The 111,543-nt window shown below is 52.5% G+C and overlaps 1 protein-coding gene across 4 annotated transcripts; it reads right to left on the bottom strand.

Moving 5' to 3' along the window:
- Positions 1–8,500: 8,500 nt before the first annotated feature.
- Positions 8,501–101,103, bottom strand: LOC125622825 (uncharacterized). 4 transcript variants are annotated; one of them, XM_048821287.2, is made up of 8 exons: positions 100,887–101,103; positions 53,772–53,970; positions 39,763–39,953; positions 38,881–39,078; positions 30,614–30,778; positions 14,588–14,722; positions 11,775–11,867; positions 8,501–9,199 (listed from the first exon to the last, which is right to left on the bottom strand). In XM_048821287.2, the coding sequence occupies exons 1-8, from the start codon at positions 100,899–100,901 to the stop codon at positions 8,663–8,665; spliced, it is 1,533 nt and encodes a 510-aa protein (XP_048677244.2). In that variant the 5' UTR covers positions 100,902–101,103; the 3' UTR covers positions 8,501–8,662. The 4 variants fall into 4 exon arrangements, with proteins under 4 accessions (XP_048677244.2, XP_048677242.2, XP_048677243.2 ...); XM_048821285.2 differs by lacking the exon at positions 100,887–101,103 and adding an exon at positions 99,095–99,150; XM_048821286.2 differs by lacking the exon at positions 100,887–101,103 and adding an exon at positions 74,742–75,023.
- Positions 101,104–111,543: the final 10,440 nt, after the last annotated feature.

The raw sequence follows: 111,543 nt of genomic DNA, 5'->3' as shown, positions 1-111,543 counted from the left end.
GATACTCGGTGGCGACCCGACCTCCACTGCGAAGGCCCCTATGGATACTTTGTTGGCTAACGTGCCAGTTGAGAGTGGACCGAGCCAAGAGGAGGAAATCTTGGACAAGGATGTGGAGGGGGACCCAGAGGCAGAGGATGACTCGGAAGCCAGAGATGCATGCAGCCAGGAGCTCTTCTCTACCCCGGAGGAAGCTAGCCAGTCACAGCAGTTGGATCTTGGCAAAGCACAAACAGGAGAGGAGCCCCCTAGTAAGTGGATTTGATTTTGGGAATCGCTGAAGTGAGTTGTTGGGGGTAGGAGGGCAGAAGGGTTGCAGAAAGCAGGTTTGTCTCCCACCACATGCCTAGTCTGAGAGGTAGAATAGGCTGTTGATTGACTCCCTCACTTCACGGGAATCTCCCTCAGAGATCTCCAGGAAACTCTCGTGCAGATACTGGGCAATCCAGGTTCTTCGGCGGAGCTGCTTTGTTTCTTTCCCCATTAATGGTAACTTTCCCACGCCACTGTGCCGTCATAGGGTGGGACCATTGCTGCACACAGGCAAGCCGCATAGGGGTCAGGGTGGAAGCCGCAGGCTTGGAGAAGACCTTCCCTTGATTCCCTGCTCACCCTCAGCAGCGAAATATCTTCCATAATGATCACCTCCTGTGGAAAGTGTGGGGACAAGAATGATTTTCAGGCCCCCCTACTGTGCCGGCTCTCCCCAAGAGCCACGTGCCCAGTGTACAGCAGGGTCCAGGAAGAGTGATTTACCCTGCCCTGTGGCTACTCACCATTTTGGGGGTCTTGTGGCTCATGTGTGCTTGCCTGGGGTCAGCCAGTTAGTGTCAGGTTTGTGAGTACTGGCTGTATTTTCATAGAATCACAGAATAGCAGGGTTGGAAGGGACCTCAGGAGGTCATCTAGTCCAACCCCTGCTCAAAGCAGGACCAATCCCCAATTTTTGCCCCAGATCCCTAAATGGCCCCCTCAAGGATTCTTGAACTCACAACCCTGGATTTAGCAGGCCAATGCTCAAACCACTGAGCTATCCCACCCTGCAAAGCACTGAATCAGTGTTTTCTGTATTGCAAACAATGCTGCTTCTGTAAAATGTTGCATTTAAACTTCACAGATTATGACCTTGGGAGCCCAGCCTCCCTCTTTGTTATTGGCGGCTGAACGCCTGCGCAGACTTAGAAAGTGACCAAGAAGACCTAAGGAGGACTTTCTGCATAATGTCATGATGCACTTTGCCACCGAGAAACAGGAATTGAAGGAGTGGTGGGACAGCGAGAAGAGGGACCGAAAGGAGAATGTGGCACACCAGAACGAAGCCACGGAGTGTCTCTTAAAGGTTATGGAGCGCCAAGCAGACATGCTCCAGGTGATATTAGCTCTTCAAACCGAGCAGCTCTGCACCCACCCTCCCCTGCAGCCGCTGCCACAAAACTCTTTCCCATATGCCCCCCAGATACCACCAACACACTCTTATCAACCTCCTGGCTCCAGTCTGTACCTGCAGCATTCCACTCCTGCCCCGTCACAGTCCAGCTCTGCGGACTCCCACTACCCACTGCACTCAACACCCATCCCTCTACAGTTTAGCCCTGCTGAAGTACAGTATCCGCTGCACTGTACTCTAAAGGAGAAGGCTGGATATGATCCCTGGATATACACAAATCTGTAGCCATCCTGGGACTCCTCCTCCCCCTGGGACCTTCCCTTTCCATCCCCCTCCCTCCTGATGTTTTTTTTTTTTTGTTTGACTCTCTCCTCTGGTTGTTGTCTTTTAATAAAATAATGATGTTGCTTTGAAAGCAATCTTTATTCCATTAATTGAAGCAAAAAGAGCACTGCAAGGCAACACCCAATTATATTAAACCCCCCTTATTGCAACATGTGCACCAATCACCTCCTAGCATTATAAATACTGCAATCCTGAGCATAGCAACAAATATTAGTGGCTTTCAGCTTCAAATTACTGCCTCAAGGCATCCCTGATCCTTATGGCCCTGCGCTAATAGCCCTGGTCTCTGGTTGTTCAAACTTATCCTCCAGGTGCTGAGTGGTCCAGCCCTGAGGGAAGTGTACAGCATGCAGCTATAACCATAAGAATATTGTCATTGGCCAGGTCCAGCTTCCCATATAGGCATCGCCAGCGGGCCTTTAAATGGCCAAAAGCACACTCAATAGTCATTCTGCACTTGCTCAGCCTGTTGTTGAATTACTCCTTGCAGCTGTCAAGTTGCCCCATCTATGGCTTCATAAGCCATGGCATTAAGGGGTAGGTGGGGTCTCCAATGGGCATTTCGACTTCCCCTACGGTGATCTTCTGGTCTGGGAAGAAAGTCCTGGCTTGCAGCTTCCTGAACACCGGTTTTGTTCAATATCTTCATAAATGATCTGGAGGATGGTGTGGATTGCACTCTCAGCAAATTTGCGGATGATACTAAACTGGGAGGAGTGGTAGATATGCTGGAGGGGAGGGATAGGATACAGAAGGACCTAGACAAATTGGAGGATTGGGCCAAAAGAAATCTGATGAGGTTCAATAAGGATAAGTGCAGGGTCCTGCACTTAGGACGGAAGAACCCAATGCACAGCTACAGACTAGGGACCGAATGGCTAGGCAGCAGTTCTGCGGAAAAGGACCTAGGGGTGACAGTGGACGAGAAGCTGGATATGAGTCAGCAGTGTGCCCTTGTTGCCAAGAAGGCCAATGGCATTTTGGGATGTATAAGTAGGGGCATAGCGAGCAGATCGAGGGACGTGATCGTTCCCCTCTATTCAACATTGGTGAGGCCTCATCTGGAGTACTGTGTCCAGTTTTGGGCCCCACACTTCAAGAAGGATGTGGATAAATTGGAGAGAGTCCAGCGAAGGGCAACAAAAATGATTAGGGGTCTGGAACACATGAGTTATGAGGAGAGGCTGAGGGAGCTGGGATTGTTTAGCCTGCAGAAGAGAAGAATGAGGGGGGATTTGATAGCTGTTTTCAACTACCTGAAAGGGGGTTCCAAAGAGGATGGCTCTAGACTGTTCTCAATGGTATCAGATGACAGAACGAGGAGTAATGGTCTCAAGCTGCAGTGGGGGAGGTTTAGATTGGATATTAGGAAAAACTTTTTCACTATGAGGGTGGTGAAACACTGGAATGCGTTACCTAGGGAGGTGGTAGAGTCTCCTTCCTTAGAGGTTTTTAAGGTCAGGCTTGACAAAGCCCTGGCTGGGATGATTTAACTGGGAATTGGTCCTGCTTTGAGCAGGGGGTTGGACTAGATGACCTTCTGGGGTCCCTTCCAACCCTTATATTCTATGATTCTATGATTCTATGAACAGGCTAGTGTTCTGAAAGATGCGTACATCATGCACCTTTCCGGGCCAGCCTGCGTTAATGTCAGTGAAACGCCCACAGTGATCCACAAGCGCCTGGAGAACCATTGAGAAATACGCCTTGTGATTAATGTACTTGGTGGCTAGGTGGTCTGGTGCCAGAATTGGAATATGCATCCCATCTATCGCCCCTCTGCAGTTAGGGAAGCCCATTTGTGCCTAGCCATCCATAATGTCATGCATGTTGCCAAGAGTCATGGTTTTTCGGAACAGGATGCGATTAATGGCCCAGAACACTTCCATCAACATGAGTCCAATGGTCGACTTTCCCACTTCGAACTGGTTAGTGACAGATTGGTAGCAGTCTGGAGTAGCCTGCTTGCACAATGCAATCGCCACGCGCTTCTCCAGTGACAGGGCAGCTCTCATTCTCATGTTCTTGCACTGCAGAGATGGGGCAAGCACATCACACAGTCCCATGAATGTGGCTTTCCTCATGCGAAAGTTCTGCAGCCACTGCTCATCATCTCAGACGTGCATCATGATGTGATCCCACCACTCCGTGCTTGTTTCCCAAGCCCAAAAGCAGCGTTCCACTGTGGTCAGCACCTCCATGAGTGCCACAAGCAATCTCCTGTTGTAGCTACTACGTGTGGCGAGATCAATGTCACACTCCTCTTGCCTTTGTAGTTTCAGGAGTAACTCCACTGCCACTTGTGACGTGTTAGTCAGAGCGAGTAGGATATTGGTCAACAGTTCGGTGTCCATTCCTGCAGACTGCAGAGGCAGACTGTGCAGTACACAAACCATTGAAAGATGGCACCGAATGCAGATGGAAGCACAGGGATTGCTGGATGCATTGGGACAGGACCCAGGATGTCCCACGACCCCTTCTGTCTTCCCATAGCAGTCTGCCCTGGGGCTGGTTCTCACACTCTGGGGTAACTGCAGGATAACTTGATACTGATATTTTACAGTCCCATATGGCACCAGGGTTGTGGCTATTACAGCAGAACACTAACATTTCTTTAAGGGAGGCAAAAGGAGGCCTTTCATTTGGGTGACTGGACCCTTTATTAACTAATCCACTGCTAGGTAACGATCCCCACCTCTTTCAGCTGTGATCATAGGGGGGGCGGCACAGTCCTCTTGGGAGAGGATGGGGATTGCAATGGGCAGGGCAGCACCAGAATAGCCAGCTTGTGTATCCATTTCCAGCTGGGCCTGAAGCTCTTGCTGCTCCTACAGTTGCTGGAGAATAAGACTGGGAGATTTGATATAGTGTGATGGAAGGAAGCGTTGCTGATGCAGCTTCAAGTGTAATTTTGTTAGTGTGTCTCCCCCCCTTTAAATGTTTTGCTGACCTTGTTGCCCTCTGATAAGGCTGTCAAGGGCCTCAGAAAGACAGTTGTGACTGTCAGAAGGTCTTTCAGAGCCTGTTGTTTTCCTCCATTTTTACAGTGCTAGCCAGAGAGCCAGGACTCTTAAAACAACACACTGACAAATACGAGGGAGGCTTGGGAGCAGGCATTAGGGGATTGCAGATCTTGAGGATACATAGGAAAAGTCAGCCTAGATACGCAACAGTAGGTTGTCTCCTTATTATCCTTATCATCCTGACTGTTTTATGATTGATAATAGTTACAACAGCAATGGGTCCATGCTGCAAAATTCACATCCAGGGGCAGATTTCAACCATCTCAAAATTGAGAGATGTTCAGAGCTAGCCAGTTAGAGAAGAGCTGTTGTTGGATTCCAGTGCCAACACCTTCCTGCTCCCTTAAAACTCAGGAGCGTTTTGATCCAGGCTTTAGGTTTGGGTTTCCCTCTAAATAGATTATGCTTCTTCCCTAAAGGAGCCCCAGGCACTTTGTTATAGACTGAGCTGGTACCACTACCGACAGGTAAGGGTTCCCAATGCTTTCCATGATAAGATCCTCTTTTCAGTCGTTTTCAACTTGACCAAACTTCAACCATTCAGGCTGAAGTTTCCATGCTGGGTGTCTACCTGGAGCTAATTTTTTTCCTCGTTTTTATTTAACGTTTCAGCTAAAACAGTTCTCCCATTTCTGAGAAGAAGGCTAAGCCCATGTTAAAAAAAAATTCTTACATATGTGTTGTTGAGAGGCTGACACGCCTCCAAGCTGCTTCCCTTGGAATTCCAGTTGTCATCTGGTGTGGAGCATGCATCTCTAACTCGAGTGGTGCTCAAGGATATAGCAGAGACTAAAATCATGTTGCAATGTAAGTGAGAAACTAAAGCATTATCGTCATTAGAATAACATGACTGAGGCCAGGTCTGCACTACAGCCCTACATTGGTTCAACTACATCGCTCAAGGGTGTAAAAAACACCCCTGAGTGACATAGTTACATTGACCTAATCACCCCCGCCCCGTCGTGTAGACAGTGCTATGTCAATGGGAGAACTTCTCCATCCACAGCTCCCGCCTCTCAGGGAGGTGGATTAACTATGCTGCCAGGAAAAGCTCTCCCACCGGCATAGTAGTGTCTTCACCTGAGTGCTACTGGGGTGCGGTACGTGAAGACAAGCCCTTGTGGGCAGTCCCAGCAGAGAGCTCAAGGCCAGTGTGGCCTTTCGCTGCTAAAGGTTGATCTCTCAAGCTCAGGGCTGAGACCCATTGGCAGGGCAGTGTCTGGGAAGTTTCCCTCCTGCTGACAGTGAAGTATCCGACCTATGGATAAACAGGAGAACTTAAATTTCCAGAATTGTCTCTCCAGCCCTTCACCAGCAGGAAGTGCACAGGAAATCAGAAGAATATTTGACAGCACTTGCCATCCAGAATCACACCTCAACTTGGCCTAACCACACAGCTCTTTCTAGGACCAAGTGTATGCCTGGTGTAAATCTATTAACTCCAATGAATTTTACCCCAGGGAGGAATCAGTCCCATGTGCATCATTCCTACTGCATCCCCAGGTAGCCTGTGCACTTCCTGAAATATATCGCAAAACAGCAAACCTGGGGGGTAGAATTGACAGAGGCAACTGCCATGTATTCAGATGTACCCTGATTGCCACCTTCATCCCTGCAGGGATCAGTTATGGAGATATGGGCCCTTGCTCAGGGAATCAAGACCCATCAAATGCTGTAGCACTTTGTGACTCCAGACCTCAGTGTTGAGCTATCATAGATACTCGTGCCCTTCTGACTGGGCAGATCAGCAAAGCAGGCACCTCCAGTGATGCTGTATCTCAAGGATCTGTGCTGGCTCCTCTGCTAGTTAACATCTACATTAGCAATTTACGTGACACAATTTTGTAGAAATTCATTTATGTTGACAACATCAATCTTGCAGTACAGGGCAAAGATCTTACCACAAGTGATGACACCCTGGCCATCGACCTCAACATAATACTTTTAATACTGGACGCTCCACCTCAACACTTCCAAAATCTCGGTACTAGCCTTTCAAGTAAACAACAAAACCACAAAGGAACCACTCACTGTCATGTTTTGAGGTCAATGGGTCAGAAATGAGCCCTGTCCAAAGTACTTGGGTGTCACCTTGACCAGAAGCTTGGCTCCTAAAGCTTGTTTGGAAACAATATGTGAAAAGGTAAACAGCAAGGACTAGCCTCATCCGAAAACTTGCAGGCACAACATGCAGTGTTGGTGCACACACGCTTCGAATAGCGCCTCTGGCACTGGGTATCCTCAACCGCAGAATATTGTGCATGGGCAACTCACATACCAAGTCTTTGGACGTGCAGCTTAATGCTGCAATAAAAATTATAACTGGAACATTAAAATCAATGGTTGCCCACTCTAACACAGACACCCACACCCAAAATCCAGAGTACAATTGTGAATACAATCAAACCATGGCCAACTTGAACTTACCAATACATGAGGAGCTCCTGAACCTTCCGATGATACACCTGAACTTTTGCAAGCCTTTTGGCAATCAGGGTAAACTCTTTCGGCATCCCCATTCAATCCTAGGGCCACTGGAAAGTGTTTTCAGAGAATGCTGATGCCCCAAACACACACCTGCTGGCCGATCCCACAAAAAAACTTTCAGGCTTCAACCTACCCCAGAAACAATGGTCCACATTGAATTATTTCAGAAAATTGCATGGCAGATGCTGTCATCTCTTACACCTCTAGAAGATGAGAGATGATGCACAATGTGACTGTGGATGCCAGTCACAAACTATGAACCATATTGTAAATCAGTGCCCATTTCAATCATTTGCTGGCCAATCTCAGACTTACACCAAGCCACTTCTGAAGCTGTTTACTAATCTGGATTTGGTTCTGTGAACACTACTAATTACCTCCTTTACCATACGAAAGAAGAAGGGCTCAGTTCCAATCCTACGGTTGCTGGAAGCTCAGAGATAAATGGAGATGCTCAGAAAGATTCATCAGTCCGCTCTTCTCCCCACCAAGGCACCTCTGTGCTGAACTGTCTTTCACATACCTCCTCTACCAGCAGATATTGAGATGTCAGTTGCTCTGCTGGGCTGTTCAGGGTGCAGTGGTGGGAAGAGCCAGGTCCTAGGTGCAACTGCTCTGAGATATTTCTACCTGTCTAAGCAACCACCACCACGGCTCCCCTGGGCAGGGAGTGGATGGCAGGTTCACGGATCCTCAGCACTATTTCTTGTAACTCCTCAGGTCTAGCTTAGCATTTGAAACAAGCACATGGGGACACTCGGGTAGGGACTCCCATGACAGAGTCTTGCTCCTCAGATTGCTGGAGCAGTGAGAAGGCAGGGGACTGGCAGCATGTGTGTTAACAGTGTTGCTATAAACATGTGACACTGAGGGGACACATTTCTGTACTGCCTCTGAACACACCTGCCATTTTCTGGCCCAAATATGGGAATGGTGCAGAACATTTGGAACATAAGAACGGCCATACTGAGTCAGACCAAAGGTTCATATAGCCCAGTCTCCTGTATGTCACAGTGGCCAGTGCCCAGTGCTTCAGAGGGAATGAAGAGAACACGGAATCATCAAGTGATCCATCCCCTGTCGCCCATTCCATGGAATGACATGATCAATTTATTTTGTGTAATTAACAGGCAATTCAGGGGTTAAATCTATTCTGTTGGAGAAAAGTCAACTGGGCCCAGTAGTGTGTGTAACTCTTTTCTGCCCAGTACGCACCAGACATACACCAAGGAAAGAATTTCATACTTAAATATATGGATAAATGTATAACTTAAGGGCAGTTTAATAACTGACAGCACCATATATATCTATCAATTTAAAGCACTGGGTACAAAACAGGGAACTGGCAAGTTTGTTTGGCTACTGGCTTAGGAAGAGAGAGGTTTGTCAGGGCTTGTGTGTGTAAGTTCCCCACGTGGGATCAGACTGTCCGCTGCTGTTTGGCTTTGGTTTCTCTTGCCAGTGCATGCTGTGCCAGCCGCTTCTCTCCACCCAGTGAAGGCAGCAGTCCCATGGCTCCCTGGACGTGAGCTGGGGGGGAGCCAGCTTCCTGGTTCGCTATGGTCGGTTTCGTGTCCAGGTGCAACTCCACGATCTCCAGCTTTTCCAGGCTGTTGCTCCCAGTTCCAGGTAAGCTTTCTGGCGGGTCAATGAAGGAGATGACATCCCCAATGCTAATGTCTAACGGCCTGGGCGTCGCAGTGCTCTGGGGGCCCACCAGACTGTGGGGCAGGGTGAACCGGTCACTGCCGGTGCTGTTTGTGGAGGCCAGGGCAGCGTTGGCCAGAAGAGTGTGCATGGAGGAGGTCACAGCTGGCTCCCTGGTTTCCAGGGCAGCGTCTGCTGGAGGTGTGGATTTGCCGTTTGTCACCTGACTCTCTTTCTGGGCAAACTCCTTCCGCAGGGCCGCCACCTGCATCTGCAGCAGTTCTCGGTGCTGCCACTCCATCTGCTCAACCTGAGTGCAAAGCAAACACTTTCAAATTAGGAGGCAAAGCCCACCACCCCCATAGGATACTGCAGTCCCTGCTGGAGTTGGCAGGAGCCATCACTGGCAGATTACATCATGATAAGGATCTTTTAGCAATATAATCCCTTTCATCCTGATAGAGGCCAAAGAGCTTTACAAACTATTTATAGGAGTGGTCCCCAAATTGTGGGGGGTGCCCCTTTAGGGGGTGTAGAGGAACAACCGGGGGGCACGGCAGGGCCAAAGCCAGCCCCTATGGGGGGATGGGGAAGGAACCATCCAGCCCCGCTCTGTCCCCAGCTCTGCTCCAGCCCTGGCCACAGCCGCAGCCCCAGTTCCACTCCCTGGCCACCGGCTCCTGGCCACGGCTCAGCCACCAGCCTCTGCTCCCAGCCACGGCTCAGCCGCTGGCCCAGCCACAACTCCACTCCCAGCCCAGGTGTGTGTGTGGGGCCGAGGCGTGGTCCCATTCCATTACTCGCAAGAGGGGGCGCAAGAGGAAAAGTTTGGGCGCCACTGGTTTATAAGAATCAATTCATCCATCACAGATATGCAGCCCCCTCTGGTATGGAACAGGACAGCTGTTTAACAGCCATAGCAATGCTGCACAAAAGCAGAACTGAAAGCCTCATCCAATTGAAACAGAAAGGGGAACATAGGGAGGTACTTTAGATTGTAATCACCCGAGTTGGAATTTGAGCAAGATTCTGCTTTAGGCATCTAACTCCTGCTGAAATCACCAAAATATCTTTTAGGATCTGGACCTGGGTTAACATTTCTACTATATGAAAAATGTCATGGGGCCTTCGGCAGCACACCGCTGGGCCCCAGGTTTAGTAGTGACTCAAAGAGAAGAGCATCATCTGCTGAGTCACTGCCATCTCTTCCTATAGCATCTACGTTTTCCTTAAACGCCTTCCAAGTACTGACCCCTCCAGCCTTAGCTTGGCATGTGACATCTCAGCCCTGGCCTCAGGTGTCAGGACTGGGGCATAGGCAGTCTGACCTAGTGGTTAGAGCGGGAGTAGGGGCCAGGCCAGGTCAGATAGGAGGAGGTCAGCATCTGAGGCAAGCCAGAGGGTAAAACCAGCAGTCACATGTCAGGAAGCAGGCTGGGTCAGGTGAGCAGGTATCTCAGAGGAAGCAGTCCTCAGCAGGGAGAACCCAGTTGTGTGGACAACTTCTGGTTCCTGTGCTTGGGTTGAAATAGAAGCTGGGGACCAATCAGGACCACCAGTGTTCCACCAATCAGATTCCAGGACGGGGGTTCTCTCTCAGAGTTCAGCTGCTATTCCCGCAGCTGTTAGCAGGTTACTGGGTGGCAGGTCAGGACTGCCTAGCCCCTAAGGGCATGTCTCCATGGCAATTAGACTGGCCCAGGGCTGACCCAGGTAAGCTGACTCAGGCTCATGGGGCTCCGGCTAGAGCCTGGGCTCTGGGATCCTCCCCACTCGCAGGGTCAGAGCCCAAACGTCTACACCACAGTTAAACAGCCCCTTAGCGCGAGCTGGAGTCATGTGACCAGGGCCAGCCACAGGTGTCTAACTGCAGTGTAGACACATCATAAGAGCCCTGTGGATTCAAGTCCCTGACTTCAGGTGCTGCAAAGCAAAGATGCAGCAGGCACCTTTCCCAGAAAGTTTGGCTTTGCCAAGCAGACATAGACCCTGAGACCTTTTAAAGGTCTAATACGTTAGGAACAAATGGCAGAAAGCGAATTTTCAAGCTGTGAGTATAGGGAGGAAGAGGAGAATCCCAACCAACCCCTTGAAAAATATATATTGTGGCAACACAGTTGACCTGGAAAGAGTCACACGCTGGCACAGCAGGGTGGTCACATGGTCATGGCTCCTTCTCTCCAGCCAATTCTAATGCATGTCCAGGCTCTTCACTGCATGGCAGAACCTGGAGGGCCCTAAAAGCAGCTGCAAATGAGAAAGGGGAGCTAGCCCTGCTGCTTGTGGTCACGGTTGGTGCTACATATGGGTGGAAAAGGAAAATCTTCAGAGCCTGGAGCTGCAAAAGAGAGGACGGTCCAAAAGTACAGGGGAAGAGGAGGATGAGGTGGACTGGCAGCAGATGCTGGGGAAGAGGAGGAGGATGTGCTCATGGGGTTCAGTGGGAGTTAAGTACGCTCCAGGAGGTGCTCAGTACCTAAATTACTAACATGAGTGCTCTGGGTTTTACACTAAATAGCTTTTAATCACTAATGCTGCTTGTTTCCTTAGTGGGACAGCAAAACCAGGCTGGGCAGTTTCACTTCCTGATTCAGATGCCCTGGCCCCATGACGCTGAGTTCTCTGACTACAATGGTGCTGCGCTGGTTTTAAATCTGGCACAGTGTTTATATTGTTTAACAGACAAACAATGCATGAAATTCTGTCTGTTCATGTTGTTTTGTGAAAGCATTTACACCCTACAACTGGCATGTTGGGCTCAAAACTACTTGGCACTGCCCCTTTATCAGCATGCCCCAGAGTTTACCCATGAAGCCAGAGTCAAATGGTAACAGCATAAGGTGATCATTCAAGCAGCGAAGGAGAAGGAGGAGAAGGAGACCTACCATCTTGCTGACTTTCTTCTCCAGGTCATCTGAGGTTTGGTACCGTTTCAGCTCCTCTGCCATGCGGACATTAGCTTGGACAATGCTGGCAATCTGAAAGAAAGAAAGAAAGAAAGAAAGAAAGAAAGAAAGAAAGAAAGAAAGAACCCGCATGGAGGCAGCATGAAAGAGGCACCCTTGAAAGTAAATAGGAGCTAGGGTCATATCTGGCCATGGCCAGTTCCTTCATGACAAAACACAAGCAAAGCAGGTCAAACCCAATGCAGCAGGCAGCTTGCTGGATACAGAAACTCTTTGTTCCCAACAGCACAAGGCACAAAAGCAACCGCTACTCTCCCCCACGTTCCCATTGCAGCACCCTCCTGCCCTGGACTGCGCGCTAAGCACAAGCTCCTGTTTTTCATGGAGCCCTAGGGGTCACCTAGACATCAGCGGCGCATACATCAGGTGGCTACAGTTACCCTCACTGTTCATGTCTGGGGACCTGGGTGCAGTCTTGACTCTGGTAAATGGATCTGAAGACCATCGCTTTGTCCCCACATCCCAAAACGCCACATCGTTTGATGGTGTTTGCTAGTCCATGTTCAGGAGAAACCCAGAACTGCAACAGCAGGGAGGGCTGCTGGTCAGGCCTGAGAGACAGTGGCAGAGTGACTGGAAAGGAAAAAAGCCTGAATAAAGTCTACCCTCTCTCTGCCTGGGCTGTAGCCACTGCTAACACCCCATCATCTCCATAAGGGTTATATATGCACCCAGCAAAAACAGTGGGTGAAATCCCAGCGGGACACAACTCCCGCTGATGTCAGCAGGGTCAGGAGTTCACTCAGTACGTTTCCAAAGCCTCTAAGCCAGACGCAAATCAGCACTGAGGCTAAAAGAACAGGAGGAGGTGTGGCACCTTAGAGACTAACAGATGTATTAGGGCATAAGCTGTCATGGGCTTCAGCTCACTTCATCGGCTGCCTAGAATGGAACACACAGTAAGAAGATATAGATATACATACAGAGAAGGTGGAAGCTGCCATACAAACTGTGAGAGGCTAATTAGTTAAGATGAGCTATTATCAGCAGGAGAAAAAAACTTTTGTAGTGATAATCACGATGGCCCATTTCGACAGTTGACAGGAAGGTGTGAGGATACCTAACATGGGGAAATAGATTCGATATGTGTGACGACATATTGAATGTGAGGCTAAGTCGGTCTCTCTTCATGTCGATAGCAGCAGACTGGGATGGATTACCCCAAGGGCTCTGAGTGCTTTAGCCAGGTGGGAGCTGACTCTGACTCCCAATGCCATTGGATTCTGATAGTGTCTGGAACTCCCATGTGTCTGCCCCCAAAGTTTCACTGCTGTGGGGACACTAGTTTGTGGGTGACCTGATATTGGGGGAGAAACAGGACACATCTGTGATCCTGCATGCTAGGTCTGATGCAGTCTCCTCTCTCCCTGCAAGCTCAGGAAGGAGCAAGCTGCCTCTGCTTCACATCCCACCTACCATGGGCTAAGCAGGGAGGCTTTTGGGGAGATAGAGGGAGGTAGAAAGTGACCCGGAGGACGATACAAGAGGAAAGGGGATGTACACAAGTAACTCCTTTAAATCTTCCATCTTCTTTCACATTCAGATGAGATCCTTTCACATTTGGGTCTGAAATGTTACTGGGCAAGAATGAAAGCATGCATTGAAATCAGTGGCATGGACAGGGCTTCTGTTCATCAGGGGTTATTAATTTCAGTTTTCGATTTTTGAGTTCTATGAAGATCTCTAAAAATCAGGAGGGTTCAGACTTTCTCTTTGCCTACACTGTCATGAGTAATGTATACACTGCAATGAGTAATCGCTTTGTAACGTTCCCTAGTACACTTTACAGTAGTAATGTTTCAACAGCATACCTTAAAGCACACTCAGGAACCTTCAGTGCACACAAGCAGGGTCTATGTGGACTAATTAATGCATAACACATTAATGCCCTTCAGAAATCACAACCTCAGAGAGCACGTTATTACTCCATGTAGACAAGTCCTTAGATACAAGTAACCATTTCCAGTGTTTTTCTGGTGGTTTATTGGATAAATGCCAATTTCAGTTTGCTGGTATTGGGGGTATTTTGTTGGTCTTTAGCAGTTAAAACCAAAAGTCAGAAGCCTGAGATATGGAAGAGGGTGAAGGACGAGCCACATTGCTTCCAGGTGCCCTTTTCTAGAGTAGTCTGGAGAACTCATGCACTGTGACTGCAGGACTCAGCAAGGCAGACTGGATGCTAAATTAACTGGATGTATTCTCCAGCAGCCTTGCTTTCTGCCCCCTTCCTCTACAAGGTTTCCAAAGCTGAGTTCCCCTCTCCTCTCCCCACCCCATGGCAGGAAATCAAAACCATTTGGGCTGAAGGACAAGCAGTCCCCAGTTACTGTTCTCTCAGCCTTGCTGGGCTGCAGATTTCCAAACCTGACGGGATGTCAGAGGCAGCCTCGCACGTCCAGAGTGGTGCGGTGGGAGCATATAGATTGCCATTCCATAGACCAGCCTGCATGGACCACCCAGAATGTTGCCCCCAGCTCACCCAAGCAGAAAGACCTGAAAAGATTGTCCTGGAGTCAGGTCTCCTCCATGAAAGCTCTGCCGAGCTGCTTCTCTCCCAAGAGCAGTTGTTGCTTCCCCAGAGAGATTTCACACCTGAAGAACTGCTGCCACAGCCCTTCAGGGTGCCTGTCATGGAGACCCTTCGCCCTGTATAAACTCTCAGGAGGCCCATCCAGCTGTGCTGCAGACCCTGGTGCATGCTCCGTGAGGCCACACTCCCACTCTGTACCTACCTGTTCCTTTAGCTGCAGGATCTCTGCCCGAAGCTTCTGTTCCATCTCCTTCTTCTCCTCCAGCAGCTGCTGGTTCTGCTGGTGTAGCTCAATCAGCTGTTTCTCCAGCAAGTTCTGATCCAGCCCCTCACAGGGCTGTGGGGAGAAGGAGAGGGAGAAAGAGGTCCCTTAAGTGTAGCAGTGAAAGGAGAGGGCAGGGGAACATGCAGTGGAGAATCCTGCTCTAGCACCAGATCCTCAAGTCTGACTTCCTGCTCCTGAAGTGGCATTCAGGGCCCATACTGATTGCTTTGGGTCCTGTCTATGGCAGGTGCCAAGTAAGCAGGCAGCTTGACTGGGTCTGGGAGAAAACAGAAAGGTGGGACTGGGCTAGTGTGGCCAAGCTAAGTTTTAGCAGAAATGTGAATTGGTCATTAACCCCAAGTGCTGCTACTGTGAAGGGATGAGAAAGGAGAAAATCAGAGGGCAACAAAGGGTCATGAAGGGGAGGCAAAACTCTGCTGTTGTGTCGTCTCAAAACCACTGTTGCACCACCAGACTAACGTGCAGTGGTCCCAAGCCAGGTCTAAGGCTTGCAAGCATCATGTGTAATACATTTAGACAATTGTATAAGGCACCTTCTCCCCACCTGGCCTTCAGCAGCAGACATAGGGGTGCTGCAGGGAAACAGAGCGCCCTCTAGTCAAGTCAAAGCCCTTTAATCTCAACATTTTGTCCTCCTTTTATTCTTAGCAAGTCTTGGCAAAACTCACACCCTCCCCGATCAGGGATTTATGTCCAGGCCAAGAAGGAAGCCATTTGAGTGGAATTATCTAAGCACTGAGAAGCAATCAGCATGAACTCCTGGCTGCTGAAACACTCCTTCTGACCCTCCGAAGAAAACCTTCCACAGAAATTTGGTACAGATGGATATTACACGTTTAAAATCCTTCCTTAACATTTCTTCTGGCCACAGTGTCCAGAGCACACCAATGGCCTTGACTGACAGAGGAGGAAGATGGGGAAAGGAAAAACCATCTACTATAGGTCAAAAAGGCTCCTCCCCCAGCCTTGCGGGAGGGACCACTGGATCTGGGATACAAATGAATTTGGGGGACAACTAAAGAATAACAGGGTCTGGAGTGAAGGTCACAGGTTCAGAACTAGGGATCCAGAGAGGGACACTGAGCAGAGAACCCCGGACAGCGCTCACTGCTCCTTGCAGCTGTCTAGGGAGCCAGCAGACACCGCCCATAGGAACTCTGCCCGGGTGCGTGAGACCAGGGAGGAACACAGTCGCAGAGCACCTACCTGTCCAGTATCCTCCTCCTAGTATTGCAGATGGCTACACCTCCCACACTGCAACTTGAGACCATTACTCCATTCCTCCTTGTTCTGTCATCTGCTATCACTGAGAACTGTCTCCAGCAAACAGCAGAGAGGCTAACAGAGGGAGTTTGACTGGGGTCTGTCAGAGAGGAGCTACGCTAAGTGCTGCATTGGAGGGCTGTTTGGGAGCTGGGGGGGGGTGAGTATCTGAGTGTCTGTTGCGGGGACAGTTTGTCAGTTTGACCATGAGCTTGATTGTTTGAAAAGTGTGAACTGGGAGTGCTTTGTTCCAGGTGGGCCTTGAGTGGGCCTGATTGTTATAAAAAGGCAGCCAGTTGCGAATCCGTGGAGCAGCGAACAGCGGAGAGGCTAACAGAGGGAGTTCGCCTGGGGAGAGCCCACTGAGGCTTTCATCTTACCAGCTTCTCTGAGTAGTAACTGCAACAGCTGAGGAAGCTCTTAGAAGGAAGGTAATATGGATGGTGAGCGATCAGCTGTTGTGACCTGCACTGGATGTGCCATGTTTGTCTTTCTTTCACAGGACAGAAGCGACTTTGTCTGTACAAAGTGCAAGCTGGTCTCTGCATTGGAAGAGAAAGTTCAATGCCTGGAGAAACAAATATCAACCCTGCGATGCATAAGAGAAACTGAAGATTTCCTGGACAGATATCAGGATATGTTTTTGCGGGCACAACATTCTGCAGAATCAGAGCAGGCTGCGCAGTGGGGACAGAAGGACAGTGAAGAAAATCGGCAGCATGTGACCTCCAGAAGAAGAAAGGGGAGCATCCTTGTACCAGCAATGCAGATACAGGTGAGCAACTGTTTTCATGTTCTCTCCACAGGTACTAATGCGAAGAGTGGACTAGATGATACATCTGAGGGAAGGTAATAGAAGGAGACTCCACCGATTGGAAGGCATGAGATGCACTGTCCCTGGGATGGGGTTCCATGACCACCACTCCAAGAAATGTGCTGCTTGCCAGGAGCTAGTATTCACGATGTGACGGACAGACTACCGAGACTCATCAAGCCCTCAGATCGCTACCCCTTCCTGCTTCTCCACGTGGGCACCAATGATACTGCCAAGAATGACCTTGAGCGGATCACTGTGGACTACGTGGCTCTGGGAAGAAGGATAAAAGAGTTTGAGGCACAAGTGGTGTTCTCATCCATCCTCCCTGTGGAAGGAAAAGGCCCAGGTAGAGACCGTCGAATCGTGGAAGTCAACGAATGGCTACGCAGGTGGTGTCAGAGAGAAGGCTTTGGATTCTTTGACCATGGGATGGTGTTCCAAGAAGGAGGAGTGCTAGGCAGAGATGGGCTCCACCTAACGAAGAGAGGGAAGAGCATCTTCGCAAGCAGGCTGGCTAACCTAGTGAGGAGGGCTTTAAACTAGGTTCACCGGGGGAAGGAGACCAAGGCCCTGAAGTAAGTGGGGAAATGGGATACCAGGAGGAAGCACAAGCAGGAGAGCGTAAGAAGGGAGGACTCCTGCCTCATACTGAGAAAGCGGGATGATCAGCAAGTTATCTTAAGAGCCTATACACCAGTGGTCCCCAAACTTTCTGTGGCCAAGAACACACTGATGCCTTCAGAAGAGTGTGGCGGGCGGCAACGTTTCTCGGCGGCATTTTGGTGGCGACGCTTCTCCGGTGGCCGCACTCCTCACGGCATTTCGGTGGCGGCTTCTCCGCTGGAATCGCTCATCGGTGGCATGTTCTCCGGCGGATTCACTCCTCTCCTCTTCATTCCTTGGCACCAGCGGGCGCACATAAATTTCCTGGCAGGTGCCATGGCGCCCGCAGGCATCGCGTTGGGGACCACTGCTATACACAAATGCAAGAAGCCTGGGAAAAAAGCAGGGAGAACTGGAAGTCCTGGCACAGTCAAGGAATTATGATGTGATTGGAACAACAGAGACTTGGTGGGATAACTCACATGACTGGAGTACTGTCATGGATGGATATAAACTGTTCAGGAAGGACAGGTAGGGCAGAAAAGGTGGGGGACTTGCACTGTATGTAAGAGAGCAGTATGACTGCTCAGAGCTCCGCTATGAAACTGCAGAAAAACCTGAGAGTCTCTGGATTAAGTTTAGAAGCGTGAGCAACAAGGGTGATGTTGTGGTGGGAGTCTGCTACAGACCACCAGACCAGGGGGATGAGGTGGACGAGGCTTTCTTCAGACAACTAACAGAAGTTACTAGATGACAGGCCCTGGTTCTCATGGGGGACTAGACTGTTTTCAGTAGTAGCAGATGACAGAACAAGGAGTAATGGTCTCAAGCTGCAGTGGGGGAGGTTTAGGTTGGATATTAGGAAAAACTTTTTCACTAAGAGGGGAGTGAAGCACTGGAATGAGTTACCTAGGGAGGTGGTGGAATCTCCTCCCATAGAGGTTTTTAAGATCAGGCTTGACAAAGCCCTGGCTGGGATGATTTAGTTGGGGATTGGTCCTGCTTTGAGCAGGGGGTTGGACTAGATGACCTCCTGAGGTCCCTTCCAACCCTGATATTCTATGATTCTAGTTCCACCCTCTTTGGAACCCCCTTTCAGGTAGTTGAAAGCAGCTATCAAATCCCCCCTCATTCTTCTCTTCTGCAGACTAAATAATCCCAGTTCCCTCAGCCTCTCCTCATAAGTCATGTGCTCCAGCCCCCTAATCAGTTTTGTTGCCCTCCGCTGGATGCTTTCCAATTTTTCCACATCCTTGTAGTGTGGGGCCCAAAACTGGACACAGTACTCCAGAGGAGGCCTCACCAATGCCGAATAGAGGGGACTGATCACATCCCTCGATCTGCTGGCAATGCCCCTACTTATACAGCCCAAAATGCTGTTAGCCTTCTTGGCAACAAGGGCACACTGTTGACTCATATCCAGCTTCTCGTCCACTGTAATCCCTAGGTCCTTTTCTGCAGAACTGCTGCCCTAGCCACTCGGTCCCTAATCTGTAGCGGTGCATGGGATTCGTCCGTCCTAAGTGCAGGACTCTGCACTTGTCCTTGTTGAACCTCATCAGATTTTTTTTGGCCCAATCCTCTAATTTGCCTAGGGCCCTCTGTATCCTATCCCTATCCTCCAGCGTATCTACCTCTCCTCCCAGTTTAGTGTCATCTGCAGACTTGCTGAGGATACAATCCACGCCAACCTCCAGATCATTAATGAAGATTTTGAACAAAACCAATCCCAGGACCGACCCTTGGGGCACTCTGCTTGATACCAACTGCCAACTAGACATGGAGCCATTGATCACTACCCATTGAGCCCGATGATCTAGCCAGCTTTCTATCCACCTTATAGTCCATTCGTCGAGCCCATACTTTAACTGGCTGGCAATAATACTGTGGGAGACCGTATCAAAAGCTTTGCTAAAGTCAAGAAATAACACATCCACTGCTTTCCCCTCATGCACAGAGCCAGTTATCTCATCATAGAAGGCAATTAGGTTAGTCAGGCATGAGTTTCCCTTGGTGAATCCATGCTGACTGTTCCTGATCACTTTCCTCTCCTCTAAGTGCTTCAGAATTGATTCCTTGAGGACCTGCTCCATGATTTTTCCAGGGACTGAGGTGAGGCTGACTGGCCTGTAGTTCCCCAAATCCTCCTTCTTCTCTTTTTTAAAGATGGGCACTACATTAGCCTTTTTCCAGTCATCCAGGATCTCCCCCGATCGCCATGAGTTTTCAAAGATAATGGCCAATGGCTCTGCAATCACATCCGCCAACTCCTTTAGCACTCTCGGATGCAGCGCATCCGGCTCCATGGACTTGTGGTCGTCCAGCTTTTCTAAATTGACCTGAACCACTTCTTTCTCCACAGAGGGCTGGTCACCTCCTCCCCATGCTGTGCTGCCCAGTGCAGTAGTCTGGGAGCTGACCTTGTGTCACGGAGTGTGGGGGAGTCCAGGCCCTGCACCCCTCTTCCTGGGATCCACTGAGACTCTCAGCCAGCCAGTAAAACAGAAGGTTTATTGGACAACAGGAACACAGTCCACAACAGAGCTTGTGGGTACAACCAGGACCCCTCAATCACGTCCTTCTGGGGGAGCAGGGAGCTTAGACCCCAGCCCTGGGGTTCCCTGTGTTCCTCCCCCCAGCCTCCAAACTGCCAACTACCCTCACCCCGCAGGTTCCCTGCTGCAGCCTCTGTTCACATTCCTGGGCAGAGGTGTCACCTCCCCCTCCCCCTCCTGGCTCAGGTGACAGGCTCTCAGGACTCCCATCCCCAGGGCACATTCCCAGGTCAACACTCCCCCCTCCCTGCTGAGTCACATCGTCACATCTCTCCCCCCTTCGAGACTGAACTGAGCGGGGTCACTGTGACCAGTGACCTGGGGAAGTTCGGGGCCCCCTCTCCGGGACAGCGCATCCGCTATCAGGTTGGCACTTCCCTTCACGTGGACCACGTCCATGTCGTAATCCTGCAGGAGCAGGCTCCATCTCAGGAGCTTGGCGTTGGCTCCTTTCATCTGGTGCAGCCAGGTCAGGGGCGAGTGGTCGGTGTACACGGTGAAGTGCCGCCCGAAGAGATAGGGCTCTAGTTTCTTGAGGGCCCACACCATGGCCAGGCACTCCTTCTCGATGGCCGCGTAGTGTTGCTCCCGGGGTAGCAACTTCTTGCTCAGGTACACGATGGGGTGTCTCTCCCCCTTTTCATCCTCCTGCATTAACACCGCCCCCAGTCCCGTGTCGGAGGCGTCGGTGAACACCACAAAGGGCTTGTCAAAGTCTGGGTTTGCCAGAACTGGGCCACTGACCAGAGCCTCCTTCAGCGCCCGGAAAGCCTCCTGGCACTGCTCGGTCCAGACCACCTTGTCTGGCTTCCCCTTCTTGCATAGCTCAGTGATGGGGGTGGCTATGGCGCTAAAGTGAGGCACAAATCTTCGGTAGTATCCTGCCATCCCAATAAAGGCTTGGACCTGCTTTTTGGTGTGGGGAGCGGGCCAGTCTCTGATCACCTCCACCTTGGCTGGTTCCGGCTTTAGGCGGCCGCTCCCCACCCGATGGCCCAGGTAAGACACTTCCGCCATCCCCACCTTGCACTTCTCCGCTTTTACAGTCAGCCCAGCCCCCTGGAGTCGGTCCAGCACTTGTCTAACCTGGGACACGTGGTCCTCCCAGGTCTGGCTAAAGACACAGATGTCATCAATATACGCCACGGCAAAACTCTCCATCCCCCTCAGGAGCTGGTCCACCAGGCACTGGAAGGTGGCCGGTGCTCCCTTGAGGCCGAAAGGCAGGGTCAGGAACTCATAGAGCCCCAGAGGGGTGATAAAGGCCGATTTCAGTCGGGCATCTGCATCCAGCGGCACTTGCCAGTAGCCCTTTGTAAGGTCCATGGTGGTAAGGTACCGAGCTCCTCCCAGCTTGTCTAGGAGCTCGTCCGGCCTGGGCATGGGGTAGGCATCAGATACAGTGATGGCATTGAGCTTCCGATAGTCCACACAGAACCGGACCGACCCATCCTTTTTGGGGACCAGCACCACCGGCGAGGCCCAAGGGCTGGCAGATGGCTGGATCACCCCCAAAGCCAGCATGTCCCGGACCTCTCTTTCCAGGTCCTGAGCAGTTTTCCCTGTGACTCGGAAGGGGGAGCATCTTATCGGCGGGTGCGACCCTGTCTGCACCCGGTGGACAGTCAGATTAGTGCGTCCAGGCTGGTTGGAAAACAGCTGTCGGTACGGATGCAGCACCTCCCTGACCTCATCTTGCTGGGCAGGGGTTAGCTGATCCGAGAGGGGAATTGTTTCCAGGGGGGAACCAGCTCTAGTCCCAGGGAATAGATCCACTAAAGGGTCATCTCCCTGCTCTTCCCACTGTCCACACACGGCCAACACCACATTCCCCCTGGCATAATATGGCTTCATCATATTCACATGGTACACCCGGCGGTGGTGCGCCCGGTTCGACAGCTCCACCACATAGTTTACCTCATTGAGCTGCTTGACGACCTTGAAAGGGCCCTCCCAGGCGGCCTGTAGTTTGTTCTTTCTCACTGGGATGAGAACCATCACCGGATCCCCGGTGGCGTAGGCACGGGCCCTTGCCGTGCGGTCATACCAGACCTTCTGCTTCTTCTGGGCTCTGGCCAGATTCTCCCTGGCCAGGCCCATGAGTTCAGCAAGTCTCTCTCGGAAGATCAGGACATACTCCACCACTGACTCTCCATCGGGAGTGGCCTTCCCCTCCCACTCGTCTCTCATCAGGTCCAGGGGGCCCCTCACCCTCCTTCCATATAACAGTTCGAAAGGCGAAAATCCGGTAGACTCCTGTGGCACCTCCCTGTACGCGAACAGCAGGTGAGGTAAGTACTTGTCCCAATCCTGTGGGTGCTGGTTCATAAAGGTTTTCAGCATCATCTTTAGCGTCCCGTTAAACCTCTCCACCAGCCCGTTGGACTGGGGGTGATAAGCTGAGGCCCAGTCGTGCCGGACCCCACATTTCTCCCACAAGCACCGGAGCAGGGCCGACATGAAGTTGGAGCCTTGGTCTGTCAAGACTTCCTTGGGGAACCCCACTCGGCTGAAAATGGTCAGGAGCGCATCGGCCACGGTGTCTGCTTCAATGGAAGCTAAGGGCACTGCCTCGGGGTAGCGGGTGGCAAAATCTACCACCACCAGAATGTATTTCTTCCCCGACCGGGTCGTCCTGCTGAGAGGCCCCACGATGTCCATGGCCACCTTCTGGAAAGGCTCCTCTATGATGGGCAAAGGTCTCAAAGCCGCTTTCCCCTTGTCCCGGGCCTTCCCCACCCTCTGACAGGGGTCACAGGATCGGCAATACTGCCGGACCGTGGTAAAGACCCCGGGCCAGTAAAAGTTCTGTAGCAACCTCTGCCGGGTGCGCCGGATTCCCTGGTGCCCTGCGAGGGGGATGTCATGGGCCAGGTACAGGAGCTTGCGGCGATACTTCTGGGGGACCACCAGCTGCCTCCTGATCCCACAGGACTCTACTTCCCTTGTGGGAGCCCATTCTCGGTATAGGAACCCCTTCTCCCACAGGAACCTCTCCTGGCAGCCTCTCCTCATGGTCCGTACCACCCTGAGGTCGGCCAGGTCCCTGAGCTTCCGCAAGGAGGGATCTTTCCTCAACTCGGCCTGGAACTCAGCAGCTGGGGAAGGGATGGGGACCGGTTCCCCCTCAGTGGCCAGGTCTGAGGCCTCAGCCTCTCTGAGCCGTGCCCCTCGGCCCTCCCTTCCCACCAGGGTAGGGTCCTGCGCCTCCGGTGCGGTACCCTCCCCGAGGTCAGGGAGCAGTGGCCCTCGCCGGCTCTGGCTACGGGTCACAACCAGGGCGGTCTGGGGCTTGCTTGGCCAGTCCTCTAGGTCTCCCCCCATCAAAACTTCAGTGGGCAAATGGTGGTGTACCCCCACATCCTTGTGGCCCTCCTTGGCCCCCCATTTCAGGTGTACCCTTGCCACGGGCACCTTAAATGGGGTCCCACCCACCCCTGTCAGGGTCAGGTAGGTGTTGGGCACCACCCGATCTGGGGCCACCACCTCGGGCCGGGCCAGCGTCACCTCCGCACCCGTATCCCAGTATCCATTGACCTTCCTCCCATCCACCTCCAGGGGAACAAGGCACTCTCTCCGGAGGGACAGCCCCGCGCCCACCCTGTAAACTGAGCGCCCTGAGTCCAGAGCCTCCAGCCCTCTGGTGGAGCTGGCCTGGGGTACTCTTCCCTCCGGGGCAGGTGGTAAACTGGCAGCCCCCCTTGCCTGAGTCGTCTGCCCCTCGTCCAGCTGGGTCCCTACCCAGTTAACCCTGGGTAGGTTGGGTCTGCTCAGTTTGTCCCTGAGCCCAGGGCACTGGGACCGTACGTGGCCTCTCTGGCCACAGTGATAGCAGCTCAGGTCACGTTGGTCCCCTCGAGCGGGTCGGAGGGGCCCGACGCCAGGCGTTCCCCTTGGGAGGGGGTTCTCCCTATTTCCCCGCTGGGAGGCCCCCTGGTGACTCTCTCTCTGCATCGGGGGGGGCCTGTTCTTTTGGGACTCCTCCCGGCTACCCCCTGACCGACTGTTCACAAACTCGTCGGCCAGCTGCCCTGCGTGCTGGGGGTTCTCGAGCTTTTTGTCCACCAACCACAGCCTCAGGTCGGAAGGGCACTGTTCATACAGCTGCTCCAGTACAATTAGGTCAAGCAGGTCCTCTTTAGCTCGGGCCCCCGCTGTCCACTTGCGGGCATACCCCTGCATCCGGTTGGCCAGTTGTAGGTAGGTGACCTCAGGCGTTTTACGCTGACTCCGGAACCTTCTCCGGTACATCTCGGGGGTCAGCCCAAACTCACGGAGCAGGGCCTGTTTGAACAGTTCATAGTCCCCTGCCTCCGGCCCTGTCATCCGGCTGTACACCTCCACGGCTTTGGGGTCCAGTAAGGGGGTGAGAAACTGGAGCCTGTCTGCAGGGTCAACCCTGTGCAGCTCACAGGCATTCTCAAAGGCCGTCAGGAAGCTATCTATGTCCTCCCCCTCCTTACGCTGGGCCAGGAAGCACTTATCAAAGTTCCTTGCAGTCTTGGGTCCCCCCTCACTCACCACAGCCGGGGCCCCACTGCTCTTCAGCCTGGCCAGCTCCAGTTCGTGCTGTCTTTGTTTCTCCTTCTCCTGGCGCTCATGTTGACGTTGTTTCTCCTTCTCCTCCTGCTCATGTTGACGTTGTTTTTCATGATCCTCCAGCTCCCTCATTTTCATCTCCCTCTCCCATTCCAGCCGCCTCCGCTCCAGGGATGGGGAGCTCCGCCGGGAGGATCCCCTGCTGGGTGCTGGGGTCAGGGTGCCCTCGGTATTCGCTGGGCTTCCCCCAACCCCTCCCCCAGACATAGGTAGGAAGGGTCTCGGGATGTCCTCGGCAGCAGTCTGACCCCTCCCAGCCCGGTCAGGCCCCAGGGCCCACGCTGCGTCTGCCGGGCGGCTCCCCTCAGGGATAGGGATCGGGTCATCCAAGCGATCCCTCTCCTCCAACTGGGCAATCAGTTGTTCCTTGGTGGACCTCCCGATGCGCAGCCCCCTCTGCCTGCACAGCTCCACCAGGTCACTCTTAAGGCGTTTAGCGTACATCTCCCTGCTGGCCACTCGCAGGCCGGGCAGCTTCCCACGGTTTCCAGGAAAAGCCCATAGTGTGCCAGTCCTTCTTGAGGTCACCACCTCTTTGCCAGGGTCGAGCTGCAGACTCCTCCGCCCCTGGGACTGCTCGCTGCAATCCCCCGGGGGACCCTGTTACTGCAAAAGTCTTTCTCTCTGGTCACACATTCCCAGGGGTTAACCGCCCCCCGAAACCGTCTCTGAATCTTCAGCACGCCTGGTCCCCGTCAATTCCCCTTCGTTTTACTGTTCCCCAGTCACTTACTGCAGGAAGCGCCGTTCACGGGGTGCAGTAGATCCCACCTCTGCCACCAGTTGTCACGGAGTGTGGGGGAGTCCAGGCCCTGCACCCCTCTTCCTGGGATCCACTGAGACTCTCAGCCAGCCAGTAAAACAGAAGGTTTATTGGACAACAGGAACACAGTCCACAACAGAGCTTGTGGGTACAACCAGGACCCCTCAATCACGTCCTTCTGGGGGAGCAGGGAGCTTAGACCCCAGCCCTGGGGTTCCCTGTGTTCCTCCCCCCAGCCTCCAAACTGCCAACTACCCTCACCCCGCAGGTTCCCTGCTGCAGCCTCTGTTCACATTCCTGGGCAGAGGTGTCACCTCCCCCTCCCCCTCCTGGCTCAGGTGACAGGCTCTCAGGACTCCCATCCCCAGGGCACATTCCCAGGTCAACACTCCCCCCTCCCTGCTGAGTCACATCGTCACACCTTGTTCGTGAAGACAGAGGCAAAAAAAGCATTGAGTACATTAGCTTTTCCCACATTCTCTGTCACTAGGTTGCCTCTCTCATTCAGTAAGGGGCCCACACTTTCCTTGACTTTCTTCTTGTTGCTAACATACCTGAAGAAACCCTTCTTGTTACTCTGAACATCTCTTGCTAGCTGCACCTCCAAGTATGATTTGGCCTTCCTGATTTCACTCAGGAAAAAAGAGCTGTAACCTTGGGAGTTTACTACAAGCCTGGAGTGGCCAGTATTAATTGTAAGAATCTTTGCGGGCCCCCACCTTCCGCACTCGGAGTGCCAGAGAGGGGAATCAGCCTTGACAGGGGTGAACCGTGCCAGGTACATGCCCATTCTCATGACTTCATGAAGGAGCCGCCAACCGATATCCCCAGGGGGCTGTGGGACTAGGATGGAATAGAGGCTGACCCACTAGGATTCCTCACCCTCTACAGGTGGTAGATCATCCTGCCACTTGGTATCAGGGCGGGACACAAGGATGAGGAAGTGAAACACGTGGAGTACAAGCGTGTAAAGTTGGTCCAGTGGCACGGTTCAGAAGCGAACCGGCTGCAGGGCACGCAGCCAGCTTGGGTTATAGAAGGGAGAGGACTGGGGGTGGGGACTCATGGGACAGGGGCCTAATGAAAATATCCGGAGGGCCGGGGGTGAGGGGTGGGAGGGGAGCACCCTCTCGCAGGACCCACTCAAGGAAAACCCAAGAGGTGAGCGACAAGGCATTCCCCACGTCCTCGTGTACGTGCAGTGGGGTCTGAAGGGTGGAGAGCCTCATGCACCAACCAAGCAGTCGGGGATCCACCCAGTCCCCCCATCATAGTCCAGGAGATCTCAGATTCCGGTGGTTTCTGCCAGGACCAGCCTCCGTCGCACAGAGGGGGACTATGCCACCTGCACACGTAGGTTGGGATTGTGTAGCAGGGGCTCCGTGAGAAGGTCCGCCCCCTCGGTGGCCACAACAGACCTGGTTGCCAAGAACAGCTTACAGGTCCAGAGTAGGTCCTGGTAGAAGGTCGGCGGCTTGGAGAAGTCTCGCAGAAGGCCCCTCGAGTGGAGAAAAAAGAGCTGCCAGTTGTATCGGAGCCCTCGAAGGCGGCAGAGGAAGGCGTGCACCAACGTGCTCCTCGCCGGAGTACCTGCACCATAAAGGAGTCTCTGCAGGGCCTGGAGGCAGAAGACATGGACCTGGATGCGGAGGCAGACCAGGCCCTGTCCTCCCTCTTCCAAGGGAAGACTCAGAACCCTGCAGAGACCCAGTGCAGCCCCGGTCAGAAGAACTCCAGAGTTACCCTCTTCAGCCAGGCCAGGATCCCTGGGCCGGGTTCAGGGTGTTGAGCCGGTGCCAGAGCATGGACAGGACTAGTTGGTTCAGCACCAATGCCCTCCCCCGCAGGGAGAGGCACCAGAGGAGTCCTGTCCATCTCCACAGCCACTCACCCACCCTGGCCACCAAATCCTGCAGTTCTCTGGCAGAGAAGGATGCATGGCGGAAAGGTAAACGCCAAGATAGAGCAGTGACCTGCGCTTCACCGAATGGCTTGAAGTGCAGGTGGGAGGGAGCTCATCTGCCACCCTGCCCCGACCATCAGGCCAGAGCTCTTGACCTAGTTGACCCGGGTGGAGGAGACCACCCAGTAGATCGCCTGGCAGACCTCCACCTGCATCAGGTTGCCCGGGTCCTGGACCACAGGAAGCACATCATTGGCATATGCTGACAGGACCAGCCACAACTCTGGCTCTCAAAGCACCAACCCCATCAACCTCCAGAGGAGGAGACAGAGGAAGGGCTTGATTGCCAGACTATACAGCTGGCCTGACTACAGACACCCCTGACGTAACCCTCAGCCGAAGCTGACCGGCTTGGTCAGGGTCCAGTTGAGCTTGACCAAGCACTCCGCAGAGGCATACAGCACCTGGAGAAAACCCACGAATTGGGGCCCGAAGACAAATGCCCGCAGAGTGCACAGAAGATACCCATGGTCCATCCTGTTGAACACCTTCTCCTGGTCCAGGGACAGGAGGGTGAATGACAGACCATCCCTATACACGAGCTCCAAGAGGTCCCAGAACAAGTACAAATTATCGAAGACGGTGTGGCCTGGGATGGCGTAGGTCTGGTCAGGATGGACCACATCCACAAGCATGGACCCCTGCCGCAGCGAGATGGCCTTCACTACGACTTTGTAGTCTGTGCTGAAAAACGAGATGGGACACCAGTTCCGAAGGTCGCGGTGGTCCCCTTCTTGGGTAGGAAGGTGAGCACAGCTCACCTGCACGACAGAGGGAGGACCACACTCCCCAAGGACTCGGCCCAGACGGTGACAAGGTCTGGGCCGAGGACATCCCAGAACACATGGTAGAACTCCATGGTCAGCCCGTCCAGACCCGGAGATTTATTGGTGGGCATGAGACAGAGGGCTTCCAAGAACTCGGCCAGAGTGAGAGGTAGCTCCAGCCGGTCCCAGTCGCCACGCTGACCATTGGAAGTTTGTTCCAGAGCACCCTACAAGTGTTGGTGTTGGTCAGATCCTGGGAGAAGAGGTTAGCGTAGAAGGCCCTGGCCCTTCCACGCATCTCCTCGGGTCTGTGAGTGGGGGTACCATCCTCTGCCAAAAGGCAGGTGACCTGCTTTTTAATCTCCCTCTTTTTCTCCAGGACGTAGAAGAAGCGGGAGCTGCGATCCATCTCCTGAAGGAGATGGATGTGTGATCGAACCAACGCGCCGTGGGCCCAACGGTTCTCCAGGGCCCAGGGCTCTTCCCGCTTCTCCCGGCACGCTTCGCAGAGGGAGTGATGGTCAATGAACTCCCTTAGGATGCCTGTGGTGGCCTGGCTGCTCTTGAGCCCAGAGCAAGCCCGGTCCTCAAGGGTGGTATTAAAATCCCCGCCCAGGACCAGGCACTCACGAAGATCCAAGGTGTTGAGGAAGGCAGATGCCTGCCAATAGAAATGCACCTGCTCCGGGCCTGGGTTTGGGGCGTAGACGTTGACCAAGTTCAACGTCAGCCCCTTCATACAGACCCAGAGGTGCAGCAGGCAACCAGGCATGACCTCAGCGAGCTTCAGCACTTTGGGCCGTAGGTCAGAGGAGAAAAGGGTGGCCAACCCAGGAAATGAGTGCTGAGGGGCTAAAGTACACCCCATCCCCCAACTCCAGCCACCAACTAGCCTTGGTGGCTGGAGCGGTGTGGGTCTCCTACAAGAAAATCACAGAGTATCCTCCCTCCCAAAGAAAGGAGAGCACCTGGCACCTGTGGAGACCCATCCCACAGCCCCGGGTGTTTAAGGTGGCAAAGATGGTTGGTTTCATAGTGAGGGCTGGGGAGGATCCTTGCAGGCAGGGGTGTCAGCAGGCCTCGCAACAATCCGTGACTGACCCCAAAAGCCAGCAGGGAGTCACAGAAGTTGCGGGCCCGCTGGTAGGCCATGATGTCTTGCCTCTCGGTCCCCCTCCCCTCCTCCAAAATGGCCTTCATGGTCCAGAGGACGAGGTGGAAGTCCCCACAGCCCTGGAGAGCGAGCTGCACCTTACCCTTGAAACCACGGGTTTCCACCAGGAAGCGGAGCGGCTCATCCCACAGTGCAGCGAGGGACGGGGTCAAGGACCTGCGATCGTCCTCTGGCTGGGCCCCTGTGATGACCCCGCGGCCCACAGAGATGGGCAAACACGGGGCAGACCCCCGGCACGGCTCCTGTAGCGGTGGGGCCATGCAACCCATCCCCATCCCCGGCAAGGGAGAGAGTGGTGGAGGGAAGAGAGCAGCCCCTAAAGGGTCGGGGAAGGGAGACACAAAAACCACCCCCTGAGGGTCGTCCGAAGAAAGGGGAAATGAGACAACACTGGGGTGGCAGCAGTATGGGAGGTAGAGGGGAAGAAGGTGGGCAACGTGTCAGAGGCAGGCGCGGGGCTGGGACCAGCAATGGGATCAGGAGCTGGGGCAGAAGCGGGGTAAGGATCCCCAGCAGCTAAGCTACAGGGGTGCGGCACCTGTCGGTTGGAGTCAGGGGCTGAGGGGATGGGAAAGGGGCCCTCAACGATGCCAGGCCCGGGCACTGCAATGAGCTCAGCACCCACAACCAGGGCATTGGGCATGATGGCATCAGCGTTAGGGCCCCCAACTGGGAGGGGAGGCAACTGCTTCGCCTCAGAGTGGGGGCACCCAAGGGCTCGGACCCCGTCCACTCGGCACCGCCCATCACCACCAGGTGTATAAATTATGGGACTCTTTGAGTTGAGAATCTAACCATAGTTGGAAAATTTCTTATCAAGCAGCAGTCAAGCCCTGCCCCAAGGGCCAGAGCCCCTAGACTGCTGATTGCCCTGCCTTGCCCAGAGGGCTCAGGCCCCGGGGACTCCTGCTTATTGCTAGGCCCTGCCCAAGGGGACAGGGCTACAGACTGGTACTTTGCTAGTTCCCCAGCTAATTAACTTAGACCACTGTGACACAGTGAGAAAGAGGGGCCTCCCGCTGAGCCTGAGGGGGGAGATGAGCACCAATGCATTACACAGCCACAGCAATAAACACATTCCTATGCATGCTTGCCTCACCCTTTGACTAAAACTACTGCCCTGTATTTCCAAGCTCCCCATGTACAAGGCATGAAATGTGCATCCAGGCAGGCTCTGACTGCATAGCGGTGGCACTTATATGGCACTGTGACTTCGTATCTGAGCACCAAACAATCCTTACCTCACAACCCTGCTCAGATCCATTTTTACAGATAGGGAATCAAGGCAGAGAGACTATGTGACTTTCCCTAGGTCACACATGGTGTCTGTGGTGGAGCAGAGACTTGAATCCAGGTCTCCCAAGGCCCAGCCTAGTACCCTAACCACTGGGCCATCCTTCCTCTGACTGTCTTGCTACAATTCCAGCTCCCTTCTTACCTGCCCTGCCACAGAATTGTCTCCCTCTTCAAAGATGATGTTGCCACTGTCTCCATCAGGGTCCATCAGCACCAGGGTCTGATGGGTGGGAAGGGATGAGGAGGAGGTGCTGAGCCCCGCCATCTCCTCTACTCCCAGCACGATCCTGCTGTTGAAACTGCTGTCCTTTGAAAAGAGAAGACAGAGTGAGACGCTTCCATGGGAGTGTGTTAGGGACAGAATATGCACTCTGGGGACTCAGCACAAGGTGTACTGGCTTAAAGAGGATGTTCAAGAAGGAGGCTGATAAACTGGAGAGGGTTCCAAGAAGAGCTACAAGAATGATTAAAGGATTAGAAAACCTTCCTAATAGAGATAGATGCAAAGATCTCCATCTATTTAGTTTAATAAGGAGAAAGTTAAGGGGTGACTTGATCATAGTCTATAAGTACCTACATGGGGAACAAATATTTAATAATGGGCTCTTACTGAGAAAGGTCAAATGTGATCCAGTGGCTAGAAGTTGAAGCTAGACAAATTCAGATTGGAAATAAGGTGTAACTGTTTAACAGTGAGACTAATTAACCACTGGAACAATTTACCAATGATCATGGTGGATTCTCCATCACTGACCATTTTTAAATCAAGATTAGATGTTTTTCTAAACAATCTGCTTGAGGAATTATGTTGGGAGGTTCTGTGGCCTGTGTGATACAGAAGGTCAGACTAGATGATCACAATAGTCCCTTCTAGCTTGGAATCTATGAAAAAATTATGCACTCCAGGGAGATAGATAAATTGTTCCCTCTCATCCTTGCAGCCAGCAGGAACTCGACATTGCTCATATGCACAAAGATAGCTCTAAAGTTGGTTTTGTCTTGTGTTCTGAAGGCTCCGATAATCATGCCCATTCTGATCTCAGCTGGCAGCGAGTTCCAGATACATGGCCCACCCTCCTGCATTAACTGATCTTGCTCTTGAGACTGACAGTCCCTGCTGTTTCAGCAGCTGTTGTGGGAAGCCATGATCTCACAAGGTGAGGTGAGTTCCCAGGTAACTCAGGCCAGTCCCATGACAGGCTTTGAAGGGGTCGACCAAGATCTTGAATGTAATCGGAAGCCAGTGCAGAGCAGGGAGCAGCATCCCACTGAGCTCTCTGAGGCCTGTGCTGCTGTATTCTGGAACAACTGCAGCTTTTTAAAAGTTGTCCCCTCCATACCTAGGGATAGAGAATTCCAGTAATCAAACTGGGGACTGGGAGCCTCACCGTCGCTATGTCTGAACCTGATGGGAGAGGGGAATGATTATCTTGCCACCCATAGCTGGAAGAGAGTTTTAATTATCTGTGTCTGTTTGGGTATCCAGGTGGCCACTGACTGTCTAGACAAGCAGAAGGCAGTTGGCCTCAAGGGAGGGTGGTGATAGAAACATGGCAAGTTCTCTGAAATCCTTCCTCTCCCCACCAGCAGCATCTTGGTCTTTCAGGATTCAGTTTGAGACACTTCAGCTAGGTTTGGCTTTGTGTCTGATGGGAAGGTCATGTAGAAGCTGGGTGTTGCCTAGGTGTGGCTGGCACCTTAGTCCATGCCGTTGTAAGATGTACAGAAGTTAAAATATGCCTTGAAAATATGCTGTTGACAACTTTTTGTCTGCCCTTTTAACCATCAGGTGGCAATCACTCTGTTTCCTTTTGGATCTAAAGGCAATGACAGTCAATAGGCCTATCCCAATAGGTGAGACATCTTGTCTGGGGACATGGGCAGCGGATATAGTAGACCAGGAGAGGCTAAGCCTCCCCAAACAGCCAGGCCATGGCCCCACCCACACTGCTCCTCTTCCTGCCCTCACTCAACCTCTCCCTCAAAGCCAGCAGGGGCTAGGGACTTGGGGTGGCTGGGGCGGCGGGCTGGGGCTCAAGCTGGCCGGGGCGGAGACGGGTGGGCTTGGGCTGGCTGGGGAGGGCTGGCCACTGGCCTGGGACTCAGAGCGGCTAGGGTGGGCCAGCCAGGGCAGCTGGGATGGGTTGGCCAGTGTCCTGGGACTTGGGGTGGCTGGGGCAGGCAGGCCAGTGCTTGGACCGACTGGTGGACTGGTGCTTGGGGTGGAAGGGGCAGGGCGGCTGGTGGCCTGGGGCAGCCAGTGGGCTGGGACTCAGGCCAGCCAGTGGACCAGGACTTGGGGCTCCGGTGGAGGAGAGGGGCAGGTAGGGGCAGGGCCTCGGGTGGAAGTGATGGGTCTGGGGGCTAGCCTCCCCAAATGGGGGAGGGGAGAGGGGTTCATATACCACCCATGTCTGGCCCTGGGGAGCATTAATTAAGCTATAGCAATTCCCAAAAAGGGAAAGCACTGCTGCTTGATAAGAAATTTTTCAACTATGGTTAGGTTCTCAAATCAAAGACTCCCATAATTTATTTATGGAGGAGATTCTTTTCTCTCAGTCTAGCTAAGGAGAGCCCCTGCCAGGTGACAAACAAGAGTAACTGAGCTCTTTTCCTACGCAGAGTGCCCTAAGGCTATTGTCTCCTATATGTTAATTAAGAATCACAGGAGAGAAAAACAAAATGTAGGTTTTAAACCAGTTAGAAATAGCTTGGCTGGTGACCCAAAAACCTGAAAATTCCATAGGTCAAACTTCCTGATTTATATATATATACATAGATATTGACCCCAACTTATAAATTTGCACATTTGTTTGCCTATGAACCAGGTATACATCTCTCTATGTGTAAGGGGACTGTTGGCCCCTTACTAAAACTCTGTGGAGTTTTTGGTTGCTAGCTCCTGGTACCAAAAGAAAGGGGCAGGGTCGACTGGAAATCAGGACCCTAGGGACTGACAGTCCCAGGGGCAATGGAGAGAGGCCAATGCTCCAGGTCAGCCTGATTGACAGGGCAGGCAGGCTAACGAGGGAGTCAGGAGGCCAGGGGGTCCCATCCTCTGTGTGAGCTGGAACTGGGGCCAGAGTGGGGCCGAGATAAGGGAGCAGGGGCCTGAGCTGAGCTGGGGAGCAGAGCCATGCCAGCCAGAGAGAACCAGAGAAGCAGCCCAGGGAGCAGGTCAGTGCTGGGACCAGAGCTGCAGCAACCAGAGCCAGAGGGGCCAGAGAAGCAGCCCAGGGGGCTGGAGGCAGAGCAGCATCAGTGCTGGGGCTGGAGCCAGGTGTGGTGAGCAGCTGGGAAAAGCGAGGGGGACCCTGGGCAGTGGGCCCAGCGCAGGGAGACACCCCAACCAAGAGGTCCTGCAGGCCAGACTTGGAGGGGGATCATAACCCCAAAGTGGAGGCTGACACTGGGAAGAAGGATCCTGCCACCTTGAGCCTGAGGGTGTGTGGCCACCACCAGAGCAAGTGTCCAACTCAGAGCATCCCTGCAGCACAGCCAGGGCCTGGGAGGGAGGCCTGGGACTTGTGAGAAACAGACTGTGAATTGCCCAGACATTCCAGAGACGCTGGTTGTGACGTCCCCGTGCCAAAGAGCGGGGTTACATGTTTTTCTTTAACTTTTCCCATTGTTTCCTTATTTTTTAAATTGGTTGCTGTTTCATAAATTGTATTTGCTTGAATTTTATGCAATGATCAGTGGGTCAGGGAAGCATCCAGAGCGGAAAGACCACCCTGGAATGGGGACACCCTAACCCCTGTCCTAAGTGACCACGACAATGTTGGGGGTCAAGCCCCAAAGGGAATCCTGGGCCCAGCCTTGTCAGGGTTACAAGGGCTCTGGCACACAGAAGAGTGGAAGGGGAGCCCTCAAGGTCAGGAAGGCCTCTGGGTAAAGGAAGTGGGAGCGAGGACTTGGATCCTTTTGCTAGCCCATTCCACCAGGGTAGTGTATAAGCCAGAAAAGTTCCCCACAATAGTGGGATCTGTCCCCCACTTACATATGTAAATAATCTCTCTTGTTCCTAATGTATATGACAAGCTTTGAAAGGCATGAAATGAAGAGTATTAGATATAACCAGAGAATGTACAGATCATGTCCATGAGATTTAGAAGACTCTAAGATATTTTGTTTTCCTGGTAAATGATTGCACCCTAGCAGTCATAAGAATTATTGAAAGACATATTCACTTAACCAGGGTAAAACTTTGGAATATTAAAATAAATTGCTTAAAAGGGGGGGATATCAAATCAATACTTGGGGCAAATTATGAAATACAATCCATGAAATGAGCAAACCTTGGACTAAATGAAGCATCAAAGACATTTCTTATACACTCTCGCTCTCTACTGGATATCAACAGAAGCAGCAGAGAAAGAAACTCAAAGCTGAAAGCTGAGAGAAATATGGCAAATGGCCAATGGAAATCAGAGGGCTGCCCATTCCACCAAGCCCTGAAATCAGGATATAGAAAACTGAGGTCACCATGTGGGACCCCAAAGTTGGCTGAACCCACAAAGAAGCTGCAGGATCCCCAATGCGACGGACACCTGGACCAGCTGCGTGGAAAGGACTCTCCCCCATACTAGGGTTAGGAGAATAAGAAGTGGTGAGATTTCATTTCAACGACTGTATTTCCCCTTCTGTTCTGTAACATAAATAATTGTAGGTTATCTTGTTTAAGTCTACACTCTCTAGCGAGACACCATAAGTTTTATTTTAACTATCTGCATTCCCTCATTTATAGGTCCAAACAAATTGGCCTAAGAGAGATTTGAACCATAACTTCAAGCAATTGCTTTCGATAGTCTAAATTTGTTTCTTTTGGACCAATGTGCTCCCATAGCATGGACTGTACTCTTAAAAGTGTCTTAACGACAAGCATATCATTACCCTTTGGAGAAATACTAGCAGGGTGATAAATGTGTTAGGTACAAAAAAATGTTCATAAGTACCTGTAAGAAGAAATCTTGGTGATTTGCATGTTCCTTGGTGCACCTGCTGAGCCTCAACCCTAGGGTTTGACACCTGCTGGCGAGACTGTATTGGTGTCCGTGCAGTAGGTACCTACAGCACCGCTGTGTCTACACTTGGTTGGTAAACAGCTGATTGTATATTGGGGTTCTGGGTGAAATAATAACTTGTTGATTAGTTAAAAGTAACCAAGTGTCCTGATTTGAGAAATACTGTTTAAGTTAAAAGCTGGCCTGAAAAGAACCTAGCATTAAATTAGAAAGCTAACACTCCTTAGCGTCAGTGAAAAGAGGCTATCCTATTAGATTTCATTTAACAATAGGTATAACACTTATGCAGTAGGCAAATCTAGGTTGTTAAATTTCAGCTTTAAAATCTAAGTGGCACCTCGGCAAATTTCCAAAATTGACCCCCTTTCACATAGACACTGTTTCACAATCTCCCCCAGTGGTTCCATACAGATATGGACCAGGTTGGGGAAAAGGTTGGATTCCTTCTGGAACACCACAGTCCAGGGCTCTAGAGTTGGAGGAGCAGGTGTCCAGCAAAACTCTCCGGGTGCAGCTTGAGAATGATTGAAGCCACCGCAGCATGAATCCACAACTCCCTGCCATGTGTTTGAGGATGGACAGAAGGACTCCATTGTCAGCTGTATCAAACACTTGAGAGAGGCCCAGCAAAGGCAATATGGGTGTACTGTCCCATCCATGGTCAAGAGACGTTACTAAGGCTGAAGTCTGAATGGTTTAGGATATTGGCAGTGTCTAGATGCAGGTGGAGATGACCTGTGGTGTGTTTTTCAGTTAGCTTGCTCAGGAATGGGAGGGGAGTTCACAGAGTTGGAAGAGACCTCAGGAGGTCATCTAGTTCAACCCCTGCTCAAAGCAGAACCAATCCCCAATTTTTGCCCCAGATCCCTAAATGGCCCCCTCAAGGATTGAACTCACAACCCTGGGTTTAGCAGGCCAAAGCTCAAACCACTGAGCTATTCCTCTCCCAGAGTACCAGGCTATCGTTGGAGAAGTTGGTTTTGCTGTGTGCTGGTTTCTCAAGTGTTGCTGACTTATGGGCCACTTTGGGGTGCATGGTAGATTTCCCTCCTCAAGGGACGTGTTGACAGTCTCCTTTGTAGGGATCACGATACTCTTGGATCTTTCATTAGCCAAGCAGGGCCTAGGTCAGAGTTGGCGGCTCAGTTTCCGGCAGTGCTTCTAGGACTTCTGGGAATTGGTCCTGCTTCGAGCAGGGGGTTGGACTAGATGACCTTCTGGGGTCCCTTCCAACCCTTATATTCTATGATTCTATGACTTCCTGACTCTGATATCTTGTACTAGTCCCAGGGGACAACTGTCTATGTTACAACCACTGCCACCTCATTTGGCAGAATTGCCTATTGTTCAGGTGTGACCCAGGACTGGAATAGCAAGGGTACTGCAGGTGAGGATCGAGGTGCCCTGGCAGAACTTTGGGGAGTAGTCTTGCATACCTATTATCTGCATTATACCTGGCTTTAGCTAGAGCCTTTAGTCCTCTCAATTTCTTGGGTACTAAAGCTCCGCAAACTCATCCACATTAACAGGTACACCACTTTTTAGGCCACACTGTAACCAGTCTCCCATATACAAAGGCTCCCCGGGGTGCCTCTGGGGCATTCAGTATCTGTGTTCCTGCACTCTTCACCAAGTGTCCCGCACACTTGAGCTGCAGAAGCTACCCCCCTGCTGGCGTAAGTGAAGCCAGTCTCAAATCCTCAGCTGCTTCGCACAGCCTTGGCAATGCATCGCCCTAACAGGAAGTAAAGCACTGTCAGCTCCTTCCAGCACTGTCAGCTCCTTCTCTGTGGGACTGAGTCCGCTCATGGTGTAATTCATTGCCACACCACCAGAGAAAGAACGGTCTGACATCACAATGCCCTGTCTGCCAAGGGAACTCGGGGACTTAAGCTCCCTGCAGCTGTGCAGAGAGGTTATAAACCAGGTGTATGAGCCACATACTCATAGATATTACGGTCAGAAGGGACCATTATGATCATCTAGTCTGACCTCCTGCACAATGCAGGCCACAGAATCTCACCCACGCACCCCTGCAATAAACCTCTCACCTATGTCTGAGCTACTGAAGTCCTCAAATCATGGTTTAAAGACTTCAAGGTGCAGAGAATTCTCCAACAAGTGACCCATGCCCCACGCTGCAGAGGAAGGCGAAAAACCCCAGGGTCTCTTCCAATCTGCCCTGGAGGAAAATTCCTTTCAGTCCCCAAATATGGCGATCAGCTGAACCCTGAGCATGTGGGCAAGATTCACCAGCCAGATACCCAGGAAAGAATTCTCAGTTGTAACTCAGATCCCACCGCATCTAACATCCTATCACAGGCCATTGGCCCTATTTACCATGAATAGTTAAAGATCAATTAATTGCCAAAATCATGTTATCCCATCATACCATCTCCTCCATAAACTTATCAAGTTTAATCTTGAAGCCAGATATGTCTTTTGCCCCTACTGCTTCCCTTGGAAGGCTGTTCCAGAACTTCACTCCTCTGATGGTTAGAAACCTTCGTCTAATTTCAAGTCTAAAGTTCCTGATGGCCAGTTTATACCCATTTGTTCTTGTGTCCACATTGGTACTGAGCTTAAATAATTCCTCTCCCTCTCTGGTATTTATCCCTCTGATATATTTATAGAGAGCAATCATATCTCCCCTCAGCCATCTTTTGGTTAGGCTAAACAAGGCAGTACCTGCATTACAGATTACACTGGCTCCCCAATGAGCTTCAGATCCAGTTCCAGGCCCTCGTCCTCATCTACCAAGCCCTTGAAAGGGTCGGACCCAGCTAAACAAGGGACCACCTCTCCCCTCACACTACTTCAAGGACATTGCAATCATCACAAACCATATAGGCTGGGGCTCGCTGCCATCCCTGTGAAGAGGATTTCCCTGCCGCAGGGAATCAGGCTCAGTTCACATCCCTCCTGCAACAGACCTGTGTGTGCACGTTGCCTTTCCTCAGTAAAGGCAGCAGCATTCGGGCTGCGGAGCAGAGCCAGCTGTCCTGCCAGGACAACGCTGAAGCAGAACTGCTTGTATTTGGTGCCTAGATCCCAGGGTCACCAGAGCCACAAAGTTTGAGGAGACACACACGTACTAGACACAGGCAGTGGGAGACACTGTTTGCCTCTGCACCCGGATGGTAGAAAGTTCTGTGCTCAGCAGCGTGGCTGGGGGAGGAGAAATGGCACGGAACACGCATAAGGAGATCAGCATGAAAGCCATCTACCGTCCCCCACCCCAGCCTTGTTTTCACCAGAAGGTGTAGCAGGACTGTGTTCCCAGGCTTGATCAAGTCTCAATGCCTTGTGCATGGTCTGTTATTGCCCCATGCCTGGCCTGTGACCATTCTCTCTGAGAGAGTCCCCACCGCGTAACAAAATGTACCTTGGCAGGGTTGCCCGAGAGGCTTTCTGTCCCCTTGTTGGTGGTGAAGACAGGAGATCCTGATGCCAGGACGGTCTGGGCCAGCACCGAGCCTATGGCCATCACATCAATGCTGGCTCCGGTGGACACATGGAGGCTACCATAGGCCTTGGGGTGGGCTTCGGTGCTGTGCTGGTAATACTGGCGGCTATTGACATCCTGCATGGAGGCAGAGGCCGTGACAAACATTCATCGAGGTGAAAGCTGCCTATGCCTCCTGCAGCCACCTGTCAGGGGGAGACGGGGGGAGCTGGGGTGGCTGTCACAGCTGCACTAGCTCAACAGTAGGAGAGTTAAAAATCACACAAGACCCTTATTAGTTCATTTAGTCCAGTGGCTGTGAAGCTGTGATGACCAGCCAGGCGTCTTCAAGAGGCTTGAACCTGAGACCTGCAGTTAAACCATCTTTGATAGCTTTCACTGTTACCAGCCCTTAGCAGCAGCAGATAATGTTACAGTGTAGACAGGGCTTGTTTTCCAGGGAGGTTTGCACACCTATAGCTACTGAGGGGTTTGGATTCTCACTGAGGCTGCTGCCTGCACAGCAATCCCTGCATTCTACCCACACAGATCGCTCTGAGAATATGCTTCTGGCGGGGGTTTCACGTCAGCGCTGTGCAGCGGGGAGCAAGGGCCACCAGCCCCTTTCCTTGAAGAGGAAACAGAGACACAGCAAGGGGAAGGGACTTACACAGGCCAGCCGGGGAGTCAGTGGCAGAGCTGAGAAAGAGCCCAGTCTAGTGCCCTATCCACTGAACGATCCCCCTGCAGACCCCCACGCCACTGTTCCACCCTCAGAGCTCTCCCTGGATCCCTCATGCCACCTCACACACCAGTGCTCACCTGCGTGACCTGGATCTGGAAGGTGGTGTGGGGGTTCCGGAAGTGGGTCTTGAAGTGCTTCACCGCCTCGTCCCGCCGGTTGAAGCCGTTGCGGCAGCGGTAACAGTGCCAGTGTGCCCCTTTGAACTTCTTCTCCCCTTTGATCGTGCCCACAATCTCGCAGTGACTGCAGCACCGCAGGATCTTCAGTCCTGGCAACAGCAAAGCCCCAGTGAGGATCGAAGGGTTTTCAACAGGCACTGCTACAAGCACGTCCCACCAGGCAGGTGCTCAGGGCCTAGAGATGGTGGAAAGGCTCCTCTTGCCTTCAGGCCTACATGCTGCATGTCAGGGAGGTTATCACTGAGCAGGGCTGAAGTTGTCACTTCCCGGAGTGGGGAGGGAGAGGGAGACATCCCGCACTGGGGAAAGCATCTGCACATTTTCCATTGCAGCTAACACCAGCTCAGCACGGGGAGCCCTGCTATCAATGGGTTGGCGGCAGCACGGGGAGCCCAGCTATCAATGGGCTGGCGGCAGCACGGGGAGCCCAGCTATCAATGGGCTGGCGGCAGCACGGGGAGCCCAGCTATCAATGGGCTGGCGGCAGCACGGGGAGCCCAGCTATCAATGGGCTGGCGGCAGCACGGGGAGCCCAGCTATCAATGGGCTGGCGGCAGCACGGGGAGCCCAGCTATCAATGGGCTGGTGGCAGCATGGGGAGCCCTGCTATAAAAGGGCTGGTGGCAGCTGTTAGGATATAGATATTCAGGCCTGTCTGTAAAGGCCTATACTCTAAGAATTTAGGTGTATTCTTATCATTTGGCTAGTTATAGAGGTACAAAAGAGAATCAAAATCACTGTCTGCCGGTGTAAGGGCCTTCTCTTACTGTGACAGTCTGAGGCCCTGTTCTTAGGCTAAGGCCTTTGGCTAAGCAACAGAGGCAGCCATAAGCTGGGAAGCAAACGGTCACATCCTCACATTCCAAACTAGTCACATTGAAATCAGGTGCTATTGGGCTGTTAGGAATACAATCCTGTCCTGATAGTGCCTATCACCTCCAGAGAAAGGGAAGTGCCTAGAAAATGTAAAAGGAAACTTAGTTTGATAGCATCCTGTCTGGCAAGAACTCACTTATCAATAGCTGGGATGTGAAATCCTCACTTCTGTATTGTTTTGTCATTATAGTTCCCACTTTGCTATTGTTTGTCTGTATAATCTCTGTCTGGTTCTGTGATTGTTTCTGTCTGCTGTATAATTAATTTTGCTGGGTGAAAACTAATTAAGGTGGTGGGATGTAATTGGGTACATAATCATGTTACAATATGTTAGGATTGGTTAGTTAAATTTCAGGAACATGATTGGTTAAGGTATAGCAACACAGAAGTCAAGTTTTACTATATAGTCTGCAGTCAATCAGGAAATAGGGGGGTGGGGGTGGGCATGCGGGTGGGGGAAATGGGAACAGGGAACGGGGGTAAGGAAATTGGAATCATGTTTTGCTAAAAGGGGAAATGGGAACAGGGAATGGGGCTGGAGAAACTGGAATCATGTTGGGCTAAGGGCAGGAATGGGAACAGGGACACAGGGCTAAGGCTCTGTGGTGTCAGAGCTGGGAAGGAGGATATTAATGAAGGAAACTGGAATCATGCTTGCTGGAAGTTCACCCCAATAAACATCTAATTGTTTGCACCTTTGGACTTTGGGTATTGTTGCTCTCTGTTCATGCGAGAAGGACCAGGGAAGTGAGAGGGTGAAGGAATAAGCCCCCTAACAGCAGCACGGGGAGCCCTGCTATCAATGGGCTGGCGGCAGCACGGGGAGCCCAGCTATCAATGGGCTGGCGGCAGCACAGGGAGCCCAGCTATCAATGGGCGGGCGGCAGCACGGGGAGCCCTGCTATCAATGGGCTGGTGGAAGCACGGGGAGCCCAGCTATCAATGGGAGGGCGGCGGCACGAGGAGCCCAGCTATCAATGGGCTGGTGGCAGCACGGGGAGCCCTGCTATCAATGGGCTGGCGGCAGCACGGGGAGCCCAGCTATCAATGGGCTGGTGGCAGCACGGGGAGCCCAGCTATCAATGGGCTGGCGGCAGCACGGGAAGCCCAGCTATCAATGGGCGGGCGGCAGCACGGGGAGCCCTGCTATCAATGGGCTGGTGGCAGCACGGGGAGCCCAGCTATCAATGGGCTGGCGGCAGCACGGGAAGCCCAGCTATCAATGGGCGGGCGGCAGCACGGGGAGCCCTGCTATCAATGGGCTGGTGGCAGCACGGGGAGCCCAGCTATCAATGGGCTGGCGGCAGCACGGGGAGCCCGGCTATCAATGGGAGGGCGGCGGCACGAGGAGCCCGGCTATCAATGGGAGGGCGGCGGCACGAGGAGCCCGGCTATCAATGGGCTGGTGGCAGCATGGGGAGCCCAGCTATCAATGGGCTGGCGGCAGCACGGGGAGCCCTGCTATCAATGGGAGGGCGGCGGCACGAGGAGCCCGGCTATCAATGGGAGGGCGGCGGCACGAGGAGCCCAGCTATCAATGGGCTGGTGGCAGCACGGGGAGCCCTGCTATCAATGGGCTGGTGGCAGCACGGGGAGCCCAGCTATCAATGGGCTGGTGGCAGCACGGGGAGCCCAGCTATCAATGGGCTGGCGGCAGCACGGGAAGCCCAGCTATCAATGGGCGGGCGGCAGCACGGGGAGCCCTGCTATCAATGGGCTGGTGGCAGCACGGGGAGCCCAGCTATCAATGGGCTGGCGGCAGCACGGGAAGCCCAGCTATCAATGGGCGGGCGGCAGCACGGGGAGCCCTGCTATCAATGGGCTGGTGGCAGCACGGGGAGCCCAGCTATCAATGGGCTGGCGGCAGCACAGGAAGCCCAGCTATCAATGGGCGGGCGGCAGCACGGGGAGCCCTGCTATCAATGGGCTGGTGGCAGCACGGGGAGCCCAGCTATCAATGGGCTGGCGGCAGCACGGGGAGCCCGGCTATCAATGGGAGGGCGGCGGCACGAGGAGCCCGGCTATCAATGGGAGGGCGGCGGCACGAGGAGCCCGGCTATCAATGGGCTGGTGGCAGCACGGGGAGCCCTGCTATCAATGGGAGGGCGGCGGCACGAGGAGCCCGGCTATCAATGGGAGGGCGGCGGCACGAGGAGCCCGGCTATCAATGGGCTGGTGGCAGCATGGGGAGCCCAGCTATCAATGGGCTGGCGGCAGCACGGGGAGCCCTGCTATCAATGGGAGGGCGGCGGCACGAGGAGCCCGGCTATCAATGGGAGGGCGGCGGCACGAGGAGCCCGGCTATCAATGGGCTGGTGGCAGCATGGGGAGCCCAGCTATCAATGGGCGGGCGGCAGCTCGGGGAGCCCTGCTATCAATGGGTTGGTGGCAGCACGGGGAGCCCTGCTATCTATGGGCTGGTGGCAGCATGGGGAGCCCTGCTATCAATGGTCTGGTGGCAGCATGGGGAGCCCTGCTATCAATGGGCTGGCGGCAGCACGGGGAGCCCTGCTATCAATGGGCTGGTGGCAGCATGGGGAGCCCTGCTATCAATGGGCTGGTGGCAGCACGGGGAGCCCTGCTATCAATGGGCTGGTGGCAGCATGGGGAGCCCTGCTATCAATGGGCTGGCGGCAGCATGGGGAGCCCTGCTATCAATGGGTTGGTGGCAGCACGGGGAGCCCGGCTATCAATGGGAGGGCGGCGGCACGGGGAGCCCAGCTATCAATGGGCTGGCGGCAGCATGGGGAGCCCTGCTATCAATGGGCTGGCGGCAGCATGGGGAGCCCTGCTATCTATGGGCTGGCGGCAGCATGGGGAGCCCAGCTATCAATGGGCTGGTGGCAGCATGGGGAGCCCAGCTATCAATGGGCTGGTGGCAGCATGGGGAGCCCAGCTATCAATGGGCTGGTGGCAGCATGGGGAGCCCAGCTATCTATGGGCTGGCGGCAGCACGGGGTAGTGGTAGCCACCCATGTATTTTAACACTGTCACATAATCCTTCTTGCAGCAGGTCTAATCAATGTGGTGTTTTGGAGGCCTGTCTACACTGGGGTGACCAGACGTCCCGATATTAGGTGCTTTGTCTTATATACACAACTATAACCTCTCCCCCCCACACCCCGAAACAAAACTATTCTGATTTTTCATACTTGCTGTCTGGTCACCTACTCTACACTTGGGCTCCTAATTGTGGTCACACTATCGGTGCTGCTCAACCGGCATGAGCAATGGTGGGAAATGCTGAGACCATGTGCTTAGCATAGACAGGGCCAGGCAGTGAATGTAGGGCTCCAAGAGATCCCCGGCCTCTGCAACACAGAAAGAAGGCTCTGCCTTTATCCTTTGCCAGGTGGGCCCCTCTTTATAGCAAAACCACCCCCCACACTTCCTCAGATCTATTAGTCATAAGAATGCTCACGCCTGAGAAGCTACACAATGAGCCAATTTTCAGGCTCTGAAGCTAAACTCTGACATGCTTGGCAACTGCAGGGCTAAGCCTGACCAGTAATATCACTCTTGCAGATGTTTGTATTTGATTATGTTTAGTTTCTGCTCTGCATAGAATATAGCCTTCTATCTGCTATTGTTTATAATTACTCTGTGCCCTGCCTACACAGCACTTTAGTCTGTGTGGAACCTCTCTTTAACATGCCATGATATAGACTCCATTTGTATTTCAGCACTAGTCACTTTAACACACGGTGTGGGCTGGGCCTTGTTCTGTCTGCTGGAGCCCGAAATCCAGATGTTTTTGTGTGAAGCAGTAGTGTAGCAGTGTGGGGAACTGAGAGGAGGACTGACTGTATCACACCAGGAGTCCTGAAGCACAGATCTGTGACTGGGCATCCTCCAGGGTTGCAAAAACAAACAAGCAAGCAAAACCCCTGAAATCCAGAATTACAATATAAAGAACAAGAAAAGTTCTGAAACACAAGAGAGCAAGTGAGAAAGTTTGATGTGCGACATCCAAACCTGGAATCCTGGGATTCTGCAATCCAAGAGAGCAGAGAGAAAAAAACATTTGGTGAGTATGAAAAGAAGCTCAGAAGATCAGTATGCAAAATATAAGCCAGGAAACCTGGGAATTTGTAACCCATAGAGAGCCATGTAAGAAGACCTGAGGCCCCTGAGCTCCAGGGGAAAGAGTGCTCCTGAATTCCCAACCCCCCATCCCTCTGGGCACTACTGCAATAGTGCTAATAAGGAGCTCTGAGAGCCTGAACCCCAACATGGAGCAAGTGCTCTGGATAGCGGGAGACTGCTGAAGGCGGGAAAGATGCTAAACCTGGCACCCTCAATCCCTGTTGGTGGTTGGGGTGAGAGAGAGCAGCATGAGACATCGCAGGGGCCCTGGGGAGGTGAGGGAGACTTCTGGGTGAGCAGCCGTTACCCCAAACCCTGGGAAAGGAAGCTGCGCATGTGAACCCCCAGGGTAGGGAGACCAGGGGCACTCCAGGAAGGGACTCCAAACATCACAGACATTCCAGCAACATTAAAAATAACACCAATATTTTCTATTAAAAGCTCTCCCTACCCCTGCCCTTGGCCCCCCTTTGCCCCAATGCAGCTGTGAGCTACCAGCCACCGGCTTGCTCACATGCAAGATGTGCTACGTAATTGCTGCATTGATTGGAATGAGCTCACTGGCTGACAGCAGGTGATGGAAAGCTGCTGACGGCTTCTGGCAGAGCCACCAGTGCTGCAGTGGTTCTGGGACTGCAGCAGGGCACTAGCTGCCTCAAACCAGGCATGAGTTTCTTTGGGGGTGGGATGGAGAAGCAGCAAACTCCTTGGGCCTTTGGAGCAGATGCCCAAGTGGGACCAGACCCCATAAGGTAAGGATGCCTGAGGTGGCTTTAAACCAAACCAGCAGCCAATAGAATTCCTGGAAACCCGGAGCACCACCCCCTCCTACGAGGGCTCCTTTTCAGAGCCATCAAAGCCAGCCAAGCTGCCAGATTTATGGCCTCAATTTCGCTGTGGAAGAGAAAGTGCACTCCCAATGCAACACCAGCCCCATGCCAAGTCCAGGCTGCCTCCACAGAAAGAACGGAGCTGGCTCCCAGCTGTGAGGGCTTTGACAAGGAGCCAGCTCAATGTTTCACAGGCTCTTTCACCCCCAGCCCATTTCTGTGGCCTTTCCTCTTCAGCTCCCAGCTAGGAGTTCAGTTTCTATATCAAGGTAATCACCGTCTGGGGAGCCAGCTGGGGCATCTCTACAGTCAGAGTCTCTTTGCACCAGGCGATGGGCACAGGGTCCAGGGTGGTGTCAGCAGGAAGATCTCCTGCCATTTGATCTGAGAAGCAGCAACCCTCTCTCTGGATCCCATCGCGGTCACTCCAAGAGCCAGCTGGGGCAGAGTGGGAGTCACTGGGATGAGGAGCAACCATGCCATCCAGGATATTAGAGCCAGATTTTCAGAAGGCCTCAGCTCCCATTTGCTCTCAGTGGGAGGGGGGAGTGAATTTCCCACTATTGAACATGCGGAAGGTAATTCTCCATTGTTCTATGGGAAAAGGGAAAGATTTTGCCGCTGTTCATCATGGGCTGGGGGGAAGGGGCTCCAGGGGGCTGAGCTGAAAATCTGACCCTTCCTTTAGGTGCTAAAATGGGAACAGAGTTCTCTGGGTAATCTGGCCATTGGCTGTGGTCTCCGCAGGGTTCCTAGTCCCTGCCAGCCTGGGGCTGGGATCTCCACTCTCTCACTGATTTTCGAATCGTGTCACTCCCTTGACTTTTATGGAGCAATTTCTGATTCACACATGCCCTTAACAGTGCATCAGAGCCCGGAATTCTAAGCAAGATGCACTGGACCAGGAACACAGCTGCTGCTTCGGCGGATCAGAGCCCTGCCTGGACTGCTGCTCGCAGGGAGGTAGGAGTCAGCTTGCAGGAGTCAGCTTGTGCCCTGAAGCAAAAGTAAACTTAGAACATAGGCTGGGCCAGAAATGGGAGACCCCCTTGGGAGGGAAAAACAACAGACCCCAGAGAGAAGCAGTAGGATCCTCAGCACCATCTGATGAGGGTGTAATGAGGGACCCTCCCTCAGCCGTAGAGAATAGACCTGCCCAGCAGCACAATGTCCAACAGCAGCCGAAGCAATTATCTGCTGTGGCAGTTCCTGAGCAGCTAGTGGGAATCATGCCATTTATAGGCAGCTTGACAACAGATGGGGACAAAGCCCTTTCCACAGTTCCCATCATCCTCCAGCTTCTACTCAGAGATCACCACAGTGATCTGAACAGATAGAAACTGATGAGTGTGATCTAGTGGCTAGAGCAGAGGACTGGGAGCCAGGACTCCTGGTTTGTATTCCTAGCTCTGCCACTGGTGGGCAGCATTACCTCGGCCAGAGCAACTCAGCTCCCTCTACCTCTTTCTCTGTCAGTGAACAGGTGGCCGTGGTATATACAGCTCACTCCTGCCTGCACTTCTGCTCCACTCCTCTTGCACCCCACTTCCTTCCGCACAAGCCTCCCTCTCAACCTGTCCCTTATACCGTTCTCCTGCTCTCCTCATCTTACCCGGACAGAAGAGAGGTGGGAGTGGATCTTGGAGGAGGGAAGAGTTGGTGTGAGCTGAGCATCCCTGAGGGAGGAACCCCAGGAGCAGCCAATCCTGCAAGGAAGGTTTGAGCTTCTCACTATGATAATAGTTTGGTGATTTCTTTGTTCATAAAGCCAAGACCCAGGAAGGGGTGAATTTGGACTCTGCAAAGAGTGTGGGCTGTGTTGGCAGAGCAGACGGAGATGCTTCACAGTACTGTCCTCCTCCACATAGTTAGAACTGTCCTCGGTCAGCAGTTACTCTGGACCACGTGTTCTGTACATTGATGCTTTATGGCAATGAAGCGGTTGCAGAGGACCTTGACCAAAGGAGCTGTTTATCCAGGACTCCTGGTGTCACACTCACTCCAGTAAAGATGAATTAAATCATCTCCCTCTCTCTCTTTTTGTGTGTGTGTCAAGAGAGAAGGACAAATATGCTAAAAATAAACAGTGATCCGCTTTCCCAAAGCTCCCGAATCAGCAGCTGATCAATCACAAGAGCATCACCTACGAAGGACACTTTCCAAGGGGTTGGTTTCTCTGTAATGGATGCCTGCAAAGTCATGTCAGGCCCAATATGTATCTCATTAACAGCCCAAGCTCTCCACCCTAGTTACACAGCTAAACACAGCCTACAATGGCCAGCATGCTACCCTTTGAGGGAAATCACTGCATTCCTAGGGCCACAGGGCTGTGACATAGACCTTTCAAAGGACTCCAACACTGCACTCCAGTTATTCCCTCTGCTGCAGGAGCCCCTCTGAGTCACTGCTCTTGGTCACAAGCTAGGACAGCCTTCAGGCTGCTCTAGTCTGTGCTGGGGGCCAGCGAAGGACAGGGAAGAGGCAAAGATAGCAGGAAGCCCTCAGCTCTATAGCAGGAATGAATTGGGCTTCTGGTGACCTAAACTCTTGGCTTTCCAGGGAGAATGGCACAAAAAAGTCCCAGTTAAATAGCAAAATATATACTCTCTAAACCATCCTCAGCTGGCTGTTCTGTAGCATGAGCAATTAGCAAGTACTGTATACAGGGCAGTGGAGGATTGGTACAGAGATGAGGGTGGTACAAAGGTGGTATTGGTACTCACTCGGGATGGCCTGGGTTACTTACTCTTGGATTCACTCCCCAGGAGCGGATCAGCCATCTCAAATTCATGCTGATGATACCTTCCTATTCCACTTCACCATCATGTATTCCCTATGTGTTGGTACTCGTGTGTTAAAAAATATATACTTAGCATCCCAGCATTGAAATGTAGCAGCTGTTTAAGTAGATGATGCTCTAGATCAGGGGTTCTCACCCCCTTCTGACAATAAAAAATACTTCACGACTCCAGGAGGGGGTCTGAAGCCTGAGCCCGCCCAAGCTCCACTACCCTGGGTGGGGCAGTCAAAGCCCGAGCCCCACCGCTCCGAGCAGGGGGGCCAAAGCTGAAGCTCAAGGGCTTGAGCCCCAGGCCGGGGGCCTGCAACTTGAGTCCTGCCACCCAGGGCTGAAGCCCTCGGGCTTTGGCTTTGGCTTGAGTAGTGGGGCTTGGGCTTCATCCCTGGGCCCCAGCAAGTCTAAGCCAGCCCTGGTGACCCAATTCAAATGGGGTCCTGACCCACAGTTTGAGAACCACTGGTCTAGAAGAGTGAAATTCACCTCTGTTCCAATGCTTCACACAACCACTATGAGCCACTTCCGACTCACGTCTGTGGATTATGTAGGACTTCTGTGGTGCATGGAGGCTGTGTGGCCCCTCTGCACAGAGGTGAATTTCACCTGAGGTGAAACAATGCCAATGTTTCTAAAGCAGCTTTCAGGGTGCTGTACAGCCAAATGGACACATGCAATAAAAACCCCAATAGTATCACCTTGTGATCTATAAGCAATTGAAGAAGGTACTAGAGAAAGGAAAGGCTCTACATGAGTGCCAACAGTAGGAATAATAAAAACCACAAGAACTGCCAGATTGGATCAGACCCAAGGTCCATTTAGTCTCATATCCAACCTCCAACTATGGGCAGCACCAGATGCTTCAAATCATCTTTGGTAAAGAAATGTTCTGCCGGTATATCCAGCTGAAACTGCAGTGTGGAGTCTGGGTGAGCAGAATGTAATGATGCACACAGGAAGTGGGCCAGGTTAACCTATATTAGGTGGCATGACCCCACAGATTTCTTCTCTGCTGTGTCCTTCCTGATGTGAGCGGTGTGCCTGTGTGAGTGGGGGCGGGTAGGGTGGGGGTTGCCTTGCTTGCTTAAACCTGCTGCTCTTTAAACAGCAAATCTATTTATAAAAGCTAATCAAAGGGTCATGTGACTGGCTAGCAACTGCTTTGTAATGGGATTAGGGAGTGGCCACAGAGCCATGTTGACAAAATCTTTCCTTACAAAATAGTGGGCCATGTACAGTACAATACAATAATTCGATCCAGTGGAAGCAAAAAAGAATCTGCACCTGATCTCATGCATGCAGGTTTACGTTAGGAGTCCCTCAGTCAAAGATGGTGGGGCAGATTCTGGTCTCCAGTACTGCTGGCACCAAGCCACTAGAAAACTGGCGTTATCGGCTACCTGGGAACTCCCTTTTAGTGAGGTGACTCTCTGGGAGGCCAGTGCAGCGACACTACACCCATCCCCAGAGTGCAGGGCTGTAGCCAAATGAAATGGGGCATGATTGCAGCGCCTCTGTGTTTCAAGCTATTTTCAACTGCCTTGGGGCCATATGTAGCCAGGTGTAAAATCAAGCAGTCATCAAACGGCTCTAAATTATGCTGGGGACTGAAGCAGTCTCCAGCCAGCTGCAGAACCTAGGGGCCCACAGGTGGCAAACATTTGTCCCTCCCCTCTGTGTGCTCAGAATGCGGATCCAATGGAGTCAAACCAGTCTCAAGCATTGTCCTTTTTTGCTGAAAAAAGGCAGCTTCCTTCACATTTACAGCAGAAGAGCAGGAACAAAAACAACATCCTGACTGATCAGTGTTAACGGCCAGCAGACCTCACATGAAGCACCACCTCTGTCCCCAGCCAAGACTATGGCCATGTCTACACTACAAAGTTAAATCAACTTCATGTAAGTTGACATTGAACCTCCGATTTAAGCAAGTCGATCTTGCATGTCCACACTATGTTCATTGGCTCAGGGCAGCGCTTAACTCAAGCAGCTCCCAGAAGCAGCAACATGCCCCTTCTCCAGCACCTACGCTGAGGTACACCCAGGCGGCTCTGCATGCTGCCCTGTCTGCACACACCGCCCCTGCAGCTCCCATTGGCTGCGGTTCCTGGCCAATGGGAGCTGCAGAGGCAGCGTGCAGAGCAGAGGGTCCTGGCTGCCTCAACGCGTAGGAACCAGATGCGGGGGGGGGGGGCATGCAGCTGCTTCCAGGAGATGCGTGGCGCGGCTCCTGACCCTGCTCCCCAGCTGGAGCAGGGCAAGCCCCAATCCCTGCTCCCCAGCAGGAGCTCGAGGGCCAGATTAAAATGGCTGGCGGGCTAGATCCAGCCTGTGGGCCGATGTTTGCCCACCCCTGCTATAGCACAATAAGCATGGACCCTACTCAGCTGTACACTGTTGTTGTGAGCATTACAAACACCTTGCGCCTTATCCTGCAGGTATTTAAACAGCCAATACAGGAGCCGCTGCACAGAACAATGTAATGCCATGCAAACAGCTCTGCTGGAAGACATAGAGCTGAGCAATTCGCAGTTGCTGGCAACAGTCACGCATCACCTTGACACGGTGGAGCACTGCTTCTGGGCCTGGAAAACCAGCACTGACTGATGGGACAGCATAGTTATGCAGCTATGGGATGATGAGCGGTGACTGCAGAACTTTCGAATGTGCAAGGCCACTTTCCAGGAACTGTGCAAAGAGCTTTCCCCAGCCCTGAAGCGCAGAAATACTAAAATGAGAGCTGCTCTGACAGTGGAGAAGCTAGTGGCGATAGCTCTGTGGAAGCTTGCAATGCCAGACTGCTACCAGTCAGTGGGGCATCAATTTGGAGAGGAAAGAGAAAAGGAGTACTAGTGGCACCTTAGAGACTAACCAATTTATTTGAGCATAAGATCACGAAAGCTCATGCTCAAATAAATTGGTTAGTCTCTAAGGTGCCACAAGTACTCCTTTTCTTTTTGCGAATACAGACTAACACGGTTGCTACTCTGAAATTTGGAGTGGGTAAATCTACCGTAGGATCTGTTGTGATCCAAGTTTGCAGGGCCATCAACAGACTTTTGCTAAGAAGGGTATTGACACTGAGCAACATGCAGGACATAGTGGATGGTTTTTCTGTAATGGACGACAGAACACATATCCCTATCTTGGAACCAGACCACCTTGCCAAAGAGTACATAAACCGAAAGGGGTACTTCTCAATAGCGTTGCAAGCACTGGTGGATCACAGGGTCCATTTCACCGACATCAACTTGGGATGGTCGGGAAAGATGCATGACATATGTATCTTCAGAAACACCGATCTGTTCAGAAAGCTGCAAGCAGGGACTTTCTTTCCAGACTGCAAAATAACCATTGATGTGGGACACCTCCTGAAGGCCAATTCATTCGAATTGCACAGCACAGTGTCTACGCTATCCCCATATTCACCCGTGGATGTCAAATCAAGCGCTACGCCTCTCGCGGAGGTGGAGTACAGAAGTCGACATTACAGACCACTTAGGTTGGCGGAAGGGACTCGGTAGTGTAGATACAGACATTCTTAGATCAACTTAACGCGCTTATGTCGCTACTTAACGCAACTTAACACGCTAAGTTTGTAGTGCAGACCAGGCCTATAAGATGCTGCTCTTTTCTGCTTGAGCCCATTCCTTGGAGATGGAAGATATGCAGCCTTTCACAGACCCGACCACACATCTATGCACGTAAGTGCATTCAGTATTTGAACCCAACTTTTACACACCTTTCACTTGCATGCGACTTTCACTATGGGCAGCTTGCTTAAAGGGACTCTGTCAAATCTGTCTCCGTAGTTTTTAATACACACACGTGCGCATACACTTTCCATTGTTTGTAAAACCTCCTGAGAAACTGTAAAATCAAAGGTTTTCCTCAGTCCTTTTTCCATTTAGCAAACATCATCCTCTCATTTTAGTTCCAAAGCTGAGACCTGAATCTGGAGCATATTTTCCTTCAGGTTGGAGCATTTTTAAGGGAGTCTGCAGTAATTCTACCTCCAGCTCTAAGCCGGTTCCGCTCAGGCCATTGATGCATGGCTACTCTTAGGGGAAAACTAGGTGGTGCAGGTAATGCTGTTGCTGAGTCAGTAGGTGGCGCTCTTCCCCCTGCAGGAACACTGTCCCACCTTGGTGTTTGGAAGAGCAAGGCTGCTGGAAGGCAACAGAGCTATTTACTGACTCCCCCAGTCCATCTCCCTGACAGTGCAGGTGAGAGGTACAGCCACACGCCGTCCCCGTTAGTGGTCAGTAAAAATCCCCAGGCACCTTTTGCAAGGTCCAGGGCGTGAGCCCAGGTGTCCTGACCAGATTCTAACCTAGATAATTATATTCTGCCTCTCTAAAATTCACCCTGCAGTTTCAGATGAATCCGGGGCTCTCCTTCACTTCCAGTCCCAAGCTGTTGAATACTGTGCACTTTGACAAATGAGAGCCAGCTGTGGCAGTGGTTTCTATGACACAGGCACCTGTCCACTGACCTACTAGCTAATTTCTCATGGGCCACTGAACAGGCATCAGATAGTACCAACCCTTCAGTCTCTGCTGCCCCCAAGGGTGAAAGTAACTCTGGATACTTACGGGTAAGGGGCTGGGGCCGGCTCCAGCCCCCGGAAGAGGTGGGGGCTTGGGCGGAAGGGATGGGGCTGGGTGTCAGCATCCCCCAGCCAGCCCTTCCAGGCCACCTGGCCCGCACCGCCCGGGGCTCCAGTGGCGATTTAAAGGGCCCAGGGCAGCGGCTCCCTTCGCACCCCCCGACCCGTTGGTGGCCGAGGGGGGGGGCAAAAGGGGCAGGGAAGTTAAAGCGCTGCAGGGCCCTTTGCTGCAGCAGCTGTAACGTTGCTGCCCCCCCCCATCAGAGGCCCTCCCAGCGCCTGCCCTCCCAGCAGGGCCACTGACGGGGCGTGGGGCACAGCAACGTTACAGCTGCTGCCACGCAAAGGACCCTGCAGCGCTTTAACGTGGGCTGCGCACGGGCTGGTGCGGGTTCTTACCAGTACACGGTCCTGGCCCGTACCGGCCCACTTTCACCCCGGCCTGCCCCGAACGTGGGCTGCATCCAAACTGGCAACCTAAGTTTTATATCTCATTCTCATTAGCCACTACCTGAGTGTATGCATCCGCTGCTGGGGAATCAGCCTGTTCCCCACCATACGCAGAGCTATGGGAAGTCTAGGGATATCTGTTGTGAGTTAAGGATCACTGTGGGCAATTCTGTGGGCAATTTCTGCAGAGAGTACAGGAGCATCTGGAGAAGTTCCAATCCAACCAGGCCAGCTGTCCAACCATTTCAAAGTGGCATCTTACCTGCAAAGTCAAGCCCCTTGTCCACGTGTTTGACCCGGTAGTGAGCCTGGAGAATGAACGGGTCCTGATAAGCCTCCGAAATGCTGCAGAATGGACAGTGGGTGTGCCTCCCTTTGACATTGGCAGTGCACTGGTCATCTTGGCACAGGACTGGGCTGTAGCTGTGTTCTGTTCCTTTGATACGTACGGAAGGATGAGCCTGGAAAGACAAGAAGACATGGCATCATTACAATAACACTGCGCCGGCAGAGTGAAATTAAGAACCATCCTGGGGGGCATGGAGAGAGAGACTTCACAACTACTACGGCTCCAGATTCTCCTAGCAGAATCACATAGGCGCATTGGCAGCACAAGGACGCATACCATCCCAGACTCAGTCTCAGCCAGCGGGAGGTGCTGAAGGGATGCTGTAGGAGCACTGAATGTGGGAGAACAGTTCCAGCTTGACCCAGCAGGAGGTGCTGTGGGAGCTCCCAGCTAAACCAGTCCTAGCCTTGTCCTAGGTCTACTATTAAACAGAAGCAATGAGTTCAGCAGTCCTGTTTGTGCAGGAGAGGTAGAGTGCAGTGCGAGAGCACCTCCCCTTTGAAACAGAAGCAATCCAGAAACCAAAATGGCAAGCCAAGCCCTGGCGTGGTTTATTAAGAGGTTAATAAATCTTTGAGGTCACCTCCTGTCGAGAGCGATCCAGACACTAATGCTATTAAAAGAGATACAGTGTTGCATCCCTAATGAGAGGCAGGAGACGGAAGAGGGCCCTAGAATCATTAGACTGCAAGATATTGGAGACTGCAGCCGAGGAAAATGCTGCATGAGGCTCTTTGTTTCATTTCATAACTTCCGCGCCCCCCCTCCCCCAACATACACACACACACACACACCTTGGCAGAAAACTCTCTTGCTGCAAATCTGTTTTTCCCTGAGTCTAGGATTGCAGTGAAAAAAAACCCCTCAGCCAGCATCTTCCAGGGAAGGCATGAGGCAGAGTTAGAGCGAAACTGCAGTGCTGCAATGCCTGTCCCCTCCTCTGGATACCCAGAGAGGCTGCTCAGAGCTGTGTGCCCACAAATCCAGGGCATTACTCCTAGGCAGCTCCGCACAGGCCAGATGCTCCCTGCCCCAGCACAATCAGCCCTAAAGGAACACTCAGTCACAGTAGGCTTGCTGTGTGGAGGGCCAGGCCCTTGGTCCCTCTGAAATAATGGGTCAAATAAGCAACTTAGAGAATTTAAAGCTAGTACATCCCCCCTCTACATCTCAAAGTTGCACCTTATTGGTCCAGGATATCCTTGGCATGGGGAATCCTGAGGATCCTGCCCCTTTACTTCTCCAAATCTCAAAGGGTTCCTGTAGCATGGCACCCCTCTCTCCTGCCAGACAGCACTGAATACAGTTCCTTGGCACCGTTTTGGCAACAGCTAGAGGATATGGGGACACATTGCATCAACAGATGCCTCCACAGCATGCCACCAGCCCAGTCTGCAAGAGACAGGTTCCAGGGTTTAGCAACAAAATGCTGGTGGGGAGGGAATCCTTTCCCCTTTAAAGCTGGAGCGAGAACAGGGACAGCTCAAGTTGTAGAGTCCCATGTGAAATGTCTCAGTTTGTTTGTATGAGGGAACCAATACACTGTTGTAACAAGACTTTGGCCTTCTATAGTACCGTCCATCCAAGAGTCCCAAAGAGCTTTAGAAACATCAATGAATTGTGCTTCCCAGCACTCAGTGTTGTTATTGGCAGATGGGAAAACCAAGCAGAGAGAGGTGAAGCGACTTGCTCAAGGTCACATGGCAAGTCAGTGGCGGAGCCGAGAACAGAAGCCAGGAGTCCTGACTTCCAACGCATTGCTCTAGCAAGTGGACAATAATCCTCTCCAATCTATACCATCTTTAACAGCTGTGCAACAGTCTGTATCCTGTGACAGAGTCGGGCCAGATGGCTATAGGAGAGTAATTTTTTTTTTGAAGCAAAAAAGGTGGGTTTTTTTATTTGCATAACACACTTACAAAACAAAACAACAGCATATCCAATGTGTAACACAGCAATCAATCACAATTGTTTTCTCATTAGCTTCAGGGGAGGGAAGTGTTCGAGCTTGCCTGGGCCCAAAGCGGGGTCTTCCTTGACTCTCGTGGTCTTCCACCCTTCCGAGTTACCTGGTGGTCCAGAGCGAGGGGGCTTCATTGACTCTCAAGGTCTGCCACCCCCTCGAGTTACTTGGCGTCACGCCCGAGTGTCACCAACAATTCCCTCCTCTGAAAGCACCCAACAAAAGGGGCAGGCTGTAGGGTGGACAACCCGGGGGGAGGGGCACGTGCACCAACGTGTGAAAGGACCCCTCTAAGGTGGTGGTGTCTGCAGCAGCAATGGCTGGGGCTGGGGTCCCTTACTCTTTCCTCCAATCAAAGGGTCAAAACAAAGGGAGCCGGACAGGGACACCGAGCAGAGAGCCTCGGACAGCGCCCACCGCTCCTCAAAAGCATCAAGGGAGTTGGTGGATGTCGCCCAGAGGAACTCCGCCCGGATACGTGAACGGACCGAGGATCGGAAAATGGCCCCACAGTCACAGGAAACTCCGTCGGCCAACCTCCTCTCTCTGGTTTTATAGATTGGCCGTTTTAGCCAGGGCCAGCAGGAGGTTAACTAGGAGATCCCGCGACTTTGTGAGGCCAGGGATGGGGAGTGCATAAATAAAAAGGTGAGGGGAAATATGCAACCAAAAACGTAATAAAAGATTTGTGAGGAGCCGGAACAGGGGCTACAGCCTGGCGCACTCCAAATATACGTGCGCCAGGGTTTCCCTCACACTGCAAAAGGGACAAGTGTCTGGGATGGGGTTGAACCGTGCCAAGTACGTGCCCGTGCTCACAGCTCCGTGAAGGAGCCGCCAACTGATGTCCCCGACGGGCCTCGGAACCAAGGTGGAATATAGGCTGGCCCACCGGGGCTGCTCACCCTCCAAAGGGGGCAGTAGGTCTCGCCACTTTGTGTCGAGGCGGGACACTAGGGTGAGGGCGTGAAGGGTGTGGAGCACGAGCGTGTATAGATGTTTCCTTGGCGCGGTTTGGAAGCATACCGGCTGCAGTTCATGCAGCCGGCTCGCCATAAAGGGGTGAGGGGGTCGATTGTGTCTACGGGGCAGGGGTCCAATTAAAAGGTCCGGAGGGCCTGGGGTAGAGGGTGGGCGGGGCGTGCCCTCGAGCAGGATCCGATCGAGGTAAGCTCTAGCAGCGGGCGGCAAAGCAGCCTTCACCTCCTGAAGTACACGCCGGGGGGTACGAGGTCTGGAGAGCCCCATGCGCCGAGCGAGCATCAGGGATCCAGCCAGTCTCCCCAGTCGTAGTCCAGGAGGTCTCCGACTCTCGTGACTTCTGCCAGGATCAAGCTCTGGCACACCAAGCGGGACTCCGCCACCTGCACACGGAGCTGGGGGTTGTGTAGCAGGGGCTCCACGAGGAGATCTGCCCCCTCGGTGGCCGCCACGGACCTGGTCATTAAAAACTGTTTCCAAGTCTGGAGGAGGTCCTGGTAGAAGACCGGCAGCCCGGAGAGGTCTCACGGAAGACCTCCCGGATAGAGATAAAAGAGCTGCCGTTCATATCGGAGCCCTCGGATGCGGCGCAGGATGGTGTGCACCAGTGTGCTCCACGCCGAACTGCCTGCACTATAAAGGAGACTCTGCAGGGCCTGGAGGTGGAAGACGCAGACCTGAGTGCGCAGACACTTCAGGCCCTGTCCTCCTGCCTTCAGGGGTAGATGAAGAACCCCTACAGGGGCCCAGTGCATTCCTGACCAAAAGAACCCCAGAATCGATGTCCAGAGGTTGGTCAGGAAACCCGGGGCTGGAACCAGGGTGTTGAGCCGGTACCAGAGCATGGACAGGACTAGTTGATTAAGCACCAGTGCTCTCCCACGAAGGGAGAGACATCGGAGTAGTCCCGTCCATTTCCAGAGCCGCTCTATCACCCCACCCTCTAAATTTTCCCAGTTCTCCAGCGGAGAGGGATGCATGGCAGAAAGGTAAACGCCAAGGTAGAGCAGCGGACCCGCGCTCCACCGGATGGTCTGAAGCGCGGGTGGGAGGGAGCTCGCTTGTCACCAGTCTCCTACCGCCAGGCCAGAGCTCTTGACCCAGTTGACCCGGGCAGAGGAGGCTGCCGAATAGATGGCCTGGCAAGCCTCCACCCGTGCCAAGTCGCCCGAGTCCTGGACCACGAGGAGCACGTCATCAGCATACGCCGACAGGACCAGCCGCAGCTCCGGCTCCCACAGCACCAACCCTGTCAACCTCCTGCGGAGGAGGCAGAGAAAGGGCTCAATCGCCAGAGCGTACAGCTGGCCCGAGAGGGGGAACCCCTGCCGTACTCCTCGCCCGAAGCTGACCGGTTCGGTCAGGGTCCAGTTGAGCTTAACCAGACACTCTGCGGAGGTGTACAGCACCCGGAGAAAACCCACAAACTGGGGTCCAAAGCCAAATGCTCGCAGAGTGTTCAGGAGGTACCCGTGGTCCACCCTATCGAATGCCTTCTCCTGATCTAGGGACAGGAGGGCGAACGACAGACCATCTCTACACCTGAGTTCCAAAAGGTCCCGAACCAGAAATAGGTTATCAAAGATACTGCAGTCCGGGACGGTGTAGGTCTGGTCTGGGTGGATCACGTCCGCCAGCACAGACCCTAGCCGCAGTGAGATTGCTTTCGCTACGATTTTGTAGTCCGTGCTGAGGAGCGAGACGGGACGCCAACTTCGTAAATCGCAGATGTCCCCTTTCTTCAGCAGTAAGGCGAGCACAGCTCGCCTGCACGAAAGAGGGAGGACCCCGCTCTGCAGAGACTCGGCCCAGACGGTGACTAGCTCTGGGCCGAGGACATCCCAAAACTCGCGGTAGAACTCCACAGTCAGCCCGTCCATGCCTGGAGACTTATTAGTGGGCATACGACAGAGGGCTTCCGAGAACTCGGCCAGAGTGAGAGGCAGCTCTAGCCGGTCTCGGTCGCTCGCGCTGACCATAGGGAGCTCCTCCCAGAGCACTCTGCAAGTGCCAGGGTCGGTCGGATCTGGGGAGAAAAGACTTGCGTAGAAGGCTCAGACCCTCCCGCACATCTCCACCGGTTCCGTGAGGGGGATGCTGTCTTCTGCCAGGAGGAAGGTGATGTGTTTCTTGGCCCCCCTCATTTTCTCCAGGGCATAGAAGAAGCGGGAGCCGCGATCCATCTCCCGAAGGAGGCGGATGCGGGATCGAACAAAGGAGCCACAGGCCCGATGGTCCTCGAGGGCCTGGAGCTCCTCCCGCTTCTCCCAGCACGCTCCGCAGAGGAGCAGGTCCTTGGGGCTGGCAGCCAGACACCTCTCCAGCTCTAAGACCTCCCGTTCCAACTGCTCTATCGCCGCATTTCTCCGTCGGCTGGTGCCCCGGGTGTAGTCGCGGCAGAAAAGCCTGGTGCACACCTTCCCCAGGTCCCACCATCGCTGTGCCGAGGGAAAGGCACGCCGCTGCCCTCGCCAGGCCAGCCAAAATTCCCGGAAGGACGTCACGAAGCCCTCATCCTCCAACAGGCTGTTGTTAAAATGCCAATAGGCCGGCCCCAGCCTCTCCGCACAGAGGGAGGCTGTTACAGTGGCTAGATGATGGTCAGAAAATGGGGCCAGCCGAATGCTGGAGGAGTGGGTTTGTGAGAGATGGAAGCGTGATAAATAAATTCGGTCCAACCGGGAGTGGCTCCACCGATGGGCTTCCACCCGGACAAAGGTGAACGTGGAAGTGTCATCCGGATGGTGGTCATGCCAGATGTCCACTAGGGAGTGATGTTTAACTATCTCCCGGAGGGTGTCTGCGGTGGCTGGGCTCTGCTCAGTCCCTGAGCGGTCTCACTCCTCGAGGGTGGTATTAAAGTCCCCTCCCAGGACCAGGCATTCGTGAGAATCTAAGGTGCTGAGGAAAGCGGACACCCGCTGGTAGAATTGCAGCTGCTCCTGGCCCGATATCAGGGCATAGACGTTAACAAGGTTAACCATGAGCCCCTCCATATGGACCCGGAGATGCAGCAGGCGACCCGGCACGGCCTCGGCAACCCCTAGCACCTCAGGCCATAGGTCGGGGGAGAACAGGGTCGCCACTCCAGCCTGTCGAACCGTGGCATGGCTAAAGTAGACCCTGTCCCCCCACTCCAGCCGTCAACTGTCTTCGGCGGTCGGGTCCGTATGGGTCTCCTGCAGGAAAACCACAGAGTACCCTCCCTCCCGAAGAAAGAAGAGCACCTGGGACCTGCGGAGAGCCATTCTACAACCCCGGGTGTTCAACGTTGCGATGGGGAGAGGTGTCATGGGGAGGGTCGGGGGGTCCTCACTGGCAGGGACCCTCGCATCTCCCAGCGGGCCGCGCAGCAGTCCGTGACCCATCCCATAGGTGAGTAATTGGTCACGGAAGACGCAGACCCGCCAGTAGGCCGCAGCATCCTGCTTCCCCGTCCCTTTACCTTCCCCCACGAGGGCCCTTGTGGCCCAGAGGATTTGAGAAAAGTCCCCCCATCGCTGGAGAGCAAGTTGTACCTTGTTGCTGGAGCCACAGACATCCTCTAAAAACTTCCGCAGCTCTCCTCGCAGCTCATGGGGGGTGGGCTTATGGTTTCTCGGTTGTTCATGGCGGGGCCCTTAGTGCAGCCCCGTGGTCCACTAAAATGGACAAGCAGGGTGCGGACCCCCAACGGGGTGCCTGATGGGCTGGAGCTTCTAGGCCCGCCTCAAGCTCTGGGGCGATAGGGGGCAGTGGAGGGAAAATAGCAGCTCCTAATGGGTCGGGGCAGGAGAACACAAAGGCCTACCTGGGGGTCATCAGTTGGGAAAGGGAAGGAGACAGCCCCGGGGGCAGCAATGACATTGCAGGAGGTAAATTGGATAGGGGTAGGAGCAGGGGCAGGGGCAGAGGAGAGGTTCTGGGTTTCAGGAGGCAAGCAGCTGGATGGTGGCGTCTCCCGATCAGGCTCAAGGGTTAAAGGGGTGGGGAGGGGGCTCTCAGTGATACCGGGCGCGCACTCTGTGGTGGATTTAGCGGCCACAGCATCAGGAGGTGGATTATCTTCTGTAGGGCCCCCGCCCGGGAAGAAAGTCGATTGCTCTGCACCAACAGTGGGTGCCCCTGGCGACTCATGCCCCGGCCGCGTGGTGCCGGCTGTCACCTGAGCAGGCTCGGTGGTCGTCAGCGGGGTGCCATCAGCAGCTGGGTTGGTGGAGGAGTCCAGGAGCTTCTCGGAGGTGGGAGCAGAAGCAGCAGTTAAGGGGAGGGAGCATGGGGAAAAGAGGGGTGGAGTGAGGTCGCCCAGATCGAGATTTGCTGGCAAAAGGTCGTCCTCCCCCTGGGCGATTGGGGTCAGATCTAAGGCCTCGATCTCCTCGAATATGGAGGAGAGGATACTTTCCGTCGCCCCAGGGTTCTCCCCACTGGCACCGACCACGACGGTTGCCTCGGGGTTCACGGGGGCTTCGGGTAGCGTCAGGACAGAAGGGGCTTCCTCGAGGGTCTCGGAGGGGAGACACTACCCTCCGGTGCTGCCACATCTTTCCTGGCTGACAAAGGTGGATGGGACGCACTCGTGGGCAAAGCGGAAGGTTCGGCATCGGTGCCCCCCTTCCTGGTCTTCCGGGGGGCCTCCGCCTTGGGTAGATGAGGCTGAGCTCAAGCCTTCCGCTTGCCTCGCTTCCCCGGACTAGGGCCCAGCCCTCCATGGCATCATCTGGGGGCTGGTTAGCAGGGGTCATGTCAGGGGGTAAAGGCGATGGCTCAGGGACTTGGGGGGGGGGAACGGTAGGGCAGCATAAGGGGCAGGCTGTCTCCCGTGCCTGGTGCTATCTCTGCCACACTGTCCTCCATAGGCCCCGCCAGATTGTCAGCAGCGAGGACGGGGCTCTCCCGCTCGTCTGGGCATTGTAGGGGAGGTGCCCCTTGGGCCTGAGCGGAAGTAGCGGTGGTCCGAAGGGTGGGGGGGTGGGTTCGGGTACCGGGCGGCCAGGGGCATCGGCAATGATGGGGCCAATGTCCTGCCGGGCCTTGGGGATCCCAGGTGCCCCTCCTTGCCGGGCTAAGGGGCAGTCCCTCCAGACATGCCCCGACACCCGGCAGAGGTAGCACCGGGCTTCCCCCGTGGAAAACTATACCTGGTAACGGGTTCCCTGGTGGGGGACTAGGAAGGACCCTTCGAGCACCTCTCTGTCACGCGCCGCCGACAGCAGTAAAAGTTGCACTTGCCAGCGGAAGGAAAAAATGTGACGGAGGGTGGGGTCCTTGCAGCCCAACGGGAGAGGGCTGATAACAGAAACAGGTTTCCCCAGAGTGGAAAGGGCGGATAGCAGGGCAGCACTGGGGAGAAAAGGAGGGACAGAGGTCAGGACCAGGCGGACGCCCAGGTCCTCTAGTGGCTCTAGGGGGCCAAACACCACCCCCCCACCGCCAGGCCCCTCTCCACTGCTTCCTGGGCGGCAGCCTCCGATGCTAAGAAGAAAACGACCTTCACGTGCATTCTGGAGGCCGCCACAATGGCCGAGGGCCCCACCACCCTCGCCAACGCCCGCATGTAGGTCTCCACGTGGGGCGAGGCGGGCACCAGGAGGCAACGGATGCCATGCTTCCTTGTCATGGTGGGAAAGGGGCCCCGGCCGCTATTGATGGTGGCGGAGGCGGTGGGCGGGAGAGATGACGAGGCGGCAGGCGGGGGGGCTGCCGCCACCCGGGCACGTGTCCTGGGGGCTGAGGGAGGGACATCCGCAGAGCTGGTGGAGGGGGCGGGGGGGAGGATGCTGTAGTCCATGGCGGGGCTGCAGCAGCGGGGGTGGCCTCTGCCATGGAGGGCCTGGTGGTTTTAGCGGGGCCCTTCCCCTTCTTCTTGCCCTGGCTTTTCCCGCCGGCTGGGGGGGGCTTCCCTAGAGTCTGGGGAGGCGATGGGCATGGCAGCGATGGTCGTCACCCCGGTGCCCTCCATTGCCGATACCCCAGCGGTGGCGGTGGCAGGTGATTAACAGGAGTTGGGGTCAGGTAGAAATGGACAAGCTGTGGGGTGGACAATTCGGGGGGGGGGAGGGCACCTGAACCACAGTACGCTTGTCCAGAGAGTCCTGTTTGGTTGGCTGGTGCTTCTGGCCCATGCAGTGGAATCAGGGCGAGCAGCTGAGTCCAGAGGCAGATGTTGGACAGCCAGCAAAGATGGTGGAGTGGGGGGGTGAAGATCGTAGTATGGGGGTTGGGAGGACACAGATGGATCGGGGGGCACCTCCGTGCCACACCCCCTGTGTCCCTACAAACACAGTTAAGACACAGTCAAGGCCTCCCCCCACGCGAGAGCACAGTTCGAAAGTTACTCAGTCTTAGGCCCCCTCCACGGCGATTTGTAGATTCCCCGGGTGGTGTTCCTCCGGTGGACAGCTTTTTCTCTGTCTGTTCGGGGCTTTCTTTTTTGTATTCCAGAAATGCCAGAGCAAGTGATAAGAATCCTCTCGACTGGAGACAGGTCCGCAGACAAACAGCAAGCGGCTGGGTCTGGGGGCTGGGTCCTTGCACTCCCCCCCTCAGGGGAAGCGGGCCGGCAGGCCCCCCCTCTCTCGGGGGGGTTTCAGCTGGAGCGGCAGCAGCGTCCGAGGGCAGGCGGGGCGGGGGGCTAACAGCCGGCCGGCAGCCAACCAGCACTCTAGCAACAGCAGAGAAAGAAAAAAAAACAACAAAAAGAAAAGAAAGGGGGGAGAGCATCTGGTCCGGTCGCGGGGGAAGCCGAAAGCAGGGGCAAAAAGCAAGGAAAGTCCAGGCCAGAGGGCAGCAGCAGGAGAGCAGGCTAAGTAGGTCCCTTTTCCCTGGGTAAGGTAACAGGGAAGGTTTTTTTTTTTTTTTTTTGAAACAGAAAAAAAAGTTTATTGGTAACACTTACAGAATTACCAAAGGAAACAAAACAACTATGCAACAAAACAACGCAAACAGAAGGTATAACACAGCAGCTTTCAGGAGGGAGAAGTGTTCAGGCTAGCCTGGGCCCAGAGCTGGGGGGCTTCCTCGACACTCGTGGTCTTCCACCCCCTCGAGTTACCTAGTGCCGCGCCCAGTGTCACCGATCCTCCCTCTCCTGAGAGTGCCCGGTAAGATGGGCACGGCTGCGGGGTGGGCGGTTTAGGGGTCCGGGGGGGTAGACACCCATGTATTATAGGACTCCTCCTAGATGACAGGAATGATGGTATCCACAGCGGCAACGGCTGGGGCTGGCGTCTCTCGCTCTTCCCCTCAATCAAAGGGTCAGACGGAGGGAACCGGACGGGGTCACCGAGCAGAGAATCCCGGACAGCGCCCACCGCTCCTCGAAAGCGTCAAGGGAGTCGGTGGACGCTGCCCAGAGGAACTCCGCCTGGATACGTGAATGTACTGAGGATCGGAAAAAGGCCCCACAATCGCAGGATGTTTCATGGGCCAACCTCCTCTCTCTGGTTTTATAAATGGCTGTTTTAGCCAAGGCTAGGAGGAGGTTGACCAGAAGATCCCACGACTTTGTGGGGCCACAGATGGGAAGTGTATAGATAAAAAGGTGAGGGGAGAAATGAAGCCAGAAGCGTAATAGAATATTTGTGAGGAGCTGGAAAAGGGGCTGCAATCTGGCACACTCTAAATATACGTGCGCCAGGGTTTCCCTCACATTACAAAAAGGACAAGTGTCCGGGATGGGGGTAAACCGTGTCAAAAACACGCCCGTGCTCACAGCTCCGTGAAGGAGCCGCCAACTGATGTCCCTGACGGGCCTCGGGACCAAGGTGGAATACAGGCTGGCCCACCGAGGTTGCTCACCCTCCAAAGATGGCAGGAGGTCCCGCCACTTTGTATCGGGGCGGAACACCAGGGTGTGGGCATGAAGGGTGTGAAGCGTAAGTGTATATAAATATTTCCGTGGTGCAATTGAAAACTAACCGGCTGCAGTTCGTGCAGCCGGCTTGCAGTGAAAGGGTGAGGGGTTTGTTGGGATCTACGGGGTAGGGGCCCGATGGAAAGGTCCGGCGGGCCTGGGGTAAAGGATGGGCGGGGTGCGCCCTCGCACAAGGCTCGGCTAACATAAGCCCGAGCTGCGGGGGTCAAGGCGGCCTTCTCCTCCTGAAGTACGCGCCGGGGGGTACGGGGGCTGGAGAGCCCCATGCGCCGAGCGAGCGTCAGGGGATCCAGCCAGTCTCTCCGGTCGTAGTCCAGGAGGTCTCCGACCCTCGTGACTTCTGCCAGGACCAACCTCTGGCGCACCGAGCGGGACTCCGCCACCTGCACACGGAGCTGGGGGTTGTGTAGCAGGGGCTCCGTGAGGAGATCTGCTCCCACGGTGGCCGCCATGGACCTGGTTGTTCGAAACAGTTTCCAGGTCCGGAGGAGGTCCTGGTAGAAGACCGGCAGCCCGGAGAGGTCTCGCGGAAAACCCCTCGGAGAAAGATAAAAGAGCTGCCGGTCGTATCGAAGCCCTTGGAAACGGCGCAGGAAGGCATGCGCCAGTATGCTCCACGCCGAACTACGTGCACTATAAAAGAGCCTCTGCAGGGCCTGGAGGCGGAAAACGCGGACCTGAGTGTACAGACACTTCAGGCCCTGCCCTCCTTCCTTCAGGGGTAGATGAAGAACTCCAACAGGGGCCCAGTGCATTCCTGACCAGAAGAACTCTAGAATCCATCTCCGGAGGTGGGTCAGGAAACCCAGGGCCGGGGCCAGGGTGTTGAGCCGGTACCAGAGCGTGGACAGGACTAGTTGGTTAAGCACCAGTGCTCTCCCTCGGAGGGAGAGACATCGGAGTAGCCTCGTCCATTTCCGGATCCGCTCTATCACCCCGCCCTCTAAATTTTGCCAGTTCTCCGGCGGGGAAGGGTGCGTGGCGGAAAGGTAAACGCCGAGATAGAGCAGTGGACCCGCACTCCACCGGATGGTCTGAAGTGTGGGTGGGAGGGAGCCTACTTGCCGCCAGTCCCCCACCGCCAAGCCAGAGCTCTTGACCCAGTTGACTCGGGCGGAGGAGGCTGCCAAATAGATAGCCTGGCATGCATCCACTCGTGCCAAGTCGCCCGGGTCCTGGACCACGAGGAGTACGTCATCGGCGTACGCCGACAGGACCAGCCGCAGCTCCGGCTCCCGCAGCACCAACCCTGTCATCCTCCTGTGGAGGAGACAGAGGAAAGGCTCGATCGCCAGAAAGCGTACAACTGGCCCGAGAGGGTGCACCCCTGCCGCACTACTCGCCCGAAGCTGATCGATTCAGTCAGGGTCCAGTTGAGCCTAACCAAACACTCCGTGGAGGCATACAGCACCCGGAGAAAACTCACAAGCTGAGGTCCGAATCCAAACGCCTGCAGAGTGCTCAGGAGGTACCCATGGTCTACTCTATCGAACGCCTTCTCCTGATCAAGAGACAGGAGGGCGAACGACAGACCATCTCTCCGCCCGAGTTCCAAAAGGTCTCGGACTAGAAAGAGGTTGTCAAAAATGCTGCGACCCGGGACAGTATAGGTCTGGTCTGGGTGGATCACGTCCGCCATCACGGACCCTAGTCGCAGCGAGATTGCTTTCGCTACGATTTTGTAATCCGTGCTAAGGAGTGAGACGGGACGCCAGTTTCGTAGATCGCGGAGGTCCCCCTTCTTCGGCAGCAAAGCGAGCACCGCTCGCCTGCACGACAGAGGGAGGACCCCGCTCTGCAAGGACTCAGCCCAGACGGTGACTAGGTCTGGGCCGAGAATGTCCCAGAACGCGCGGTAAAACTCCACGGTCTGTCCATCCATGCCCGGAGTTTTATTGGTGGGCATGCGACGGAGGGCTTCCGAGAACTCGGCCAGGGTGAGAGGCAGCTCTAGTCGGTCTCGGTTGCCCATGCTGACCGTGGGGAGTTCCTCCCAGAGCACCCGCAAGCGCCAGGATCGGTTGGATCCTGGGAGAAAAGGCTTGTGTAGAAGTCACGGGCCCTCCGCACATCTCCTCCGGATCCGTGAGGGGGGTGCCGTCTTCCGCAAGAAGGCAGGTGACGTGTTTCTTGGCCCCCCTCATTTTCTCCAGGGCATAGAAGAAGCGGGAGCCGCGGTCCATCTCCCGAAGGAGGCGGATGCGGGACCGAACGAAGGCACCTCGGGCCCGGTGGTCCTCGAGGGCCCGGAGCTCCTCCCGCTTCTCCCGGCACGCTCCGCAGAGGGACGGATCCTCGGGACTGGCGGCCAGGCGCCTCTCCATCTCTAAGACCTCCCGTTCCAACTGCTCTATCGCCGCATTTCGCCGTCGGCTGGTGCCCCGAGTGTAGTCACGGCAGAAGAGCTTGGTGCGCACCTTCCCGAGATCCCACCATCGCCGCACCAAGGGAAAGGCATGCCACTGCTCTCGCCAGGCCAGCCAGAACTCCTGGAAGGACATCACAAAGCTCTCGTCCTCCAACAGGCTGTTATTAAAGTGCCAATAGGCCGGCCCCGCTCTCTTTGCACGGAGGGAGACCGTTACGGTGACTAAATGATGATTGGAGAATGGGGCCGGACGAATGGCGGAGGAGTGGGCCTGTGAAAGATGGAAACGGGCTAAGTAAATACGGTCCAACCGAGAGTGGTGTGACCGATGGGCCTCCATCCGGACAAAGGTGAACGTGGAGGTGTCATCTGGGTGATGGTCACGCCAGACGTCCACTAGGGAGTGATGTTCAACTATCCCTTGGAGAATATTCGCAGCGGCCGGGCTCGGTTCGGCCGCTGAGCGGTCCCGTTCCTCGAGGGTGGTGTTAAAGTCCCCTCCTAGGACCAGGCACTCGTGCGAATCCAGGGTGCTGAGAAAGTCGGACACCCGCTGATAAAATTGTGGCTGCCTGGAGCTCATTTGCGGGGCATAAATGTTAACAAGATTAACCACAAGCCCCTCCATACGGACTCGAAGGTGCAGCAGGTGGCCCGGCACGGCCTCATTGACCCCTAGCACCTCAGGCCGTAGGTTGGGGGAGAACAGGGTCGCCACTCCAGCTTGCCAGGTCGCGAAGTGGCTAAAGTATACCCCGTCCCCCCACTCCAGCCGCCACCTGTCCTCGGCGGCCGGGTCCGTATGGGTCTCCTGCAGGAAAACTACAGAGTACTTCCCTTCCCGAAGGTAAGAGAGCACCTGGGACCTGCGAGAGCCATCCTACAGCCCCTGGTATTCAGGGTCGCAATAATAAGAGGTGTCATGCGGAGGGCTGGGAGGGTGGGGGCTTCGTGTTGGCGGGGGTGTTCAGGGCCCCTGGCGGGTTGCGCAGCAACCCGTGACCCATCCCGTGGGTGAGTAGATCGCGTCGGAAGCTGCGGGCTCGCTCGTAGGCCACAGCACCGCGCCTTCCTTGCCCCCTGCCCTCCTTTATAAGGGCCCTTGTGGCTTGGAGAATTTGATCAAAGTCCCCCCATAGCTGAAGAGCCAGCTGTGCCCTATTACGGGCGCCACGGGTGTGCTCTAGGAACTTCCGTAGTGCATGCCACAGCTCATGGGGGGGGGGTTACAATTCCCGAGGTGTTCCCTGGTGGGACCCTTAATACAGCCTCGTGGTCCGCTAAGGCGGGTAGACAGGGTGCGGACCACCGACGGGGCGTCTGACAGGCTGGGGTTATTAAATTCATTTCACGCCTTGGGGTGGAGGGGGATGGCAGGGGAAAAATTGCCATTCCTAATGGGTCGCGGCTAGAAAGTGCAAAGACTGCTCCCTGGGGGGAATCTGCGAAAGGCGGAAAGGAAATAACCCCAGGGGCGGCATTAGCATTGCAGGAGGAGGGGACTTGGGCAGGGACAGGGGTGGGGGCAGGGGTAAGGCTCTGGGGTTCAGGAGGCAAGCAGCTAAAGGAAAGTGCCTCCTGAGCAGAGTCAAGGGTTAAGGGGTAAGGGAGGGGGCTCCCAATAATGCTAGGCGCTGGCTCCATGGTGGTCTTAGCGGCCATGGCATCAGGTGGTGGACCACCTTCTGCAGGGTGCTCCCCCGGGAAGGCAATTAGGGGGAGGGAGCATGGGGAAAGGGAGGCTGGTGTAAGGTTGCCCAGCTCGAGGCCAGCCGGCAGCAGATCATCCCCTCCTTGGGTGACCGGGGTCAAATCTAGGGCCTCAATCTCCGCGTACACGGGGGAGAGGCCAGCTCCTGCCACCCCGGGGGCCTCTCCTCTAGGGCCCGCCTCAACGGTCGCCTTGGGGTCCGTGGGGGGTTTGGGTGGTATCCAGGCAGAAGGGGCGTCCTCAAAAGTCTCGGAGGGGAGGGTCTCCCGTGGAGGGGGGATTCTGCCCTCCAATGCCAGTCCGTCTTCCCCTCCCGACACCAGTGGATGGATCTCGCTCGTGGCCGTGGCGGGAGGCTCGATAGCAGTGCCCCCTTTCCTGGTCTTCCGGGGGGCTTCCGCGTCGGATGGATGCAGCGGAGCTCGAGCCTTCCGCTTGCCTCGCTTCCCCTGGACTAGGGTCCAGCCCTCCATAGCATCATCTGGGGGTTGGTTAGCAGGCGTCGTGTCGGGGGGCGGAGGCGATGGTTCAGGGGTTCGGGGGGGTAGCGGTGAGGCAGCATGAGGGGCGGGGGTTTCTCCTTGGGGTGGGCCCTTTCCTATTCCCGGTAATATCCTTGCCACACCCTCCTCCATGGGCTCTGTTGGATTGGTACTAGCAAGGGTGGAACTCCCTTGCTCGCCCGGGCATTGTAGGGAAGGTATTTCTTGGGCCCGGACGGGAACAGCGATGGGTCGAGTAGGAGGAGGGTTGGTTTCAGGTGCCGGGCAGCCAGGGACGTCGGCAGCGATGGGGCCGATATCCTGCCGGATCTCGGGGGTTTCGGGTGCCCCTCCCCCCCGGGCCAAAGGGCAGTCTCTGCAGACATGCCCCGCTGAGCGGCAGAGGTAGCACCGGGCCTCTCCGGTAGAGTAAAAGACCCGATAGCGGGCTCCCTGGTAGGGGACTAGAAAAGACCCCTCGAGCGCCTCTTCGTCATGCGCCCCTGCCGGCGGTAGAAGCTGCACTTGCCGGCGGAACGAAAAAATGTGACGGAGGGTGGGGTCCTTGCAGCCCAACGGGAGAGGGCTGATGACAGAGACAAGTTTCCCCAGAGTGGAGAGAGTGGGTAACAGGGCAGCATTGGGTAAGAAGGGAGGAATGGAGGTAAGGACGAGGTGAACGCCCAGGTCTTCTCACGGTTCTAGGGGGACAAACACCCCCCCCACCGTCAGGCCCCTCTCCACCGCCTCCTGGGCGGCATCCTCCGAGGCTAAGAAAAAAACGACCTTCCCATACATCTTGGATGCCGCCACAATAGCCGTGGGTCCTACCACCTTCGCCAACGCCTGCACGTATGTCTCCACGTGGGGCGAGGCGGGCACCAGGAGGCAACGGACGCCGTGCCTCCTGGTCAAGGCGGGGAAAGGGCCCCGGCCGCTGGTGATGGTGGCGGAGGCGGGGGGGGCGAGATGACGAGGCGGCAGGCAGGGGGGAGCCCATCGCCGCCCGGGCATACGTCCTGGGGGCCGGGGAAGGGACAATCGCAGAGCTGGTGGAGGGAAACGCAGGGAGGGGCACCACGGTTGATGACGAGGCCACAGCGGTGGGGGCAGCCTCTGCCATGGAGGACTCAGTGGTTTTAGCGGGGCCCTTTCCTTTCCTTCCGGCCAACCCGAGGGGGGTTCCTAGAATCTGGGGGGACGGTGGGTGCAGCAGCAGCAGCGATCACCCCGGTGCCTCCTGCTGCCGGTGCCCCAGCAGGGGGGGTGGCAAGTATCTTGACAATAGTGGTGGTGGTGGGGCCTTGGGGGTCGGGCAGGGGTGGTGGTGGGGGAGGGACAACTAATTTTATTGAAGCGGTCTCGCCCCTCTCGTTCCCCGCCATTGTGAGCAGGGAGAGACAGGGAGACACCGGAAGGAGGAGGGGGGAGGGGAGAAGCGGAGTAGCCCCTCCTTCTGCTAGGCTGCAGGCGGGGAGGGGGGGGAATGCCGAGGGGGTTGGACTGGGGGGGGGAAACAAAATCGGGGTCCAGTAATAGGGGCAAGCCGTGGGATAAGCAATCCGGGGGGGGGTGTAGACCCACACACGTTTGTCCGAAGAGTCTCGGTTGGTCGGCTGTTATGTCCGGTCCGAAAGGCAAAGTTCAAAGCGAACAGCTGGATCCAAAGGGAGATGGCAGGTTGCCAGCAGGGACGGACGGCGGGGGGGCCGTAACAGTTGTAGTAAGGGTGGGGGAGTTGGCGGCACCGATGGATCGGGGGTGGCGGTCTCCGCGCCACACCCCCTGTGCCGCCACAAACGCAAGTAACCACAGTCAAACTCCCCCCCACGAGAGTATAATTCAGAAAATTACTCAGTCTTACGGCCCCCTTCACGAAGATTTATAGCTGTCCTGGATTATTTCTCCTGTCTTCTGAAATCTTCTTCTCCAGCTGTGTTGGCTGTGTTCCAAGGCTTCCGGCATGCTGAGAATGTTGTAAAGTCCGAGCTGCTAGCAAAACGGCTGGGTCTGGGGGTTTCCACTCCCCCCTCCGGACAGCAAAATCGGCAATCTTCCCCCCCCTCCTCCGGGGGCTCAGCTGAGGCAAATAGCTGCGCCCGAAAGCAGGCGTGGGGGGGGGGGGCGGGTGCTGGCGAAGGACGTAGACGGAAAAAAACCACAAAAAATTAAAAGAAAAAACAAAAAAGCGTCTGGCCCGGTCGGGGGGGGACTAAGGGGCCGGGCCAGGGGGCTTTAGGAAAGAACAGAAAGCAGATAGCTGAGGAGGAAGCAAAAGACGTTCCGTTTCCCAACAGGGAAGGTTCCAGAACAATCAGGAACCTTCTGGAGACAATTAAGACAGGCTGATTAGAACACCTGCAGCCAATCAAGAAGCTGCTAGAATCAATTAAGGCAGGCTAATCTGGGTTTTAAACCTGGGTTTTAAAAAGGAGCTCACTTCAGTTTGTGGTATGCGTGTGTGGAGCTGGGAGCAAGAGGCGCTAGGAGCTGAGAGTGAGAACGCGGACTGTTGGAGGACTGAGGAGTACAAGCATTATCAGACACCAGGAGGAAGGTCCTATGGTGAGGATAAAGAAGGGGTTGGGAGGAGGCCATGGGGAAGTAGCCCAGGGAGTTGTAGCTGTCGCCCAGCTGTTCCAGGAGGCACTCTAGACAGCTGCCATCCACAGGGCCCTGGGCTGGAACCCGGAGTAGAGGGCGGGCCTGGGTTCCCCCCAAACCTCCCAACTCCTGGTCAGACACAGGAGGAGTCGATCTGGACTGTGGGTTCAGAAAAATGGCCAAGCTGAGGGCTGCCGTGAAGCTTCAAGGCGAGCAAATCCACCAATAAGCGCAAGACCCACCAAGGTAGAGCAGGAGCTTGGTCACAATCCCTATGTTCACCCTTTTTATAAAACTATAATGGATTCTATACAAAGTATGTCTTGTGAGGTATCATTTGAAAACTCATAATTTGTGTTATAATTCTTGATGTCTGATTTGTGTCTATTTATTCTTTTACGTAGAGACTGTCCAGTTTGACTAATGTACATGGCAGAGGGGCACTGCTGGCACATGATGGCATATGTCACATTGGTAGATGTGCAGGTGAATGAGCCTCTGATCGTGTGGCTGATGTGATTAGGCCCTATGATGGTGTCCCCTGAATAGATATGTGGACACAGTTGGCAACGGGCTTTGTTGCAAGGATAGGTCAGATCAGACACCAAGAATTATAACATTCAAAAACCAGTCGGAGAACACTTCAATCTCTCTGGTCACTCGATTGCAGACCTAAAAGTGGCAATTCTTCAGCAAAAAAACTTAGAATCATAGAATCATAGAATATAAGGGCTGGAAGGGACCCCAGAAGGTCATCTAGTCCAACCCCCTGCTCAAAGCAGGACCAATTCCCAGTTAAATCATCCCAGCCAGGGCTTTGTCAAGCCTGACCTTAAAAACCTCTAAGGAAGGAGATTCTACCACCTCCCTAGGTAACGCATTCCAGTGTTTCACCACCCTCCTAGTGAAAAAGTTTTTCCTAATATCCAATCTAAACCTCCCCCACTGCAACTTGAGACCATTACTCCTCGTTCTGTCATCTGATACCATTGAGAACAGTCTAGAGCCATCCTCTTTGGAACCCCCTTTCAGGTAGTTGAAAACAGCTATCAAATCCCCCCTCATTCTTCTCTTCTGCAGGCTAAACAATCCCAGCTCCCTCAGCCTCTCCTCATAACTCATATGTTCCAGACCCCTAATCATTTTTGTTGCCCTTCGCTGGACTCTCTCCAATTTATCCACATCCTTCTTGAAGTGTGGGGCCCAAAACTGGACACAGTACTCCAGATGAGGCCTCACCAATGTCAAATAGAGGGGAACGATCACGTCCCTCGATCTGCTCGCTATGCCCCTACTTATACATCCCAAAATGCCATTGGCCTTCTTGGCAACAAGGGCACACTGCTGACTCATATCCAGCTTCTCGTCCACTGTCACCCCTAGGTCCTTTTCCGCAGAACTGCTGCCTAGCCATTCGGTCCCTAGTCTGTAGCTGTGCATTGGGTTCTTCCGTCCTAAGTGCAGGACCCTGCACTTATCCTTATTGAACCTCATCAGATTTCTTTTGGCCCAATCCTCCAATTTGTCTAGGTCCTTCTGTATCCTATCCCTCCCCTCCAGTGTATCTACCACTCCTCCCAGTTTAGTATCATCCGCAAATTTGCTGAGAGTGCAATCCACACCATCCTCCAGATCATTTATGAAGATATTGAACAAAACCGGCCCCAGGACCGACCCTTGGGGCACTCCACTTGATACCGGCTGCCAACTAGACATGGAGCCATTGATCACTACCCGTTGAGCCCGACAATCTAGCCAGCTTTCTACCCACCTTGTAGTGCATTCATCCAGCCCATACTTCCTTAACTTGCTGACAAGAATACTGTGGGAGACCGTGTCAAAAGCTTTGCTAAAGTCAAGAAACAATACATCCACTGCTTTCCCTTCATCCACAGAACCAGTAATCTCATCATAGAAGGCGATTAGATTAGTCAGGCATGACCTTCCCTTGGTGAATCCATGCTGGCTGTTCCTGATCACTTTCCTCTCATGCAAGTGCTTCAGGATTGATTCTTTGAGGACCTGCTCCATGATTTTTCCAGGGACTGAAGTGAGGCTGACTGGCCTGTAGTTCCCAGGATCCTCCTTCTTCCCTTTTTTAAAGATTGGCACTACATTAGCCTTTTTCCAGTCATCCGGGACTTCCCCGGTTCGCCACGAGTTTTCAAAGATAATGGCCAATGGCTCTGCAATCACAGCCGCCAGTTCCTTCAGCACTCTCGGATGCAACTCGTCCGGCCCCATGGACTTGTGCACGTCCAGCTTTTCTAAAAAGTCCCTAACCACCTCTATCTCCACAGAGGGCTGGCCATCTCTTCCCCATTTTGTGATGCCCAGCGTAGCAGTCTGGGAGCTGACCTTGTTAGTGAAAACAGAGGCAAAAAAAGCATTGAGTACATTAGCTTTTTCCACATCCTCTGTCACTAGTTTGCCTCCCTCATTCAGAAACTTCAAAAACAGACTCCAACGAGAGACTACTGAATTGGAATTAATTTACAAACTGGACACCATTAACTTAGGCTTGAATAAAGACTGGGAGTGGATGTGTCCTTACACAAAGTAAAACTATTTCCCCATGTTTATTCCCCCACCCCCATTGTTCCTCACACGTTCTTGCCAACTGCTGGAAATGGGCCATCTTGATTATCGCTACAAAAGGTTTTTTTTTCTCTCTGCTGCTGGTAATAGCTCACCTTACCTGATCACTCTCGTTACAGTGTGTATGGTAACACCCATTGTTTCATGTTCTCTGTGTATATAAAATCTCCCCACTGTATTTTCCACTGCATGCATCCAATGAAGTGAGCTGTAGCTCACGAAAGCTTATGCTCAAATAAATGTGTTAGTTTCTAAGGTGCCACAAGTACTCCTTTTCTTTTTGCGGATACAGACTAACACAGCTGCTACTCTGAAACTTACCATGTAGTGTAATTCATGAGTGGCTGGCGATAGCATTCGTACAGTATAACTGGAGTGACTGACGTTCTGGAGGCTGTGTCAACAGACCAACGTGGTGGCTCTCACAGCGAAGCAGTGTAAAAGGCATCCCGGGTTGGGGAATTGAGGGGACACAGCTGTCCATCAGTCCAGATTGTACCCTGGGGGATGTCACAAGCAGATCTGTGGCCAAATTCTTTGCTGAAAGTGGCTTCAGTGGAGATAAGACCAGGAAAGAATTCCACCTCTTGATTCCACGTCTTGATTCCACCTCAATTCCATCACACTGGCAATTCAGAATCCACCTGTTTCCAAATGTGGATACATGCAGTATTAACCCCATCAACCCTGAATTCTTTGCTATGGGATGTAAAATGCACCATATATGTGGGGCTCTTCATAGTTAAGATTTGTTTCAGGCAACACCCAAATATAGAAAAGCATTACAGGTGGTTATGTCACATCCCCTCTCACTGCTGCTAAGGAAAGAGAGTAATGAGAGAGTTGAAGTGCACCAACCATTCTTTGGAGGGAGTATATTCCCTACCCATCTCTCCCCTCCCTCCACCTCCCCAGGTTCAAGTCCTGGGATTAGAAAATACCATGCCGTTACTGGTAAAGAAATGGTTTGCCCGGTGCAGCCCCAAATGCTCTGTCTGTGGAACTATCGATCAAGCCCAGATATGATCACAGCAGATTTGTATTGCTTGTGGACTCAAGCAAGCAGCAATTTCTGCTCTGCTCTTGAGGGAAGACCCAAGTACTGGCCAGTAGTATGACAGTGTGCATTCATTCCTGAATTAGACATTTATGGCTATGTAAATTAGTTGCAGCCCTGGTACATTGCAAAGAGGCCCCCACTGTCACAGAGGTTGAGTATCCTGCGTTACAATAACTGCACTAGTATTTATTATTAAAGCATCATCATATTGCTTAGAGACCATTTTTCAGCCATTAGTTTTCAGCAAGTCACGAACCCAAAATCCGTTGTGCCAGAACAAAAAGACAGTCCCTGCCTCACAGAGCTTACAATCTAAGTACAAGACAAGAAACAACTGATGGGTACAGACTGACAGATGGGGGAGAGCCACAAAGCTCAAAACACTTTACAAAAGAGGTAACTATCATGACACTGTTACATTTGGAAGCACAGAGGGGCAAACTGACTTCATGAAGGCCACACTGAATCAAGAGCAGAGCAGGATACAGAATCTAGGTCTCCAGCCTAATACACCATCCACTTAAGAAGGGGTTAAAAAAATCACAAATATGCAGTGATGTTCTGGTCCCTACTAACATAAATCCACAGCTGCAAATGTGCTGAGGGGGAGCGGCTCTCCAGTGGCTTAGAACAGTGGTCTGTTCTCCATCTGATGGACAAATCCAAGGAATACCAGCTGTACCACGCTTTCCCTTTCCCCTCACCATCATGTCCCTGGTAAAGGATCATGTGTGGAAAATATATTGATTGAGCCTGGAACTAAGAGACAGTCAATGGAGAAGTACTGTAACCTAGTACGCTGGGACTGGAGCTACTGAGCGTGGCTGCAGTGCTAGTGAAAGGGTTTGATTGGCCAGCAGGAGAGGGTGGAGCCTGATTCAGAGGCATGCAGAAGTCAATGTGGGTGCTCATACCTCTCAGGATCAAGGCATATCCACAGAATAAATAGGTCGGGCATTGTAAGCTTCCTTTGTACTGCTTCTCACCAAGGTGACTCTCCTTCCTCTGAAGATCTGTGTCAGGATGCATCTTATCTCTACAGACCATACATTTCCCTATCATGGTTTGCTAGTCCCTGAAGGAGAAGCATCATTCTGTGCCTCGGTGGTTTTTATAGCCCAGATCTAGGATGCTGTACAAATGTAACACATGCCATTTAAACATGATTGGCCCAAATAGGTTGCACAGTCGTGTACTCTGGTCAAACCAAATCAACAATATTTTAGGCCTCATATTTAGGCACAGAGCCCTCTGACCCCCTCCCCCAGGGGCTCCAGGGACTTCGTGCCGACTGCTTCCAGCAGCAGTGTGGGCCCCACGCCGCCATGGGGGTGACAATCCTGCGGGCCGAGTCCAAAGCCCTGACGGGCCAGATCCAGCCCTCGGGCCGTAGTTTGTCCACCCACCCTGGTCTAGCAAAAGAGTCAAGGCTGCTTCAGGGTGGCTGCTTAGCAATCAACAGCCTGAGAGGTGTGCACTCTACCAAGTAGAAAACCTCCCACTGGAATGGGAAACACTCAGCAGTGTATTTGCAAAGATCATGCTAGGTTCATCGGGGCATATCTCCTTTAATCAATTCCCTGCCATTGCAAGGGCATTGGGCACTGGTACGCCTCGGACCTTCCTGTTCTCTGCTTAGAATCATAGAATATCAGGGTTGGAAGGGACCTCAGGAGGTCATCTAGTCCCACCCCTGCTCAAAGCAGGACCAATCCCCAACTAAATCATCCCAGCCAGGGCTTTGTCAAGCCTGACCTTAAAAACTTCTAAGGAAGGAGATTCCACCACCTCCCTAGGCAACGCATTCCAGTGTTTCACCACCCTCCTAGTGAAAAAGTTTTTCCTAATATCCAACCTAAACCTCCCCCACTGCAACTTGAGACCATTGCTCCTGTTCTGTCATCTGCTACCACTGAGAACAGTCTAGATCCATCCTCTTTGGAATCCCCTTTCAGGTAGTTGAAAGCAGCTATCAAATCCCACCTCATTCTTCTCTTCTGCAGACTAAACAATCCCAGTTCCCTCAGCCTCTCCTCATAAGTCATGTGTTCCAGTCCCCTAATCATTTTTGTTGCCCTCTGCTGGACTCTTTCCAATTTTTCCACATCCTTCTTGTAGTGTGGGGCCAAAAACTGGACACAGTACTCCAGATGAGGCCTCACCAATGTCGAATAGAGGGGAACGATCACGTCCCTCGATCTGCGGACAATGCCCCTACATATACATCCCAAAATGCCATTGGCCTTCTTGGCAACAAGGGCACACTGTTGATTCATATCCAGCTTCTCGTCCACTGTAACCCCTAGGTCCTTTTCTGCAGAACTGCTGCCGAGCCATTCGGTCCTTAGTCTATAGCGGTGCATGGTATTCTTCCGTCCTAAGTGCAGGACTCTGCACTTGTCCTTGTTGAACCTCATCAGATTTCTTTTGGCCCAATCCTCTAATTTGTCTAGGGCCCTCTGTATCCTATCCCTCCCCTCCAGCGTATCTACCTCTCCTCCCAGTTTAGTGTCATCTGCAAACTTGCTGAGGGTGCAATCCACACCATCCTCCAGATCATTTATGAAGATGTTGAACAAAACCGGCCCCAGGACCGACCCTTGGTGCACTCCACTTGATACCGGCTGCCAACTAGACATGGAGCCATTGATCGCTACCCGTTGAGCCCGACAATCTAGCCAACTTTCTATCCACCTTATAGTCCATTCATCCAGCCCATATTTCTTTAACTTGCTGGCAAGAATACTGTGGGAGACCGTGTCAAAAGCTTTGCTAAAGTCAAGGAACAACACGTCCACTGCTTTCCCCTCATCCACAGAGCCAGTTATCTCGTCATAGAAGGAATTAGATTAGTCAGGCATGACTTGCCCTTGGTGAATCCATGCTGACTGTTCCTGATCACTTTCCTCTCCTCTAAGTGCTTCAGAATTGATTCCTTGAGGACCTGCTCCATGATTTTTCCAGGGACAGAGGTGAGGCTGACTGGCCTGTAGTTCCCAGGATCCTCCTTCTTCCCTTTTTTAAAGATGGGCATTAAATTAGCCTTTTTCCAGTCATCCAGGACCATCCCCGGATCGCCATGAGTTTTCAAAGATAATGGCCAATGGCTCTGCAATCACATCCGCCAACTCCTTTAGCACTCTCGGATGCAGCGCATCCGGCTCCATGGACTTGTGCTCATCCAGATTTTCTAAATAGTCCCGCACCACTTCTTTCTCCACAGAGGGCTGGTCACCTCCTCCCCATGCTGTGCTGCCCAGTGCAGTAGTCTGGGAGCTGACCTTGTTCGTGAAGACAGAGGCAAAAAAAACATTGAATACATTAGCTTTTTCCACATCCTCTGTCACTAGGTTGCCTCCATCATTCAGTAAGGGGCCCACACTTTCCTAAACTTTCTTCTTGTTGCTAACATACCTGAAGAAACCCTTCTTGTTATTCTTAACATCTCTTGCTAGCTGCAACTCCAGGTGTGATTTGGCCTTCCTGATTTCACTCCTGCATGCCCGAGCAATATTTTTATACTCTTCCCTGGTCATTTGTTCAATCTTCCACTTCTTGTAAGCTTCTTTTTTGTGTTTAAGATCAGCAAGGTTTTCACTGCTAAGCCAAGCTGGTCACCTGACATATTTACTATTCTTTCTACACATCGGGATGGTTTGTCCCTGTAACCTCACTAAGGATTCTTTAAAATACAGCCAGCTCTCCTGGACTCCTTTCCCCCTCATGCTTGTGGCACACAATAGTTTAGTCTCCTGACGGCTGTGATACTTTGGTCTAATTCTGGTTGTTGGGTTTTGTGTGCAGGTGCTGGGGGGTGTTGGTGTCCTGTGATGTGCAGGAGGTCAAATGAGATGATCTGATGGTCCCTTCTGGACTTAAACTTGACTCTGTCTCTGTAACACAAAGAACAGCTGATGCTGAATGCGCTTAGTCCCAAACTCCAGGCAGCTTTGAAAATGGAGACTGCTCTCATCCTTTGAGGAATTTGTGGTAGCTAAAAGTACAACAGGGCTGGCAAGGAACCTACCAAGAAATCTTGCCAATTATCAATTGCCAATGGCACCTTCAAGGCCTTTGGAAAGCATAGTCAATAAGGCCAGTCCAGGGAGGAGGAGGCTGTGCAACAGGAAGTCCTGGGTTCAGGAATGCAACCTGGATGCCAGCAGCACCCACTCACAAAGCCTCATCGCAGTGTGGGCCTTTTTATCATCTCCTGCAGAATGGTTAAAAATACCGGTGTGGGATGCAGCAGGCACTGACCCTCTCCCTGCCTTCCACAGGCTCAGTCAGAAAGATGCTGGAACTATCCCAGCTGCACAGCCTGGGCTCAGTAATAACAGCATAGTCCACAGGATGACCTCAAAACATCGTACAAACATGAACTAATCCTTACCGCATCACTGTCAGGTTGGTAAGTAAGAACCCCATTTTGCAGATGGGGAAATTGAGGCACAGAGCGGCAAAGCTGGGAATAAAAGCCAGTTATTCTAATGGTCCACTGCCTTCCGCAGAGCTGATCAATGCTGCAGGTTTCTCACAGAGCAAAATAAAAACAGTTTTCTACTACAGATGGCCAAGTGTTTGCTGGGGCTTATAAAGAACCCTGGCACATACCCGATCAAGAAGAGTTTATAAACTCGATTGGCTGAACAAGTGCAAAGAGGTTAAAAGCATTATAAAATAAAATAATAATAATAGCCTAGCTTTGATATAGGTATGATATAGGTATATCCATCAGTCGATCTCAAAGCACTTGACAAGGAGGTGAAGTGACTTGTCCAAAGCCACTGGCACAGCCAGGAATAGAACTCCAGTCTTTGAGTCCCCGACCCAAGCCCTAACCACTAGGCAACTCTGACTTCACCTTACTACAGTAAGAAATTCAAAGTGCCTGCTTCTGATCTCACTGGAATGGAGTTATTCCTGATTCATCCCAACTTAAATGAGAGGAGAATCAAGCTCTAAGTCTATATTGGCCAGTGTTTCATCAAAGTACATGTATTGTTTACAGCTAATCTGTAACTACAGCAAAATAACAGCCTCGCTATCCGAAGACACAGTAACAATCTACAATATGTTTTCACATCTAGGTTTTTCAATACTTGCTTTGAAAGAAAAATTCATTGACTTAAAGCTTCACTTAGACATTATTAAGTTGCAAAGGCAACTCAGTTACTTCTTCTATAAACCTTATTAGAATATTACAGGTATAAAACTACCATGTCTGAAAAGCAGGAAATTCTGCACCACATTCTCCCCTGGCGCTGGCACTGGATTTATGCTAGCCCAGAATCTGGCCTGATAAGACAAGGCTAAGTGTATGAAAAAAAATAAATGTTTGAAAAATCTGGAAATTCAGAGTTAAGATTCCACGAACACCCTTAGCTCTGTCCCTTCCCCATGCCCTAGAACACCCTACTCTGACTCCCAAAGACACTTAGGCCAGATTCTCTAAAATATTTTGGTGCCTAACTCCAGGAGTCAGGCAGCTAAATGCCTTTCTGGATCTGGGCTTTCTACCACCACATTGTACCTTTCCATACATTCCCATCGTGAAACACATATCCCCTAAGTATACAAATGACATTCATTATAAAGGGCCCATCCACCCAGCCACAGATGCTCCTCAAATACACTGTCCCAGAATAAGCCCAGACACAGTGTCTCAAGTCCTACCCCCCAAGTACAGATCAAAGACCTTCCCTCTCACCTCACCTTCCCACTAGACTCAAAAGACTGCAATATTTTCACATTTTACCATCTACCCACAACCCCCAAACACCTACCACTTTGTACCATTCCATCATCCTCTCTAAGGAGAGTACAAACAGTGCTATTATACTCATCCGATTCTCCTTCCCGTTGGGGGTCTGAGAAACAACTACCCTCATACAGCCACTATGGCCTCTGTGACTGTACACATCTCTACCTAACATCTCCACAGGGTACCAATCAACTACCACAGACTCACACGTTTCAAGGCCAGAAGAGACCATCATGATCTTTAGTCTGACCTCCTGAATAACACCGACCAGAGAACCTCACCCAGTAATTTCTGCATAAAGCCCATAACGCCGGTTTGAGCGATAACATAGCTTTTAAAAAGTCATCCAGACTTGACTGAAAGACGTCAAGTGATGAAGAATCCACAACATCCCTATGTAAGTTGTTCCAGTGATTAACTACTCTCAGTGTTAAACACTTGCACTTTATCTAATATCTAATGCTAGCTGCACACAACACAGCACTGTACCTTATTCTCCAAAACAGGTTCTTGACCTTGCCTGTTCCACACAAAGACGAGTTCATGAGAATTTAAATAGTAGCTGATATACTTAGCACATCTGACTATCTATGCCAGAAGGCTGCAAGGTCTGGTAAGGAATGGGGAGGAGTTAAGGTGGTTTGTGAAAGCATAATCTAAATTTCCAGGCTTCTAAACAGCTTGGTGCTCTTTTCTTCCCCACAAATGTAATCTTGATTTAAAATTTGTTGTCTTTCGAGTGCTTGTTCCTTTTGAGAGCAATAGCATTCTAATAAGGTCCTCAGGAGAAGTAATTGAGACATCTTTACCACCTTAACTGTGTCTTAATGAAGCTTTTTGTCTGGGAATAATTCCTGCCAAGATTTAAAGACGCTCCTGTTTTCACTGCAGGGGAAGAGGAAAAGACTCAGAAATAACCCACTGGTCTTAAATCTACAGTCTCCAAAGAAAGGATAGGAATAACCAAACCAAATACTTCCTCTCATCAAACTTCCCCTGAACACAAGGAAGGAGGAAAAAAGATACTAAGGATCAAAGCCTAATAATGGTGTATTGGTGTATTCTGACCCTCACCACAGAGAGATATCATGGCAAGGCTGCTCAAAGTGCAGCCATAGAAATGAAAGAAAATATGCCAGTCACAATGCCACAGTAAAGTTATGCTAAGCAGGAAGATATGGGGCAGGAGAAAGGGGAGCTAGTCCCCACTGTTAAAGTACAGGGCTGAAATAACTGTTACAGTCATTTTTATGGGACACCAATCACCTTAGTGTTGCAGAAAAGCGAAGTCTGGAATGAGCCTTAAAATGCAGTTCTGCTAGGAAAAGTTACTATATAAAAATAGCCCCTTCTCGATCAACACATCTACTTTCTGTATCAGTCACATTTGCTGACCATAGTGACTAAAGCTTGTACTTATTTTTACTGCTCTTATTCCTGCAGACCCAGCACAGATAGCTGAGAGGGAGCTGGAGTCTATTCCTTCTTGGACATCATCAACAGAACTGTTTATTAAGTTCCAATCAATGACACTTGTGCAAACGCAGTGATGGCTATGGAGGTTGCACAGGTGCAAACTGAGGGCAAAATTCTTCCTGCAGAATTATTATTGCTGGTGATTATACATGAGAAGGAAAGAGCCCAGCAGGAGTTTGCAGAGCTGACATTTTAAAATGAGAGGCCTGATTCTGCTCTCACATTGGCTTCAGTCCAGTCATTCCTGACTTACACTGGTGTAAGAACAGAATTTGGCCTGATATTTTTCTACATGTGAACTAAGCAAATCTGATCTGTTTTTTTCTGAATGAAAGAAACCATGCATGTGACCTGGAGATTTTGCAATATTCTCTTGAACCTATGGACAACAAACACATGCTGCAGCATATTGTGATTTAAACTGGAAGCCTGGACTTCAGCTAATAGTCTTCAGGAACTTTCAGCAAGTAAAGAACTTTAGAATCATTTATATCTGCCTGGTATTGTTCCTGAAAAAGAATGGAAAGCAACAAGCTAATTAGATTTGCCAGTCCTGTCAACACTGATGAGAGCCACAGCTTACATAGATGCCCAAGGGGAAGAAGAGAAGAACAGAAAATAAAGAAACGTGAGACTTGACTATTCATGCTTCCTTCCTGGATTTTGTTTCCTTTTCCTCTCTTGTGTGTCTGTCTTTCACCTCAGATTAACTGCTGTAAGGATGCTAAATGGTTTGAATGAGGAAGGGCTACTCTGCTAAAATGGTAATATACTTGTGTTATCAATTTCCTTTATCAAAGACTAGGCTTTCACATCCAAACAAGCAGCATTCAGAAAACACCGTGAATAAGGCTAAGATTTTGTCACGGATATCTTTAGTAAAAGTCATGGACAGGTCACAGGCAATAAAGAAAAATTCATGGAAGCCCCTGACCTGTCCGTGACTTTTACTAAAAATATCCATGACAAAATGAGGAGTTCAGTGGCAGGGTCCCCCCGCTGCCTGCAGCAGCCAGGAGCTGCATGGGGCCCCACCACCTGCAGCGGCTGGGAGCTTGGAGCTGCGGGGGACCCCTGCTACCTGTGGCAGCCCTGAGCTGTGGGGGACCCACTGCAGTCAGGAGCTGCAGTGGCCGGGAGCTGCGGGGTCCTCCCACCACTCCACGTGGCCGCAGGGGGACCCCGCAGCTCACGGCCGTCAGGGCTGAAGTCCTGGAGGTCGCTAAAAGTCATGGATTCCATAACCTTAACCATAAACCATTCTATGAGCCAAACTTTAGGCCTTATCTATATTAAAACTTGCACTTTACCTAAAATTGTTTCTTAAATCAATTTAAACTTGTGCTAACCACTACGCTGCTCTTAAATTGATTTAAACCTGGCTTGTATCAATTTAGCTTAATTCTTACCCGGTTTGAATTGATTTAAGAAAGTGTAGGGGATTACACTGATTTAACTAAATCGATTTTAAAATACCCCTTTAGTTAAGCCTGTACAACTTAGATAAAAGCCTGTTATCATCTTGGTGGCCCAAATGTCTGATCTGCGCACAGATTTTATACTGACGTAACCATTTCTGTTAGAGGTGTGTGGGTTTGTTTTTTTAACTGAAATAGTTATACAATCCCCTAGTGTGGATATAGTTATATCAGTATAGTGTCTTATGTTACTCTGTAGCTTATTCGCCTTCCCATGTGGGAATGAGTTATACCAGTATACGCACCTTAGTGCAGATGTCATAGCATCCACTGGAGGGGTGGGGTGGGGGTGAGTACTGTTTTAACTATACCTGTATAACATGGTAAAACTTATTTTTTGTGTGTAGACAAGACTTTAAATACAGTCCATGGAGTTCCTGAATATCATAGAATCATAAAATCATAGAATATCAGGGTTGGAAGGGACCTCAGGAGGTCATCTAGTCCAACCCCCTGCTCAAAGCAGGACCAATCCCCAACTACATCATCCCAGACAGGGCTTTGTCAAGCCTGATCTTAAAAACCTCTAAGGAAGGAGATTCCACCACCTCCCTAGGTAACCCATTCCAGTGCTTCACCACCCTCCTAGTGAAAAAGTTTTTCCTAATATCCAACCTAAACCACCCCCACTGCAACTTGAGACCATTACTCCTCGTTCTGTCATCTGCTACCACTGAGAACAGTCTAGAGCCATCCTCTTTGGAACCCCCTTTTAGATAGTTGAAAGCAGCTATCAAATCCCCCCTCATTCTTCTCTTCTGCGGACTAAAGAATCCCAGTCCCCTCAGCCTCTCCTCATAAGTCATGTGTTCCAGTCCCCTAATCATTTTTGTTGCCCTCCGCTGGACTCTCCAAATTTTCCACATCCTTCTTGTAGTGTGGAGCCCCAAACTGGACACAATACAGATGCCCCCCAACTTACGCAATCATTCCGTTCCAGAAAGCCTTCGTAATTCAAATTTTGTGTAAGTCAGAAACATATACCGTACGTTAGGCAAAAATTTCTGCAACTTGAAAATCCTATTTCTGTCTTATGGAACTTTTTCTGTAAGTGTGAATTTGCGTAAATCGGGTCTTGTGTAACCCAGGGAGCATCTGTACTCCAGATGAGGCCTCACCACTGCCAAATAGAGGGGAACGATCACATCCCTCGATCTGCTGGCAATGCTCCTACTTATACAGCCCAAAATGCCGTTAGCCTTCTTGGCAACAAGGGCACACGGTTGACTCATATCCAGCTTCTCGTCCACTGTAACCCCTACATCCTTTTCTGCAGAGCTGCTGCCCTAGCCACTCGGTCCCTAGTCTGTAGCAGTGCATGGGATTCTTCCGTCCTAAGTGCAGGACTCTGCACTTGTCCTCGTTGAACCTTATCAGATTTCTTTTGGCTCAGTCCTCTAAATTGTCTAGGTCCCTCTGTATCCTATCCCTACTCTCCAGCACATCTACCACTCCTCCCAGTTTAGTGTCATCTGCAAACTTGCTGAGGGTGCAATCCACGCCATCCTCCACACGTTAATGAAGACACTGAACAAAACCGGCCCCAGGACCGACCCTTGGGGCACTCCGCTTGATACCGGTTGCCAACTAGACATGGAGCCATTGATCACTACCCTTTGAGCCCGACAATCTAGCCAACTTTCTATCCACCTTATAGTCCATTCATCCAACCCATACTTCATTAACTTGCTGGCAAGAATACTGTGGGAGACCGTATCAAAAGCTTTGCTAAAGTCAAGGAATAACACGTCCACTGCTTTCCCCTCATGCACAGAGCCAGTTATCTCGTCATAGAAGGCAATTAGGTTAGTCAGGCATGACTTGCCCTTGGTGAATCCATGCTGACTGTTCCTGATCACTTTCCTCTCATGTAAGTGCTTCAGAATTGATTCCTTGAGGACCTGCTCCATGATTTTTCCAGGGTCAGAGGTGAGGCTGACTGGCCTGTGGCTTCCCGGATCCGCCTTCTTCCCTTTTTTAAAGTTGGGCACTACATTAGCCTTTTTGCAGTCATCCAGGACCTGCCCCGATCACCATGAGTTTTCAAAGATAATGGCCAATGGCTCTGCAATCACACCAGCCAACTCCTTTAGCATTCTCGGATGCAGCGCATCCAGCCCCATGGACTTGTGCTCATCCAGCTTTTCTAAATAGTCCTGAACCACTTCTTTCTCCACAGAGGGCTGGTCACCTCCTCCCCATGCTGTGCTGCCCAGTGCAGTAGTCTGGGAGCTGACCTTGTTCGTGAAGACAGAGGCAAAAAAAGCATTGAGTACATTAGCTTTTTCCACATTCTCTGTCACTAGGTTGCCTCCCCCATTCAGTAAGGGGCCCACACTTTCCTTGATCTTCTTCTTGTTGCTAACATACCTGAAGAAACCCTTCTTGTTACTCTTAACATCCCTTGCTAGCTGCAACTCCAAGTGTGATTTGGCCTTCCTGATTTCACTCCTGCATATATATATATATATATATATATCTATCTATCTCCCCCACTGCTTCATTTTTAAACAGGACACTTTCCTGAAAAAGCATCATCAACTTCTACAGAGTCTACAGAGTCTATTTTTAAAAAAATAGAAGTGTGTGGCCCTTATGGTAGTGAAGAAAATCTTCCAAACATGAACTGACTGTAATCAATACAGTGCTGTCCTGCTGAGTCAGCAGACAGTTAGCTTCAGTGCCTTTGCAGTTGCTCAACTTTGCCAAGCTGCAGCAGAGTGTAAAGAAGGAAAAGAGGTAACCCAACTCGCTGTAAGAGATACATAAAAGTATTTGGCAAATGTATTGTTTGATTAATTTCACTATATTCATAGAATAACTTATTTGACATTTTTTTCTGCAGTACTTGACTAACTGGTCAAATATTAAGCACATATTTTGTTCAACTAACACTAATGTAATTTTTCAAATAATATATTCTATAAATAGAAAAGGAGTACTTGTGGCACCTTAGAGACTAACAAATTTATCTGAGCATAAGCTTTCGTGAGCTACACGAGAGCTTATGCTCAAATAAATTGGTTGTGAATACAGACTAACACGGCTGCTGCTCTGAAACATATTCTATAAATGTTTTCCAGTGATTTGGCCAGCCCTTGTAACAAGTTACATTTTTCAAATGCATTAACTAGAAAGGGTATTGACAATATGCAAGGCACTGTGTGCTCTGCAACAAGCTGAGCCTAAATTTTGCAGCTAGGATCCTGTATTTGTAGCAGTTTCATCTGAATTTAGAATTTGAGGTTTTAAATAAATGAGTTATGACAATGAATAATCCAGTCAATACACTGGTACCCACATTTTCAGTTTCTGATGAGCTGCAGAAGTTTGTACTGACAACGCATGACTACATCATTGTGATGCTCTGTATCTCGGGGGAATACACAGCACCCCCATGTTCATCCTTGTAAAATGATTGTGTGGTATCCATTGCAAAGTTTGTCATGTTGGGTGTCTTCGGAAGGCTCATGATGCACTGATCATTGTTGTTATACTGATGTTATAGGTTATAATTTCATGTATATAGTTATGAGGCTGAAAATGTATCCTCATGGCTTAAAATAAGCCTAGGCAAAAACTCTCCAAGAGCAGAGGGGCAGTTCACACCTCATCAGGGCAGGTATGGGACGAACCCAGCCCAGCCTCACAGGAACAAAGGACGCTGGCCTGGGTAGCAACAATAGGATCTGTTGGACTCTCTGGTGAGTCACCCCCCTTCCTTTGGCCAGTTTGGGATTGCGATCAGGTAATGCTCACCTGACTCTGAAAGGGGGGGGACGCAAAATCAAAGGGGAAAGAAAGAACATGATAAAAGGGAGAGATGTTCACCATGCTCTTCCTCTCTCTTCCACCTACATCTACAGACACCACACCAAGCGACTGAAGCGCTGATCAAAGGGGAGAGCCTGGCTGAAGGGCAACCAGCCAGTCTGTGGTGAGAGGCATCTAAGTTTGTAAGGATGTTGAAAGTGTTAAGATCAGCATAGTGACAGGTTTCAGAGTAACAGCCGTGTTAGTCTGTATTCGCAAAAAGAAAAGGAGTACTTGTGGCACCTTAGAGACTAACCAATTTATTTGAGCATGAGCTTTCGTGAGCTACAGCTCACTTCATCAGATGTATACCGTGGAAACTGCAGCAGACTTTATATACACACAGAGATCATGAAACAATACCTCCTCCCATCCCCACTGTCCTGCTGGTAATAGCTTATCTAAAGTGATCATCAGGTGGGCCATTTCCAGCACAAATCCAGGTTTTCTCACCCTCCACCCCCCCACACAAATTCACTCTCCTGCTGGTGCTAGCCCATCCAAAGTGACAACTCTTTACATAATCAAGTCGGGCTTTACATAATCAAGATCAGCATAGAATGCATTTTGTTTTTATTTCATTTGACCAAATCTGACTTATTATGCTTTGACATATAATCACTTAAAATTTATCTTTATAGTTAATAAATCTGTTTGTTTATTCTACCTGAAGCAGTGTGTTTGGTTTGAAGCGTGTCAGAGACACCCATTGGGATAACAAGGTTAGTGCCTATCAATCTATTTGTTAAATTGACAAACTCATAAGCTTGCAGCATCCAATGGGCATAACTGGACACTGCAAGACGGAGGTTCCTAGGGTTGTGTCTGGGACCGGAGATATTGGCTAGTGTCATTCAGTTGCACAATCTAAGGAGCAGCTTACATGTCAGAGACTGTGTGTGAACAGCCCAGAAGTGGGGGTTCTCACAGCAAAGCAGAGTAAGGCTGGCTCCCAGAGTCAAGGAGTGGAGTGATCCACTAACATCAGAGGGGAATGTCACAATCATAGAGCTGGCAGAGGTGAGGATGGAGTACTTTTATGAGACTGTTGGGAATTCTAATACCTGGGGAGGACTGGAAGGCAGCTTGGGACTGTAGGATAAGCACATTAGCTGATGTTTCTGCAAAAATATTAGCAGTGAAATAGTTAACAATTTTGCCGTTTATGTTGCTATTGTTATATTTCAGAATCAATACCACAGTGAGATGAATGGGGGTAGCTCACATCTGTCAAAGCTCTCAGAATCATAAAATCATAAAAGATTAGGGTTGGAAGAGACCACAGGAGGTCATCTAGTCCAACCCCCTGCTCAAAACAGGACCAACACTAAATCATCCCAGCAAGGGCTTTGTCAAGCCGGGCCTTAAAAACCTCTGAGGATGGAGATTCCACCACGTCCCTAGGTAACCCATTCCAGTGCTGCACCACCCTCCTAGTGAAATAGTGTTTCCTAACATCCAACCTAAACTTCCCCCAATGCACCTTGAGACTATTGCTCCTTGTTCTGTCATCTGCCACCACTGAGAACAGTCTAGATCCATCTTCTTTGGAACCCCCCCTTCTGGTACAGTAACTCCTCGCTTAACATTGTAGTTATGTTCCTGAAAAATACGACTTTAAGCGAAATGATGTTAAGCTAATCCAGTTTCCCCATAAGAATTAATGTAAATGGGGGGGTTAGGTTCCAGGGAAACTTTTTTCACCAGACAAAAAACGTTATTTTACATATATTGTGACAGAATCGCGCTAGATGGCTATCGGAGAGTAATAGAAGGTAGATATATTAGCCCCAGGCTAAATAGGTCCCTTTTCCCTGGGTAAGGTAACAGGGAAGGTTCCAGAACAATCAGGAACCTTCTGGAGACAATTAAGACAGGCTGATTAGAACACCTGCAGCCAATCAAGAAGCTGCTAGAATCAATTAAGGCAGGCTAATCAGGGCACCTGGGTTTTAAAAAGGAGTTCACTTCAGTTTGTGGTGTGCGTGTGAGGAGCTGGGAGCAAGAGGCTCTAGGAGCTGAGAGTGAGAACGTGGACTGTTGGAGGACTGAGGTGTACAAGCATTATCAGACACCAGGAGAAAGGTCCTATGGTGAGGATAAAGAAGGGGTTGGGAGGAGGCCATGGGGAAGTAGCCCAGGGAATTGTAGCTGTCGCACAGCTGTTCCAGGAGGCACTCTAGACAGCTGCATTCCACAGGACCCTGGGCTGGAATCCGGAGTAGAGGGCGGGCCCGGGTTACCCCCAAATCCTCCCAACTCCTGATCAGACACAGGAGAAGTCGACCTGCACTGTGAATTCAGAAAAACGGCCAAGCTGAGGGCTGCCATGAAGCTCCAAGGCGAGCAAATCCACCAATAAGCGCAAGACCCACCAAGGTAGAGCAGGAACTTTGTCACAACTGGTGTGAGAAGTGGGATCTGGTGTCCACAGCGCGAAGGAAGAAGGAGGGTGTTTGGAAGGGGGAAAAAAAAAAAAAAAGGAAGAGGGTCTATTTTTATTTTTTCTCACCACAATGGAGGAGGTAGTGCGGGCACTGATACAAGCCACGGCTGCCCAGCTGGAGGCTACCCGTGTCCAGGCAGCCGCCCAACAGGAGGCAGTGCGGCTGCAGCAAGAGACTAATCGCCTGCTGATGGACCAGGCTGCTCAAAACCGGGCTATGTTGTGGGAACTGGTAAAACAGGTAAAGGCCCTTACAGAGCTGAACCGCGGCCATGATGGGAAGCAGATCATGCGGGCCAGCAGTTGGCTGCAGAAAATGACGTGGAGGATGATGTAGCGGCATACCTCCTGGCCTTTGAGAGGACAGCCCTGCAGGAGGCTTGGCCCCGAGAACAGCGGTCTGGCATCCTCGCTCCATTCCCGTGTGGGGAGGCCCAGAAGGCCTACTGTGATTTGCCTGAAGAGGCTGCGGCAGACTACCCCCAGCTGAAAGCAGAGATCCTGGCCAGATCTGGGGTAACGACCGCAGTGCGGGTCCAGCGATATCATGAGTGGAGGTACCAGGAAAACAAAACCTTGCGGTCCCAATTATATGACCTCATCCATCTCACACGAAAGTGGTTACAAACTGAGTCCCAGAGTCCAGAGGAGATACTAGAGGTTCTGGTCATCGACCGGTACATGAGAGGACTACAGCCAGACCTTCACGCCTGGGAAAGCCAGAATGAACCCTCCCCCTACGACGGGGTTGTCGCGCTGGTAGAAAGGTGAAGGACGGCAAGGGAGCTGACCCAACCAGTTAAGGAAGAAGCACCTCAGGTTAAACTAGCAGCACCAAGCCCTAGAGCTCGGGTGACTGGGCCACCAGGGGAGCCCAGGTGGAAAAAGAGAGGGGCTGAAGGCCCACCAGAAGCCACAAAGAGTCGGAGCACTGAGGGGGAAGAGGATCGTGTTGTTAGACTACCCAAACCAAGAGACCGGGGAAGGTCTAGGGCTCCATACAGATGTTACACCTGCGGGGAGTGGGGACACATAGCTGCACAGTGTCCCAATGCCGAGGAGCCTATGCAGTGTAACCTGGGGAACTGGGCAGACCCATGCTCCCTAATCCACCTTGTGGGGGTCTCACTAACCCCACATATGTACACTAGACCAGTGAAGCTAAATGGGGTAGAGACCACAGCACTGATTGATTCGGGGAGTGCTATCACGCTTGTCTCGGGGAAGCTCATGAAGCGTAGTCAGCTGCTGTAGGCTAAGCGTACGGGGACACATGCGTCCATGGGACAGTTGGTTATTACCCCACCATCCCAGTAAAAATCGAGATTCAGGGGAACACTACTGAAGTAGCAGCAGGTGTAGTCCCTAAACTCCCATACCCAGTGCTCATAGGGAGGTACTTCCCAGGGTTTGGAGACTTACTCCCGGTAGGGGAATTGGAGAAAGGGGGAAGCACTGAAAGTAGTGAGGCATCCACAGTAGACTGTCAACCCCAACCTTCTCTGAAATATCCCCAGATTTGTTCTCCACTCCCAAACAGCATAGAAAGATGAAAAGGGAAAGAAGGGCAGCTAAGGCCTTGGGAACCCAAATACTGGCCCAAAGCCAGAGGGTCGCTCTCGTAGGTAGGCGGACCTGAGCAGCTGAAAAGGAGGCCACCCAGGAGGGAGAAGCACCTGAGTCTGACCCACACCCTAACACCTCTGAACCAGTAGAGGCAACAGAGACTGGCCCCCTAGATCTCAGGCAGATTAGCCCCGGGAGAGGAAATTTTGGACAGGACCAGGCTGAAGACCCAAGGTACGACAACATTAGGAAGGAGGTGACCGAAATAGTTGCATCAGTACAGGGGCAGAAGGTACAGCAGATCCTAGTACCTCAAAAACACCAGAATGCTGTATTAAGTCTGGCCCATAGTCATCTTTTTGGGGGGCATTTGGGGGTAGAGAAGACCCTGACACGGTCCTGCGACGATTCTTCTGGCCCGGAGTATATGAAGAATTGTGGAGGTACTGTGCGTCCTGCCCGGAGTGTCAGCTGCACAGTCCCTGCCCCCACTTGAGGGCACCTTTAATACCCCTTCCCATCATAGAGGTTCCCTTTGAGCGAATAGCCATGGATCTAGTGGGACCCCTGCAGAAGACAGCCCGGGGCCACCAATATATACTTGTCGTTCTGGATTATGCTACTCGCTACCCAGAAGCCGTCTCCCTGCGGAACACGGCCTCTAAAATGATAGCTAAAGAGTTGGTGGGGATCTTTGCCCGAGTGGGGCTACCAAAGGAGATATTAACACACCAAGGTACCCCATTTATGTCGAAACTAATGAAGGACCTCTGTACGCTGCTCCATATACATACCCTGAGAACTTCAGTCTACCATCCGCAGACCGATGGGCTGGTAGAAAGGTTTAACCAAACCCTCAAGGCAATGATAAGAAAAGTGGTAAGTTGAGACGGGAAGGATTGGGACACCCTACTACTCTGCCTTATATTTGCAATCGGGGAGGTACCTCAGGCCTCAACTGAGTTTCCCCCTTTGAATTATTATACGGACGCCACCACAGTGGCATACTAGATATCGCAAAAGAAATCTGGGAAGAGGAACCCAATGAGGGGAGAAATATAATTGACTAAGTGTTGCAGATGTGAGAATGGATAGCCTGGGTCACTTCTATTGTACGGGAACATTTGGAAAAGGGGCAGGAGGCCCAGCGAACCCATTACAATTGCCAGATAAAAGTCCGACAGTTCCAGCCAGGAGATCGGGTGATGGTGTTGGTACCCACGGCAGAAAGCAAGCTTTTGGCCCAATGGCAGGGGCCCTATGAGGTGGTTGAACCCATAGGGGAAGTAACCTACAAGGTGTGGCAGCCAGGACGCCGGAAACAAGAACAAATTTATCACATTAACCTCTTAAAGCCTTGGCACCAACGAGAAGCATGTGTAGTGGCCCAAGAAACCCTGATCCAGGGAAATAATATGCAGGAGCAGATCAGGATATCCACCGATCTGACACCAAACCAGAAGAAGGAGGTAACTGAGAGGATCAACCAATACCAGGATGTGTTTTCAACCAAACCAGGCCGGACCACTGAAGCATATCACCACATTATCACAGACCCTGGAGCAAAGGTAACTTTAAGTCTCTATCGGGTCCCAGCAGCAAAAAGGGAGGAGATCAAGGCAGAGGTAAAAAGGATGTTGGAGCTGGGAGTCATCGAAGAGTCCCACAGTCAGTGGTCAAGCCCGATTGTGTTGGTGCCCAAACCTGATGGCACCACTAGGTTTTGTAATGACTTTCACCGGCTGAATGAGATATCCATATTCGATGCATACCCCATACCCTGTATCGATGAGTTAGTTGACTTCCTGGGCAATACCCGATTTGTGACCACCCTTGATTTAACAAAGGGATACTGGCAGATTCCCCTTGCCAAAGATGCGAAAGAAAAGACGGCATTCTCTACACCAGAGGGTCTGTTTCAATATACTGTTCTTCCTTTTGGACTGCATGGGGCACCTGCCACCTTCCAGCGTCTTATGGACAAGCTCCTATGGCCCCATACCAGTTATGCAGCAGCATACCTGGATGATGTGATTATTCACACCCCCAACTGGGAAACCCACTTAGGAAAGGTGGAAGCGGTTCTGGACACGCTAAGACAGGCTGGTCTCACAGCCAACCCAGCCAAGTGTGCTATAGGGCTAGCCGAGGCTAAATACCTTGGCTACATTGTAGGAAGGGGCATGGTCAAGGCCCAACTAAACAAACTAGAGGCTATCCAAAATTGGCCCCGGCCGAATCGGAAAAAGCAAGTCCGGGCATTCCTGGGTGCGATGGGGTACTATCGACGATTTATTCCCCATTTTGCTACCAGAGCGAGTCCCCTGACAGACCTGATAAAAGTCCGGGGTCCAGACATGGTGAAGTGGGCAGATGCTGCAGAGAAAGCATTCATGGATCTACAGACAGCCCTCTGCAGTAACCCCGTGCTTATAGCCCCAGACTTCAACAAAGAATTCATTTTACAAACAGATGCATCTGAAGTAGGATTGGGAGCTGTCCTATCGCAGATGGTCGGAGATGAAGAACAACCAATCCGCTACCTCAGCAGGAAACTCCTCCCGAGAGAGCAGAAGTATGCCGTGGTTGAAAGAGAGTGCCTAGCTGTGAAATGGGCCATGGAAACACTATGTTATTACCTTCTGGGATGACGGTTTACCCTTGTGACCAACCATGCACCCCTCCAGTGGATGCAGCGAAATAAAGAGAAGAACGCAAGGGTGACCAGATGGTTCCTCTCCCTACAATCTTTCCAATTCACCATACAACACCGGGCTGGAAGCCACCATAGCAATGCAGATGGCTTATCACAAGTACACTGCCTGACGTCCCAAGTTGCCCAACCCCGTAGTGTTGAGCAGAGGGGGGGATATATGACAGGGTTGGGCCAGATGGCTATAGGAGAGTAATAGAAGGCAGATATATTAGCCCCACGTTAAGTAGGTCCCTTTCCTCTGGGTAAGGTAACAGGGAAGGTTCCAGAACAATCAGGAACCTTCTGGAGACAATTAAGACAGGCTGATTAGAACACCTACAGCCAATCAAGAAGCTGCTAGAATCAATTAAGGCAGGCTAATCAGGGCACCTGGGTTTTAAAAAGGAGCTCACTTCAGTCTGTGGTGTGCGTATGAGGAGCTGGGAACAAGAGGCGCTAGGAGCTGAGAGTGAGAACGCGGACTGTTGGAGGACTGAGGTGCACAAGCATTATCAGACACCAGGCGGAAGGTCCTATGGTGGGGATAAAGAAGGGGTTGGGAGGAGGCCATGGGGAAGTAGCCCAGGGAGTTGTAGCTGTCGCACAGCTGTTCCAGGAGGCACTCTAGACAGCTGCGTTCCACAGGGCCCTGGGCTGGAACCCGGAGTAGAGGGCGGGCCCGGGTTCCCCCCAAACCTCCCAACTCCTGGTCAGACACAGGAGGAGTCGACCTGGACTGTGAATTCAGAAAAATGGCCAAGCTGAGGGCTGCCGTGAAGCTCCAAGGCGAGCAAATCCGCCAATAAGCGCAAGACCCACCAAGGTAGAGCAGGAACTTTGTCACTATATATACACACACACACACACACACACACACACAGAGGATAAGTTTTAAACAATTTAATACTGTACACAGCAATGATGATTGTGAAGCTTGGTTGAGGTGGTGAAGTCAGAGGGTGGAAGAGGAAGAGTGCCTTACTGCTAAATGATGAACTAGCATTCGGCTGAGTCCTCAAGGGTTAACACATTGTTAATGTAGCCTCACACTCTACAAGACAGCAGGAATGGAGGGAGGGGAGAGAGCCTAGCAGAGAGAGACACACACCCTGTGTCTGGGGAGGGGGAGAGGGGGGGAAGAGAAAGGGGGGTGCATTGCCCCTTTAAGTATGCTAACCCCACTCTAAGCACACTGCCTTTAAAAAAATCAGGAAGTTGAGACAGCAGCTGTGGCCAGCAAGCTCCCTCCGTCCTGAGCCCTGTCCTGTCCCCACCCTGCTCTATATAGAGAATGGGTAAGCGGGGGGCAGGAGTGGGGGGGAAGGGGGACACCCTGAGATTAGCCCCCCTCTTCCTCCCTCCCCTGCACAGCAGGCAGGAGGCTCTCGGGAGCAGCTCCAGGGCAGAGAGCAGCAGCACATGGCAGTTGGGGGAGGGACAGCTGAACTGCTGGGAATTGGTAGCGGCTGCTGCACAGGGAACTTAGGGGAGCGGGGAGCTGATGGGGGGCTGCCGGCCCACCCTGGTTCCAAGCCCCCACCAGCTCACTGCAACAGGCTGCTCTTCCTGCAAGCAGTGGAGAAAGCAGGTGGCTGCCAAACAACCTTATAAGGGAGCATTGCAGTACTTTAAACGAGCATGTTCCCTAATTGATCAGCAACGTAACAATGTTAACCAGGACGACTTTAAGTGAGGAGTTACTGTAGTTGAAGGCTGCTATCAAATCCCTGCTCACTCTTCTCTTCTGCAGACTAAATAACCCCAGTTCCCTCAGCCTCTCCTCATAAGTCATGTGCTCCAGCCCCCTAATCATTTTTGTTGCCCTCCACTGGACTCTTTCCAATTTGTCCACGTCCCTTCTGTAAGGACCCCAAACTGGACACAATACTCCAGCTGAGGCCTCACCAGTCCCGAAAAGAGGGGAATAATCACTTCCCTCGATCTGCTGGCAATGCTCCTACTAATGCTCTTGTTTCAGGCTCTCTGCAGACTCAACACTGCATCACCAATTCCACTCACTCATATTTTGAAGGTTATCCTTGCAAACATGAGAGCTAGAAACACATATATTCAATGAAAGCTGAGATTCTGGGGCAAAGGAGTGAATTTGAAACAAATTCTGCTGTTGTGGAATCGTAGGCCCTTGACAATACGTTACGATTAAACACAATCGTTTATGCACAATCGTTCTATTCCTTGCAACTGAAAGGGTTGAATGGGGGGAGAGCAGCACAGGTATCTGTCATTTTCAAGCCCTATTTTTATAAAGGTGACCAACAAAAGGGGGGAAATGGGGTACGTGCCTCATTTTTTGCTTCTTTAAGATGTTTAAAGAAAGCTTGAAAGGAGTTTCTGTACACGCTTCTTGTGCTGCTTATTTTTTAGAAAATACAAATACCTTATACCTTAAAAATATCAGGAATGTCAAGTTTCATGATCCTTCATTTTGTCTGAATAAAAATCCCTTCCTCTTCCCCTTCCTTGCATATCTTTGGTATCTATGTTGTCATAAATCTACTAGTCCTCCATTTACCCATAAAGTTCCCTGACAAGGCCTGAATTTCTAAGGTAAAAACAAGCCGCGGGAAAAATACTTTTTTTTCTGGGGTGAAAAAAATCTTTCATGTCTTCTTTAACCAAGGGGGGGCCAAATATTTTCTTCCTTTACAAATCCCCTTTACTGTGAGCTGTGGCCACAAGAGACTGCATCTCAAAGCACACGTTGCCACAAGTGGTCTGTCATCAGGAGACAGGCACTATACAAAACCTGAGATAGACTGATGCTCCCTCTCAATCTGGGCAGGCTCTTCAGAACATAAGAACATAAGACTGGCCATACTGGGTCAGACCAAAAGTCCACCCAGCTCAGTATCCTGCCTACCGACAGTGGCCAATGCCAGGTGCCCCAGAGGGAGTGAACCTAACAGGTAATGATCAAGTGAGGTCTCTCCTGCCATCCATCTCCACCCTCTGATAACCAGAGGCTAGGGACACCATTTCTTACCCATCCTGGCTAATAGCCATTAATGGACTTAACCTCCATGAATTTATGCTTATGCTCAAATAAATTGGTTAGTCTCTAAGGTGCCACAAGTACTCCTTTTCTTTTTGCGAATACACACTAACACGGCTGCTACTCTGAAACATGAATTTATCCAGTTCTCTTTTAAACCCTGTTATAGTCCTAGACTTCACAACCTCCTCCAGCAAGGAGTTCCACAGGTTGACTGTGCGCTGAGTGAAGAACTTCCTTTTATTTGTTTTAAACCTGCTGCCCATTAATTTCATTTGGTGGTCCCCAGTTCTTATATTATGGGAACAAGTACATACCTTTTCCTTATTCACTTTCTCCACAGCACTCATGATTTTATAGACCTCTATCACATCCCCCCTTAGACTCCTCTTTTCCAAGCTGAAAAGTCCTGGCCTCTTTAATCCCTCCTCATATGGGACCTGTTCCAAACACCTCATCATTTTAGTTGCCCTTTTCTGAACCTTTTCTAATGCCAGTATATCTTTTTGGAGATGAAGGGACCACATCTGTACGGAGTATTCAAGATGTGGGCATACCATGGATTTATAGAAGGGCAATAAGATATTCTTCATCTTACACTCTATTCCTTTTTTAATGAGTCCTAACATCCCGTTTGCTTTTTTGACTGCCGCTGTACACTGCGTGGACATCTTTAGAGAACTATCCATGATGACTCCAAGATCTTTCTCCTGATTACTTGTAGCTAAATTAGCCCCCATCATATTGTATTTTTTCCAATGTGCATTACTTTACATTTCTCCACGTTAAATTTCATTTGCCATTTTGTTGCCCAATCGCTTAGTTTTGTGAGATCTTTTTGAAGTTCTTCACAGTCTGTTTTGGTCTTAACTATCTTGAGCAGTTTAGAATCATCTGTGAATTTTGCCACCTTGCTGTTTACCCCTTTCTCCAGATCATTTATGAATAGGTTTAATAGGATTGGTTCTAGGACTGACCCTTGGGGAACACCACTAGTTACCCCTCTCCATTCTGAAAACTGACCATTTATTCCTACCCTTTGTTCCCTGTCTTTTAACCAGTTCTCAATCCATGAAAGGATCTTCCCTCTTATCCCATGACAACTTAATTTACGTAAGAGCCTTTGGTGAGGGACCTTGTCAAAGGCTTTCTGGAAATCTAAGTACACCATGTCCACTGGATCCCCCTTGTCCACATGTTTGTTGACCCCCTCAAAAAACTCTAAGAGATTAGTAAGACATGATCTCCCTTTACAGAAACCATGTTGGCTTTTGCGCAACAATTTATGTTCTTCTATGTGTCTGACAATTTTATTCTTTACTATTGTTTCAACTAATTTGCCCGGTACTGACATTAGACTTACCGGTCTGTAATTGCCAGGATCACCTCTAGAGCCCTTCTTAAATATTGGCATTACATTGGGTACAGTAGCTGATTTAAAGGACAGGTTACAAACCAACCATAGTTAATAGTTCCGCAATTTCACATTTGATTTCTTTCAGAGCTCTTGGGTGAATGCCATCTGGTCCCGGTGACTTGTTACTGTTAAGTTTCTCAATTAATTCCAAAACCTCCTCTTGTGTCATAATAAGAGCACTGTATACTGGGACCAGTTGTCTTCATCTCCATATTAGAGATAACAAGCAACTACAATTTGTTTCACTTCATGCACGTTTGTGGTGGCTCTTGGAAAATTGTGGGCACCATTTTTTCTAGTGGAGGGTATGCACATACACCCCTCTGTGTGCATTATCGCATCTCCAGCAAGGCTATTAAAAGACACACACAAAATGAGAACTACTATTGAATAAATGCAAGGAAATAAGCTTCAGCTACTAAATTAATACTACAAACATTTCTAAGAAGCTCTGGTGCTGCTGTAGAGTCCCTTTGGCCTGATTACAGCTTAAATTGTTTTGCCAGATCCTCAGGTTGTGACTAAGCGGTAGCTGTTTTGCATGCATGCTATTTTCTGTATGCTGCAGTTCATCTGTTGCTTGATTTTCTTTTTGCCATCAGTGGCATTTTGAATATCTCCCTCATTGAAGAACACTCCCATGAAGCCCACATTTTACGTACCCTCTCAAATTTGCATTCGGCACTCAGATACTGTAGTGAGGAGGGCTGCTCAACTACCAGATAGGCAGGTTCTGTTTCCCAGTTTCTCATTAGGTCCTTAGGCCTTCGCAACATTAGCCTTCCTAAGCAAAGCACATGAATCTAAAGAGTGATTCTAAGGTTACTCCATGCATGAGACTGTGTGTGTGTGCACGTGAGACAGAGAAACCAGAGGATTGACCATGATTAAGTGACTCAAAGGCTCTTTAGGTGCAGGCATTATTGGATAGGTGGTTGGGGGTGGAAACAGGACTCTGGGGCTGGGCTCCAGAACCGTGGGGGAGCTGGGAGCTCCCTCTGCCTTTGGGTCCGCCAGTGCCTCACAGTACAGAGAGGTTACAAAACACCGAACTGCAGGTATTTCTTGCCCCCACAGGCCAGCGAGCAGGAGCCCCAGGTAGGATGGCTTTGCGGGAGCCCCAGGGGTTCTCGGTAGAGTCGGGCGGCAAGAGCTCCGCTGGTTGCAGACACACAAGCGGTGGCGGGAGACCCGTGCCCCACCCCGCAGGGGGCTCGCTGGGATTTCCCGCGCGAAGCTCCGGGAGCAGGACACAGAGAGCAGGGCAGGAAGTAACGCGCTGAACCGGCGGCCCGGGGACCCTCCCAGCCTGGAGCCGGCTGCGGGGCGCCATCGCCGGGCTTTGAGAACAGGCGGGTCTGGGCGACTCGACGCCGCCGCAGCGAGGGGCGGGCCCCGCCGGCCTCTCGGGCCCCGCCCTGCCCAGGGCCGCGCCGCGCCGCGCCGCGCCCAGCAGGGCAGGGCCCGCCAGGCTGCCGGGGCCGCGGAGGCCCGGGGCCCAGCGAGGGCAGCCAGAGGCCCCGCCCGCACGAGGCCGGAGGAGGGGCGCGACGTCCCAGCATGCACTGCGTGGAAGGGGTCGGCAAGACCGGGGACGGTGCCCCATCATGCAGCGGGGCAGGAGGCCTGATGTCCCGGCATGCACTGTGGCAGGCTTCCCATCATGCATTGGGCGGCAGGGGTCGGGGGCCCGCCTGTCCCGGAGCCTGTCTCCCCAGCCCCGAGCCCCCGTACTCACGATGAAGGAGGCCATGTCCGGGCCGGCCGCGGCGCCGGGCGGCTACTCACGGAAACCACAGCCCAGGGCCGCACGGTACCGGCCTCCGAGCACGCTCGGGCAGCTTCGGCAACGCTCGGGCCCTTCCGCCTCCCCGGGTTCGGGAAGCTTCGGTGAAACTCGGGCCCTTCCGCCTCGGAGCATTGGCCGGCTCCGGAGCGTTCGGGAACTTCCGGCTCCACTCGGGGCAGTCCGGCTGCTACGACTGGGAGCCGCTCAGGGGGCCTGCCGGGGGCAGGGGCCGCCCGGGCTGGGCCGGGCCTGTCCGTGCGGGGCCGGGGCCACCTGGCAGCCCCCCACAACTAACCCCACGCCCAGCCCCCCAAACTCAGCCAGAGCCCCAGCCCCCCATAACTAACCCAATGCCACTCCCAGCCCCCCGAACTCAGCCAGAGTCCCAGCCCCCCACAACTAACCCAACCCCACGCCCAGCCCCCCAAACTCAGCCAGAGCCCCAGCCCCCCCCACAACTAACCCAACCCCACGCCCAGCCCCCCAAACTCAGCCAGATCCCAGCCCCCCACAACTAACCCAACCCCACGCCCAGCCCCCCAAACTCAGCCAGATCCCAGCCCCCCACAACTAACCCAATGCCACTCCCAGCCCCCCAAACTCAGCCAGAGCCCCAGCCCCCCCCACAACTAACCCAACCCCACGCCCAGCCCCCCAAACTCAGCCAGAGCCCCAGCCCCCCCCACAACTAACCCAACCCCACGCCCAGCCCCCCAAACTCAGCCAGAGCCCCAGCCCCCCCCACAACTAACCCAACCCCACGCCCAGCCCCCCAAACTCAGCCAGAGCCCCAGCCCCCCCCACAACTAACCCAACCCCACGCCCAGCCCCCCAAACTCAGCCAGATCCCAGCCCCCCACAACTAACCCAATGCCACTCCCAGCCCCCCAAACTCAGCCAGAGCCCCAGCCCCCCCCACAACTAACCCAACCCCACGCCCAGCCCCCCAAACTCAGCCAGAGCCCCAGCCCCCCCCACAACTAACCCAACCCCACGCCCAGCCCCCCAAACTCAGCCAGAGCCCCAGCCCCCCCCACAACTAACCCAACCCCACGCCCAGCCCCCCAAACTCAGCCAGAGCCCCAGCCCCCCCCACAACTAACCCAACCCCACGCCCAGCCCCCCAAACTCAGCCAGAGCCCCAGCCCCCCCCACAACTAACCCAACCCCACGCCCAGCCCCCCAAACTCAGCCAGAGCCCCAGCCCCCCCCACAACTAACCCAACGCCACTCCCAGCCCCCCAAACTCAGCCAGAGCCCCAGCCCCCCACAACTAACCCAACCCCACGCCCAGCCCCCCAAACTCAGCCAGAGCCCCAGCCCCCCCACAACTAACCCAACCCCACGCCCAGCCCCCCAAACTCAGCCAGAGCCCCAGCCCCCCACAACTAACCCAACCCCACGCCCAGCCCCCCAAACTCAGCCAGAGCCCCAGCCCCCCCACAACTAGCCCAACCCCACGCCCAGCCCCCCAAACTCAGCCAGAGCCCCAGCCCCCCCCACAACTAACCCAACCCCACGCCCAGCCCCCCAAACTCAGCCAGAGCCCCAGCCCCCCCCACAACTAACCCAACCCCACGCCCAGCCCCCCAAACTCAGCCAGAGCCCCAGCCCCCCCCACAACTAACCCAACCCCACGCCCAGCCCCCCAAACTCAGCCAGAGCCCCAGCCCCCCCCACAACTAACCCAACCCCACGCCCAGCCCCCCAAACTCAGCCAGAGCCCCAGCCCCCCCCACAACTAACCCAACGCCACTCCCAGCCCCCTGAACTCAGCCAGAGCCCCAGACCCCCACAACTAACCCAACGCCACTCCCAGCCCCCCAAACTCAGCCAGAGCCCCAGCCCCCCCCACAACTAACCCAACCCCACGCCCAGCCCCCCGAACTCAGCCAGAGCCCCAGCCCCCCCCACAACTAACCCATAGAATCATAGAATCATAGAATATAAGGGTTGGAAGGGACCCCGGAAGGTCATCTAGTCCAACCCCCTGCTCAAAGCAGGACCAATTCCCAGTTAAATCATCCCAGCCAGGGCTTTGTCAAGCCTGACCTTAAAAACCTCTAAGGAAGGAGATTCTACCACCTCCCTAGGTAACCCATTCCAGTGTTTCACCACCCTCTTAGTGAAAAAGTTTTTCCTAATATCCAATCTAAACCTCCCCCACTGTAACTTGAGACCATTTCCTTATTTCCCCCACAACTAACCCAACCCCACGCCCAGCCCCCCAAACTCAGCCAGAGCCCCAGCCCCCCCCACAACTAACCCAACGCCACGCCCAGCCCCCCAAACTCAGCCAGAGCCCCAGCCCCCCCCACAACTAACCCAACCCCACGCCCAGCCCCCCGAACTCAGCCAGAGCCCCAGCCCCCCCCACAACTAACCCAACGCCACTCCCAGCCCCCTGAACTCAGCCAGAGCCCCAGACCCCCACAACTAACCCAACGCCACTCCCAGCCCCCCGAACTCAGCCAGAGTCACAGCCCCCCCACAACTAACCCAACCCCACGCCCAGCCCCCCAAACTCAGCCAGAGCCCCAGCCCCCCCCACAACTAACCCAACCCCACGCCCAGCCCCCCAAACTCAGCCAGAGCCCCAGCCCCCCCCAACTAACCCAACCCCACGCCCAGCCCCCCAAACTCAGCCAGAGCCCCAGCCCCCCCCACAACTAACCCAACGCCACGCCCAGCCCCCCAAACTCAGCCAGAGCCCCAGCCCCCCCCACAACTAACCCAACGCCACGCCCAGCCCCCCAAACTCAGCCAGAGCCCCAGCCCCCCCCACAACTAACCCAACCCCACGCCCAGCCCCCCGAACTCAGCCAGAGCCCCAGCCCCCCCCACAACTAACCCAACGCCACTCCCAGCCCCCTGAACTCAGCCAGAGCCCCAGACCCCCACAACTAACCCAACGCCACTCCCAGCCCCCCGAACTCAGCCAGAGTCACAGCCCCCCCACAACTAACCCAACCCCACGCCCAGCCCCCCGAACTCAGCCAGAGCCCCAGCCCCCCACAACTAACCCAACCCCACGCCCAGCCCCCCAAACTCAGCCAGAGCCCCAGCCCCCCACAACTAACCCAACCCCACGCCCAGCCCCCCAAACTCAGCCAGAGCCCCAGCCCCCCACAACTAACCCAACCCCACGCCCAGCCCCCTGAACTCTGCCAGAGCCCCAGCCCCCCACACAACTAACCCAACCCCACGCCCAGCCCCCCGAACTCAGCCAGATCCCAGCCCCGCACAACTAACCCAACCCCACGCCCAGCCCCCCGAACTCAGCCAGAGGCCCAGCCCCCCACAACTAACCCAACCCCACGCCCAGCCCCCCAAACTCAGCCAGAGCCCCAGCCCCCCCACATCTAACCCAACCCCCTGAACTCAGCCAGAGCCCCAGCCCCCCCACAGCTAACCCAACCCCACGCCCAGCCCCCCGAACTCAGCCAGAGCCCCAGCCCTCCAAAGCCACAGCTCCCCCATCATTAAGGCTCGTTTTAGTCATGGCCAGATATTTTTAGTAAGTCATGGACAGGTTAGTGGCAGTAAACAAACATTCACAGCCTGTGACCTGTCCATGACTTGTACTATATACCCCTGACTAAAACAGGGGCTTTGGGTGCTCGGGGGGCAGTCCGGGGATGCTGCAGGTGCTGGGGGGGAGGCGGATGGTGAGGGCAGCCCGGGACCTCCACTGATGCTAGCAGGGGGATTGGCAGGGGCTGCTAGGCTCCCTACCCGGCTCTGCGTGTCCCTGCAGCTCCTAGCCCTCATAGGAGGGAAGGCCAGGGGGCTCCCTGGAATCCCCACACTGCCTCCGCCATGAGCTGCGGGGGCTCTCTGGTCCCTCTATGTAGGAGCTGCAGGGACATGCCGGCCACTTTGCTGCCCCGCACCCCAACCCCCTGCCCCAGACCTGAGCCCCCTCCCGCACCCAAACTGCCCGAGCAGTGTCCGGTGCTGCTGGCCCAGGGACTGCCCCGATCCGCTCGGGCAGCCCTGGAGCCAGCGTCACTGGCTGCTGTAGAAGTCACAGAGGTCACGGAATCCATGCAGCTTTACCTATAAATGGTGCCGGTAACGCTGATGAAGAATGCGGCAACGTAGGTCATTTGGACTGAACTGCTTAAGCCTTATACAGCAGTTGGACAAAATATTTGTGCCTGGCTGTATAAGGCTTAATCAGTTCAGTCCAAACAACCTAGGTTACTGCATTCTTCACCAGTATTTCCCACACAATTTAGGGCACCCCACCTTTACTCTAAATTGTGTGGATTACACCAGACCGAATCCCAGAACCCCACACTCCCAGCCCCCCCGCCTAGCCTCAGCTCCGTCCCGCCAACCCCAGAACTCCAACTCTCCCACACCTAACCACAGGCCTCAGCTGCCAGCCCACAATCCCATCCATTCAGCTGCAGAGCATGGGAGCTGGAGATACTCTACTACAGCCTGGCCTGGCAGCCTTGCTGCAGGCTGTGGAGAATTCATGCCCAATTGTCATCTTTGCCTTGACTGATGAGATAATGCAGGGCTGAGTTGCTTTCTTTGAGTTAAAATTTAAATAAAACTTTTAAAAAAGCTGATCCGTGATTTGGGGATGGGGGTTAAAAATGTTAATAAAAAATGCAAAGTCATGCCTCTTGCAGTAGAATAGAAACATTCAAATAATGCAGCTGCTGGGCTCTGCTGTCTTTCATGAACAGCTTTGAGAATTTATAGGTGTATAGAAGCCACAGGAGGGCTCCCCTACTGAATTAAAAAACAGAATTTCAAGTTAAAAAAATAAACCATGCAATAAAAGCACTTCAGCCGTCAAACCTAGTTCTTAACAGGAATTTCATAAAGGAAAAAATCTTGTGTAGATCAGCCTTACATCTGAGAAAGCAAAACACGGTTTAAAAAATGATGATGCATTTGCCCATGTTTCAGAGGTGGGGCATGTATTAATGATCTTTTTTATGATTATTACCCTTTTTGAACCCAACAGCTAGCCAAAAATTCAGGGCCAGTAGATTTCTCCTCCTAACTGGAACAATCGGTGATAGGTATTTACTGAATGCAGCTTTGCACACTTACAAAGAATGTACACAGTCCTGTGTCCCTGAACACAGAATGAACTGACTAGCAGGAAACAGCACCAAAGCCACTCTGTGCAGCCTGCACCCCAGACCCCAAAACTACTCCTCAGGCTTCTTCCGGGGTGTGACGAAGTGGGACTGTTCTTAATGTTTCCTCTGAATAGTGTGGGGGTGCCTCAGTTTCCCCTAGGCAGTTCTTAAGTATCTAGGGGGTGGAGTAAGGGTGTATGATCATTGCAGAGCCCTAGAGGGCAGGTGTGTGCAGGGGTCTGGACACAGAGAATGGCTGACACCCTGTTTCCTGGCAACTGATGGCCTGGGCCCTTCCCCCCCTGCAAGGTGAGAGCTGAAGGGTTGGAGAACAAAGGAATCAGGTGACCACCTGGCCCGGGAAAGGAACAAAGCCCAGAGGAGGAGGGGCTGGAGGGAGTTTTCAGTTTGGGGCTGGCTGGGACATGGAGTGAAGTGCAGATGTGGTTGTCTGGCTCACTGCCCCCCAAAATGGACCCAGCTGAGGGGTCCCGTTCTCTGCACCTGCAAGCTCTGTTTTAGACCATGTTCCTGTCGTCTAATAAACCTTCTGTTTTACTGGCTGGCCGAGAGTCACGTCTGACTGCGAAGTTGGGGTGCAGGACCCTCTGGCTTCCCCAGGAGCCCCGCCTGAGCGGACTCGCTGTGGGAAGCGCACGGAGGGGCAGAGGATGCTGAATGCTCCGAGGTCAGACCCAGGAAGGTGGAAGCTGTGTGAGCTGTGTGTCCTGAAGACAGGCTGCTCACAGAAAGGCGACTGCCCCAGAGTCCTGACTGGCTTCATGGGGAGCAGTTCCAGAGCATCGCCCAGGGACTCCGTGACACGGGGCATACGCCGTGCTGTCAGCTGCTCCTCCAGGCTGGCTGTGTCGCTCTCTGGTTCTCACCCACCCCCCCCAGTGCCCCTCTGTCCAGCTAGACCAAAACTCCTGGGTGGGTTCACAGACCCCTTTTATTCAATGAAGGGTGTGTTTACAGTCTCTGAAGTTTGTGATCTGTGCAGTCACAAATCCCTCTCAGCATAACAGGATCAACACAAAATGGATTGTACTATCATCAAGTGCTGCACATGCCAAAACTGAGTAAATGCTTGACTGTGTTATATACAGTATTTCCTCCTTCCTTGTCTCATCCCCTCCCTGCTGTCTGGGGCCAACATTTGCCAGCTCTTAGCTATCTGTCTGTGGACTGCCCAATCTGATTCTGGGTGCTGAGGGGGGGGGGGAATGAAGAAGGGGGGATTTTCAAAGGAGTCGAGTACTCAACTCCCTTTCCTTTGAAAATCCCAGTCCAAGATAAGTGCACAGGAGAGAAAAAGGAGCAGAGGCTAGGAAATCTCCCTGCTCCTGTCTCTCCATGTTCTCCTGCTCTTTCCATGTGAGGAAGCCTCAAGATTCACAGGGAGCATCAAACACAGGTGGCTACAGAATACAGTTCCCAAATCCCAACCCCTGCGGTGGGAGGGAGGATTCCCCCCAGGAGTAAATTTCTGCAGGTAGCAACCAGAGGAGATTACGCCAGGGCTGCCCTGCTCAGGGCTCTGTGCGCAGCCTGAGCACCATAACAGAGGATAGGGCAGCCAGCTCCATCTTCAGTCTGGAGATGTGGCCTGCATATTGCAAGACCAGCAGCCAAGTGTTCCAGCTGGATTCACGTGGCCAGAGCACACTGCACTGTGGGAACTGTAGTCTCCATCTCTGTGACATCTGCAGGCAGCTGAGAGCCTGAAGGCTCCATCCCTTATTGTAATAAAAGGCTACTACTTTCTGCATTACTGATCTCAAACCACTGCAGATTCCACCAGCCCTCAGGCAGTGGTTGGGACTGTTGCTGTAGAATACTGTGGCATTGTTGTACAGGGTGAGCTGTACTTTGACATTCTGTGCCTCACAGGCACTAAAATATCATTGTCTCCTCATCAGCCCTTCCTTGGGAAGGTGAACAGAGCTAACTTCAGGTTCCAAGTCACAGACACCAAGCACATCCATGGAAAAGGCTGCCCATTTAGTTGCATTGTCAGTATCATGGAGTTGTTGGGCCCATTGTAGGTAACAGGTATATTCAATACTATTAAATATAGCCCCACATAAACCCCTAATAATAATGCCTAGCTCTTATATAGCACTTCATATTAGCAGATCTCAAAGCAGGTCAGTAGCGTTAGCCCTGAAACAGGCACAGGGGGAGGGAGTTACTTGCCCAAGGCTATGAGCAGACCAGTGGTAGAGACCGAATTTAAACCCAGGTTTCCCAAGTCCTAGTCCAATATTTTAGCTTCTAGGCCACAAATGGATTTTCTTAACCTCATGCATACCATAGGAAAGCTGGATGTCCTTTTCTTGTGTTCACTGAGTCCTTAGAATCAGAGAACTGTAGGGCTGGAAGGGACCGCAAGAAGTCATCAAGTGCAGCCCCTGCACGGAGGCAGGACCAAATCAACCTAGACCATCCCTGACAGGTGTTTGTCCAGCCTGTTTTTAAACCTCCAATAGTGGGAATTCCACAACTTCTCTTGGAAGCCTCTTCCCTTAACTACACTTATAGTTAGAAAGTTTTTCTTAATATATCGGAGAGCCAGCTGGACACAGTTCATTCTGCCTGGAATGTCATTCATTACACCCTGCTGTACCTATTCCCAAATCAGACATTAATGGACTCAGAGAAATTAACAACCAGTACATTTAGCACAAATAAAACACTCAGTCACACAGTGTGCTGTACACCGACAGCCTTCGCTTATGCTAAGGGTCATCAAGTTACACATCTGGGCTGGGTTTGGCTGGCAGATTTACATAGTGCCCATTGCCACCACTGAGGGTTAAATGTAGTTATGCTGGTTTGGGGTCTTGCTCAAAACTAGGAAGTTTGCCAAAGTCAATTGCTTTGGGTAAAATATGGATTGACTTCAATCCTCCTCCTCCATTCAAGCTTTGAGGCAGATCAGACCTGAGCCTTTTAAAGGGAAAGTTCCATTCACGTTTTGTAAGTTTCTGCACTTCTGGGTTTCTGCAGCACATAAAGGGTCCAATTCCTCAAAGTGTGGTGAGCTCCCCCAGAGGCAGATGGAAGTTGGGTGTACTCAGATCTCAGGTGGTGAAGGTTGATCACTACTTGTTTGCCCCAAACCAGGAAGTGTTTGCAAGACAGACAGAATTTCCAGTCCAATTTCCAGGCTGAAGAGGTTCTTCAAAGCATCCAAACCTTTTAAGGCTAACTGTTCCCTAATAATCTGCTACACCATTTGTTACCCTAATAGCCAGGTGTGATTGGTAAAGTCATGTGTAAAAAAGCCAAAAAAGGCTGAGAACTTAAAAACTGGATGGTAACAAACCACCAATCTTCATGATGATTCCACCTGGCAATATTCTAAACAAGAGGAGCTCTCAGCCATGCTTGTAGCTGTTTCCATCAGTTCATGCTGACTTTACAGACATTCTAAGCCTCAGCTTAGACAATGCACCCTCAGTGTGACAATGCTGGAATCTTATGTAGCTTGACAGACCTGTCGTGCTAGGTCTGTCAAGCTCCATAACAAATGGCAAACAAATGACAGGCCTCGCACCAAAGCTTACAATCAAAAAGAGCTTTCCATCATACCCTGACACAGGTCAGAGCTCTGGCCCAAACACTGAACTAACCCTTTACCCACCCACCATCACACGTCCCCCAGGCACATTGCGCTGTTATCCACATTTCCCCAGTGCTGCTGGAAGCTGGCTGCCTCACTGAGAGCTCAAGACACATCTGACATAGATGGTCTTCTGAGGTTTCATATCTCAATGCTCCTCTCACCTCAGAGCTTTCCAGGACTTTGCTGAGTTTAGCTTATGTTGGGCTATTTCTTACGACTTTGTGTTTTAGAAGCAGATATCCACACAGGATCCAAGGGGCCCTGTAAAAAGGCACCATCCTCAGATGCCCCAGGAACCTCAGAGACTCTGTCTGTTGAATGGCAGCTTTGTGCGATTTATTCACACTCCTATCACCAACAGTAGCACCATCCCACTCAGCAATATGCTAGACTGTGCTTCTCTACCTTTATTCCCACTGGGCCAGCATGTTAACAGAGGTCTCCCCTCCTTGAGATCTCCACACCTAAATACATCCTCTGTCCTTCTCATGCCTTACTGCTGATGGACTAATTGGCTCATCCAGCCTGATAAGCCAATTAATTAGCTTGCACATCCCAATCAGCCTTCTCCAGGTGAGTTAATTGATGCCTAAGTGATCAGAGTCCTGGCTCACCTGCTAGCTCCCAGCACTCTGTCACAGGTCTGAAACCAGACCCTGGATCTGAACCCCACATCCCAGCTGCCTTTCCCAGTTTCATAGCTCTCTGGCGGGATGCTCCAACGGCCCAGCTCTGAGCACATCAATGCCTAAGGATTTAAAATCCCCACGCAAACTGGAACTAACCCAGTTATTGACATGTTTGGATGCAGCCTAGAACGGGGGAGGGTCAAGCTGTGAATTTGGCTGAGCCCAAAGCCAGAGCTGAGGGATTAACTGGGAGCTACTTTCTCTCAATTTCTGTACAGGAGGGGGGCTGGGACATATCTCTGCATCACACGCTTTAGTAGGAGCAAGCAGAGCTTTCCTGGTGCTGCCCAGATGTGGCATCCTGGGCTTTAAAATGTGCATGACAAGTCAACTTACAGTGAGGGACATAAGAGCAATGAGGTGGGAGGAAGGGATCATTTTTCCTGGTTCTTTTGCTCTAACCTCAGGTTCCCGAGTCAGCATTTCTGAGGATGGTAGGCGATAGCCAAGCAGCCAGATAACACAAGGCTTACATGGGCATGAAAGTCCATTTGAATCTAAAAAATGGAGGTGCCTGGTAATTGTAGGGTGGGGGGACATTCAGGAGAAACCAAGACAGTTTGTTTTAAACCATAACAGTAAAAATTGAAATAAAATCATTTTTAAAGCAAATGAAACCAAATATAAATCCTTGGAATAGCAGACAGACCCATAGGGACCTTGCAGTAACATCTCCCTCCATGACCTTGAGTCACTGTGGGGGTGGGTTGTGGGGGGGGGGGGAAGGGGCTCTCAGGCATGACTGAGTGAGGCAGGAGCCAGACAGCCAATACAGTGTAGCAGCTTTAGGCTTACTGAGTATTGACTCCACGTGCTGGGGAGGGGGGAGGAGAAATGCTACAAAAATTGTCTTTGCTATTCAAAGTCAGGGACACTCCTCTGGGTCTCTAGGGCCTCCTGGAGCCAGCAAGACAGAGGCAGAGCCAGGCACAGAAATTTGAAACACTCCAGTTCTTTTTTTAAAATGCCCAAGACCCTGAATTTATTTATTTATCATTTTCGTATTTGCTGAGCCAAACAATAGGGGCCTTAGTGACCAAGTGGAGCTCTTGGAGCCTACCGCTGAATTTGGTTAGCAGACACTCCTCCACAGCCAGTATCATGGCTCAGTGTTCTCATCACGTCACCTGTCAGTACCCTGCACAGTCTAGGGAAGCTAATGATCCTCCTACAAAACA

The sequence above is a fragment of the Caretta caretta genome, chromosome 15, assembly GCF_965140235.1.
Source record: "Caretta caretta isolate rCarCar2 chromosome 15, rCarCar1.hap1, whole genome shotgun sequence".
Lineage (NCBI taxonomy): Eukaryota > Metazoa > Chordata > Testudines > Cheloniidae > Caretta > Caretta caretta.
Note: the sequence above shows the minus strand (reverse complement) of the source record. Positions and strands in the feature narration are given on the sequence as shown.

What these genes read in the sequence shown, in the direction of transcription:
- LOC125622825 (XM_048821285.2), bottom strand. Translation starts at nt 99,145, where the DNA reads ATGCCAATATTTAAGAAGGGCTCTAGAGGTGATCCTGGCAATTACAGA. An exon ending in ATCCTGGCAATTACAGACCG is followed by an intron (nt 53,971 to 99,094) that starts GTAAGTCTAATG and finishes TTGTCTTTCCAG; the next exon opens with GCTCATCCTTCCGTACGTAT. An exon ending in TCTCGGGCAACCCTGCCAAG is followed by an intron (nt 30,779 to 38,880) that starts GTACATTTTGTT and finishes CTCTTTTCAAAG; the next exon opens with GACAGCAGTTTCAACAGCAG.